Here is a 131,452-nt window from a genome sequence, read left to right as displayed (position 1 = left end):
CATCGTGGTTTAACCTCAACATTGTGGGTGACCCCTACCAAATTTATGATGTTAGCTAAAGTTGAGACACAAAATGCTGGTTACGCTATCTTGAATGTGTATTGGAATCCTGCAGCCTTGAGTGATGAATACTTCTTTAAAGACTTGAATCTCCTATTAGATCTGGTAGTGGAAGAACAGCACATCAAATTCCTCATACTTGCCGGTGATTTGAATTTGAGGTGTATGGATGACACCAGTAGACCCAACGATCAGAAATTATTGCGTTGGAAAAGTCTGGTATATCATAGAGGTTTTCATCTACTTAATGGTGCCTTTCCTCAGACATCCCTCCTCTGCCAACCTGGCATAAAGGTAAATTGGCAACCACCATTGACTACATATATGTAAATAAGGCATTGTGGCCGGATGTGCAAAAATTCAAAGTTATTTTTTCAGATGCCAGCGATCACAACATGTTGGCTATGGAATTGGGTGCTCAGATGACCCTTAATTCGATCATTAAACAACCCAGAAAAGGGTGTCTGGTGGTGAATACAGGTGGAAACCGTCTCTGATGGTCGGAGGAAGCTTTAATTCATTTTATGGAGCTATTAGGAAAATCGAATATGCAGGAGGACTGCACACTAGAAAGTGTTGGCATTGTCTACAGCAATGTGATAGAGGCCTTTCGTCAAACAAAAATATTTGGTAAGAAAAGGAAAAATCAGATACATATATTTGATAACATAATTCGATTAAAGAAAACTATGCATCGCGCTGAATTAAGAAAACTTGCTTTCCTTCCTCCTGCCATCAGATCGGTAGAATCAAAAAACCGCGTAACAACTACACAAACTGGATAAAAGGTCATAGGATATTGCTCTATCAGCAAGATGGAGCGAATATGTTGAGCATTTTGGCCAGTAAAAACATATCCAAAATGTGGGCAGTAATGAATCAAGCAATGGGTCAACATCAGATTTGTTCACAGACTTCTGCAGTCAACCTGCATCTTTGGGTCGCACATTTTAACCAACTATATGCAGCCCCTACCCATAGTACAAATGTAGATGAATTAAACATGCCAGCCGCCTTTGAATGGCTTTTTGACGAAGGCGACATATTGTACCTCATAAAAACTGCCAGCAAATCCAAAGCTTTTGGCCCTGACGGGATATCAACTTTTGTTATGCAACAACACGCCCTCGCTCTGGTCTACCATCTTATTTCATACATTCACTGCTGTTAATAATAGTCAAAAATTGCCCCAAACATGGACCCAGGCGATACCTGTCCCAATTTATAAGAAAGGTGATCGGCATGTGCCTGACAGTTATCGCCCAATTTCATTACTGGATGCACCTGAAAAAATTTACTGCAGGATGATACTTAAAGAACTGAACACTTGGGTCGAAAAAAATTCATTATTAGACTGTTTTCAGTCTAGTTTTGTAAAGGGACTAGGTACGATCCCCAACATATTTACAATTACCATGATTCAAGCCCATCAGCTGACTCAAAAGCACCCCTTATATCTGTAGATTTCAGAGCTGCATCTGACTCTGTTGATCACTAGTTGCTGCTATGGAAAATAAAAAAACACAACTGCCCCGAATCTCTGTTAGCATTAATAACACTGTTTCATTTAAACACAACAATGCCTGTACGTGTCTCTATAGACTGAACTCTTTCACCAGTGATAGCAATGCACAGGGATTTGAAACAAGGTTGTGTGCTAGCCTCTTTTCTATTTAACTTCTACATCTTGAACATAGGTGATTCTCTGAGAGATTGTGTTGGCGATCCCCCAAAAATTGTTATATGCGGAAGACTTGGTCCTTTTGTCCCAGACTCCAATGGGTTTGCAGAACATGTTAAATCAACCTGATGTATATGCTCAAGCTAACCATCTAAGCATAAACACTGACAAAACTCAAATAATGATTTGCAATCCTAGTCAGAAGGCCAAGATCCACAATCACAAATGGTATTTACAACAACATCAATTGGTCAATACATGTCAGTATAGATACCTTGGTGTGCTGATCCAACATAGAAAATCTCAAGCACAGTACATGTGTGAAGTGAAAACAAAATTGTTATTTTTGGTGTCGCAAACCACAATACTCTGTAAGAAATTTGGAAACTTCTCTATGAAACATACCATCTTGTTTTATAAAATGAAAGTTACACCAATCTTGTTGTATGGGGTGGAAGCCACGATGCCGAAGAAGCGTAAGTTCTGGGACAGTATTGCATCCATTTATTGGAAAAGAGTGCTGCAGTTACCGAATAGCACACCTTTAGCGTTGATTCGGTATGAGTTGGGACTTTCCTCACTCTACTCTCATGTAATCTGGAAGCAATGTGCTTTTTTTTGGAAAGCGCTAGTGGGCTTGGACAAACCTTCCATCCTGCAAGCTGTAGCGTTCAGTCTAGCTTTGTCAAAAAATAATTTTCCACGAATATGGCGGGAGCATGTTATTGATGCCATGAGTAATGCAACTGTAAACCCCGGTTGAGCGAAAATTAAGATTTTTCAGCATGAATGGTTAGAGAATATCACAAAGTGTATGTTGCATAAAGACTTTGATATCTTTCTGTTTGGTCACAAAAGGCACGGGACAGTGGCAGCATACCTTGAAAAGTATCCTTGCTCCACTCTTCGTAGTAAATACATGAGATTAGGCTAAATTTGTGGCGCACATGTGCTATTTTGAATAGGAGAGGAATGATAACTACTGAGCAAAATTACTGTTGCTATTGTTTGAATATGAAACAGGCTGAAACTCTGCAACATCTATTGGTAGATTGTGAAGCTGTGAGTAGTGTAAGAAGTAGGTGTTTTAAGGACAAACTAGTGTTTCAGAATCATGTGACCCAGTACCAAAAATGGCAAAAGCTTTTTGCTAACCCAAGAGTCGCAATACAAATTGCAATTGTACAGTTTTTGGACATTGTTTTACCACACTTAGATTGTGACGAATAGTGTAATGGTTAAATATGTTTGTGTATGCATAGCAAAGTTGTAAAGGAAAAGTTTTTGCAGAGAATTAAATTACTTTTGTAATGCGACAACCATATTGATATTGGGGATAAAACTTGACATATAGATGATGAAGTTTAGTGGAATAATAATTACATTATAAGTTTTGTTCAATTTGAAATGGTTTTATACATGTTTTCTGTTCATTTTATTTTTTTTCTCACTCCTTTTAAGTTCTCTTTGTATGAAAGTTGATGAGAATTTTAAACACCTATAATGTAATGTAATTGGTATTATAAAAAAAAATTGTATTGTTTATTTGAAAAGTTGATGTATCAACTAAGCAAATTAATAATAATAAAAAAAACATTTTAGCAACAGGGCACAGCAATACGACTTATTAACAACTAAGGCCTCCATGTATTGTGTGCAAGGAAGTGTTCATGATTTTAAAAAACGATTTGCGCCATACAAACAAACGTGTGGTGAGTCTGGTTCCCGTATACTCTGCCCCCCAAGAAAACATAAAGAGCTAAACGCGTCTGAGCCAATGCTTCAATTTAGTGCCGTTTCTCCCAAGTCAGGAGTTCAAGGGAAAACATCTGCTTTCTTCAACCTTGAAGGCTACAAAACTAACCTTAAAATAAATGTTAATTCTTGGATTTTCTAGTCTGCTGAACACTCTCATTTATCAGTCTCGCCGTCGTTAACAAATGTTATACACTGTGACCTTTTTTCATGTAGCTAAATGAAGAAAATGATAATTTGTCATAACCCTGTACTGATCTAATGAACTCTGGTTTATCTATCAGGAAGGATAATTCAGGGGCAACGCGTTTGTCTGACAAGAAACCCTGACACAGGTCGAATCCCAATCACACGCTTAGAACCCACTCGTGGTTAAGTGCGTTATAAAAGGACAATTATAATTACCCGATGAGAGCTGTATGCAAGAAGTTGACACAGGAAACAACTGAGCAGTTGGTGCAACCCCCCATGCAACACCAAATCAGAAGGAGGCCTCTGATTTGTGGACCGGGGGTGCATTTATCACACATTCATGCACATTCACTCATGCACCCATATATATTTACTCTCTCATTCACTTGCGAATCCACACAACATACAATCTTTCATTCATGCATGCACCCCATACATATAACATACACTCATTCATCACACATGCACATTTTGTTTTCTTACCTGCAGCACAGTCCAGTATCTGCTCCATCAGGTCCGGTGACGGTTCTCCAGCTCCTGTGCAACATGAGCAGGAACCAGAAAGCAGGGCGTCCTTCCTGGTCGCTGCACATGCATGCAGGAGCCAGGGCTCCCCCTGTGGTATGCTCAAGCAGCTCTGAATGTGATGGGAGGCGCAGGAGCACCCTCTTACACATCCAGAGCTGCACTACCTCAGCCTACATCTCCAATGGGACAAGCAAAGCTGGGGAAGCAAAACACCCATGGCCTTGCATGGCCCATTGGACATGCTCCGGCTCAGGCACGAACTGTCAATTTGTAAGACACTAATACAACAAATGGTGTTTCAAGGTGCCACAAGATAAAACAAACGGGGAGGGATACAATAACGCTCCTACTAGGCCTTGTGACATCAGGATTGTGCAAGTGCAGAACAAGAAGTGCAAGGGTTTGGGGTTGTGGGGGAGGGAGTTTTGGAATGTGCAAAAAAATGAAGTGTTAAGGTCGGAAGGGAAAGAGGGGAAGAGGCAGGATACAGGTGTTAAGGGGAGGCCAGAGGGCAAGTGCCAGGGATTGCAGAGGAGAGGGTCCACATGATAGGTGCAGGAAGGGGTGGGCGGGAGGGAGGGCTGGAGCCCTGTAGTACTCAGAGGAAGCCAGGCAGCCGGTCACTGAGGCAGATAGAAGGTGTTAGCAGGGGAGGGGGAGAGTGAAGGGTGAGAAGAAAAGGAAAGTCTTGAGGAGCTTCCAGAACTTAAGGAGATCCGGCTCAAACCTGAGAGGGGCAGGGAGAACGTTCCAGAGGGAGGCTCCTGCGGAAGAGAGAGATCTACCCCCCATTCTTTGCTGAGAGAAGCATCTGATTTGCAAAGAGTTGGAACTAGCTTACCAAAGGGATCTAGGCGGGCGGTATTTAGGGAGAATGAGTTGGATGTAGTGGGGTCCCAGAACCCAGAAAGCATTACGGATGATGCAGAGGATCTTGGATTTGATCCTAGCGGCAACCAGGAGCCAGTGAAAAGAAAATAGGGCTGGTGAGATGCAGTCCCTGGGCTTGAGGCCAAGGATAAGTCTTGCAGTCATATTCTGGATTTGTTGAAGGGGATGAAGGGAGGATGAAGGAAGATTGAGGAAGAGGCTGTTACAGTAGTCAAGCCTAGAGAGGACCAGAGCTCTGGAGACATTGAGTTTCTGGGGGAAGGTGAGGAAAGGGAGAATGCCTCTGAGGGGGTGTAGCTGATAGTGGGCCTTCTGGGCAAGGTCCGCGATGTGGGGAGAGAAGGGGAGAGAGGAGTCAACGGTAACACCAAGGTTTTTGTCTCACAAGAGAGCGAGAGGAGGAGATCCATAGAGGGTGGCCAGAGGAAAGGAAGGTGGGAGCTGGAGTCCCAATGAGACGTTTCTATGTCTTACTAGCATTAAGGCAGAGATCAATGGCAGCACACCATGACTGACTAGCAGTCAGACAGTCAGGGACGAGAGAGGAGAAAGAGGAGGAGGAAAGCTTGATGGATAGCTGCATGTCGTCTGCATAACACTGGAAGTGAGGAGAGAAGGAAGAGATCAAGTGGGCCAAAGGGGCAAGGAAGACATTGAAAAGCCACGGCGAGAGGGTAGTGCCTTGTGGGACTCTGCAGGTGGAGAGTGTTATAGGGGAAAGTAAACCTGAACCTGGAAATGTCAGTTGGAGAGGAAGAAGGTCAACCAGTCCAGTGCAAGGTCTGTGAAGGGTGTCACAGAGCTGATTTGTCAGGGTGGCATGATTGACTGTGTTGAAGGCATAGGAAAGATCCAAAAGGATAAGAGGCGATGGAGAGTTGGAGTCAAGATTCAAGAGCAAGTCTTCACGGGTATTCAGTAGAGACGTTTCTGTGCCTCTGGCAGCTCTGAAGCTAGACTGGTGGTCGTGGAGACAACCAATAGATTTGTTGTGTTGGGTCAGTTCGGAGATTGCCAGCTTCTGCAGTAGCTTTCCCAGGAAGGGAGTAATGGAGATAGGGTGGTAGTTAGCATGGCAGGAGGGGTCGGAAGAGGGCTTTTTTGGGAGGGAGGTGCACAAGGGACAGCTTGAGGGGGAGAAGGAAGGAGCCGGTGGCAAAGGAGTGGTTACAGAAATCAGCCAAGGAAGGCGCAAGAGAGGCAATGTTCTCCTTAATAGTTCTGGAAGAGCACGGGCCCACCTGTTAGGAGGAGACTTTCATAGAGAGGACTTGTCTAGAGACCTTATCCGGTGCTATGAGCGAGAAAGAGGAGAGAAGTATGGAGTCAAGGGAGGCATGAGAGCTAGGGAGGGACACAGGAGGGGGTGGAGGAGAGTGAGGATAGAATGTCCTGTGTTTTGGAAAGGAAGTGGGAGGACCGTAAGGTACAGAGGGTCAAGGACGGCAGGGGAGTTGTGGAGACTGCAGAAGGATTGCCGAGTTCCTTGCAGATTTTAAACAGTGTGCCAGAGTTGTTAGTGGCCCCAGAGAGGCAGACTTGGATATGAGCCCTCTTCCTAGAGCAGAGGGAGAGTCTGTACTGCCTTTGGAGCAGTTTGTCAGAGGATGTGTCTGATGCCGCCACTTACTCTCAGCCACTTTGCAATTGACTTTCAGAGAGGCTAGGTTGGAGTCATACCCAATGTTGTGCTTGGAGGCAGGCTTCATTTGGATACTCATAACAGGGGCAATAATATTCAGGGTGTTGGTGGTAGAGAGGTGGAGATTAGCAAGGGCAGAGTCAGTGTGGGAGTTTGTGGCAGGAGTGGGTGGGGAATGAAAGTGGTGGCAAAAGCAGCAACTGACACTCAATTCATTGGTGGAATGACAGAGAAGGAGACAGGCAGTGCAGGCAGAGGCTTAGCAGGGAGACATAAAGGATCCAGGTGTGAAGACAGGAGGGAATGGTCAGATCAGTAGAGAGGTGTACTGAGAGGGTTGGAGATAGGAATGTCAACAGAGATGAGAGTATCCAAGGTATGTCCGCCAGAGTTTGTTGGCCTGGAAGGATGAATGGTTACGGAAAGAACGTCATAGAGGCTACGAAAGAGTCCAGTGGCTGCCTCGGGAGAGTCAAGGTGGATATTGAAGTCACTGAGGAGGAGAAGTTTGGAGGAAGAGGCAAGAAGGGAGGTCAGATCACTCAGAGGAAGAGGGAGACTGGCCAGAGGTCCTGTAGATGGTGGCGAGAGTCAACGAGAGGGTTGGAAAGACACCAAGCCTGCAGTCGAGGCATTCAAAGGAGGAGTAGGTCTGGGTGGGAATGATAGTAGCAGGGATCCATTCAGAAAAGGCAAAGGCCACTCCGCCTCCAGAACGGTTAGGCCTGGACTTAGAGGGGATCTTGTAGCGCTCAGGGAGGATTGTGTCAAAAACAGTGACAGATCTGGCATTGAACCACATCTCAGTGAAGGTGAGAAAATCAAGGTCAAATTCTCTGAGAAGGAGACAGATTTCAGAAGCGTATTTCAGGGCAGAGCGAGAGTTGAGGGAAGCTAGGTGGACCTGGTTACCACCTTTGAAAGTCTTCAGAGGAGGAGTATGTCCATCAGAGTTGGAGAAGGGGCCAGAGGGTGGGCGTCAGAGGAGTAGCGGGAGAAGGGAGGAGGTTGATAAGAGACGGAAGGCACCTATCAAGAAGAAGAAGGTTGGGCTGAGAGCCCTGGGTAATGGCAGTGCCATTGTGATAGACATTAAGGATGCACCTAGAAGATGAGAAGTCAGCCAAGAGTACTTCCCATCTGGTGCCTCCATTAATGGGAAATGAAGAGAAAGGAGAGAGGACAGAGACCAGATATGGAGTCCATAGGTCCGGGGAGGGAGCAACAATGAGGATGTCAGTGACAGCCTGCCTGGAAGAAGCATTGACGTAGGTGTTGGAAATGGGCAGGCCTGGACTGGAGATCAGGAAATCTTTTTTAAGGTTTGTCTTCCAGGATTCGAGAGGGAGGTAGGGTAGGAGATAGGAGATAGAGTAGCAGTTGGAGTAAATAGGTGAGATGAAGAGAGAGAGTAGAGAGATGGTGAGATGGAAAGACAGGTGGGAGAAAGATGGAGAACTGCACAAAGAACGACAAACACACCAGGCAACCTAGCATCAGATGGATGCAGATAAGTCAGGTGCAGACAGTGACCTATGTAGACATTTCAGGGACACATCTGGCCCGTCAGGCCCTCCTTCCGACAGGGCAGACGCGCAGATGCAACGGGCGCAGGCCTTAGGTTATTAAGTCAAAGATGCCGGGCTTGGAGTACCACCTGCCAGCCTTTCTGCAAGCCCCTGACAATTGTCCAACTTCCACTGAGTAACTCAACGGTTCTAGGAGATTCAGTGCATTGTTCACGAGAGCTGCTCTCAGCCTCCAACTCCCCAGATTGTCGGCTGTTATGGGCTGTGCCGCCTGTGTTTCCGCTAGCTGCCCCAATCCATGACCCCTGACGACATCCTGCAGCCTCCCCGTGCCTTGGTGCTCCATCAGCTCTCATCAGCATCTGTGGCCCCACGGCCATCCCATCAGACGACACTGCTACCAAAGAACATCAGTGGGCTACAGGCTGGTAGTTTAAAGCACCACAAGGATTAGTAGAACCATGAGCTGGGGCCTGGGAGCAACCGTCACGTGCACACGAGAGATTCAGAACCAGGTACGCCCCACCCCCAGAATTAATGTGTGAACAAATAGTGGCCTGCTTTTTTGGAGGAGGGCAAGCACAGTGAAAATAAACAAAGGTACCCATGAGAGCCAGTTTAAATATATCCAAACATAAGAAATTACATATATAACATATGTGTGAATTATAATCTCTCCAAAAACTGCGAAGGGATAGATATCTGTTGCTGACCACCTATCAGTTATGTCTCTGAAGATGACCACGTAGATAAAAAAGGAATTATGCACATGGAAGTGGTTGAAACATGTCATGTGGGACTTCATTTCGATTATATAAAAGACAATTGAACACTATACCGAAGAAAAACATCTGGGGGAAATATTCCCCAATCTTCTTTCATTGATTGTTGTATTCAAGTAATCATTTTTTTTTATCGATGTGGATTTGTCTTATTCTTTTGTCAACTCGCTATTAGATTGTGCAAGTGATATGAATGGTGATGAATGGATGCGATACAACAATTTCATTTGAGTGGCAAATATTTTTGCATTGCTTTCATCCTTTCACATGATTTGTTTGCTTCTGTGCGATGAAATTAATGTTGAGAGTATTGAATTAAAGATTATTAATTCAATGTTCAATTGCAACACTGCAGACATATAGGTCGTGGGGTTTAGGTTTATGTAGTACAACCATTGAAATCTACCAATAGAAAGGCCAGGACAAAAAAGCACAGAAAAATAATTCAGCCCTCCAGGATGCAAAACACCTGTGGCGTTTGAGTACTTGTGATAGTACCAAAAAGAATATCAACAGAAAAACAAATTGTAGTCAACCCACACAGGGTGGCAGAGCAGAAGCTGCCATACTGCAACAGAATACGTCCGGACTATCGAAATCGTCTGGAGCAACCTCATCTACCCCCCTTTATAGAGGTGCTACTTAAAGAAACCACAGAGTAAGGTACAACTCTGGAGAGATTGCAGACACCCATTGGATTAGGCCACACTCTAGAACACCAAATCCAGGCTGGGATGGATTCTCGAAAGGCATATGATTTGAGGAACTATTTCCACTCTCACAATTGTTGCCATTAAAAAGGGCTCACATCACGCAAATACTTCAAAGGATCCCTGCTCTGCAGGTAGTTCCGACACAAGACCTTGATCTGGTGGAGCTTTCTAGCGAAAATGAAATCTACAGAGTGAAGGTTTACTGTAAAATACTTACTATAGTATTTATCATAGTACAACAAACAGAACGCTTTCTTCTACCTCATGCCCCTTCTTGCAGAGCCTGGTGTGGAATTAAAACCTGCTGAAGGTGTTAATCCAGACTCAGTGCTGATATCCAGCCAGTATCGTTTTTACAAGCTCTATTTTTTTGAACAGAGGATCTCTGGTAATACAACTGTCTATACTTGCAAACCAAGAAAGAAAGGTGACTTGGTTACAGAATGATTACTGTGAAGGCCCATAGAGGTGGATTGGTCTTGGCTGGCTAGTGCACTGCAAATAAATCCACGTCAATGCCCTTAACCAAAAGGAAAATGAGCTCTTTATAGTGCTGTGGAATTCAAGAGGCCATTATTTATGGCAGGAGGCGCTATACAAATTTAAGATAACAAAACATAATTGACTCAACATGAGATGGTCATGGACCTCTTATTAAAACATGACATTTCCTTTTCACAAGAATTTTGGATGACAGAATCCGCAGCCATTGACAGTTTTTCTGTTTTACTCAATTCAGCTATGAAAGGAAAGAGGGGGCATCCGAGTGGAGGGCTGATTGCCATAAGAAATTCTTGGAAGTCTGAATTGTGTATATCGACTATATGTCTCGCAATATTCTATCTATGTTTATGACTTGAACTGTCTATTGATACATGTTTATGACACACCAAGCCTGTGATGAGGAAATAAATGTTGGCCTCTTTAACTTTATTCTTAGAACAGTGGTCGATGGACTTTTCACTAGTATCTATTATGAGGGCTTGTGACTGGAATGCCAAGTTTGCACTAAATGTTCACATACCGGGAGTCAAACCCAAAATAATCTGTATGGACATTCTGAAGGCTATTCTAAAATAAACTGAAATTACTCCCAGAGGTGAACTGTTTTGGCACTTGACTAATCGTTGGAGGATATAATAATGTAAAATGGGAGGGTTCTCTGGGACATACTGGGCCAATTTACCAACTAAGAAGGGTGATAGAAATATAGGACATACTTTTGTCTATAAAACTATTTAATATGTAAATAGAGAGTTGATATCATCACAATGGGCATAGTTACTGAGACTGGGGACATGGTGGGCAATAGAAAGAGAAACCAGCCATCACCTCTTTGTTTTCACTTTGTCACCCCGAGTGGGACGGTTATGCCCAGACATAGGTCCCGTGCCTGCTGGGCCTAGAGACCCAAGCTACTCATCACTGATGAGCCCCAACAAGGGCGAAACACGTTTGGAGATGCTTGTGGTCTCGTGCAGAAGGGAGGTGGCCTAGCAGTTCGGGCTGGACTGCCCCTTTTGGGGTGGGGCCAAGCCTGATTTGGATATGGTATTTCCCTTCTGTAATGGCTTGGCAGGCAAAGAACGGTTTCTGCAAGGTTGCTCAGAGCATTGCCAGTGGTGAAGATTCATTCTAAACCTTCCAGCCATCACCTCTTTGTTTTTGCTTTGTCACCCCAAGTGGGACGGGTATGCCCAGACATGGGTCCCGTGCCTGCTGTGCCTAGAGACCCAAGCTACTCCTCACTGAAGAGCCCCAACAAGGGCGAAACATGTTTGGGGATGCTTGTGGTCTTGTGCAGAAGGGATGTGGCCTAGCAGTTCGGGCTGGACTGCCCCTTTTGGGGTGGGGCCAAGCCTGATTTGCATATGGTCTTTCCCCTTCTGTAATGGCTTGGCAGGCGAAGAACAGTGGTCTGGAGGGTTGCCCAGAGCATTGCCAGTGGTTAAGATTCATTCTAAACCTTCCAGCCATCACCTCTTTGTTTTTGCTCTGTCACCTCGAGTGGGACGGGTATGCCCAGACATGGGTCCATGCCTGCTGGGCCTAGAGACCCAAGCTACTACTCACTGATGAGCCCCAACAAGGGCGAAACATGTTTGGCGATGCTTGTGGTCTCGTGCATAAGGGATGTGGCCTAGCAGTTCGGGCTGGACTGGCCCTTTTGGGGTGGGGCCAAGCCTGATTTGCATATGGTCTTTCCCCTTCTGTAATGGCTTGGCAGGCGAAGAACGGTGGTCTGGAGGGTTGCCCAGAGCATTGCCAGTGGTTAAGATTCATTCTAAACCTTCCAGCCATCACCTATTTCTTTTTTGCTTTGTCACCCCGAGTGGGACGGGTATGCCCAGATGTGGGTCCCCTGCCTGCTGGGCCTAGAGACCCAACTACTCCTCACTGATGAGCCCCAACAAGGGCGAAACATGTTTGGGGATGCTTGTGGTCTCGTGCAGAAGGGATGTGGCCTAGCAGTTCGGGCTGGACTGCCCCTTTTGGGGTGGGGCCAAGCCTGATTTGTATATGGTCTTTCCCTTCTGTAATGGCTTGGCAGGCGAAGAACGGTTTCTGCAAGGTTGCTCAGAGCATTGCCAGTGGTGAAGGATCATTCCAAACCTTCCAGCCATCACCTCTTTGTTTTTGCTTTGTCACCCCGAGTGGGACGGGTATGCCCAGACATGGGTCCCGTGCCTGCTGTGCCTAGAGACCCAAGCTACTCCTCACTGATGAGCCCCAACAAGGGCGAAACATGCTTGGGGATGCTTGTGGTCTCGTGCAGAAGGGATGTGGCCTAGCAGTTCGGGCTGGACTGCCCCTTTTGGGGTGGGGCCAAGCCTGTTTTGCATATGGTCTTTCCCCTTCTGTAATGGCTTGGCAGGCGAAGAACAGTGGTCTGGAGGGTTGCCCAGAGCATTGCCAGTGGTTAAGATTCATTCTAAACCTTCCAGCCATCACCTCTTTGTTTTTGCTCTGTCACCTCGAGTGGGACGGGTATGCCCAGACGTGGGTCCGTGCCTGCTGGGCCTAGAGGCCCAAGCTACTACTCACTGATGAGCCCCAACAAGGGCGAAACATGTTTGGGGATGCTTGTGGTCTCGTGCAGAAGGGATGTGGCCTAGCAGTTCGGGCTGGACTGCCCCTTTTGGGGTGGGGCCAAGCCTGATTTGCATATGGTCTTTCCCTTCTGTAATGGCTTGGCAGGCGAAGAACGGTGATCTGCAAGGTTGCCCAGAGCATTGCCAGTGGTTAAGATTCATTCTAAACCTTCCAGCCATCACCTCTTTGTTTTTGCTTTGTCACTCCGTGTGGGACAGGTATGCCCAGACTTGGGTCCCGTGCCTGCTGTGCCTAGAGACCCAAGCTACTCCTCACTGATGAGCCCCAACAAGGGCGAAACATGTTTGGGGATGCTTGTGGTCTCGTGCAGAAGGGATGTGGCCTAGCAGTTCGGGCTGGACTGCCCCTTTTGGGGTGGGGCCAAGCCTGATTTGCATATGGTCTTTACCCTCCTGTAATGGCTTGGCAGGCGAAGAACAGTGGTCTGGAGGGTTGCCCAGAGCATTGCCAGTGGTTGTCATGCATGCTGTACATAGTACCCCTGGACTTGGAACAACATCTTCACGCAGAACGAGTTATGCTCATAGAACTGCTAGACCGTTCTATTCTAAATGGAGATTGTTTGATGCACTGCTGGGAAAACGACGTCTGCATTATTCACGTTGTTAAATTCACGTGATTTAGGTTAGTTCCGTGTGTTTTGGCAGTACGTTCATAAGCAGCGTGAATACGTCGCTCGCTGCTTCTGATTGAATCATTATGGCGTTTGATAGCTGAAACCCTTGATCTGCGTCCTCGCTTTTTCTTCAGTTACTTCCTTGGCTTCTTCGGCGTGTTTCCTTCCACATGCGAATTCCTGGAGCTGCTGTTTGGAAGTCACAGGTTGGCTGCACTCTCTGCGTGCTCTTCAGTCGCGTATATTCTGACACGCGAGTTCCTGATTTCTTCGCATGCTGCTTTCCTGACTACGTGAAGTTGGTCGCGTGGAAACCCACGTGGACCCTGTTTCCAAGCGCGGCTGTCCTGGGCTGCGTGTACTTTGTTCGCGGGTATATACACACGCGGATTTTGGAACTCTTCAGGTACGGCTGCTCTGTCTGCGTGCACTTTTGTTTGCTTATCGCACGCGAGCTACTCTACTCTTTATACGCTGTGGTCCTAGTTACGTGTCCTTGTGTTGCGTGTGAATCCTCACGCTTGCAAGAGCGGCTGTCCCGGCTGCGTGAACTCCGTCGCGTGTAAACCTGCATGCAGGCTTTTTCCTCACGCTTGCAAGAGCGGCTGTCCCGGCTGCGTGAACTCTGTTGCGTGTAAACCTACACGCAGGCTTTTTCCTCACGCTTGCAAGAGCGGCTGTCCCGGCCACGTGATCTCTGTTGCGTGTAATCCTGCACGCGGTCTTTTGAACTCTGTTGAACGTGTAATTCCACACGCATACTATTCTTTGCTTTGGAGTGAATCCCTGGCACCTGTGAGGAGATAACAGGTGGACTCAGTTCATCTTATTTCTGTTTCTACGTGGGAAAGGAAGTATTTCTTTTGAAGGTGATTGTGCACAGTACTTTGGACGCTATCCTGTGGTGCGCCAACCTGCTATCTAGCATGAGCCTCGTGCCGTTCGGGATAAGTCTCCCTTACTAACCTTCCCTTCCTTTTCGTTGTTTCTAATCCTGGATTTCTTCAGAGACTTGGTGAAGACTTGAGTTCTAAGCCCACAGATCAGTGTTGTTAACTTATTTTAGTGATATTGCTGTTCTATAGTCAGTTGATTTGGGACAATTTCTTATGATACTTTATTTATCCTAGGCTGACTTCCTATAAAGCTCCCACGCCCTTTCCAGTGATCCCTCTCTTTGCCCGTTTCATCGGTCAGAGAGTGGTATCATTTGGAAGGTCTAATTTGACTTCACTACTATCAAGTCGTGTGAATAAGGATCTGGAAGAGCCCTACCAATTGTATCCTTTTTGGTTACCATATCCTTTTCAAAAGATACTTTGGTGATTTATGACAGTGGTTAAGATTCATTCTAAACCTTCCAGCCATCACCTCTTTGTTTTTGCTTTGTCATCCCGAGTGGGACGGGTATGCCCAGACGTGGGTCCCGTGCCTGCTGGGCCTAGAGACCCAAGCTACTCCTCACTGATGAGCCCCAACAAGGGCGAAACATGTTTGGGGATGCTTGTGGTCTCGTACAGAAGGGATGTGACCTAGCAGTTCGGGCTGGACTGCCCCTTTTGGGGTCAGGCCAAGCCTGATTTGCATATGGTCTTTCCCCTTCTGTAGTGGCTTGGCAGGCGAAGAACGGTGGTCTAGAGGGTTGCCCAGAGCATTGCCAGTGGTTAAGATTCATTCTAAACCTTCCAGCCATCACCTCTTTGTTTTTGCTTGGTAGAAATATAGGACATATTTTTGTCTATAAAACTATGTTTCAGTGGATTAGTACTGTCATAATTGTCCTTAACATAGTAAATGATCATTGTTTCCTAATATGTAAATAGAGAGTGGATATCATCACAATGGGCATAGTTACTGAGACTGGGGACATGGTGGGCACTAGAAAGAGAAACCGTGTGGTAGTAATTTGAAGCCAAAGCATTACTATATTAGACATTTCAACATCGCTGTTCCAGAGATTTGTACCAACCCCAAGTTTTTTTGGACTGGATAACATCTTTGACAAAAGAGTGGGCTTCTTAACCAGGATTATCTGAAATTTGCAAGGGCAGAAATACACATAGGAGAGATGACCCATTTATTAAAAGAGAAAAGTAGAAGCTTAGGAGTCGACTCAAAGAGGTAGTAATCTATGCAGGAAAGTATAGTGACAGTGACACTAAATGATATATTGAGTTGACTAACTAAAATCTCAGTGGGGAATTATGCAATCTCCTGTCAGGACCTCCTCACACAGAGCCCCATACAATTGTCAATACGACTTTCCTCCCAAGAGCACTGTACCAATGATTAGTAGGCACACTGGATCCAGAGAATGCAAATGAAAAGCCAGAAGGAATACAATCTGGTTCTCTCTCCAGGCTTTAATGAAAAACAAGTCAAGTCAGAAGGGGAACGGGAATAAAAGAGTGAATCACAAGATATGATGATCACTGGTTGAATCTACCTCAGATGTCTTCATGAAACGAGGTAAACCTATTGACGTACCCTTCTGCCCAGAAGGGGAAGATATAGTGCAGTAGTCTGCAACCTTTGCCTCTCCAGATGTTTTGGACTACAGCTCCTATCAGACCTAGTCAGTATAGGCAATTGTGGGGGATCATGGGAGCCATAGTCCAAAAGATAAGAGAGTCGTAAATTGCAGACCTCTCATACAGTGCATAGGAGACTGCCCAACAACCATTTGCCAAATGGATGGAGTAGTGCATATAAGTCCAAAAGGGGCTGGCCTGAACAGCAAGAGGGCGCCATTAAGTGGGATCACAATCCAGAGAGGGCTTCCTTCTAGAAAGGGTTTGATGGTTCTGTAGGACAGCTAGATTCCCAGACAACTTTCAGATGGTCCACAAGAAGGCAGCATACTGTAGACACACCTGAGGATGGAAGAATAGGTGATTATATGGGGGAGACATGAGAATAACCCAGGAGGATCAGTCTGCAAGATAATGGGTATGAAAGAGAAGAAGCTGTTCGCCCAAAACAAGATCCAAGCAGCAGATACCAAGTGCATGTAAAAAGCAATCTAATACATAGGCAAAAAGTGTACAGAAAGGTCAGAGCAATAGATACCAATATGAGGTCCAAAAGGCAATCCAAGAGACAGGTAAGGGTTCACGAACTGGTAGAATCATAGAAACTGAAGAAACGCTATTCGGCCTTAAGTTGGCATTGAGAAGTGATGGCTCTCTTCCCGAGGGTGAATAAATGGACCGTGCAGCATTTTCTGATGCAAACTCCATTCCCCAGCTTGTGACACCATTGCGTCAGGCAGGACAACATTCTAGTGGCAATGGGTACTGTAGTGTCAGAGAGTCGGTTCCAACCTCAATGCATTGGCAACCACAACAGCAATCGCCAAGTTCCATGCCGTAATCCCTGTCAGGTATGGAACCTGACAACTAATTAAAAATGTGGTGATAGAATGTTCTGGCACTCAGTGAGCATTAGGACATCTCAATCCGAGGTCAGTCAAATAAATCCCATAGGTGCTAATACATGGGAATCTTATATAACTAATAAAATGTAAATGTCTTCATAGTAACCAATTAACCTGTATCATGATTTAAAGTCTGGGTGAGGTGATGTAATTATTAATGAAGACCTTATTAAAATAATACTAAGCTCTCAGAACTGTAGACCACCTTGCCCCAATGTCCTTCAAGTTAGTGTGACACAAAATATCCAGATCTCTTGTCCTCTATGTTGACACATCTATTTATGATCATTAAAACTCAAACTTCGCTCAGAACATGGACCAATGCCATCCTATTTTGAATATTATGAGAAAGGTGGGAGTTAGGACTCCCCACAACTATTGTTTGATTGCACAATTAGATGGTACCAATACAATCTTTGCATCCATGCTACTGAGGGAACTGGTGAGCTGTGTTGCATCAGCTGGCATTTTATCTAATTTTTAGACCGAATTTAGAAAGGGTTTGTTGACTAGTCAAAGTACCTTGTAGAGAAGCAGACGTGTACGCCATTGATAGAACCCACCCCCTAGAACAAGAAAACACTGTTCATGACACCAGGTATCATTCCAATACTTCATTGAGTATATGAGAGACTTTACGCACTGAGACAACCGTCCCGAATGTACCCTCAAACTGAAATGTTAGCAGGAGATTTACAGACACCACTAAATATCAAAGAACTGTAAAGGAAATCTGACAGGTGCCAAGTGATGTCATAAGGAGAAGATACGATAATGCACAGAAAAAATATAAGAATACTTAAAGAATGAAGATTTAACTGAAGAAGCAAAGTAAACATGTATGCGAGTGAGAAGAAACCATATATACAAACAAGATAGGTAACCAGATGAGTATTAAATGCATATACACAGAAACACAAGTTAGATAAGTCACATATAAGCTTGCTGCAGTAGAAAATATAACACAGGTAAAAGTGGCCATGTTGAAAAGATGGTCGTTGGCTCTGAATAAAAGTAAGCGAGAAGCTTGAAGGAGAGAGACCAGGGTTTGTAGAACTGACAGATGCTGGAAAAGGGATTTGCACACCAATAAAGATATCTGTTGGCCAGAGATCAAGGATGCCACAGCAAGAAGTAACTGCAGGGCACAAAGGGAGTCAACGAGGATAAGCAATATATGCAGGACACTTAGATTAAGTAAATGAGCGAACTTTTGTGAATGCCAAGTATTGAACAATTAAAGATGCAGAAAGCATATGTGAGGCGGAGCAATCAATTCTCCAGAGGCTGAAGAGAGTCATGACACCCAGGATAATTGAATCAAATAGCACTAAATCAAAAAGGCGAGATTGACAAAATCAGGGTCTCTTTACATGTGGTGCAAGACCAGGAAACAAGGCTTTTGATAAGCTCCAGACGAATATAACAATGTACCTTAACTCCCCTTAAAGTTCCAGGGAAGAGAACATTCAGCAAGGCTTGGCTGATAATAGATGGAGAGTAATTGGGCAAGTGGGCAAAAGTCTGATGTTGCTTTCTGCACCTGGGTTTCGTTTTGCTTACATGCTGCTAATGAGCCGAATGTCCATGGTTGGGAGAGAATGCCAACCAATCATGAGGGCCTAAGCAAAGGTGAGAATACATTTTTGCAGGGGCCAATCTGCTCTTGTTATGCTGCTATAATCTGTAGTATGTGTAGTTAGAGGAAAAGGGGCAGCCACTTATGTTACTAACCGCTAAACGATATGTAGGTATATATGTTCCCTTAACCAATTCCTCCATCCTATGTGTTTTATTATTTGCCACGTAGAGTGACATCATAGCTTATGCACATCGAGGTATAAAGCCTTTGTGTAACCGAAATGTAATCAAGAGTGTGTGGCCTACGATTTGTTGTTCACCAGGTTTCCCTACTTTATTGAACTGATAATAAAGTAGTATTTTGCCATATTCTTTGAGTCTGTCCGGTTATTTGGGTCCGTGATCATTTATTATGGTAATCCCATTCTGCACATAAAAACGCTCAAAGGTTCTACTGCATAACCTTATGTTAAATTGTATTTATATAGAAGTCAACTACGCCTGGTAATCCACCATTTGAATGTAGCATTTGAAATCATGCTACTGCATTTCACTCTGTAAACATAGCCTAGTGATGGAATAAACTAAGGAGATGGGGGATTGATGGTGGTTTATGAAATCTAATTATTTTATTATGTATTATTAATAAATTTTTACATTTATAAAGTGCACAAAAACACTGGGGCATCGAGGCGCTGTTACAGACCAGTTACACTCAAACGAAAGTCAAGAAAGGGACCATACAATACAAGGCACCCAGTGGCCTTAGTCGAACAGCCATGTTTTTAAGGCCCAGTATGATTCTTCTGATCTCAGGTTGGACAGAAGAGAGTTCCATTGTCTTGCTGCCACAGCAGGGAAACTTGAGCCGCCGCCTTCGGCTCATTGGAACTTTGGTTGGACGAGCTGGTGTGTGTACACCAATCTTACTGGCCTGGATGACTGGATTTACATGAACTTCTGTAACAGGTACAGTGGAGCTGTGTTTGAGAGACATCTGTGAGTGATGGATAAAGTTTTGAAAATAATCAGTTCACGGATAGGAAGCCAGGGGGAATCTCTTCTTGCCGCTGAGATATGCTCTCGTTTTGGAATGTTAAGTGCTGCTCGGATGGCATTGTTCTGGATCACCTGCAATTTGTGAATGTTGTGAGAGGAGGTGCCAGCAAAGCGAGCATTGCAGTAATCTTGCCTCACCCCAATGATAGCTCTAGCAATGGCGAGTCCATTTTTTGGGGATACAAATGGTCCAGAGGCGTTGATCAGCTTAGTGGTATAGGCCATGGAAGAAGCAATGGCGTTTACCTGGGGTGTAAGGTAGAGAGTAGCATCAAGGTAGACACCCACGGTCTTCAATGTAGAGGAGGCCGGGATCTGCAGGCCATCAATGTTGAAGGTGAAGAAAATGTAGTTTCTTGATTACCACTGGCGGCCCTACCATCAGGATCTCTGTCTTCTCATCATTTAGACAGAGGCTATTTTGCTGCATACAAATAGAAACGTATGGGTCTGCCTCAATGTGTAAGGCTTAGTTACAGCAAACATAAAAACAAATCACAGTCTGAAGCAGAGGTGCATTCTCACACCCCTCCTCTTTAATTTGTTTATTGCAGATATACTCGATACATTAACCAATGTTAAAAACTTCCCTCCTAGGCTAGGTAATGTGCACCTATATAATTTAGCACAAGCAGTCGACGTGGTCGTGTTTGATGCCACAAAAATTAGCTTCGAGAGAACACTGATTGTAGTAGCCCAATTTTCTTCCAGGCTTTCTTTAGGGGTCAACATTTCAAAAATTAAAGTAATGGCTTTAAAGGCATTATACAATGTGAGAAACCTGACATTATTCTCCCACCTACTCCCTCGGAATCTCCCATTCAGGTTGCCAGAGAAGTGCCATCGCTTTTGGATCCCGACCGTAGGGGTGGACAAGCGAGGGAGGATCACCAGAGTGAAGGGTCACAAGGGATTGGGAGAAGAATACCCAAGGGTGAGACATGGTATTTCCCCATTCCCAATAATATCCCAACCCACTTTCCCTCAGCCTTCATGGGGTATTTTCAATCACACCCCATCTCCCCCTCCCCATTTCCAACAAACACTGAGATGAGGAAGATGCAACTAAGTAAATTGAGGATTACCCATAGGAAAAGCATTGGGAAGCAAGACAGGGCCTACTACTACTACAACCTATCACTAGGCTGTCCCACAAATAGAGTCAGGCAAGGTCAGGCACTTTATTTCAACTGTGCACACCTGACTCCACTCGACTCTTCCCTACGCAATAAAAGGTGGAATTCTGCCAGAAGCAGTGAGCGAGCTGGGGATGCTGTACGGACTAGAGAAGCCAAGAAGCAGAGAGCAGCAGGAGCCAAAGCCTGTAGGGCAGCGTGCTGAGATACTGGCACAGTCTTTGTGAGGGGCTGCAGCGTGGATAGGGAGCCATGCCTCCAAGGAGCCGGAGTGAGGCAGCCTGCATCCTGCTGGTGATATTCGGCAAACTGCTTGTTCCATTGGGACCGGTGCCAGCCCAAAGGCCGTCTGAGGGGCAGGTGGTGAGACCCTGACCTCAACCATGCATATGCAGAGGGAGACCGCCTGTCAACACAACGCTGACCATTGAGTTTCATGGAAGTAAGAGAGAGAAACCTGGGAGCGTGTGTTTGACTGAAGCGCAGCGGGAGAAAGGCACAATTTGTAAAATGCCATGGAACACAAAGAGAGAGAAAGCATAAGAAGTACAGAAAGTTTAAGAAAGAACACAAAGAGAGAAAACAGAAAGAAGGAAAAGGCGCTAGCAGAGTAAGAGCATGAGAAATGTGCAAGAGGCACAAGAAACAAGCAGACAGTTGCACACGATAAAGAAAGGAAAGTGTGCGAGAGGCACAATACAAGGAAAAGGAACCAAAGGAAGGTGCAAGTGTGCGCAGTGAAGAAAAGGGTGCAGGATGCATGGTGACATTAAGGAAACAAAAGAAAGAAAGAAGGGGTGCAGGAAGCACTGGAAAGTGAAAGGTTGGACAGAAAGAAACAGATCGGTGCAAGTGTGCGCAACAAAGCTAAGGAAACAAAGGAGAGCAAAAGGGTGCTGGAAGCGCCTCAAGGTGAAAGGTTAAGAAGAAAGAGCAAGGAATAAGGATAGGTGTTAAAGATCAGAGTGGTCAAGCTTGGGGGGAGCAAAGATCCCAGCGTTCTCGAAAGTCTCTGATGCTACCCCATGTAAGAACTTTGTTATTTTGAAGATGAAAGGGGAATAAGCTTGGGGAAGGGAACCCTTAGAGGCCTAAGAAGAATTATGAGAGAAACAAAAGGTACATCCTGACCAGGAGAACTTTGTTTGTTTGTTAAAAGACGGAAGGGGCCTAAGCTTGCGGAAGGGAACTCTGAGAGGCCTAACACGAGTTGTGCAAGATACAGTGTTGAATTGTGTAAGGAGAGGCCAACACTTTGGGAAGGGAACCCTGAGAAGCTTGTCCAGAACTGTCTATTCTTTTTGTTTGGAACTGTAAGAATCCGAGCTTGGGGAAGGAAACCCCAAGGGACCCAAGGATATTGGGAACTTGGTTGATTTGCTGCAAGAGCCCTGCATGAAATGGTTTAAGGGCTCCCCCCTTTTTGAATTGAACTATTTTGCACTGGCAGACTACACCCATTGGTCTGTCCACCTGAAACCAGCTGTGGTTTACATCTCCCTTTCTATGAACCACTATCTTTTTCCTTTTTAAAGACTTCCTAACGCATTTTTGTTAAGAGTGAGGGCAAGCATATGTTTAGACACAGACGAATTATTATTTTGGACTTTCAAACATCGATGGCCATTAGAAACATCAGTTAAGGGAACCATCCCTTTAGAGATAGGGCCAGTCAGGCATTACACCAACCCAGGAACCTTAGTAAATAAAGGTTTTGAAACTAACATCTTTGAGTCCTTGTATTTCTTGGTACCATGCATGTCTCACACCAAGCAACAAAAGCAGGAAACCCATGGTATTTAGAGCACCAAAAGCAAGCTGGGAGTGACAGATCATTTCTGTCACCCGAGAGCTTCGTTCACATTGTCTACAAATAAGTCCTTACCATGGGAACAAAACACATCGAATGCCTACAAGGTCACAGCAGCATGAAAACAATTTGATTAACAATATAGAGGTTTTACTCCCCTCCCTTTAATAAATTTCAATAAAGCCAAACTCTTCCCAATCCTTTTACATGGTTTGGAGTGCTGCCAAGTCATGGAACTGGGTTGGAAAACTAGGATAGAGGGAATACCTTGGCACTATTGGCTAGACCTACCTCTGGGCACCCCTATTCATGTAGTTAGGATTGCATTGACCTTTACATCCCTCCCAGCCTCGTTTATGATAAGTAACTACATTTATATCTCAATAAACTGACATTGATTGTGAATATTATGCGTGAGACACTTTACAATCTTCTGATAAAGAAGTAGTGCATTTAAATTATTTCCTTTTCCCAGGTAATTGAGAATTGGCTTTCTAAAATTGACATTAAGGTGGGGTGGAATAGCTCACCTCAGGACATTTTTAAAGAAGGCTAGACTGCATGACAGATATACAAATCTTGAACATCTGTCAGGGAAAATACTCTTAGGAGAGTATTGAAAAGCGCTGCCTGGCCATCGGCACATGCTAAATTAACTAGTTTTCTTTCCAATATAAGCCATTGGAATGGAATATGTGTTGTTATGTTTTAATCAATTACAAACTAGAGAGGTTAGTAATGCCTGAAAGGGAGTGCCCAGAAAAGACAAGCTGTGCAGATCCGTGGGAAAACGAAGACGTTAAAGCACACAATGATCTACTGTGAACACTTGGACTGTATTTGCATCCAAATGTTGGGTAGCTTTGTTGGTTTAAGATTCCTAATAACTGAATTGTTTGGTTGAGGATACTAAATGGTTTTCAAATCTCCCTCAGATTAGTGGTAGCTGAGTTCTGGGCATAAATGAAGGATAATTGGATAATAAATGACTGTAGGTAATGGAATTCGTCCAAATGTATTCAATGATTGGATAGATAAATGAATGAATATTTTATTAAGTATGTGGGTAGAAATAGGTCATCTACCTTTTATGAATGTACCAGTATCAAAGTTTCAATGCCATCATGTACACAGAGTTTATGACCTCATTAGATCTTAAGGTTAATGCTGGTAAATGAGCAGCAATGGCTGCCACTCAAAGAGAACGAGCCCCAGGATGGCGGCAATGTGTAGTGACATGGAGGCAATCCAGTGAGTTTACGAATGTGACTACCTAAGAATACGCATCACCCCAAACCTGACACCAGCAGCGCATATGGACACACAGGCAGTTAGGTTTAAGCATTCAGTAGGTGGGGTGAGTAGATTAATGGCAATGTCTCATTCGAAGTCATTGAACCCGATAAAGACACTCAAAGAGAACGAATAGTTGCAAATCGGGTGCAGTGACTAAATATGGTGCTGCCTTGTGGGGATTTGGGAACTCACATGAGATTAAAGTTGCAGAAAATATTTTTTTAAAGATAATATTGTGGCTTCCATAATCAGCCCCTAACTATGTCATCCATCTTGAAATGGGTATGTCTTACTTAGCAAATGACATTGCAGCGGAACCAGCCCTGCTTTGGTTAAGGATTTGGTCCAATTCAAAAGCGGTCCTAACACAATTTTTTATTAGACACATTTTAGATGATAGGGACACTTTTGAAATACATTGACTATTTTATGTATTAAAAAAAGCACCAAAGCTGAATATGGAGCCTCATTTGGCTCAGCCAATTATACTCCTTCTATGGTTTCTTAGCTGAAAACCCAGTTGCTTTAGGATGATCGGGAATCACAGGATATCCAGAAGGGTACACATATAGGTCTTGTTATCAGATTCAATTCAAAGATATTTGCTTTGGGCGAATAATCCAACTGAAAGAAGTTCATTTCTGTCACGTGGGTTGAGTAATGGTGAGAGCAGGTATTGCCTCTTTTGCCAGGGGGTGGAGGAAGAGCTCCTACACTTTGTATTCGTCTGCCCAGTTTATAGAGATGTAAGAGCCAGGACTGTAGTGCACATACAAACAGAAGCACAGTTCACCCAGTGCCTACCTGCACTCATTTACTTGTTGTGGGCAGATACTCTGAAAGCTAGCTGGCTCTTATTAAAACCTTTAAAACCAGCTCTAGCAAGAAGGAGGCACTTGAACTCCCATTAAGGTGGTTTGTATTAGTACCACGTTATTCCTTCCCTCAGTTGCTATCAATAGAGGTGGTTGCGAACAATTTATTTTATTTGTATCTTATGAACAAGCTGATTTTATGATATTTTGTATTTATTCCTATATCTTAGTGAGACTTTGTTTTATGTAGCTATTGATTATTTCAGCATGTATATTAATGTATGAATGATTTACTTGCTAGTGAAACTGTGCTGCACTGATACAATGTTTTTATGGAAAGTTTTTCTTTCTGAAATGATCTTTCTTGTGAAAATGTTAGATTTTGTATGTTTGTACCTTAGTTGGCAAGGCTTACTTTGTAGCCACGTGTGCACTTTAAATAAAACAAGATACCTTGCAAAGAACTGGTGCAACAGAATATCGACTATATGGACTATAGATTATGAAGGATGAAAGAACATCAAGAAGAGATATCTCTGGGGAATGACAAGACAGCAATAACCTCTTATACATGAGAGAAAGATCAAGCTGAATGCAACTAAATCAATATTTCACACAATATACACTGCAGAAAAAATGCTGAAGTTTGGACATAAGGAAGGTACTACATGTTACTGATGCAAGGAGCATCAGTGAAACTGAATGTATGCACTGGTGCCTCAATTCCTCTTTTCTAAACAGGAACTCGATATTTGGCCAATTTAAGATAACAGTGGCATCATGGAAAAGGGAGTCATAGAATTACAACAGTGCATCTGAGATTCGCAAGACATTATCCAAAGTCTTTATAAGGTTCAAACGAGGTTACTTTCCTAAGTAAAAAACTTAATGAAAAGAAGACCAAGTTAAATAGTTTGCAAATTGACATAGTTCCAGAAACCAAACAAAGGAATGGTGCAGTCAAACATGTATTGATTTTATTTTCTAAGCTACATATCATTCCAAAGAATAACATACTCAAAGTGCACACAGACTGGGGATGCTCATTGGGGTGCCCATTATGATGCAAAACCAAGAGGCCTTGTCATGCCTTTTGCTAAGAACGCCCTATTAATGAAAGGGGTAAAAGTGAAGGAAGAAAGAGGTTGACTGATATTGGTAGAATATTATAAATACTGACTTGTAAATGGCAACTGCAGATAAAAGAATAGCTTTCCTATCATATGAACCAATACTGTGTCAACCTCATTTTAGGGATGTGCCTGCAATTACCTGGCCTAAGATCTGCAATCGCTAAAATTAAGAGAAACAAACAATGCATTTGACAATTGAAACACAGGTAAATTGCAGTGTCAGGGGCATCCTAGATTAATATGGTCACTGCATTGTTGCTTTCATCAACAAAGGGCAGCCGGAGAGGACATTCCAGTACACAGTACAAGGGGCAGACAATACTTGAGTTTAGAGCGTGCACCAGAACACCTCTTAACTCAAATCGTATCCCCTCCTGGTACCCTTTCACTGGAATGTGACCTCCCTTGGCTTTAGGTGATGACAACTGGAGTTGATGACCTCAGAGGTGGTTTAACGGTACTAAGATTATAATCAGAGAAGGTTGAACTTTACGTCGGCACAAGGTATCAGAGTGAAATCAGAACTTGTTTGAATACTAGTGTTAGGAACCTGTATGTGGTGTTGCTGTTTGTCCTGAGCCACCTTCCCTGGTTCTTATAACGGAAAGGGGGGTGGAGGACATTGGACATTTTGAACACGGTAACATAGCAAAAATATGAAGAGATTTCTTGGGGTTGCAATACTGTAACCCTGCCAGGGTACTGGTGCAGTGGCCCGGATGGCTGAGAACTTGTTAGATCATTTGTGACTTTTTAGTCTGAGGTAGGATACATTTCACAAATGTGGTGCAAGTCTTAGCAGGAAGGAGTGGACATCCAAGTGATCACGGATGACAGCTTAATTTTGCTATTAATCTGAAACCTGCGTGTTAAGGCAGGAGAGGGTGGGAGACTGGAGTCAGCGAAGAAAGTATGGGGGATCATGATGTTTTTGGGTTAAGTGGATTAGAGGAAGTAGATGGTGTCAATATTGATATGACTGAGCTTTAAGCAGCACATGGCCACCCATAACTGCACGGCAATTCCCATGCACACCTGGAGTGACCAATGCGTGAGGGTAAGGTGGAGAAGATATGAGTGTCATTAGCAAAGAGTTAGCTTTGTGCTGAAGTGCCATCCCTAATGTAACGAGGAACACCATGTTGGGAATCTTTTGTGCCTGACTATGATCATGACCTGTGGTATAATGGGCCGAAGGAACTACCCACAAAACAGAGAGGAGGTGGTTGGTATTGTCAGCATAATTAGAAGTGAGATTCCCAGGAGTCATAAGATTGCATTTGTGCAGAACTGTTAGAAAGGTCAATGGAGATCCCAAGAAGTTGGCTAAAAGGATTAGGTGTGAGTCAGCTGACTGCATATGTGGAGCCATTCAGCAAGAGCAAGGATGAGAGTAGAATCCCACTTCAAGCCCGAGAGTCCAGGACTAGGCGTTGTGAGAGGTACTCCGCTCACTAGGTCCATGCAAAGCAAATGCAGGAGATCTTCATGACTGGATATAAAGAAGAGAGCAGACAGGAAACGAGGTGGCGGCAATGCCCAGAACCGTCACAGGAGTGAGGGCACATGGGCAGATGGCAGAAAGAGTTGAGAGAAGTCAGGGTGAAGATCTTGTAATGGGCGAGAGGATGCTGGACGCAAAGCTAATAGGAGCAACCCATGGCGAAAGTGGAGACAAAATGAAACTCTGCATGCTGGAATCTGGCGTGTGAGTCCCTAATGTGCATTAAAGAAGTTAAGGGACAAATAAATGCTGTAAGCTGGATCCTGGAGTGTGAGCTCATATTCAGAAGCTGTAGTTGCACAGGAAATATTCATGCTGGAAGCTGGTGTTTGAGTTCCTTGAATGCATTACAGCAGTGACGTTGCAATGAAACGGTAAATGCTGGAACCTGTGGTTTGATTTGTGGAGCACATTAAGAAAGTGAAATTGCAAAGACGCATTGCGTTCTAGTACTTGGAGTGTGATTTCCGAGAGCATATTCATTAAGCGAAGTTGCAAAGAAATGTTGCTTGGTGGAACTTGTAGTAGGCGCTCATGGAGCACCTTAAATAAGTCAAGTTAGAAACAAAGAGTGCCTGCTGGAGATAGTTTACTGGTTAAGACAAGCCCTCAGCCGGTAAAGTACATTCCAGCTCATTTTCATTTCATTTTGTGTACAAAGTTTGGTGACAGAAGGCAGAGCATTCTAGCCTTGCTCCGTGCAGGAAATACGTCTACATCTGCGCCCCTATCACGTTTTCCTGCAAGCTCTGCTTGAATTCCCATGGAGCCCACCTGCATTTTACACCTATGGAAAGCCGGCAGATTCTGTGGAGATTCGTTGTAATACTGACTGCTCTTCGCAATTCACCCACAGTGTGTGATATGTGCAAGTCCATGCTGGGACATGGTGCGTCATGGGAAGCGTAAGGAAAGCATTGCATAGAGGAACTTGGGATAAGACATACACAGCACAGTGTCTGTGGGGACCATGGAAACACACGATGTAGAAGAAGACCAATGACAAGCAGACCTTTTGCACTCGAATCATCATCACCTGGAAACTGTAAGTACAACTCATACAATTTCAATAACATCTTTGAATTATATTTTTATTTGAACGTCATCATTTCATCATGCCTGTCATAATACAGAACGACGAATTAGGGGGCAGTGTCACTGGCTGAGACTGTGCATGGGAAGAAGAGGAGGGGGCCAATAGCAACCCTTAGGGAACACACGTTGGTAGGGAGCTGGGCATAGAGCGCAGGTGTATCAAGAGTACCACCTCACACTTTGGCACTGCTCCACAAAGAAGAAAGACGGCAAGAGAGCGCAATGCCGGTGATGCACACTCGAGAAAAGCATCAACTACATCAAAGCCGGAGGCTGGGATGAGAAGGATGACGATGCAGACGGAAGTTTGATGTGATGGAGTAACAGACGTATACTGTCCCAAAAGAGCACAGTAGTTAGAAAGCTTGTGATTGTGAAGTGCTGGGTAAATGAGTTTGAGGAGAAGAAGGGGAGCTGTTGATAGGGTAATCCATAGAGAAATCTGGACATGCTGTTTTCTAGCAGACAGGATGATTTGAAGTAAGGCAGGTAAAGACCATTGAAAATGTAGGGTACATATTACAGTGCAAGCAAATGGAATGGTAATGTGTGAGAGCACAGAGGTCCAAGCGGGCAGAGCAATGTTTGACTGAGGTAGGGAGGGCGGTGTGTGTAAGAATGGTCAGTTGATTGTGGATTAGACCAAGATTGATTGTTTGACAGAGTGGAAGAAATTCTAAAGAACAGGATTTTTGACCAATGCTCGTTCTCGGTAGAGGGGCTACCACACGACTTTTCAACTTTAAAGACATAATGAGAGGTTCTTGGTCACGTTACTTTGGCTTTGGTGCTCATCTATCAGCAGAAATGTTGGGTTTAGAGTTATGAGTTGCTAGTAAGAAGGTGAAGTCTTCTTCAAAAGAGCAAGGGAGCTAGGAAACACGATACAGATGTTGCAGTGCGATGGCACGTGTGCCTCTAGTGTGAGAGTATTTACTCCAGCGCAACACCACCTTCTCCAGCAATTATTACCCAGCAAACGCGATTGTATGAATGCAGGGTACCCAAAGCAACCGAGCAAAAACATTTCACAATTCTTCATCAGAAATTAGCTTTGCTGGTCTAGAAAATTGGAAGCTTGTAACCTGGCACTGAATCCTCAGAACTGCGGTGAATTCATTGTTTTGCCTATTTCACTTACCGTCACTTATAAAATATGACGATTCTCTTTCCTGCTTCTTCCCTTTTGGAAAGGAAATCATGCTAGTTTTGACTAATGTGTTTCTATAAAGTAGCATGCAGGCTACGCGCTGTGAGACTATTATAGTGGTGAGCTGGAACAGTACAAAAACATAATAATAAATGAATAATAATAATGAGTGCTCACTTCATTAGCAAATTAGCACATGGGCTTTATTGAACACAGCATTAATTTAGTCCTTGGAAGAGAGCAAAGCACAACCCATCGAGCAATGGTGAGGCAATCGCATCCCACCCCTTCAGTGTTGCTGGCTGCAGAGGATCAAGAATTGGGGGGTGCCAAGCTGGGCACAGCATAAGGTCTCACAGAGAAATGCTTGTGGATCTTGGGCAAGTTTATAGCTTGGGCGAGTTGTAAGGTATCAGACAGCTGCAAAAAAGGAACGCAGTGATTAAGAGATGATCACGAAAGTAGGGATGAACAATTGACACTTGATTGCGCGGTGAACTCTGAAGTCTTTCGAAGCATCCGCCTTTTGATCTTCATCACTAGAGGACATGGGGATTATTTTAGCTTGGTCTTCCTGTAATGGCAGCACTCATTTTCCACCGCACCCTTTGGAACAGAAAACACATGATTAGCATTTAATGATTGAACTGAGGATACCAACTCCCCTTTCACAAAATTCATGGTAGGTTAGGTTTGCTAGAGTATGTTTCTTTATAATGTCATTTTGCAAAATACATAGTTGTTTCAAACACGATGCTATGCTTGCATTAGGTTGTTCTTGGAATTTCAGATTAAAAAGATGAGTAGGTTTCTGACTGGAGTTTGCTTAACTCCCTTTCGGATATCATGGGGTGAGCAAAATAAAGGGGCGAGTGAGCAAGGGTGGAATTCTTGGATTGTGTCATTAGTTATTTTCAATCGATAGAATCTGTAGAAGTGGCATAGTTATCACACATAGGATGAGGGTGTGTGACAAACTGACTTCTGCCCTGCACGACTGTAAGGATGAGCAGAGGCTAAAGCACCTACTCAGCCCTCAAACTTCTACATACCAAGAGGCAACACAACCATAAAGGTAACACAGTCACAGTTAAGAGATATACCTCCTTCGCTCTTTGCAGTAAAGTGGGCCAAGGCAAGGCAAGGCAAGAGGGGTGTGAATGTGGTGCAGTAGAAACCCAAACACTGAAGTATAACAGTAAAAAGTAAAGGAATGTCCAATCAAGGTTCCATAAAAAAATACATGTTATTTTAATTAAACACAGTGAAACAAAAAGGGGGCCAGGAAAAGTCAAGGTATAAGCAGTGACGGGAAACACAAGACAGATAATACACACAGTACAAGGTAAATAGTTCCAAAAGAACAACGTGGCTGAATCAGAAAGAAATAGGCGGCTTTTTTGTTTAATGAGAAATCCACGATCCCCACTTTCTACTGCCTCCAGAAAATTCATAAAGCCATGCACAACCCACCCGGACGCCCGATAGTAGCAGAGATTAACTCTGTCCTTGAGCCACTATCTCAATTTGCCAACCATTATCGAAAGGGCTTTGTTACCAACATGGCATTGTATCTCAAAGACACCAGAGGAGCGATAAAAAAATGTTTAACACCTTGCATTTGACCCCAACGATAATCTGTTGATAGGTGTAGATACAGTCTCATTGTATTCTAGCGTTCCCCAGCAAGCCACATTGGAAGTGATAGAGGAGGGACTGTGGAACTGATCTGATGATGACCCAATACCTAATGCCTTCATTATGGGGTGCATCGAGGTGGCTTTAACCCAAAACTACTTTGAATGTATGGGTCAATTTGACCAACACATCGATGGCACGGCTAGGGGAGCCACTTTGGCCCCCAGCTTGGCCAATCTTTACATTGAATGTTTAGAGGAAAACCTGATCTATTCCAACCTCAACCCTTACAAAGCACATCTTAAGCATTGGACCTGTTATACTGATGACGTCCTGGTCATCTGGGAAGGGTCTGTGGAGACTGCTAATTCCTTCTATGAATGGCTCAACAATCAAAGCCACTATTTAAAGTTCACAACATCTAATAGTAATCAGTACTCACAATTTCTCGATATTACCACTTTCCACAAGGAAGGACACCTTCTGGTAAAACCTTACCACAAATTAACAGGCAAGAATGATCGTGTAGAGTATACCAGTCATCAAGTTAAACAATTGGGAGACAACTTACCTTTTGGGCAATTTCTTAAGAGGAACAGTAGCCCCAATGATGCCTTTGAAAATGAGGCAGTGTTGATTTCTAAATTACAAGAAAGAGGGTATCCTACAGAATTGATGAAAAAGGCAGCCAAAAGGGCATACAACAACCACAGAGAAGCCCCCTTAGAAAGCAATCCCAAAAAGACAGCTGACACATAGCTCTCAACTCACACGCTTTTGGCGGGTGTCACCCGCCTTGTAAACAGCTCTCTCACCCGCCAAGCCTCCTGCACTCCCATTCGTTTCAATGGGCCTCTCACCCTCCAAAAATAAAATCGGGGCTTTTCACCCGCCTTTGCGACATAAATGGATGAGAGCTATGGCTGACAACCATTTAGTTTGCGTCTCCACATTTACCAATCATAGCCTAAAAATCTGCAACATCATCAATAAATATTGGGAAATATTAGATTGGACTGACAACTGGCTAGAACGGCCCATTTTTGCTTATCGAAAAAGTACTTCCATTGGCAACCTGATAAGTAAAAGCAGACTACGGGAAGTGAGAACTGACGCACCTACAGTCATGTCGATATGGGGATTAAACCCAATTGTTGGACATTATCCATGCAGAATATGTGGTGTATGCAAACTAACTACAAAATCGAAAATGATAGATCTAGGTCTGCGAAGACCATGCAACCAAAGCACATTTTCGAACTGCAAAACAGACCATGTGGTTTACCTTATTATTTGCCCGTGTGGGCTCAAATGCATAGGTAAGACTAACTGCAAAGTTAAAACTAGGATAATCAAAATCGTAGTTGCCAAAAAAGTCTAATCGAACAAGCAGCCATGATGAAACATTTTATAGAGAAAAAACCTGGGTGCGAAGACTTTAAATTAACAGTACTGGAAACCATAAAGGTGCATGACCTGAACGCGAGAGAAGAGAAACTTTTTAAAAGGGAACACATAGCTCTCAACTCACCCGCATTTGGCGGGTGTCACCCGCCTTGCAAAGGGCTGACTCACCCGCCAAGCCTCCTGCATGCCCATTCATTCCAATGGGCGTCTCACCCGCCAAAAACAAAATCGGGTGATTTCACCCGCCTTTGCAGCACAAATGGTTGAGAGCTATGGGGAACAAGAGTTGATATTCCTGATCAAAAGTGACTCGATAGGCTTCAATGAGGCCATTGCGTGGCACAGAATTAAATTAATTGTGATTTTCAGTGCAAGGGCTTTCAAGCACCAGATCCCAGGGCACACGCATCAGCTAAACCACGAGGTTTAGCTTTCCAACATGGCCGCATTGTTCTTCTAAGCTGCCTTCCATATGCTTGGCCTACAGCCTCTACAAGGCTGCTCAGGATTAGCTGGAGCCATCCTCTTTACCCCGACCCGATTCGCCGGCAGGCGAGAAGCTGGCCCACCTCCAAGGCACGACTCATAGGCTCACTGCTTGTCCTGAGCCCACCACAATCTCTGCAGCTTCAGATGGACTGGGAGCCCCCACTCGACGGCAGGAGCAGCGCCCCCTTCCCTGATGGGCCCCAACCACCACGGTAGGCCCCTGGGCTTAATACTGCAAGAATCTGCCTAAAAGCGAAAGTCACCCGAAATCGCAAGTCCTTGCCTCCACTTTGCCTCTTATTGTAAGAGCAGCCTATGCTTGGCTGGTGCATGCAGGGCCGACCTTTGCACCAGATCCCAGGGCACACGCATCAGCTAAACCACAAGGTTCAGCTTTCCAACATGGCCGCTTTGTTCTTCTAATCTGCCTTCGATATGCTTGGCCTGCAGCCTCTACAAGGCTGCTCAGGATTGGCTGGAGCCATCCTCTTTACCCCGACCCGATTCGCCGGCAGGCGAGAAGCCGGCCCGCCTCCAAGGCACGACTCATAGGCTTACTGTTTGTCCTGAGCCTGTCATGAGCCTAACAGAGCCAAGGGCCACCCATCCTGCCTGACATTCATCAACCAGCATCTACACTCCGTCTCCCTCCTCGCTCAGCTAAAGACTTGGTAAGACTGTAAGCCTCATGCACTCTGCCCACTTACCCGAGCCTATCCTGCACCATATGCATTCTAAACTGCATGTTAATTGTCCTATTGCATATTACGTTAACATGCCAAAGATATCACCCCCTGCACCCTGCCCATGGTGCTTTCTTTGTCAATCTGTACCACATTTCAATGTATTCATGTTCTGTCGTCCGATGCTGGCATTCGTGCCTTCCAGATGTTGGTGTACGGCCTTGCGCCTACGTTGAATTGTAGAACTCTCCATGCTGATTTGTTAAACTGTGCCCAGTGCCTACGCCGCATTGGTGAACTGAGTCCATGCTAAATTGCTGATCTGCGCCCATACCGCATCTAGCCTGTAGTCCTGTGTCCATGCTGAATTGTTAAATTGTGCCTAGTGCCTATGCCGCATTGGTGATCTTTGTCCATGCTAAATTGCTGATCTGCACCCATTCCGCATCTAGCCTGTAGTCCTGGGTCCAGGCTGAATTGTTAAATTGTGCCCAGTGCCCATGCAGCATTGGTGAACTGTGTCCATGCTAAATTGCTGATCTGCGCCCATACCGCATCTAGCCTGTAGTCCTGTGTCCATGCTGAATTGTTAAATTGTGCTTAGTGCCTATGCCGCATTGGTGAACTGTGTCCATGCTAAATTGCTGATCTGCGCCCATACCGCATCTAGCCTGTAATCCTGTGTTCATGCTGAATTGTTAAATTGTGCCTAGTGCCCATGCTGCTTTGGTGAACTGTGTCCATGCTAAATTGCTGATCTGCGCCCATTCCGCATCTAGCCTGTAGTGCTGTGTCCATGCTGAATTGTTAATTTGTGCCTAGTGCCCATGCCGCATTGGTGAACTGTGTCCAGGCTAGGACCGGCTAGGACCAGAAAGACGGCCCTAGCCTGTCAAAATTGGTATATTCCATTGCCAGTGCAAATACGTTCCAGCCCACAATAGGAAAGTTGCTCCTAGCTTGTCCCAAATTGCTGTATTTCACTGCTTCTGCAAACGCACTGTAGCCCACAGCAGAAAGTTGATCCTAGTCTGTCTTAAATTGTTTAGCTCACTATCAGTGCAATTATGTTCTAGCCTATAGTAGCAAGTTGCTCCTAGCTTGCTTCAAACTGCCCTACCTCACGACCATTGCTACTTTGCTCCGGGCCAGAGATCCCACAGCAGGAAAGCTATTTTTGGTATATCTACCCTTAGCTCGCCATTGCAGAGCTCCTCCTAGCCGGTCACCAAATACTGACCCAGCTTACCCTTACCAACCACTTGCAATGTAAGGTGCCCTCTTGCTTTAGCGTACTCTCGTATATATCCCTATGAACTTAGTTCTTGATAGCAGCACCCAATATGTATCTTCCATCGCTGTAAACTGTCCTACTAAGGACTCTCCTTTATATAATCACCTTACAAGATCTTAATATGTCACACTCACCACCTCCACTAGTGCTTGTGCTTAACCCCACTATGCAGGTTGATATGATTACTAGACCCTGTACTCTACTACAGAGGAACCTCAAATTACATGCAAGACTCTCTAGAATATATGCCCCGCTAACCAAAATAACACCCAGTAATGCCACTACCGGTCCCAGCAAAACCTGTCACTCCCAGCACTCTCTCCAACTTAACAGCAGAGTCTTCCGAGAGCCCATCACTGCATTGAAAAGCAACCACAAAGTACAGACAGCACTGGCCCAACCTGTCTGGAACAAAGGGTGCACTTATAAACGCCCGCTCTATGGTGTCCCACGCATCAGATATAGCAGACCTTTTACTAAGTGAAAACATAGACTTCCTAGCTATCACGGAAACTTGGCTCCACCCTGCAGCTGGACCAGCAATTATGCTAGCCATCCCAGATGATTACACCCTCCTTAGACTCGATCGCTTGATCGTACCACCTCCCGTGGTGGAGGTCTTGCCATAATTGCTAAAACCAACCTTACTCTGCGTCTCCCTCCACCCCAAAACACAGACTCATGTGAATCACTAACTGCCAAATTAACTATTTCCAATTCACAGTCTGTATCCATCCACCTCATATACCAACCCCCAGGCCTCCTAGGATCCTTTGAAGAGGACCTATTGAACATCTTGTCCAACAATCTTAAGAATTCTTCTCAGAGTCTCATACTAGGAGACTTTAACCTTGGCTTCAGCGACCCCTCCGACTCTAATGCCACTCAAATCAGCAATTCCTTAGAGGAATTAGGATTCACCCAAAAGATCACAGGGCCTACCCACATTAAAGGCAGAAGCCTTGACTGGATCGCTGAGCATAACTGCCCAACCACGGTTCTGTCTATAATGCCTCAGCTCTGGTCTGACCACCAGCTGATCACATTCTCTTTAGAGGCTTCACCTCCCTTGCATACTGACAGCATAGCTCCAGCTGTCCCCACCAGAAATAAAAGAAACATCACTCCTGAAAACTTCATCCCTTTGATTCTCCCTACTCTTAACTCTATCTCGGACCACATGGACCCCTTCAGTATGGTAGACATGCACAGCAAAGTGATGTTATCATCACTTGACGTCATAGCACCACTGAAAACGAGAAGGAGCAAACCTCGCAAACATGTGAATACTTGGTTCTCCCCTCACCTAAAAGCTATGAGACAAGAGAAACGTTGATGCGAAAAAACCTGGAGGCTAGATCCTTCAGAGACTAATAAGAACAACTTGAGCAAGTTAGCCACCCTCTGAAAAAAAGAGATTTTTCTAGCCAAGCAAACCTCATACAATACCAAAGAGCTTTTTGCAATTCTGAAAGAGGTAGAATCCCCGATCCAAGCCCCTGACTCCTGCCTTAAAAACAAAAATGGGTGTACGGGCATACACAATGCTCTGGCCAATAAAATAACCCTTCAGACCAAGATCAATAACATAAAAGACATGCTCCTCACTACCTCCAAACCTAATAATACTAATGTGCTAGGACCTCAATCTATCTTGCCTCCACCTCACGTGCTCACTCCCCATTTTAACTTCCATAAAGTATCTACCAAAGAGGTTGAAAAAGTCATCCTTGCCCTCAAACCTTCGAATTGCCATGGTGACTTATGCCCAGCTCAACTTATAAAAGATGCTGCGCATAAACTCTCACTTTTTATCACCAAATTAATAAACGCTTCCTTCACCTCAGGCACTATACCTAATAACTTGAAACATTCTTGGGTCCTCCCACTCCTCAAAAAACAAAATTTAGGTCCTTCCATCCCTGCTAATTACCGCCCTATCACTACAGTGCCATTCCTACTTAACATCCTTGACAAAATAGCATATTTACAAATTCAACGTTACCTTGAACATAACCTCCTTCTAGGAGTAAGACAGTCTGGCTTCAGACCCCAACATGGAACTGAGACTGCGCTTATCGACCTTAAGGCACAAATAGATGAGTTGAGAGACGAGGGTAAAACAGCACTACTATTGCTCCCTGATCTCTCAGTAGCATTTGATTTGGTTGACCATAAGATCCTCTGCAACCACTTAGAGTTGGCAGCCCATTTCTCCCAAGAAGCCATTGATTGGATTCAATCCTTTCTTAATAACAGAACAATGCAAGTCTTCTCTCTGCTAGCAGCTGCTGACCCTATGCCTATTACCTGTGGTGTGCCACAGGGCTCTTGTGTCTCTCCCACTTTCTATAAAATGTTCACAAAGCCCCTTTTCGATGATCTCGATGGTCTGGGTATCACCTACACGAACTACGCTGATGATACTCAGATCCTCATCCCTCTGACGGGGGATTATGACAAGGTTTTGGCCTTTGCAAATAGAGTGTACCTCATCATCCAGGCATGGATGGCCTCACATGCTCTATGCCTGAATGATGACAAAATGGAACTACTCATCCTAGGCACGACATCCAACCTCAATAAACTAGGCCAGAACTATTCCTCATTCGAAATCGATAATAACATTATTGCTTTGGCCAAGGAGGTTAAAACCCTTGGCTTCCACCTAGACTCTTTACTAACTTTCAAAAAACAAGTAAACGCCATGGCCTCCGCTACCTCCTACACATGCAAACTTATCAGAGCAGCCAAACCCTTCCTCTCTTCCAATAACTGTATCACCCTAGCTCGAGCCCTGATCCTGTCCAAACTGGACTATTGTAATGCTCTTGCTGTAGGCAGTAACAAATACATTACAAACAAGATCCAAATTCTGCAAAATAATGCCTAAGAGCAGCCTCAAGCCTCCCGAAAAAAGCCCATATTTCAGACACCAGAAGATCTGTTAACTGGCTCTCTACGAAAGACAAGATCCTACTTAAAGCCCTCTCCCTGACCCACAAATGTCTCCACAGTCTGCCCCTCAATACCTTATAATGAGATTCACTAGACAAGCTTCTGGCCGCCCTTCTAGAACAGCCAACTCCAACCTACTACTGGTGCCAAGATTCAAACGTTTTATGACTGGAGGGAGCAGCTTTCCCGTCAAAGCAGCACAACATTGGAACTTCCTACCGTCCTCCCTAAGGGAAGACCTTCCCTATTTACATTTTAGATCTAATCTTATCTCTTGGATTAAGGAACATGACAATTAATGTATCGATTGTAGGCAGTCAAGTGGCACAGCGAGTAGAGCGCTCGCTTTGACATCTGTGCAGAGCCTGCTGATGCAGGTTCGAAACTTGGCGGGGCCAAACTCAGCCTTTCATCCTTCCGAGGTCGATAAATGAGCACCACACACCGTGGGTAATAATAAGCAGCGCTCAGATACCTGAGGGTTCGTAGCGCTATATAAATGCTAAATTATTATTATTATTATTATTGTGATCAGTTATAATATAAACCTGTAATCCTGTGTATATTTTATGTAACTATGACGTACTGCACTCTGTCTTCAATGTTGTGATGTGTCTAGCACTGTAACCCTTAGCTGGACTCATCTACAGTGATTTATGTAACCTAAGCTATACACTCCTCTTGTTCCTCCTGCGCCCTGCTACCTACGGGTTAGGTGCGCATTACAAATAATAAAAACAAACAAACAAAACAAGCTTTAGGGCATCACATATCCCCCCGTGAGGTTTTATCATGGGCTTTAAACATCTGTACATCATATGCCTTTGTAGCCTGGTAATAATATTAGCATCCAGGTTTTACACTACATGGTATATCTTTGTCAGTCTATATGTACAGGGCTACCAGCTTGCCTCACTTTGTAATCCATCGGTACTGAATTTAGTCACTAATGGGTACTTAACTGAGTCACTCTTTCATTCATTTAGTAGAAGTGAGTGCTGTTCCGTGTCTGGAGAACATGAATGAGCGAGAGACTTGTTCATGCTCTTTTTCACTTGCATTTCTCTGCACCAAGATGGCTGACAGGGTTTCCCTGGATGTGCATTGAAAACAGCATAAAAGGACCACTTAATACGAGACGCAAGACTCTATTTGCATTGGTAACCGAGGACGCACCATTAGGTGATTGATTTCGATGCTGCATGCGAGCTAGATGCTGTATGCCGGCTAGGTGTACGCCAAATTAATAGAGAGTATAATTCCCTCTCAATATATAGACAAACTATATTTTTTCTGTGGCCTCAAGTGAATGCCGATTAACACAAGTGCACTGTTTCAACCCATAGGGAACAGGGAGGAGAAAGGAATGCTGTTTTCTACTAATACACTGTTTACATGAGTGCGATGCTACATGTGAGCTTGATACCGCACGACAGTAAGTGCCGATAAGGTGCATGCCAAACTAATAGAGAGTGTAATTATTTTAATGTCACAAACTCTCTCTCTCAATATATAGACAAACTTTATTTTTTGTATAGCATCAAGTGAATGCACATTAACAGGTGTGCGCTTTTGCAACCCATAGGGAACTCAGAGCAGAGACGAATGCTGCTTGTCTGCTAATATAAGACACTGTTTACATTCCGACAACAGGAATAGTAAGCCGCATAACGCATTATAGCATCCCCTCAACGGATCTCTGCTGGAATTAGGGTGAGATTTGTTTAGATGCTACTGTGCTTTCTTTATATAAAATTATGAATACTCCAGACTTACTTTTCTAGTGATACATTTCCACTGCTGTTTCAGTATTACACACTTTACACTGCAGGTATGAGTTTCCATTTATCGCAGTATTTGTGAACAAGTCACTGCAGGAGGACCAGGTCCCAAGGGCCCTAAAAAGAGCATTAGTTGAGCCCTTGCTAAAAAACCAAACTTGGATTCAGGAACCTTGAAGAATTATCACCCAGTCACTAATTTGATTTGGCCTACAAAAATACTGGAGAAGGTAGTTTGTGCACAGTTCCAGGTGTCTGTGGACAGGGAGAGCCTGTTGGACAAGTTTCAATCTGATTTTCAGGCGGTGCACAATGATCTGCTGGAGGCCGCAGACAATGGGGGATCTATGGTATTATTGATGTTGAACCTGTCCGCAGCGTTTGACAGAGTGGATCACCAGATTATGCTACAATGCATCAAGAATGAAGGGAAGCCGTCGGAATAGGTAGTGAAGTGGTTTGTATCCTTCTTGAAAGAGAGGACACAAAGAGTGGTGCTCGAAGCTTTATTTCAGAGATGGTGTCCCCCGATTATGGTGTACCACAAGACTCATCTCTGTCTCCGGTGATTTTCAATTTGTATTTCCGGTCGGTATTCAATATACTGAGGAGGCATGGTCTGAGGTTTCATTCCTATACTGACAACACACAGGTTTATATCGAGATAAAAAACATTGAGGATGTGTTTGAGAAAAATAATCTGTGTATGGACGAGCTCAATAACTGGATGGCATACAATCAGCTTCAGTTGAATGCAGCCAAGGCGGAGGTGATACTGATTGGCCCAATGGGGAAAATGACAACAGAGAGAGAGAAGTTACCCCCTTTGATCTTGGGGAACAACTCCAATATGCCAAAAAAACTAAAATGTAGGTTGTATATGGCGTGAAAATCTTGGCAGTGAAGCACAGGTGGGAACTAAGGTTAAGGCAGTCTTCTATGCACTGCGGTTGCTGACAGATGTGCTTCCTTTCATCCTGGAAGAAGATCATGCAGTGGTGGTGGGGGCAATGACTAACCCCCACCTAGATTACTGTAATAGCCTGTTGGCAGGGATTCCAGCTAAGCAAGTCACCAGATTGCAGAAGGCTCAGAATGCCGCAATCAGGCTGATTGGAAACTTAGAAAGCGGGATCATGTATCCACTCTACGGAAAACCCTCCACTGGCTAATGGTAGAGGACAGGATAACATTTAAAGTGGCATGCCTGATGTATAAATATCTGAGGGGGCTTGTTGATAAGATCGTCCAATATTGCCCAAGTAGAGTTCTCAGCTCTGGAGACAAACTCTTGGTTTGTGTACCACGTTCCAACTTGGTCTCAAGGGGAGACAGGAGATTTGGAGTGTTTGGGCCCAAACTTTGGAATCAACTTCCTTTTGAGATCAGAGCATGCAAATCCCTGCTGCTGTTCAGAAAGATGTTGAAAACTTTTCTGTTCAGATAGACCGCCCTTTGCACAGAGTACATATGCGATCCATACACTGCTAATGTTTTTTAATAGTTGTCATCTGTGCCCAAATATAGTTGATTCTGTGTGGTGCAAGTTTAGAAATCTTCAAAACCAAAATCAAATTTAAGAGGAAAGAGAACAATATCAGGTCTATCTGTAATGTGACTTCATCCCAAATATCAGTGTCCTGGGAAGCAATTTTTAAGGTTAGTTACCATCTAAGTTAATACTATGTAAGTTGAAATCCCTCGGTCACTCCGGGGGACTGTTGTTGTGAACGAATATGAATTATAGGTTTTCTCCAATACACATTTTCGTGTATTCAAAGATGAAAATTAGGAATCTGCACTTGGAAGTTATTCCTGTGTTCTAAGTGGAGAATCCTGCCACACGCCTTTAGAGGCAATTACTAAATTAAAGTATTTTTGCCTTTATCTAGGGCAAGGGAGGGGTATTCACTTCCCTTCCAATCAGTACATATAGCACTAATGGCTATCATGTTCTCTTGGTATGTTGCAGTGTGGGAAATCGCAAATGTCATGCGAGGCATAAGCTCTGCCAACACATTAGAGCTCACCTAGGCAACCAGTAGAAGGATCCCAACTAAAAAGAGTGACTACTATTTTTTCCAGCTACTGAAGAAAGTTCAACCATATATTGAGTCTATGATCAGAAACATGTTGAGTGATGGCCCTTATAGTTAGCAAAGGGTCTATGTAAAAAGCTTGAGTATTACATTTACTATCTTAATATTGTGTGATCTGTTACTGAACTCAGACCAGAATGATTAATTCGCTCTTCTAAAATAACTAATTCGAATTTTGTTTGAATTAGAGTCACGCTAGCACTTTATCTATAGCAGCTTTCTTTGCACTTTAATTGCACTGTTTTGAAGTTATTGACTTGTTGAGTTCTTGTCAACAATGAATTTGTATTTGTCATTTTGTGTGTGATTTTTAACCTCCTAGTGGTAATTTTTTACATATTGATTAAAGTTTTTCTATTTTTGGAACTATTTACCTTGTACTTTGTGTATTATTTATCTTGTGTTTCCCATCACTGCTTATACCTTGACTTTTTCTCGCCCCCTTTTTTGTTTCATTGTATACTCGATTCCGGGGTGGGATCAGGACCACATGTACAAAGGTACTGTTGCATCTCGGATTTCCCCTTCGTTCTTGTATTGATTTTAATTAAACATACCATATGCAATCATAACTAAACAGAAAAACACTATCAAAACCCATCCCTGTAGAAAAAACACGGAATATGCAAGATAGTAAGATGCAGCATTCTGGGTGATGTTACAGGGAGCTAATTTCGAAGAGCACACCAGGGTCCAGACGATCAACGGCTGATTGGCGATGAAGTGGCTGGCGATTTTGGATGATGCAAATGCGGAGGCACTTCGTTGTTTGAGCCGAGGACAGTGCACTTCAGCTGGTACGGTGTGGTAGTGAACTCGTTTGAACGGGCGGATCTGCAGTTCAAATATCATAGACTGCCAAACGCAGCTCTGAAGGGTTCTGTCAGTTCGAACTGGGTTGAACATGCTTGAATCCCGGCTTGCAGAGGTTCCACAGCAAATTGCCAGGAATCCTGGCTGTCTTGGCTCTCAGAAGCTGTGAGTCCCCCTACATGGTGTCAGGGATATAAGGGGTGCTTTTCGCGGTCTCCCAAACACGGGGAGGATGGCAAACACCTTCAGGGGTCCTTCAACAAGGTGAGGTATTGGTCAGTTGTGTGGTTGGGAGTGTTGCTGTTCTTGTTCCAGCCTTCAGTTGAACCCCAATGGTCCCTGAGGATGGTTAGGGGACAGAGTTGACTCTGCCTTTGAACACCTGTCTTCACCTCTCATCTGGAGGACTTTGGGAAGGACTGTTCTCCCAACAGGGTTCAATGAAATCTTCTTGAAGGTTTACAATCCAGAGATGATTTAACAAGTGGTAGGAGCTTCTTTTAAAGGCAGATATCTACAGGTGATGGGGTAAAGGACTGCTTTAAATGTCTCATTCCTGTCCTTGGAACAAGTTTTCTTTGACTTCTGACATCACACACAAAATGCTTTGTGCTACAGGAAGTGGAGGGGACAAGAAGAAAAGATAGAGGCATAGGGATACAACATGGTGGAACATTTCTCCAGCTTTAAAGAGCTACATCTGTCTACAATACTCTTCACTTCTCAATAGGCTGAAATGCCTTTTGGTATGCAGCACCCTGGTGTGAGGCTACTTCTTTTGTGAATGGTTGTGCCTTTGATGCATGTTGCCAGGACAGGTTCCTGTTGAGTGGCTGTCTCTATGGAGAGGGTGTGACATGCCCTCACAAAGGAATAAAGAGATGCAACCCTAAGGTTACAGTCTTGCTAGCAGCAGCAAGGACTGCCTTTCTGTGGAGAATACACACAACCCTTCCACAGCTGAACTGGGCCCACAGGGTTGACACATCTGGGATATCAAATTGATTTGGCTTGGATAACTATGAGAGGATGGCCACCATACCATAAGTCAGGTATGGTGTATATTTTCAGTTTAGCATGCCCCCAGGACAGCATCCTCATAGGTATGTCATTTTTGGAACAGGGGTGCACATCCTAAATACAGTTGCTGTGCTGCATAGACGTGGCTGTCACTGCAGCTGTCAAATGGGGACTTGTGACCTTTGAACCTGCTCTGTGCCACTTGAGAGCGGGTGCTGAGATCAGGCTACTGATGCAGAAGGGCACAAGTGTACACTATGATTTTGGCATGGAGTTTATGACAGTGGCTCTGATTAACATATTACCCTTTCAGAGATAGAATTACCCACCTAATTTGATTAACTAATACAAATCAAAAAAGCCTACACCCTTGCCAGATAGCAATTGCTCACAGGGTGTTTAACAAGTCAAATAATCTCCCAAGAGCTGTACTGCAGGACAATGGTTTAGACACCCTATAAAGTGCAGTAGAACCCCATGGTTTGTTTGTTTCATGCCATCATCAACGCCCCAGCCACAGATCCAGCTTCCTCTTGACCATTCTGTTTTTTTCCCCGACTTCATAGGCATCCTGGCCTGTCTTTTTCACCTTCTCCTATCATGCATTCAAGAAGGCTCCCTAATCTGCTAGGGAGACCATACTACTTGCGGTTCAAGCCGCGGCTCTGTTGGCGGTTGCCTTGGCGACTGCATGACGCCGAGAGAAAGTGCACTGCCGATCACGTGATGTATAGAAGATCACGTGCTACATTGCCTAGGCAACCTGTTTAAAACGATTGCACGGTGCGACACTCACTGCTTCTCAGCTGTGTCTTTGGCCGGCGTTTGGCGTTCTTGTTGCTTTCCTGATTCCTGTTCTCTTGTTATCCTGACCTCCGACTATGTGTACCTGAAGTGCTCTTTTGGATTTTCCTTGGACTTGCTGTCATCGGATTTAATTCTTCCGGATGGATTGCTTCTGGTATTTGATCAGACTGTTTTTTGGACTGCCTCTGGATATCCTTCTTGGTACTGCACAATTGAACTTTCACTTTTCTCAGCAAAATTCTCTGGATTCCTTTTGGATTGCTCTTGCTCAGCCATTGGGTGACCCCTTGCCTCTGGATCTACACTGGGGTCCCCTCTGGCCACTGGAACCTGTTTATCCTGCACTGCACCACGTCGGGTGGGGAAGTGACTCCTGCACTTTAGGAGCTCTTAAAACCTTCCCCGTGTCGGTGCCCGTTTCCAGCCTCCACATAGGTAAACCAAGGGGCTGATTTTCCCTGGTGTCAGCCCATTACATATAATGTACAGTTACTTACCTGTCCTTATTCCTTTGCAGCCATCTGGAGACCCTTTGCTGTTGTTCCAGTCACCTATGGCCTCAATAACCGGTCAGAGAGTGAGCTTACTCTCCCTGACCGGTGTTTGGGGATGGAGCTATTTTATAGTCCACACGGCAATCCACGTCTTGACAGACTGAGAAGCCTTATTACCATGCGGACTATGGATACAGCCTTGGGGAATCCAGTGGCTGCTCTGGTACAGGCAATCACAGAATTAAGGGCAGACATGTCCACCGCTACTACTGCCATACATCAGCGTCTAGATGCCATACAGAGTGAGCGCCCTGCCCTTCCTGGCGATCCTGAGTTTGGGAACTTACCTGCTCAGCCAACAGCACCTGGCAATATACAACCTCAAACCCTGGTTTATGTTCTGACCCCTTTTCCTCTGGCTGCCCCAGAAAAATTCCACGCTGACCCTGGGAAGTTCTGTACTTTTCTAAACCAGTGTAGATTGCACTCCTTGTGTCGACCTCAGACGTTCCCCAATTCTACCACCAAGGCCGCCTTTAACCTATCGCATCTGGGCGGCGTAGCGGCAGCATGGGCCAACCCCCTACTAGAGAGCAACATAGGTAAGCCAAGGGGCTGATTTTGCATGGTGTTAACCCATTACATAAACTGTAGTTACTTACCTGTCCTTTTTCATTTGCAGCCATCTGGAGACCCAGTGCTGTTGTTCCAGTCACCTGTGGCCTCAATAACCAGTCAGTGAGTGAGCATACTCTTCCTGACTGGTGCTTGGGGACGTAGGTATTTTATAGTCCACACGGCAATCCACATCTTGACAATCAAGCATGGTAAGCAGGCCTTTTCTGTGATTGCCGGACAGACATTCCCTTTACGGCCAGTGGGTTTAAGCTTCATGAAGATGTCTGTCAACGCTGTTTCTGTTAGATTTCTAAAGCTGAGCTCCCCATGCATATTTACCTGAGTAATCTCTCCAATTTTGTTTGCTATACTTTCCGCCCCCCCCACCAAATTCAATGAGCTCCTCCTGATGTTAATACTTTCCTTGATTGTGATGGCCCCTTGATTTACAGTGCACCATGCTTGATCTTTAATAGGTGTTCTCCTTCAGGAGCTTGAATAGTTTGTGTGAATCCTGCTCTGCGTTGGATATCCTGGTGTCATACATCGTTTTTTTCAGCTTCAATAATGGCCACTTTGTACGCCTTGGCTGTTCTCACATATGCCTCCTTATCTTCACTTAGTCTGCTGTGTTTTCAGATATTCAAGCATTTTCTTATACCACACATTCACTTTTTTTGCACAGCAGCAGTCTGGTTTTTACCGGAGCTATTGTTTACTGCTTTGGGAATAGTCTCCTGATATGCATTCGCTACATCACTAACAGAATCTAAGTTCGCTATTTCCTGAGACAAAGGAGCGATTAACCCCTCCATGTTCTCAGGAGAGAGTTTCCGCAGATTCCCAGTAGTATCCACATTCTGCTCATTGGCGTTCTCCTCACTCTCTTTGGAAGCAGCTGATCAAAGATGACAAAGGAATGGTCAGACCATGGGCATGGGCATACGGTTGGCTCACTACGGGAAATGATACATGCTGCCACCCAGTCCAGGGTATTACTTTATTCATTTATTTATTGGATATTTTTAAGGTTCCTATACAACAAATGGAGTTTCAAGACCCCTTATATGGGTGGCTTTGTTGACATGCTGACTGAATCCCATTTTCCTAAGTATTGCTTCCAATCCCATGCAGTGTGATCAGTTCATTCATCGAAACCACAGGTTGAAATCTCCCACAAGGACAAACTTTGCATTTAATTTGAGAATAGGCAAGACGGGGTTCACCAGTTGATTAGCAAAATCCAGCATGGGTGTGGGGGTCTATATACAAGGAGCAGGTTTACTGTTGTATTGGCATCAGTGCGAACATTAATATATAATGTCTTGCAGCCATCTGGACCAACAATTTCCACTTCCCAAACCTATAGATCTGCTCTATATATGAATGCTACTCCCCCACCTATCCCACTCTATCTGTCTACCTGGGACAGCTGATCACCTCCTGCCTGGGACAAGGAGGGGCCAGCTGCCTAATGCAGCCAGATTTCCGTCAGGGCACAGATATCAATATCAACTTCTGAGATTTAATCAGCTACTTTTATGGCATGTTTCACCAGGGACCTGGAGTTCAATAGCATTACTTTCTTTGTTCTGTTCTCCGACTGCCTAATATCCCTTCTACATTCAGCCTCTCCTCACTCCTATGCAGGTCTAAATCTCCCCCCTTGGCGAGCATATCCTTCTTACTGTCAGCACACCAGTCTGTTTCTCCTTTCAATACGGGCACTCGTGCGTACAATATCCTCTTCACCTATATCCTGTGTGCTAATTAAATCAGACACTATTGTGGCATACTTAGCTGGTGAACATGTACTTGGGAGGGCAGGCGTCCTATTATCACGCTTAATCCCATGAAGGTCTAGTGTGGAAATGTGGGCATTAGTTATTATAAAAGAGTTGCTCATGGAACCCGAGACATGGAGATTAGAGAACTCTGCCAACCCTTTTCTCAGCACTAGCACCATGGCAACAAAGGGCACTGAATTCCTGATGCAAACACGCAAGAAAAGTCAAGGAAAACTTACACGTAACTCCAGCTCCGCCTCTAGTGGAATAGACACATCACAGTCCATCATGGCTGCTTGGACTATACTCCCAACGGAGCGCTTAGCTATATCAAGGCAAGACAACTGTGGGCCGTCTAATGCCAAGTAGCGTGCTACTATGTCCCCCTGTTGGCGACATATAGGCAAAAAAAGAGATATGTCTGTGTTTTTACCCAAGTTTGTTCATGTATCCCATCCGGCGGTAGAGATGGGCGTGCCCGCTAGGTCTTGGGCCAGCCCGAGGCCCACCTAGGGCTATTGCCTGACACCCTTCTCGGGCCAGTGCCTGCCCAAAGCAGGGCCCAGCCACATGCCCCTACGGGTGCTCGCCCACTCCTATTTGAAAAAAAAGAAGACGAGCTCACGCCTGCCTTTATTTCGGCCACCTGACCCTAACTTACCCTGCTCGGGAGAGCACGTCCTTCTCCACCACTCTCCTGGCTTCCTGCATCCAGACAACCTCTTCTGCCACGTCATCTCTCAGCACAGCTTTTTTACCATGGCTGCACTGTGCTCCTGTGATGCCGAGGACCACAGTCTGTCCTTTTTTCTTAGGTTATTCATGTTGTTGAAAACCTTTAATTAGTGACCCCTAAGTGACCCCTTTAGAAGGGTACCCAATTGCATTTGAAGTGTGCCCAATTGCAGTTAAAAGCTGTGACCAATAGCCTCTCTGAGAAAGTTGGAATTAGATATGTGCCCAATTGCATTTAAAAATTGCACCTAATAGCCTCTCTGAGAAAGTTTAACTTAGAAGTGTACCCAACTGCATTTAGATGTTGTGACCAATAGCCACTCTGAGAAAGCTGAATTTAGAATATTCCTAACCCCATTTACATTAGGAATGTACATTAATACATTACATTAATATAACTAACAGTATAGCTGTGTAATGTAGAATCTAGACGGCAACTAAGACCCTGATACAAAGTTGATTTAGATGCATACCTAATACCCTCCCTGTATAAAGGTGAATTGGAAGAAGTACTTCCACCTGCTCAATTCCTTTAAGATAACTAACAGCTTAGCTGTGTAATGTAGAATCTAAAATGGTGACTAATAATCTAACACCTTCTCTAGGTAAATTGAATCTAGAAACTGACCGAATACAGGTGAACTCAGAAAGGTAACCTACTAAACTTATATCATCTTTGCCGGCAAATTGTATCTAGAGAGCTTCAAATAGTCTAATTTCGTCTCTGACCTGTTGAACCTAGAAGTGTGCCTAAAGGCGTGACAACCCGATCCTATAACTACAATCAGAAAACGCCCCTAAATCAACATAAAAGTACACACCAATCATGAGCGCACCCACCCCACCAGAGTCTCTCAGAAATGAGCCCCGTGGACCACCCCCACTCTCCGACCTGCCTTCACTCCCGCCCCCTCCGTCCCAAATCACCCCACCCTCCTCCACACTTGCTTCCACTCCCCTCTCCAAACACCAAGCCAGAGGAGCACGATGGCGAGTCACTCACTCTAAGACCATTCATCCCTTGAACCCCACCACCGACCCGCCAGCATTGCCCATACCTCCTCCCCTCACTATCAGACCTGTCACACCCCACCCCAAAATCACCCACCCACAGCCTTGCCCTCATACCCCTACCACCCCCCCCCCCGACCGCACTCTTTCCCCACAACCCTTAAAGAAATGTTTGCTTCCACCTGCGCAGGCGAACACACAAGATCTATCATAAATTCCTCCCTCATCTCCGGTATCTTTCCCGACGCATTCAAAATAGTGCACGTCAAACCTCTAATTAAAAAACCTTCGCTCGACCCTCTCGAGCCCAAAAACTACCGCCCAATCTCAAACACCAGGTTCCTTGCCAAACTCATTGACCGAACCGCCTACTCCCAACTAAATGCCTTTGTCGAAACCAACAACCTTCTACACCCCGCCCAATCAGGCTTCAGATCACGTCACGGAACTGAAACCACCCTAACCTCGATCTGGGATGAACTTAAAATGACAGCAGACTCCGCGGGATGCACCGCACTAATCCTCCTCGACTTATCGGCCGCCTTTGACACGATCAATCACTCAATCCTCCTAGACCGCCTCCACTCCCTAGGAATTCGTGTAACCGCCCTTAAATGGATTGCTTCATTCCTCAAAGATAGGCACCAAATAATGACACTCTCCAGCTTTACCTCACAAGCCCGACCAGTCGACACGGGAGTCCCCCAAGGAGCATGTCTATCCGCCCTCCTGTTCAACCTCTACCTGATCACCCTCCCACCAATAATTCGTTCTCGAAATATCCTGTGTTACAACTACGCCGACGACACTCAACTAATTCTAAAACTCCTGAACTCGAAACCCAACTCCCGACCTGACCTGGCATCCTGCCTCCTTAACATAGAACTCTGGATGACCCAAAGCCACCTCCTTTTAAACCCCTCCAAAACAGAAATCATGGTCTGCGGCAACTCCGACCTTCTTCCGCACCCACTACCCTGGCCACCCGCCATGGGCATCTCACCGAAACCCTCCAACACAGTGAAAAATCTTGGATGCACCCTGGACTCTGACCTAACACTCTCGCGCCAAGTCAACAATGTCTCAAAATCCTGCCACTACCACCTCAAAAACCTTAGGCGCATCCTTCCATACCTCTCATTTCCCAACAGAGTCTCTGCAGTCCAATCAATCGTCATATCAAGACTCGACTATGGAAACCCCCTATACCTCGGAATTCATACCTACCAACTAAATAAACTCCAAAGAGCACAAAACGCGGCAGCCAAAATGCTACTTGCGCTTGGTCCAAGAGACCACGTATCCCCAGCCCTTAAGACACTGCACTGGCTTCCAGTAGCCCGTAGGGTGGCTTTCAAAACATTATGCCTCTCCCATCGAGCACTGCATAAAACTGGACCTCAATATCTTCAAGACAAGCTAATACCTTACCACCCCACTCGCACCCTAAGATCAGCCGGCCTCCTAGTAATTCCCAAGACAAACTCAATCAGGTTAGGCGGATCATCATTCTCAGCCCTGGCCCCAACCCTGTGGAACTCGCTCCCATCCCACATCCGCCTAACTGAAGACTTAACGGCCTTCCGCAAACTACTGAAAACCTGGCTCTTCCCCTAAGACTAAACGGCTCCAAACTAGCTTCATCTAGCTCACAATAACACCGACCCAGCAATCGACCTGATGCAAGAAATTTATAATGTAAATGTAAACTATAAAGACAAACAGTACTAAACGAGCAATGTAATGATGAGAGCGGATGAGCGCTTAGAGCGGATGAGTGCTGAGAGCGGATGAGCGCTGAGAGCGGATGAGTAGGAACGAATGTAGAGGATTAATGCAGTTGGCGGAGTGTGTAGGACCCATGAGTGTGTAGGACCCATGAGTCTGGAGAGCGGATGAGTCTGGAGAGCGGATGAGTCTGGAGAAGTACAGAGGATTAGTGCAGTTGGCCAATGAGTGTGGAGGGCGGATGAGTGTGGAGGAATGTAGAGGACTGATGCGGTTGGCCGATGAAGGTGGAGAGCGGCAGAGTGTGGAGAGCGGCAGAGTGTGGAGAGCGGCAGAGTGTGGAGAGCGGCAGAGTGTGGAGGGATACCTCTTATCACACCCCACGCTTCTCTCTCCTTACACCACCATTCAACTAGAACACAGAGATACTATGACACCATTCGGTATAACTGTTCTCATATCAACATCTGCCGCTCACTCCCCATCACTCTAAGTAAACATTGCTGGCCTCACACCCCCAGCCAAGCGTTCTCCTCAGGCCTAACGCTGCCACTCTCGGTCTGGATAATTCCGACCAGATCGAACACATACTCCTGATCTATCAGCCACCACACCTACCGCTAGGAAGCAGCTGCCACAGGAATTCCGCACCAGCTGCACACATACCTGGTGCGCACACGCACCTTTGGACTCTCTCTACTCCCTCTACTGACCAGAACTTCGGTTCCCAAGGGCGTTCAACCTACCAGCGCCTTCAGACCATACCAATGGTATATAAGGCGCTATATAAGTGCAAAATAACATAACATAACATAACATAACATAAAGCAACTTTATTGTTTTGCATATCAAGATAGTAGAGGCATCATGTGTATAAACACATTTTTAAATAGGCGCAGCACAGATCTGCAAAGTAACTGGTGCTTTGCGAGCTCTTTGAGTTGGAAATGGTCCATCATGCATATGAAAGGCTGGGACTGCCACTGATAAAAGAAATGTTTTTGCAACCTGAGCACCTTAACGCCCTCCAGAGCCGCGGACGCTGTGTGTGTGTGCCTAGCTGAGCCCTGGCAAACTGGCAGTGCTTGAAGGTCCGGCCTGAGCTGATTCTATATTTGGCGCAGGAGAAAGACAAAGCGTCAAGGACGCATTTCTTGGGCCTTTGAGCTAAATGTGCTCTCTGTAAAAATTAAAAGAACTAGTGGTACGGCACCAATGATTTATACTGCACTTCCATCTCTGAATGTGGGTGAATTGCTGCCCCTCTGCCACATTGTGCAGGGACTAAGTCTTCATTAACACTGTCCACGAAAATGCAGTGGAGGGCACAAAATACATGTCCTGCAAACGTACTTAGTAACAGTTAAGGTCACCATAACTTTATTTATGATCTCCATAATAAAGAATTACAGGGAGTGTCCTAGTTCTAAACCATAGCTGGTAAGATAGCTCAGCTGGTTGAGCACTCGCTGCTGCGATCTGTGTGTGATATGCAGGTTCTCATACCGGCAAGACTAACTGAGCTATTCATCCTTCCGAGGTAGATGGGTACCAACTTTGGTACACATTTATCGACATGCAAATATGCTGTGTGTACAGCGATTTGGAGAAAGTGTTTTGTGTCGCCATTTTTCCAGACTCGGCCCGTGGTGGGCTCCTAGAGTCAGGCCTGACCCTCACGGACAGATCTGGCACGGCCCTACGCATGAAATCTCTTGCGCCCCCACCTCTATCCAGCGGGCGCATAATAATATGCTCCCGACACAGGGGTGCAATAAGTACAACAGAATACTTTACACTTACTTTTGGAGACATAGAATCCAGACGGACCCGCTGCCATCACAAACCGGCACAGACCGGCTAACCGCTGACGCACCTTGGTCAAAATAAGTTGCTGCTGGGAAATGTGGGTCAGGAGTGGCTTTGCTATGCAAACGGAGTTGCAATGTTGGCTGCCATGGGAAACATGGCAGCTGTCATTGGATTTCATTTTTCCTTGCTTGAGTTTTCCTTGTGCCGAAGAGCATTTAGGTTGGCTGAAATTAAACAATAACGTAGGAAGCAAAATACTGATCCCCAAGTCCCGGCATTAGGGTTTGCTGCACGATGTTCACACACTCCATGCATGAACTGCGGTTCAAAGTTTCTGTGTGGGGTGTCGAGCAAGTCACCTGCATCACATCAGACTTGACCAGATGAGGTGGAAAGTGCAGAAGGCCTTTTCCTGTTCATTTCCGCTTTAGGGCCATCCACAATGAGGAAGGGATAGTTGCTTTATAGGTAACCAATGAAGTGTCTTCCAAGCATTGTTCCAGTAATTGGTGGAATGACTGGAGGCATGCATATTGCTGCACAATTCTGTGCAGTCTGGAGTTGCTGTGTTACATTCACGGGCCAAAGCCAACTGGTGCATAAACTCCAAGGCCAAATCAACGGTTTGATAGCTCTCAAAAATGAAACCTCTAATTTGGAGCCAGGAGGGTTCCAAAATAACAGCATCTCTTTGGAAATCTGAGAGGATATCTTGTTCCACCAGGTGTAGGGCCTGAAGCAGGCAGTGAAATGGTCCAACCACCATGACATGTCACCCTGATGCTGCCTGGAACTGGCAAGGCTGAGTTAGACATTGATTAAGTGGTATATTTGTGCAGTCAGAGTGTCAGTGGTATTCCACTCTCTCCCGACCAATATCCAGGGTGATTTGAGTGACTTTCATCATTCTAGAAGTTCCAAATTTCATACCAAAGAGGAGAGGGAAACATTCTTCATCACCTCCAACACATCAGTGGGCAAATATTTATGCATGTACTCTATTTATTTATTCACATTTAAGCAACACCTGTTGGTCCCATGTAACATCTTTCTAAAGTATTTATTTTAGGCGCCTGCAGGGATATCATTTTACCAAAATCTCAGGGGTAGTGGAAGTGACATCATGAGGCTGATAATATCACAGGAAGTGACATCAGTTGACCAACGTCTCAGGCAGTATTGTGCCCCGTTATGGGCAAAATTGGCTCATGTATCAATCAACTTTGTCTTGACTCTTTGCTCAGTACTGTTTTACTTTGCCCACATTGTTCATATTTATACTATGACCGTTAGATGAACTGACCAATGCAAAAATAATAAAAATATTAATAATTTTTGTGTACGGTGTATAGAGTGCTTCTGAGACAAAAGGATGGCAAACGAGACTAAGAACGTAAAACAACCACTATGAAGGATCCTGATCTAAATTACGATCAAGGAAATATCTCAATTTACCAGTGGTAGATTCCTCTTCATTATTGCCAGTATTGTAACCTGACCTTTGACGCCAATGGACTGCAAGAAGTGGCATCACTGATGTAAACAAAAACAGAAGGTTATTTTAATGAGCGCCCCTGTTGATATGTGGTTGATTCTTTGAGGTGCCAGGGTATGGCAATTATTTATCTGGTGCACATACATCAACCAAATCATAGCCTTGGGGCACTTCCGTTTTATGCCAGTACCATCTGTCATGGACAGTTATCTGGCATCGTATGCCAGGTACACTCTTGTAAGCAGGCATCATCACCACTTGCACAATACAGCCTCACCTGATCACGTACTGCTATAATATGCCAAATGAGACCCCAAGTGAAAGTAACTGTGCATAATCCCAGTACAGTAGTTTTATTAGATGGTACAGTGTTATATACTTTGGTGCGCAAGATGATTCGTGCTGAGCTTCCTTGTGCGAGTCATCACCGCGTACCAAAGTGTGACGTGCAGATCAAATGATAATTGAACTGTCATAATATTGCTGGCCCCTTGCTGTTAAGAGGTTCTTTCTTATCACAGACTCAAAATAATAAACTATATTAGGATAACAACAATACTGATTTACCTTTGTTATATCCATGGCGGCGAAGTGAAGGATGAGGTGGAAGACCCTGCAGGCACTATGTGTCATCCTGGAACCAGTCGGCCATCCTCGATCTGCTTTGTTGCGGCCTAGAGGTACCAGGTCGCATCCCTGGGCATTAACACCCCAAGCACGGCTGGAGCAATCGGCGCTGCAGCATAGGCGAGCCTGTATATGGGAGGCAGTTCAGGTGTTGTAGCGGGCCGTGGCTCTCCGTAACATGGAGTAGCAGTGAGAGGGACAGCAAGGAGCAATACACAGCAGCGGTCGCCAGAGGGTGCATACCTAGAGTTGAAGGGCTGTTTATCGCTCAACGCGGGGGTAGCAGGGAGGCAGATTGGAGGACGAGTCACACGGCAGGAGTCTTACCGGAAGAGTGAGGGGCCAAAATATTTCTTCCAGCGTAACATTTCAACACGCTTATTGTGGGTGGCACCATCCTATCTTCTATGCTTAACTCCCCTGGTGGTGGATAAAAGAATACACTCAATATTCGGGAGTTGTCATATCCTATTCCCACAGCTCCTCCTGTGGAGGTTAAAATAATACATTTCTTTCTTGGTTTCATGTTTGTTTCCTGGCCATTTTTATTAAGCACTCAGGAAGGGTGGTGAGGTCTAGGTGAAACTAAAAAGTGAATACAAGGAGGTGACCATCATTTATGGTTTTACTCTGTGGATAGCAATATATCGGAATCCTTTCACTAGTTCTGGCGAAATCGACCTGAGGTGTTAGCTTTGCCATCCCTGGGTGATTTTTCACAGAGTGAGGGACTATTCCAGCACCATCTGGAAGTGACAGTGGGAGGAATTCCTGTCTGAAGATAGCTGGGAATTGGAAAGGCACAGGTATATATTGGTACTATATGGACTGTCACAGCACCATCTGGAAGTGACAGTGGGTGGAACTACTGTCTGAAGATAGCTGGGATCTGGAGTTTGCGCCTAGAGAGAACTTATTTTAATTTCTTGAGATAATCCTCATCCATAGAACTGTGACAGTGTGAGTAATTTTGGTCAGAAGATAGCTAGGAACTGTTCAGTTTTTGGTCATCGACAACACCATGCACAATCTAGAGCCACCACCCAAATCTTTGGCAACACCTGGGGAACCTTTAATTCCCTGGGAAGATTGGAGAGATTTGTTTACATTTTATTTTGTGGCATCAGGTGGAGTAAGATCCTTGGATGAGAGGAAGTAGTCAACATTAATGTGTTGTCTGGGGGCAGAAGCAGAACGCATTATCAAAAAATTGCCAGATGTTGTGGATGATGGTGCAGCTGATGGTGGCAGAGGAGATGGGGGAAGGTTTGTCTTCAATGGCAATGAAAAAATTACAGGTACTGTTTGGCAAACAGATCAATATAGTCTTAGAGAGGTGTATGTTCTTCTCAAGAAGACATGGAGTGGGGGAAGCAGTGGGCTCATGTGTAGCTGATCTGAGTGTGCAATTGGCATCATGCAAATTTACGGGAAATGAAGATGAGTATATCAGAGACCAACTCATGATGCATACGTCTAACCCTAAAATTCAAGAAAGGTTGTTCAAGAAAGGTGGTGGCAGGCAAAGAATCCTCCTTCACTGGATGCATTGGCAATAGCCAAGAGCATGGAATTCACTAGCATGTGTTTAAAGGAAGTGAATTCCAAGAAAAACAAGGAGAGTGTACAGGCATAGTAGATAAAGTGGAAGACATTGCGAGTGGTAGTGATGAATCTAATGTATGTTTAGTGAGAAAACACACCAAATGGGAAGGGGTCATTATGGAGGGAGTGGACCTATTTTGTCCGGCGGGAATAATGCTTATGTATACGATTACCGTAAGGGACAATGCACCAGGTGTGGGTTTGAGAAACGTGCCATGAATGCCAAGAAATGCCCAGCCATGAGAGTGAAATGTAGACATTGTGGCAAGATGGGGCATTTCAACAGGTTGTGCAAATTGAACAGCAAATATATGGAGACGGAAAAAGATGTTCCATTTGTGGGAGAAAGGAGAAGTGAGTGGGCAAACAAAATTGTACATATTGTGGGAGGTATAGAGAACGATGATGAAGAGTATGTGCCTCCAGTAGTGGTAATTGATCTCCATATCTATAATTTTGGAAGGTAAATACAAGGAAATCTGGCGCAACAAAAAAGCCACATATTACACAACACTGACATTATGCCAAGAGCATACAGTGGGGGGAGGATTGATATCAATGGTTTTGTGTGGGGTGACATTGCTTATGGTGACAAGAACATAAAGAGCAAAAATGGACGTGGCTGCCAAAGTTGATTGTTTATTAGGTTGTTAGCATCAAGGGAAATTGGGCTTGGGCTGGCATCCGGGTAAACAGATGCAGGTCAGAGCAGTAGAGGTAAACATGGTGGATAAAATGTGGGCGGATAACATGTGCTAAATCAGGTTCAAGAAGGTGTTTGGGTATTGCATAGTTAAACTTAAGGGACATTGCCACAAGATTGACTTGTCTGCCCAGGCTACACCATCTGTGCACAAAGTGTGCAACTTTCCATTGGGTGTGAGAGAGAAAGTGAGGGAGGAACTTCCGAGTCTATGCGAGCAAGGCAAAATATAACCAATTGAAAGCAGTGAATGGTTATCCCCAATTGTGGTCACCCAACACCCGGATGGTCGCATTAGACTTGTGGACTTAAGGGACCTCAATAAATCTATGAGATGCTAATAACTATGGAGGAGGCGGAATGGTACACGACTATGGATCTTTCACCAGCATATTACCAGATTGACTTACACACTTCATCTCAGCCCTTAACGGCTTTCATCACCCTGATGGGTGCTTACCAATTTAGAAGGATGCCTTTCGGGTTAGTATCGGCACCTGCCTTATTTCAAAAGATAACAGAGGTTATGCTGGGGGACATTCCAGGAGTGAAGTGTTTACAGGATGACATATTAATTGGGCCGAAGAATGAAAGTGAACATCACGCCAGAGTGTATGAAGTATTAAGGAGATTGGAAAAGGCTTACAAATCGCATAATCAAAGATTGTTTACATTTGTCTTTGGCAAGTGGGCTGGAGTGGAAAAAAGGTATACACGACATGTTGATGGCATTGTGACACACCACACGTTTTAATGGGCATATCACCATTTTGTATGATGAGAGGTAGAGATATGGGTTCTCAAATTTTTCCGGATTGGTAACTGAATCACCAAGAGTGTTTCAGGAGAAGAGATTTCAGTAGGGAGCAAGGATTAAAAGTGGGTGACACTGTAAGGATAAAGAAGCAGTTTGGATTACCCAAAGGATGTTCTCAATACTTTGACCCAATTGTAATTACTAAAGTGGGTCAGAAACACGTGGAGACCAGTGATGGTAATTACTGGAGCATGAGCCATGTGGCGGTCATAAAATACCCTGAAGCATGGGATGGTAACAGGGGCAACTTCACGTACAATGAAGTGGGGGTGAATGGTATAAGGACGTTCCCTTACAAGAGGAAAATGCGAGTGGAAGTGAATTTGAGGATGTGTTAACTTCTAGTTATCAGAGAAGATTATCCAGTGATGTGATTGCCAACAGGTCTCAACCCACATGTAGTGAAAGATGTGACAACAGTGGGGAAGGTCAGGATAGCGGAAATTACACCACATGCCGTATAATGAAAAGACCAGTGAAATGTAACAATTAAGAAATATATCAATGATATTGTTTTTTATCCAGTCACCGTAAGTAAGACCTGTGTATTGTATATCTCTAAATCTCAAATATCTGTGTTCAGTTCATATGCTTCATGTTACCGTTTCAAGTGCCAGATGCAGCTAAGCTTATTTTGTGACTTATAATTTCTCACCAAAATTGTACAAAAAGTACAGATTTCATTTTAACATATACTATCCATAAGGGGGATTGCATGTTGTATACTTTGGTGCGCGAGATGATTCTCGCTGAACCATCCTTGCGCATCGAAGTGTGACGTGTACATCAAATGACAGTTGAACTGTCATAATCTTCCTGGCGCCTTGCTGCTAAGAGGGTTTTTCTTATCACGGACTCAAAGTAATAAACTATATAAGGATAACAACAATACTGACTTACCTTCGTTATTTCATACAGCCTCACATGCCAAGGTGCTGCAAGTGCAGCCTCAAATGCCACATGCAGACAGCGTTCACCTGCTGAAGCCTCATCACAAGAGAGGTACAGTATCACCTTTTCGCGTGCTGCCTTCACCTTTCAAGTATCATTTCAAATACCAAAATACTGCCATCTTCATCGAGTCACTGAGATTCACGAGCTTGTATGCCTATGAGAATAGCTAATAATAGCTTTTGAGTCATAAAAGACCAGATGTGCCATGCAAATGGAAAGTTGCTAAAAAAACGAAGTTGTTCTTCAGAACCCATGGTCCGGAGAAAGCGAGGAAGGTTCAGCAATACAGACAGTAGATTCTGAAAAATCCTAATATAGCCAAACCATGACATGTTCGGTTATCCACGCATACACAAACAGGCACGCGCACACACACAAAATAAAGTTTAAAATTGGGCCTTTTTTTTTCGGGCGTGGCTTGGAGCTGATGAGAACGGTCGCCTAGTTTCGGCGCTCCACTCCGGTGAAGCTTTTCTATAATTATCTTTCTTTCCTGACGTACCTTTGGTTTGTCGCATCCTCCCTAGTGAAGCCCCTGCTGGGTGCCGAGGGTCCGTGGTGCTGTGTGGGGACTTTTACTGCCTGCATATTCGTATTTGGATCCTCCGGAAGGCCTGACTGGAATCTGCGTCATCCCGCAATTCCGGCAGCCGACGTTCCCTGTCAGCTGGTTGGCTGCCGCGACACGGGTAGAATGCCTTGGATCGGCTGTTTCTTTCATAACAAAGGTTTTTTTTCTTTTTTCGCCTTTAACTTCATTTTAGGCCCATACTTAAATACTGGACCATTTCTTTTGTGTATCTTTCAATATTCTTCAAGCAGTTTGGTCTGCATTTACCTCATATTGATGACATTTCTTGTATAACATTGGATTTTCTCCACTTTATTTTTTCTTTTTCTTCACATTTAACTAATATTAAGCTATGGAATCAATGCTGAATTTTCTTACATAGAACTTATATAATTTTTCAAGTGGTTTTTAGCCGTACATACCTTATACCTATGACTTTCATTGCTAATATCCGCTTACATAGAGTAAGACTAAATTAATGTTATTCATTTTTTTCGCTTCACATTCCGCCTCACATTGTAAGTTCCCCAACTTTATGGTCTTTTCTCTGACCTAAAACATTTCTAATAGGTTGTAGCTATTTAGTGACAACTATACAGTGGTGTATTGTGTGCTCCACTTTTATCAATTTGGTGAGGAGAGGGAAGTGAGGAGAAAGGAAACAAGAAAGGAAACAAGTAAACCAAGGATATTACTCCGTTGTAATCTGGACTCTTTTGATTCTTATTATCCTCACGTCCCCATATCTTTACAGTATCTACTAAAGAGGGTCAAACAAAAGAGGCTTGTGTGTCGTCTCCCGCTACCCTCAAGAGACAAAAGAGTGATTCTCTGACACCCAAAGAAGACACAGTTGACCATGTTATGCAGACCATTCTGTCAGAAATTATGGCTCTAAAGCCCTTCATGGAAGATGAAAGCTGCAACAACTAGATAACAAATGTTCCGTTTTTGAATTGCGCATGAACGAGATGGAAAGGCGAGTACGTAACGCAGATGTCTCTACTAATTTAGAAAATCAAGTCACCTCCCTACAACAACAGGGTGAGAAAACAGAAATAGGAGAAACAACCTGCGCATTGTGAGCCTTCTGGAAAGAATTGAAAAAAATGATCCTATTGCCTTCCTTTATATTTTTCTTCCTCAAATTCTCAACCTACCACCCTCTGTGCAACTCAACATCCAGAGAGCTCATCAAATTGGCCCAGCAATTCATCTTCCAGTACTTGCAGTCCATCCAGAACACTTATTTTGGCCTTCCTGGACTTCACGCATATTACCCTCATCATACAAAAAGTTAAACAGATCAAACAATTAACATGGGAAGGAAACAAAATCTTTATCACACAAGATGTGTCCAAGATAACAGCAGCAAGAAGAAAAGACCTTCTGGCTTTCCAACCTGCTCTTAGGAAATTCAATGCCAGATATGTTATTATTCATCCTGCTATCCTGAAATTTACCTTACAGGGGTAGACTTCAAACTTTCACAACATATCTAAGACAATGCATCCAAACTCACAAAAGGATTGATATGGATACTTCTAACCCCATCAATTGAATTACTTCTACAACCTCGTGCGTTCTTCATTTTTTAATTTAACTTCCTTCACCGGAGCGGAGAAGGGTGGGCCGTCCTTTTTTCTTTTCCTCAGCTCTCCTTCCCTCATCACTTCACTTTGGACATGGATTGTTGTGGCTGGTTCCTGTTCGCCACCATTCTTTTGATTTTTTTTATTACAAATCTCTTATACCTATTTTCATGTCTTCATTGTTTGTCTTACCCCCTTCCTTCTGCCTCATTCCATTCATGTTGCCCTTTATCTTGATGGGTACTTGTATTTTCTTACACGCTTATAGGATTTACTGCCTCAAAGATGCTGTTTTATTCGATTTACTGTTTATGTTTGTATCTAGTTATCCTTTTCCTTGATCAATGCCTCTCAATATAGTATCCGGGAATGTTAAAGGATTACATAATCCCATTAAGAGACAAAAAGTACCTTCACACCTTAATAGAATGAAACCCTCTATAGCTTCTATACAAGAATCACATCTCTCTGTTGATGAAGCAGCAAAACCTAAGCGATACTGGGTGGGTCAGGTTTTCTCCAGTGCTGCTAATGGAAAAAAGAATGGCGTTATCACACTTATTAACAAAACCCTTAAATGTAAAGTTATATCTATGGAATCTGACCAGTCAGGGAGATGGGTTATTCTTAAGGTATTAGTAGAATCTGTAACCTACACGATTCTTAATGTATACCGATTCTTAATGTTTATGGACCAACCTCTGCAGATCCCTCCTTTTGGAAACAACTCAGAAATCATATACTACTTGTTAACCCCCAAAATGTGATTGTATGTGGAGACTGTAACCAAATCACTGACCCTTTTTTGTACTGGAAATCCGATGTGCGATATACTAAAATTACATCCCATACCCAATGTATTAACTTTATATCTGAAACAGGTCTCAGCGATGCTTGGCGTATCCTACATCCAACCGACACAGAATTCACCTTCTATTCTACACCGCACAACTCCTTTTCACGGCTTGATTATATTTGTATCCCTAATTCTATGGTTAGCCTCCTACTTGATGCCCAGATAGAATCCATCACAATCTCTGATCATGCTCCAGTGCACATTCAACTTGCTACCCCAATAGCCTCTTACAACTCTTGCAGGTGGAGATTCAATACCAGCCTATTAAATGATGAGTCATTTACACTGTTTATTACACAACAACATAATAACTTTTTCTCTGAAAATAAAGATCAGGACACTTCTATTACCAAAAATTGGGACTGTTATAAAGCGGTTCATAGAGGCCATATTATTTCTTTTGTAGCTAACAAAAAGAAAAACCTTAAATTCGAATCTGAATCCATCCTCAAATGGCTTAAACCCCTAGAAATTCAATTTCTTGCACTAACGCAGTCCTCAAAGACATGTTGAAACGAAGATTTGAATATAATAAAATTATGACACAATATTCTTGTTCTAATTTGCTTAAATACAAAGCTAAAATTCACCAATTCTCCAATAAAACTAGTAAAACAGGCTTCTTATCTTAAACTTAAGAAGGAGAAACCCAAAGTTGTTGTTATTAAAGATCCCTTGGGAAGTAGGAAAATCTCTGATAAAGAAATTGTCCTTGCCTTTAAGAGATTCTATTCCAGTTTATATACTTCCAAAGCCCCTCCTATTAATCCTGCTATTAATGACTTCCTTTCCAATATACCTCATAACGCCTATCCTCAAGCTGAACTTGCATCACTCAATGCTCCAATTACTCCCCATGAAATACATTTGGCTATTAAAAACCTTAAAAACGGTAAGGCCCCAGGACCAGATGGCTTTCCCATTGATTTTGTTGCCCATTTTGCAGATCTTTTAGTACCTAAGCATAACAAACTTTATTCTCATTTCATTTCAAATGACATGGCCCACGGCTCATTTTTAGAAGCTATGTTAATAGTATTCCCTAAACCTAATAAATATCCCGAACTCCCCCAAAACTACTGTCCAATCTCCCTTATTAATACTGACTGTAAGACTTATGCCAAGATTCTTGCCAATCAACTCCTCCCTTTCCCAACCAATCTCCTTAAACAAAACCAAGTTGGATATGTAAAAGGTAGAGTGTCTTCCTCCCATATTAAACTTTTTCTAGACATAATTGACATTTTAAACAAATCAAGTGATCCCTATGTTGTGATAGCTCTAGATGCAGAGACAGCTTGCGACAGAGTTGAATGGGACTTTATGTTCCAGGCGCTCAGGTGGCCCGGTTTTGGTCCCCCTTTTCTCTCTATGATTAAGGTCCTATATTCTAACCCCAAAACCGCTGTCTTTGTAAATGGTCAACTATCCTCCTTCTTCCACTTATCTAGAGGAACGCGTCAGGGCTGCCCTCTATCTCCAAATCTCTTTATTCTTGCGCTAGAACCCTTTCTTGAAGCTATAAGACAAGATGATAATGTTTCGGGAATTTCATTTAACAATCTCCATATCAAAACAGCGGTGTATGCCGATGATGTACCTTTATTCTTAAAAAACCCTCAGCAAAGTGCCCAATATTTACTTAATATTATATCTAGATTCTCAGAGGCTTCTGGGTATAAACTTAATACTGACAAATCGGATATTCTCCCACTTAACATGCCCTGTACCCCGTATCACACTAGTCCTCTAGGTATGAAATGGTGCCCCCAAGGACTCAAATATTTAGGTATCCACATTCCTGCTTCTATCAATAATATTCGTAAACATAACTCAGATAGTACGTTAGAGTCAAAGAGCTAGTATCCTCTTGGTCCCCCCTTTATCTCTCCTGGTGGGGCCCACTGGAATCTATTAAGATGATGATTTCCCCCATTATACTCTATCTTCTCTCTATGGTGCCTCTCCCACTCTCTCCTTCCTTTTTCAAATCTATAGATTCCTATTTCACTAAATTTTATGGGGGGAAAAAGAAACATAGAATATCGCTTAGAAAGCTTAAAAAATCCCGCTCCCAAGGAGGGGCAGGCTTCCCCGATTTAAAAAAATATCATTTGGCCTTCACTTCTAAGCAAACACAGAGTTGGTTTTCTCAGGATGTATCATTTCAGGTGCCTAGGTGGGTGTGCCTGGAGAGAGCTATGCCTTTCCCAATGTCCCTTGCTGACCTTTACTTTATTAAAGGGAAAGATAAATTCACTAAATACTCCTGTTTCCGTCAATCCATCCTTTCCCTTAAGGTGTTTTTGTTCCCTTACATAGCTAAGCAATCATTTATATCTCCATTCATCAAAGGTAAATCCATTTTTTGGAGGCCATGGTTCTCTAAAGGCATTACATTTTGTAACAACTCTTTAATTATGGTATTCCCATTACATTTGATGAATTTGTTGCCAACTTCCATATGCCTAGTTCATCCCTAATGCAATTTCTTACAATTATTGCTGCAATTGTAGAACATTTTCAAATTCTAATGTATAGATCCAATAATCCTAATGCGCTAAAATTGCTCCATATGCTGAACTCCAATGTGCCAGCCTCTATCTACTACAACATCCTATTAACTACGTTGTCTAACCCGAGGATTGAGTGTCTTCATATTGACTGAAGAGAAGATTGCTTACTATTGGAGCATCAGTTTTGCTGCCCCCCGCCCCTAATGGCAGTACTTCTCTAAAATCACCACCTCTGCTAGCCTTGTTCAAAACTATTTCATTTTTCATCACAGAGCCTTTATTACCCCTATGCCCTTTTCAAATGTGGTCTATCGCCTAATGATAATTGTTGGAGTTGCTTGCAGGTTCAAGGTTCTTTTAAGCATATGTTTATAGAATGCCGATATGTGAAGCCATTTTGGAGCTCTGTGTGAAATACCATCAAACATATTTTTAACCTTTCTGTGGACGTCTGTTTTGATCTTCTATTTTAGGCAGCTCCATGCTACATAACAATTCTATCAATAAACATGCTAGATTTCTGTTTGATGTATGCTTAATGGTAGCAATTCAAAATATCACAACCAACTGGAAAAACCTAAGTCATATTCATTACAACTTTTGGTGGAACTCTATTAGCAGCATTCATAGATTGGAAGTTTGCAATGCATCTACCCCTGACTTACTAAATAAGTATCAGTTGAAATGGCAATCTTTTAATGACTATTTATCTGTTGTAGATTCTCATCAGTAACCTGCAAATCATTATCCTATAATAATGCCAGTTATATTTGTACCCAATTTTTCATCCCCCTTCTTTCTCCCTCCTCTTGTTTGTGGTTTGTCCAGTTGGTGTTTTGTCTGGTTGTCTGTAATGTTTTTTGCCCATTCATATTGAAAAGTTATTAATGCTGTTTGAAACAATACGGTATAAGGTTACTTGGCTTACTTTAGTATTAATCTTGATTACATCTTTTATGCCTGGTCTTTACAATGCAGCTATTCTTGATACATGATGTTTGTATTATTTGCTTCGTCTACCTAATTTCATCTAATAAAATCTTTAAACTTAAAATTGGCCCTTTTAGTGGCACGCCTAATCTCTCGATTTAAACTCCTCTTCCTTCCCTGCTCCATGCTTTGTCTTCTGATGTGCTTATTGCGCTGGCTGAGAGAGCTCTGCATGCGCTTTCTAAATGGCATTTTAAAATGAATGCATACACAGCACATGGCGGTCTACAGCTGCACAGCACCAGCAACATATGCAGAGCTCCGCTCACGTGGGCACAACTGCACAACACTCATTGTGTTCCAAGAAACATAGCTTAGGGCGGGTCTTGGGATTGATGGTTTTACAGTCTACTACCAATTGGCCACTGCTGAGGGTTTGGGGAGACCATCAGCGGGCCTTCTGATAGCTTGCCGAAATGCTATTTTTTATTTTTCAGAGATGTTGTCCAACTCAATACCGGGCATTTTGCCGGTTAATGTGGATTTGGGGTTGGGAGGAGGCTTTGGAAAATGGGTAATAATGAGTATCTTTTGGAATTCTTCCTGTTCCACCCTTCTTGACTTCCAACATTCATTGTCAGAATTACTTCTTGGTTTCTCAGAAAATTGCCCCTCTTCTGAATTGGTCCTTTTGGGAGACCTCAACTCTTAATGTATTCAAGTTGGGGCTCCTGGTAAATCCTCATGTAAATTTCCAACAGACGACAGGAAGGTTTGGTATAATTTTATGAGGGATTGGGATTTGTCTATGGCAAATGGAAACATAATAGGGGATCTTCCCACAGCTCCTACATGGAAGAGGGATGATAGTGACTGGGAGTGACTACTGAGAGTGACTACTACCCACATGAGTTAAGTGTTAATAAGGGAAGGAACAAAGTGGTTAGTTTTAGGAGATGGGGAGGGATCTTAATACGCTGCTCAATGATACCATCTATCCACTGTTGGAAATTGAGTTGAAAACATTATGTGAACCAACAAAACTTGTAAAGGTCCTTTGGGACCTTAATCCTCCTGGTAACGGGTCCTCGAAATCCATTGTTAACCAGAGCCATCATTTTGATGAGAAAACTTGGCGGAAAAAAAGGGAACTAAGGAGGTCAATAATACTATTAAAAACTAAAATACATGACAAGCATGAGTGCCTGAGGCAGACTAAAACCTTGAAAAATAACTATAGGAACTGGTCTAGGTCCCAGAAATACCGTTGTCTGCAAATTGAAGGGGAAGTTATGCTGAGTGGTATCTCTAATAAGAATTCTCGTAACCTTTGGTCTATTTATTAATTCATTGAACCACCCCCATTAAACAATACGAAAAGACGAGGCTATACAGGAAACAACATGGGTTGAGCATTTCTTGAAAGTTTATGGAACATCCAACCCTTCAATGGCTTCTCCTCTCAAAGAGGTAAATTGGGATCTGAACGTCTCATGAGACGAGATAAGATCTCTGATTAAAAGAGCATCGTTCTCGAAAGCGGCAGGTCCAAATGGTTTGAGCAATCAAGTCTTAAGATTAGACCCAGGTCTCTGGTCTTGTTTGCTGGCAGCACTATTCAGTAGGATAATTGCTACCAAGCAACTACCGGGGACATGGAGAAGGGCAATAATAATCATGATTTATAAAAAGGGAAACCGGGTGGCCCCTTCAAACTACTGTCTGAATTCCTTTCTGGATGCAGATGGAAAAATCTTTGCAGGGCTGGTTTTAAAAGATCTGGAAGAGTGGGCTAGATCTAAGGGTATACTTTGAAGGAAATAGATAGGCTTTCGTAGAGGTCTATCAACATCTTTAAATGGACTTGTCTTGAGTACGATCAGTTCTGGGACCTTTATGAAAGTTGGATTGCCCCTTTATGGTGCTTAGATTGATTTGTCGCAAGCTTTTGACACGGTCAATCGGGATCTCTTGTGGACCAAGTTAAGCAGTTGGGGTCTTCCTGAAAATATGCTTGCTATCTTGGTTGCGATGCATAGAGACTCAGAACTGCAGATTAGACTGGATAGATCAGGGAAATTGTTGAATCCCATTAGAATAGATCAGGGGTTCCGGCAGGGATGCATTGTCACCCCTTTTTTCTTCAATCTGTATTTGTCTGATCTGGTCGAGTGGATGGAAGAGTCGTTGCTGGCCAGTCCAAAGATTGGAAAAACTAAGATAAATTGGATGGCCTATGCCAACGACATCGTCCTACTCGATCACACTCAGATCAGCCTTCAGCGGGTGCTCCACGCTCTACAGAAATATGCAGAGCTCAATGGGTTAACAATTAACGCCTTAAAATAAAAAAATGTTGGTCTTTAAACAACCTTTAAAGGCCATTAAGCCTTTTACGTGTAGCCCAGACGACCAAATTATACAGTTTGTGAAGAAAGTCCCCTATTTAGGTGCAGTGATGAGATAATTTCCCACTAAAGTCCACGCTATGGTCATTTTGGAGACCAAAACCTTACAATTGGTTTCGCCTATGAAAAAGATACTAACAGAATTTTGTAAATTCTCCCTCTTGCCTGTAATCAGATATTATGGAAGCAAAGTAATTCCTACCTTACTTTTTGGATTTGATTCCAACCCCTTGTCCTATTTGATAGACTGGGAGCGGACCGAGGGGAAAATCTAGAAGCATGTACTCAACCCAACTGTTGTGTTGTGTTGTGTCAACCCAACTGTGCACCGATATCTAGTTTACGATATGAGTTGGGTCTACTGTCAATGAGGGCATGGATGGAATGGTGATGGGTCTCCCTGTAGAGGTCAATTTTGGTTCCCCCTACACAGTCTCTTTATGAAGATGTTTCCTTTGTCCTTCAGGCTGGCACTAATCACTATTTGGTTCTCATTCAAAATCCTATGAAGGCAAAGGAGTGCTTGAAAAGGGCAGACTGGATTAGGACAATAGCTGCTATGCGGCTTACAAAAGTCTCCCCGTCCTTAACCTTTACAGACAAACCTAGATCCTACCTTCCCACTTATTTGAGGAAATTTCCGGACCCTTCTGTGAGATCTGAGTTCTTGATATTCCGTCTGAATCTTCTGCCCACACGTGAGATCCAATATATTAGGCATATAGATGAAACAGTGAATGATGTTTGTAATCTTTTCCAGGAAAGTGTAACACAATCGCTGAAACATCTGCTTGTTAATTGTCCGGGTACCCTGGAAATGAGAACCCAGAGGCTCGCTAGATTTGTCACCCATGAGGGGATATTGCACACAGATTGTTTCGGGGAAAGGTTAGCCTCAGGTAATGAAACTCTCTTATCTAGTGAAATTGTAACCTTGTTGAAAGAACTGAGCTCGGTTAGTCTTCATTTGCGTCAGAGTGCCGGGAGCTGCGTAGAGGGTCTGGATGCTCAGGATAATGATGCCTAAATATAGGTGCTGAGTCCTCTTATCTGCTTAAATTAAATGTTGTATGATTGAAGAAGTTTTCCTAAAAAGTTTGGATACATTTTTTTAATATTTCTTCTATTTCTTTTCTAAATTGCTTTTATTTCTTTTCTTTTTTCTTTTTTTTCTCTGCTTTTCTATTTCAATTTTAGTCGCTATTTCTTTTAATGTATATAATATAGTGATTGATCGATGTATGTAATAATGGCGGACTGCAGCTATTTTACCTTGTCGCTTTGTTTGTATTTTCCTGTATGATGTTGGGTTTTTGTCTTTTTGTGAAAAGTCGATTTTGTTGGGACTAAATCACAACAAATACTTTTTTTTTAAGTTGCCCCACATCACCTTGGGAACACGCTCAACAACTGCATCCAACGAGTTCAACTGGTCAAAGCTCAGCTTGTAAAATTGCATGTGAGGCAGCCCCAGACCCTTGGGCACCAGCACAGTATGTATTGGTGGGTCCTGAGCCCCAACACCCATAAGATCGGGTGCCAATGAGGATACACTTTTCTTAAACATCCTCTAGTGACCCAAGGTTGTCTGCATTTACTTCAGATAAAATCTTATGAGGGCCTTGAATTTCAAAGCTTCTCCAATTAAAGTAAAATGATAGTACAACCCTCAATTTGAGGATTGTTTAAATGATGTAGGATTCATGATATGCAGAGAACTACTGCTTTATGAAAGACTTAATTTCCTAAATAACTTTCTTGCACAGAATGTGCCTTTTTTGCATTTTGTTCCAACATGCATATTCTGTGCAAGAAACACATGTTGCAAATACGGCCCTGTTTTAAGCAGGTCTGCACTGCAATGATAGAACAGCATGAACTAGTGTGCATGTAAAATACTCACAGGACATGAGCCAGTTGCTATAAAATAAGTTTCATAAGTCATCCATAATAGCACTTACCTGAGCACCCGGCAGAGGAAAATAATGGCCCCCAGCTGCGAGGAGGCGTTTTGAGCCTCCTCATTGGATAGGAGGACGACACCCCCGCGGCCCCTCGCTGGGTATTAATTTGCAATATTTATATGCGTCATCACCAATAATTACGTCATAACTATTCCATGTAAGGGGCGTGGGTGTTGAGTAAGTGTGGCTAAAAGTTAAAAGAAAGAAAAGATGTTCGGCTAAAGTTGTGTCTGGAGTACGTTGGTGGAACCACAACCAGGCCTGGAGCGGTCATGGCTTTGATTTTTGGAGGCTTTCAATCGCAAAACAAATGGGTACCTTTTTAGCCATACTGTAGCCCGGGAAGAAATGCACTTTCTCAGAGCATGATACGAATTATATGGACGTTTTTGATAGTAACGGCGAGTTATGGAATCCACCGAAATTAAATGAAAAGCTAATTTACTCAACTGCACCTGATTCTAAATGAAGAGACCTTTCCAAGATTGTGGCAGAATGCACGGTTAGGGCAACAGGCACATGCTGGGCTGTTGAAATGAAAACAATGTAAAAAATGCATACTAAAAACTGAAGTGCCATGGTGAATTTGGTATAGGAATGTGTATGAGGTGCCAAACAGGCCAAATTTAGCACCCGCAAGCGTGACGTATTTTAGTTCAAGTTGACAATAGGCGTTAACTTATGAAAATCGTTTATGTATAAAACAACAGGCGGTGCCACAAAAACTTTGCTCCAGTGATGGTGCAATTAGCACAAATGCAAACACTGAATGTATTATTGCACTCTGGCAATTTTTGCAGCAGTCCTAGCATTAGTGCAAAATTTGCTGTGGTGCAAAAATTCATTTAAATAATATGTTAATCCACTAGGCTCATTTTTCATCGTGTGCTGATTGTTCTTGCACTGGTGAATGTACGTGTCTTTGAGTGCAAATCGCGGGTTCACGGAAGCTTCAGATTGGTTTGCATGCACTGTGCGTGAGATATGTGCTATGCGTTCACGTATGAATTAGCCAACGTAGTGTTACCTTAATTTTATTGTGCAGAATACAGCACAGTGCACGTAACGGCGAGGCAGCACTGATTACTATTACAAGATTTATAAAGCGTGGACTATGGCCCGAAGTCATCTAGGTGCTGAGAGGTAGAGCAACAAAAAAAAGCATGCCTCAAGTAAACTAAGAAGGAAAGGAAGAGCTGAATTAATGAGTCTGTAATGCCTTCCTGAAGGGGAGATATTCAGCCAAAGCTCTCAGATATAACGGAAGGGCATTCCAGAGGCTGGAGACCAGCACTAAAAAGGAGCGGCCACCCAGAAGCTTTCGATGACATTTTGGGATTTTAAGTAGGACATGCGTTTCAGCAAGGAGACTGCGTATTGGACAGTAACTTTCCAGTTTGCTTGTCAGATAGTGAGGGCCAACATTATGGAGGGCTCGATGGACAGTACCCAGAATCTTAAACTCGATTCACGCTCCCACCGGGAGCCAATGCAGCCGATGAAGAAGAGTGACTGAAGGAGTGAGACAAGGAGATTTGAGCGCCAAGCGCGCTGCTAAATTCTGAAGGACTTGCAGCCGCTGGATCTGATACTTTGGTTGTCCCAAATCGATCACATTACAATAGTCTAAGGAGCCCATTATAGTGGATGTGACCAAAGTAATACGGTTTTCCGAAGGAAGCAGGGGAAGAATTTTCCTCAGAGCTTTCAATTTTCCAAAACCAGCACTGCAGATGGCAGAAATCTGGGCTTCCGAGGCTCTTAACTGAAGCACAAGGGACAGGATATGGGCCGAGAGATTCAGGCCAGTATTGGGAATACTGACTAGCCTGTATCCTCGCCGATTATGGAGGAGGCAAACCAGCCCAGTGTAAACACTTATCGCTACCTCAGCTGCACAAAGCAGCTGAGGGAGCGATGCGTGGCTGGCTTAAACTGTCAAATGGATACCTGGTTTCCATTTGACAGTTCAGTAGTGCCCAAGCGTGCATACCCAATGAGCCAGACACAGCTGGGGGCATTTTGCTTCCCCAGCTTGCATGGCCCATTCGGGGTGCAGATTAGGGTACTGCAGGCCTGTATGTACGCAGCAACACTCTTGCACCTCCCTGCACATCAAGGGACTAAGGGGCAGCGAAATAGAGACGCTCCGGCCAAACTGTCCATATGCAGGAACCAGGAAGCACTCTCTGCTTCCTGTTGTATGCTGTGCAAGAGCCTTAGTGCCTTCATCGCAAAACTGAGAGGCTCGGAATACAGAGTGTAGCTGCAGGAAAGGAAATGTTTTAAAACATATATGTGTGTGTGTATACATATACCTGCACTTAAAAATGTCCAATGTTGGTTGTCCTTAATCTAAGTATATCCACATGTGTATTGTCCATTTACTCCCCGCCACAACCTGGTCAGAATGTCCATCATACTCACCCCATGGTAAGAAACTCACTGCTTCCCAACAAATCTGATTTTCTATCTATTGTTCAGGATTCGCAAAGTTGAGATTCGAAGAGCAGGAGCAAAAACCAGGTCCTAGGTGTCGGGCATCACCCAGTAGGGAGAAGCTACTGCAGGGGAACCAGGAGTTACCAAAGATGCTCCTTTAGCGTTTAGTGCATTTGGTTGAAACCATTGTGTTTAAATGTGCATTAAATGTGTTCTTATTCTTCTTTATTAACATTCTCAAATACTCAAAGTTAATGTCACATTTACATGTTTGGAAGGCACCGGTTGGCCCAAGGAGCCAAAAGTAGCTCCTGGTAGCTGTTGGTTTCTAGCTAACCAGGCTCTACTATGCTAGAAGCTGGAGCCAAATCGCCCCCAGCTCCCCTCAATTTCGAACCCGGTTGTATGTTCATTTGGGATCAAAAGAGCATTGTTGCTTCTGCATATAAATAAACAAATAAAATATATGCAAGAGTCTGTGTTTGTAAGTGGGTGCATGAATGAGAGAGTGTACGTTGCTTGGGTACATGAATGCTGTATCAGTGCACAGCGTGGGCGGATGTGAGAGGGTATGAAGAATGAATGATGCTGTTTGAATGTTGATGCATGTGTTCTGGGCTGGAAAGCAGGTCTCTGATTGGGGAGGGAACAGTAGAAGGCTTGAACGGGGATGTATGGGGAAAGGGATGGCACCTCTAACTGGGCATCAAGTTGAGGCCCAGTAAAACATGCCATGCAGGGGCAAAGGCAGCATAATGAGTGTGCCTACGTGACACCAGTCCACATTGATGAGTCCAGGTTGGACATTTCTTTACTGTGATAAGGCATTGTTTGTTACTGAGTATCAAGGGGCAAGGCAGGATAACGAGTGCTCTTAAGTGGTACTGGCCCACATTACTGAGTCCAATCTGAACAAATCTTCACTGTGGCAAGCCATTTTGACTGGGCATAATGAGTGTATATATATAGTAGAGTCCCACATTGCGGGGTTCAGTCTGGACATATTCTGTGGCATGGCATGGCATGCCATACTGGTAAAGCCAACAGGAGAGGTAGGTTCACATATAGTAATACTGCCATATATTGGTGCAGACTTCTTTCATATGTATGGGCACAGCAAGCATGAACATTTTGTTTTGTACTGGAATATATTTTGGCCAAACACATCATGAAAATGATTTGGAAAATGCTCCTGTGCAATGTTGGTGGCTTGTTGTATCTTTCAGATTTTTACATGTGTTACCCTACAAAACACATTGCAAAGAGTGGCTTTTTACCCAAATCTTCACAGAAAGTGTTCTGAAAAAAAGCCAGAGATAACCACATTTTTTTAATTCTTTGGGGGGAAAACACCCACCCCACACACCCCGAACATCTCTTAGTTGGTTCCAGCTGCCTCAATAAGCTTGGTCTCTGTACATATTCATGGAAAACATTTACTGCCACCCAAATAACCACCTGCCACTGTCGCCCCATCTGTGCAATATTCTTGGCACATTGCTAACCTGACACACCCGGCCGGGACACACTCCTTTGATTGCTTGGAAATGAGGCCTTTTGACAGAATGGGGAAAGCACCGTGATTGCCACTGTGAGATTACCTGTAATCTTCAACACTTTCGGGAAGTAAGAGTCCCAGAACACACACTCTGCCTTTTTACCCAGATTTCTTTGGATTTGCAAAGGCTCTGTGTTTAGGATGGCATAATTTTGATCTGTGCTGCTAGAATTCAGCCAACCACTTTCTTCCACTCCAGCTCCGTTGGGACTCCTACGTGGGAAAGAGGAAATATGAATGGTTTATTGATGTGATTTTGTAGCCATCATGTGCTACTCAGAGGCAACCAGGCCCTCTCATTGCCGGTGAGCTGCAAAACTAGGAAAAGGTAACATACAGAATGAAATCCACAATATTGACACATAACAGGGACTCCACTTCGTGTGTTCTGCTGTAACTTCTCAATTTGGTTAGTTCATTACAAAGGCTTGATGGGAAATAAGCAATTTCATGGTAATTAGGAACGTGGGCAGTAGCAGACTAGATATAATGTATCAATCCATGTACTGTCACCAAAGCAGCAGGTGCTTAGAGAGAGCCTGTTATCCTTATTGTAAGATTTTTTCGAAAAAGAGATTTTAAGAATAACATTTTTATTATTTACCATCTAAGAAAATCAAAACAGCATCTCAGGGTAACCACAATTTCAGCTCAATAGCGATATCACCACCAAATCATCAAAACCTTGAGTACAGTACTTTGGGTTAGGAAAGTAAAAAACAAGGCCCAATACAGTGATTTGTTTTTTCAAATTTCGAAAAGAATTGATTGTTTTTTTGAATTTTTTCACCTTTATTAATGTGGGGCGAGATCGGCCACAGCCCCCTTGCCAATCCCATCATTTTTTATTCCCTAACCCTACCCCATTTATTTATTTTGAAAAAATGTGCATAAAAAAACGAAAAAATCAATTAAAAAATGTATTATTTTCGACCTTATTGTTTTGCCATTCGTTTATTTGACCCGATACCGACAAATAGGCATTGTCACACTCACACATAACACAATCTGTGCACCATCAACCACACAGAAACGCCATCACCGACTTCATTAGGTCTTTTCTAAATGTTGCCATTGCAAAGGACAAATGACAGATCATAACGAAATCCCTCCACATAATTCTGTGTGACATGCTCTTTGCTTTGCACATGGTGTGAACACTTGAAGTGAGAGATCAGGGACTCCTGAACCTGAGATCTGACTGGCCTTGTAGTGGAGAGAAGAGGCAAGGAAGCATGTGCTTCATCTGAGCTCTGTAACCTCATGATCTTTGATGGATTGCTTCTTGTGGATGCTGTGTTAATTACAGGTATGTTTCGTTTAGTAGATTATGCTGGATTGTTTATTATGTAGGAGGCCCAATCAAAGGGGGCACAGGTATGTAACTGCAAGCTGTGCATTAGATGAGTGCATGGAAAGTTAGTGCAAAAGGTGATTGTACTTCATCACAGCTTTGTCTAAATGTCAAGTGCAAGCGGCAGAGGCAATTTTTGGTGCTGGGGGAGAGGGGATCTGGAGGAGGCACCTGGATTATACACGATTCAAGGTAAGTGCGGGCTGTGTTTTTTTTCATTGGAAGTGCATTAATACTTCCCCTGTAATTAGTGTACGTGACCAAGTCTACCTAAGGAGTGTTAATCAAAGTCGGCAGATTCAGGAGGGAGAGGGGAGAGGCCCCCAAGAACATTTTTAAAATAAAGGATAGAAATTGTAACTTTTATGCACAATTTTGGAGAAAAACTGGTTAAAAGGCCATACAATTTAAAACCTGTTATGTGGGGTACCACATACAAAAATTAAATAGATTGATGCCAGGTCATCAACTGTGCATGTATCATTTTACAATATGTTCATGGTGCCTGTATCCACCGTCTATGACAGCATTGCCAGTGTAAAACACATGTTAATTATTCCTCTATAAACAATGTATGTCAGCTTGGTCCAGTAGGATACATTTTCATGTCGCCAGTGACAAATATATGCCAATATTTCCACTGTGAAACGCTTTCATGGTAGTGCCCACAATATATGCCAGCACTTCCACAACAAAACACATGTTTATGATGTCTGTGTTTAAAATATATGCTAGCTTTGCGCTGTGCGACACTTTTTTATGCAACCTGTAACCAAACATATGACAGTATTGCCACCATAAACACTTTCATATTGGTGCCCAACACATATGCCATCATACCACTATGAAACGCATTCATGGCATGCTGTTGGTTTCACTCCAGTACCCCACCAAACAAACACTCATATGCATGCACGTGTCGCACTCGCACGGGCACCTAATTATTCACACAATCACACGCTAACCCACATGTACATACACTTACAAACACACACACACTCCTTCAAGCTCTCTTGCATAGACACAAAACACATAGAACCACACACACACATTGAATGACATGTAAAATAAACACACACGCAAACACTTTCGTTTTAAAAAATAACTATTTTCCTTACGTTGATTTTATCTTCTGTTTTTTCTCCAGTCAGTGGCTCCAGGGACTTCAGAACGGCACTTGCAAGCGGTGTATAGGAAGACATGTGAGCTGTGGGGTCTGAGCCTTGTTGCCAAGCAATTTATGGGCTGTAGAAACAGGTCCCTGTATGCTGCCGCTCCACTCGACCCCTCCACCACAAATCAGGTAACTGTGTGTATTATCAGACTTGGCAAATCAGTTGGCCAAGCGGGCAGCAGGAAAGAACACCAGTACCTGAAGGAGGGGCCTAACGTGGACAGCCACCACCTACCTTCCTCTGTCTAGCATTAGGAATCTAAACAAATGCCTGATTGGGTTCAGGGGTTGACAGTTGGAGGTGCACATGGAGATTGTGAGGTCTCTGTGTCTGTGGTCTGACTAAAGCTATATTACAAATGTTCCAGTGTCCCACCTACTTGATTACATCAGGGGCCAGATTAACTAACATCTGCTCATTACTATAAATTGAGCAAATGTTTTTACACCCATGTTTGCCACTTGTGTAATATGGAAAGGAGCAAAGACGTTTTTTCAAATTCATCATCAGGTTCATCATCAGAATTTAAAACGGTAAACACAACCAAACAGAATAATCAATGCCTAAATGATAATAACATGATTATAACACTTTAAATAATTTAAGAATAAAAAAGAGAAAAAGATTTTATTTTTAGATCGAAGTCATATCAGATCAAATTTCTCTAATAGAACCTGTTTCAAAAGACATCTTGGCAAGAAAACGAACGAGGGCAATTACATTTTTTGTCCTATGTCCCTGTATTAACAGATTCCAGCACACTTCGGGGTCCGAGGCTATGAAATCGGAAAAGAGAGGTCGAAGATGCTTTGTGCTAGCTCTCTCAGGCCCCAGCACACTGTCACAATGTGTATTAAGGACTCGACGATAGTTGTGTCCCTACAAAAGCGACATAGGTTTCCTTGTGACAGGGACCGGATAGCTTGAATCTCATTGGTTGGGAGGAGATTCAGGCGGGCCTGCAAAAATTGGTCTCTGTTTTTTTTAATCCGGAAATTGTTTCAAATAGGAACAGACAATATTCAGCTTGCGGTCTTCTGATGGTAAATGGGCTACTGAACGATAGCCATTAGCGAGTTCTAACGTATGAATCCAATCAAGGGTCTTCAGTCTTGTTTTTACTTGTGTTGGATTTGTCGCAAGTTGTTCCAAGCAGCTTCCAATGTCCTCCAAACGTTTCAACATTTCCAGGCGCCATCCTTGCAAAGATGGATTAGTATCCTGCCTCATTTCATTATAGATCAGTTACAAGGTGGTTGGTCAGGGGGTAGAACAGCATATTTCCAAAAAGGGCTAATCTGTTCTAGGGGACAGCACACCCCAAGGATGACAAACCCAGTTCTCTTCGAAGGATTGCAATTGGGGTAGATTGAGGAACAACCAACACCTTCTTCCAAAAGACCCCCTCAAGGCGGGTCCAGAGAGGCTCCGAGAGGAATGTGTATTCTTAAAGTGGCATAGACTTTTCAGCGCCATTATTGAAAAAGTGAACATGGGGATACTGGTCAACATTAGTGCAGCCAGTATAGATATATATTTTTTGATACTGTTGTTACTGGCCTTATGGGCAAAGCGGACATCAGTATGTGGTTATATTGGCTACTGGCCTACATTGGAGTAGGCAGAATAGGCATGTTTGGGCACAGCCACTATATATTGTTGTCAATGTGGAAAAACACCATGAAAATCTGTTAAAAAATGCTTGTAAGCACTGTAGTTGACCTGGCATCTATTAGATGTGTCATTGTGTTACACTACATAGCCAAATGAAAACTGTTGGCTTTTTACCCATTTTTTCACAGAAAGTGTGCTGTAAAATGTACCATTTTAAACTATAATTTTTAAAAAAGGTTGGCTCTCATGCCACTCTCAGTCACTCTCGCACATTCAAAGGAAATGTTTATCCGTGTCTAGTCAAATAATAATTTAGCAGCAGCCATCTGGATCTTGTAAGCACTGTGCTACTGTGAGTGTTGGCTCAATAGCGCTTGAGTCTCAGTGGGCCTCGGCCCATTGTTCCCAGCAACGGCCACTGTGTTAAGGATTTCAATCTGGTGACACACACCTTGGTCTCAGCCTAGTATGTAGTGCACAACTGAGATGACTTTCTCTTTATTTTATGCAGATTCAATTTGGGATGGTACACAACTCGTCTCACCACCCCCTTTTTAAAATAGCCCGGGTCACAATGGACCATGAACCAGGCTGGTTACTGAAAATGCAATAATTATTTACTTTAAGATTCAAAGGAAATCATACAATTTTAATATGGGGCAGAAATCACCAATGGGGTGATAAATACAATGAAAATGGAAGCAATGCACTTGGCTAACCTTCTCCTAATTTAAACCCTTTGCAAAGGCATGAAATGACACTCGGAAATGGGCAAATAAATAATGAATGTGCGGTTAAATGTGTGAGGCAAATATGATTTCTCCCAACAACAGGAATACAGAAACACTAGCAATCACAATGCAGTGGATCAAAAAATAGCATACTATTCGAAAATGAGTGGAAAGTTAGAACATGCTGCAGCTGAATGACACGTTGGAAAGTTGCAATTTTCTCAATTCCCATTTAAAATGACAGGAAAGTTTTTTTTTATAAAAACGGGTGAAATACTGAAAATCGCAATGCGGTTTCTGTTCTTGGGGACAGATGTATATCACAGGGACAATATCAAAGTGAAAGAATGGTGGTAGCTGAAGATTTGGATGAGATTTTCAGGGTGGAATGGGGTTTAGTTATAGGAAAAATAGAGCAGTTAAAATGAAAACATTCGGTTTTGAAAGAAAGGCAAATGTTACTTAAACTAAATTAAATTATCTGGACTATATTGTTAAAGAGGAACACAGTAAGCTCCAAGGTTGATTCGCGAGGTCAACCTTATCACCCTAGTGCTCAACTTTAACTGGAAATTAGTTTGATTACTCAAAATATATAACTAAGGGCTTAGGATTTACACCAGACAGAAATGAAAAGAGAGATGGCGCTAGCACTTAGAAACCAAGGACAGGGTACACAGAGAATTCTAACAGTTTTAACAAGTTACCAGGGTATAAATAGGATTGCTTAGAGAGTGTAATACAGACAAAAGGGTCAAGATTGGGAGACTATGGGGGTCATTACGAGTGCGGCAGCAAGGGGTTAATGGTGCCGCTAAGGATGCCGGTTCCTTTAACCCCTTACTGCCGCATTCTGAGGTCCTTTAGCAGGTCCCACTAAGGCCGGCTGGTAAAACCAGCCGTCATTAGCGGGAGCCGCTAAGGGACCAGCGAGCTAATAACGGGCCAGTTATTTACGGGCCCGTTATTAGCTCTCTCCCTATTCCCATTGAGCCCTATGGGGGCTCGAATGGGAATGGAGAAGGGCATTTTGAATGGGGACTTACCGGGTCCTCCAAGGTTGGAATGACCCGGTAAGTTCCCATTCAAAGAACCCGGACACGACTTTGGAGGCAGCCATCATGCTAATAGCACCATGGATACCTCAAAACTTGTAATGACACCCTATGTGTTTCTCTGTGATGGGGAGATACTCACATTCCACGCTTAGGTTTGGAATTATGGAACAGCCAACTGGGTCTGATCACCACACGGCGGAAACACCTTATAGCAAACAGCTAGGCAATTCTGGTCACTGGATGGCCAGAACAGCTGGATGGCAGGGTTGCAGCGGGCATGCATGTATTGGGCAGCAAGCTGGTCTGATTTCAGAATGCAAAAGGTATCACAGCTTTCCCTTTTTTAATGGGATTTAAGTGGGGGGTTTTTCTGGATCAATGGCCTTGCTGGGACAGGATCAGCAATGCTTTGGCCTTGCTGGAGTAGGGTCAGCAATGCTTTGGACTTCTAGTGAAATCTGGAATTAGCAAGATGAATGGCGCAGATCAGGAACGCAGCCGCAGGAAATTCAGGAGAGACTGTGTTTCTCCCCATATATGGGCATGCCTTTCCAAGGCTACCCCCTCAACCCAGGGTTGTCACAGAGATTTCCTTTGAAGCTTCTGGTAAAAGTCATGAGAAAGTGTGATTTTTCACTTTGCACATCCATGTCCTAGAAGTTCCATTGTAAAATGGCTCAGCCCAGACCCAAGTCTGATCAGTATGTGAAGTTTCTTTGTCTTGGTCAATCAAGGTTTCCAACCTAGCGATTATCAGCCAGGTGTCCTGGAAGTTTATGGTGGTTCCCTTTTGGGGGAAGCCTTAGCTCTGACCAACCTGGAATAACCTGTTTTGGGAGCTTGCAAAATCCAGTCCATGCAGTTTAACAGTATTATATTTCTTTTAGTTTGTCCTGAATCAAAACAAGCCTGTTTAATGAAACAGCCCATATATGTTTCCCCAGTAACAACCCCCTTTACATTGCTAGGCATGGACAAGCTTTCATTCAAGATTGTACTTTTTAAAACAGGCATTTTTTTCCTCTGGTTTGTAAAAGCCCATTCTGACACATGTGGTGAAAGCTGGTATATTCCTTTCAAATTCGGTTTTGCTCTTCCATCTGGATTCCCACATGGTTTTGTAGCTGTAGTCAGCTTGTTTTACACAACAGTCTGTACAAGGCAAAAGTCTTCATGGAATTGACATGTGCACAGAAAGCTATGATTTTCTTTTCAAGCAATGATTTTTTTGACATTTTGTAGCAAAATGTAAGCGTTTCCCGTGTAGCAAGGAAAGCTTTTGTTGATTTTCTCAGGTTTGGCTGGCACAGCCTGTCATTCAGGAATACGGCTCTTTTCTGATGGAGCACAGTGTGACTATGGCTGGACATGATAGGGTCTTTTTGATAAAAGCAGTTTGATGAAAACAGGGAAAAATAGCATCAGAGCGGCATCATTTTTAAAGGTGAAATATTCCCTTTTTCAATGGGAATTTTGGGCTTGCAGCAAAACAGCGCTGCTTTTTCCCTCCATTTCTTTAAGACAACCAAGAACACACCCTAGTAGCCTTTCTCGGGGTACTTCTTGTTCCATCTTGCCCAATGGCACTTGGCAAGACAGTGCAGCCATCCTTTTGTCTGTGCAAATGCAGTTTGGGTGCAATGGCGCTCACAGGAGCCAGCACAGCTATTTTGCTGGTTCTACTGAAGTGCAGCTTGGTGATGTGGGGAAGTACTGCTGAGTGGGTAAACATATCCCACAAATTCCCCCCCAAACCCCTGACTCTACTGAGATTGCTTGTCGAGGGAGAGTAGCGGAAAGTGAGATTCATCAGTGGGGCATAGCGTGGTCCATCAGGTGTGCAAAACGGGGTCCATCAGGTGTAGTCCTTTCATCATCAGGGAGCAGTGCTCCACGATCCTCCTGTTGTCTCTTGTTATAGTATGGAGCAACACCCACAGCTTTCTCTTGGATCTTCCTTTATGGTGTTGAGCGACACCCCGAGATCTTCTTCGACTTCTCCTTTCCAGGTCCCTGGGGAGGTCCTCCTTGGTTATGAATAGGCGCAACCAGTATGAATCTATAAAATAAAGAACAGGTTACTACATTTTCCCACTGACTGCCACCCCGGAAGGATGACAGCAGTAGGACACACATGCATACAATAATGACAATTGACAATGAAGAAAAATACTCCCTGTTACATAATTATACCTATAAATCTATCTGTTCCCTTCTGGTTCTTCTTTGTCTGGATCTTATTCTTCAGATGTCTCCTCTATTTGATTCTCCCTTGGCTCTTCAATTTACTGCAAAATGTGCCTAGGGTGACAACTCTTCAGCTGACTAATATGGACCCATTTCTCTTCTGTCAGTTCGCCTTTGGGGATGCTGATTCCGTAGGCAACAGGTGAAATGTTATCTACAATTTCGAAAGGACCCCACCAGCTTGGCAAAAATGTACATTCTTTGGTCTGGTTCCTTTGGAAATTGTGCAAGTAGACACTGTCTCCTACTTGGGATTCCTTTTTGGTTGTTTTTAAATCATATTGATTCTTCATATCGTCTGCAGATCTTTCCAGATTCCGTTGAGCGTACGCAAAAGCATGTTGAAGGTATTTTCTTAGATTCTCAACATACTCATGAGTTGTGGAGGCGTTTATCAGTGTCTGCTCTTGTGTTCTTTAGAGCAGATGCTGAGGCAGCACCATCCTTTGTCCAGTCATCAGCTCAAATGGAGACATCTTAGTTGCAGAAGAAGGTGTAGATCTGATGGCCATCAAAACAAGCGGTAATCAGATGTCCCAACTTGGCCCAAAATCTGCCACAAACCTTTTTAGAATGCTCTCAATTGTTTTATTGTACATCACCAACTCCACCACTAGAGGACTGCCGGTATGCAATGTGAAGTTTCCTTTTAACCCCAAGTATCTCCCACATCTTTGTCATCATTTCACTGGTGAAGTGACTACCTCGATCTGACTCAATCCTTTGGGGTAGGCCAAAATACGAGAAGATGTGGTTGATCATCAGCGCAGGTGCTGTTTCTGCCTTGCAATTTGGGGCTGGGAGACATTCCACCCATTTGGTAAACAAGCATGTTATGGTTAACATGTACTTGTTCCCCCTAGAGGAGCGAATCACGGGCCCAATGAAAACTACTTGTAAATCTGACCAAGGCAGTGTCATCCCCCTCTTCTGGAGGGGAGCTCGGTGTGTGAGTGAAGTTGGCTGAAATTGTACACACATAAGACACCCTTTCAAATATTGCCCTCTGTGTGGCCAGTATGCAACATCCCGCAAGATTTCTAAAGAAGTGTGAAACCCCAATGACCGACTGTGGCCGCATCATGGCCGTGACTTAGCATCAGGCTTCAGAATGAGGTAGGGACCATCCCCTGGTCACAGCCAGATATCGATCTCCTTACCAACAAACCATCTTGGATTCGGAACATTTTTGGAGACTTCATCAACACTCTGAGGTCCTCTTTTCCAATGTAATCGGTAGCCGTCAGGGGAAAGTTCTCAGGGTCCTCAATGTGTTGATAAGATATACCAATAATTGGATCCCCTTTTTGTGCTATGATTAAATCAGCATCTGGGGTCTCCTTACTCCACTGGGCAGTTGAGAGTTCATTGTGAGTATTTGTCTGGGACCTAGTGATAGCAGTGACCTGGATTTCCCCCAACAGGGATTTGATTTTGAGGAGGTCCTCTTGGATGGCTCCGGTTTTGGCCAGCTGATCAGCTAGGTTGTTTTCAGTTCTGTATGGCCCCTCTATTCTGGAATGACCCTTGATCTTCTTCTAATAGATGGTCATCCCACTAGAGGTGACCAGATCATCAATTTTTTGGATTAGCTTGCCATGTTTGAGAGGTTTTTTATTAGCACATAGCATGCCTCTGGTTTTCCAATTAACCAGGTGCTCCACTAACCCGTTCTGGACATAATCTGAATCAGTAATTATGACCAGTTCATAATGGAGTTGGTGTTGGATGGCAGTGAGGATGGCCTGATGAACTGCCATCAACTCCGCCACCTGACTACTGCGGGGATGGATTTTGTACCCAGTGAAAGGTTGCAGGGCATCATTCACCCAAGCATTCCCAACGCCGGCCTCCAATTCCTTTTCCCTGTTATTGTCAACATGGTAGGAGCACCCGTCCACATAAACTGTGAGCATTCACTCGCTCTTGTCTTCTTCATAGACTTTGTCCAGGGAATTCAGGTACACCTCCATGTTGTCCTGGATTGTAAGACTTTCGTCCTTGAGACAGTTTTCTCAGGCACAATCATGCAAGTCAGCCAGACCTTGCGCGAGGGGGCTCTTCTTGTTTTTGCCATATCTGACCTCCACAGGAAAGCCTTGCATTGACAGAATCCAGGAAATAATTCTGGAATTTCTCACATTTCTGGCCCAGATTCTGTCACTTTGGAGATATTGCAGAGTCTGGTGTGGAGTCTCCACTATGATGTGTTCCCCCTGGATGAACGGGCAGTAATAGTTGAATTTTTCCTCCACAGAGGATATAAAGTCTTGCTTGCATAGGAGATGACTTTATTGACCTTGTCATGCTTTTGATATAATACTGCTGTCAAGCATGTATTCGAGAACCCTGTCTCCAAGAAGAACTTCTTGTTTTTGACATGGTAAGCTAGACAAGGCGCTTGTGAGAGGCTTCTTTTGAGTTGTTTTACTGCCTCAGCTTGTTCTGGACCCCACACCCACTTGACCCCCCTCAACAGATGGATCAGGGGTCTTGTGATCTCTGCGTAATCCTCAATGAACTTCCTACTGTAATTAGTCAGTCCAAGAAGTCTTCTTAGCTCACACAGAGTTGTGGGGTCTTTCAGTTTTAGGAGTGCTTCCACTTTCTTCTCCTCGGGACAAAGACCCTCAGGAGTTATCTTGTGCCTCAAGAAGTTGACATGGGCCCTGCACCACTGTGCCTTTTGGAAGGATAGTTTTGCTCCGGCAACCCCCAACTGGGTCAGAACATAACAGATTTCTGCTATGTGTTCCTCCACAGTTGAGCTTTTTATCTGGACATCATCCAAATAGGCCAGGTTACCCCTTTCAAGTCGGGCATGGCCTTATGTAGGAAGATGTTGAATTCATTGCTGGGGTTGATGTATCCAAAGGGAGTCCGGGTCCACATGTACTGCTGCGCTGCCCCCGAAGGTAAAGGCCAGCTTGTATTGGTCCTACCTAGACAGACACAATCCAGTACCCAATGGTCAGGCCAAAGGCAGTACATACCTTTGACCCATGGATCTGGGCCAGTCCTTGGTCAATGTATGGGAGAGGCCAACAGGACATGTGGACCCATTTATTTAGCTCTCTAAGGTCAGCACAGACTCTCCAGCACTGGATTATTAAAGGTGCTGTGGACTGGATGAATTATCCCACAGGACTCAAGGTTTTTGATTATTTCCATCAGGGACACCATGGATGCGAAGGCAAGCGATATTGTTTCAAAAACACGAGAGTCATTCCAGGGTCCATGGGAATTGTTGTTGTATAGATTTCGGTGCGACCACAGTCATACAAGTCCACCGCAAAGAGATCTTGAAAATCTAAGAACACCTGTTTCAACTTTTGCTTTTGCTCCAGAGTCTCACAGGCATCAGCAAGGTTGACTCACTCTTCAACCATTTGCCTGAAGCCTGGAAAGACTTCGGGCTTTGCTATCTCCGCGGCTTCCACCAGTTGGGTGGAGAGGTCCCTGGTTAGAGTATTGACCTGGACAGAGGGTTTCAGGTGGGAGAGGCTGTCATTGTGGAACTAGAAGATCATTTCATCCTGCCTGACGTCACAGGTCACCTCTTCCTCACCATAAGGGCAGGAAGAGTACACCAGGAAATTCCCCCCTTGCCGGGTGAAGATCCTGCCTGGTGGTAAGTCATTGTCACTATCATTGTCAAAGCAGTAATTGGGGATTGGTCCTATCAGTTCATTTCCTAGATCCATGGAAAAATGATGGTCATCAGCTGCAATTCCAATAATGGTGCCTATGCCCAGAGTGATACTCCTGAGTTCGCTGTTATATACCAATATTGGAATGGTGTTGTGTTCTGTATTGACTAATGGGGTTGGGTTTAACCCCATCCCCTGCTGTTGGAGATGGACGTTGAGGTGGACATATGCATCAGGATTCTGCAGTTTCTGTCCTCTTTTAATTTTTAATTCAAGTGGGAATAGTCGGGTCCATCATGGGATGGTGACCTCCTCTCCAATTTGAACTTCAACTGCATACGGCAGCAATTGGGCTGACCGAAATGCTTTTTCTGAATAATCAAAGTCTATGGGATTGCCCCCTAGTCGGGACAAGGCTTTGTAATTTATCAAGTCCAAATTAATGGCAAAATGATTGAGAATGTCTCTGCCTAAATAGAATGCAGCAGGGACAACTCTCACAACCCAACAATTATATTCTATGTTTTTATTTCCTATAGAAATTTTGAGTATACACCTGCTAGACAGGAGATGTTTGGAATTGGGAGTTTGCAGGGCCATTTCCCACTTATTGATCAATGTAAATGTGGGAGTGGCTGGATCTTTTGGGAGCTTTCGGAACATGGCTTCGCTGATGAAGTTCTTACCGTTGTTCACGCACACTCAGGCGAGAACAGACCCCTTCCCATCATTTAACTGAATAGGGATGAACAACTTTTCTCTAATTTTCTGAATATCAGCTAAACTTTGAGCTTGTTTCTCATCACTTTCGAGTATAGAATTGGGATTTTCAGATTATGAATTGGTATAGAATTTCAAAGTATTTCCTTCCAGTCTGGAATGCCACTTGAAACTGGAAGGAAGGTTGATTTTCAGGAATGGAGAGGAGTTCTCATCACCAATTTGTTGTCCTACAGCACTTGCTGCCACATCAGGTATTTGATTGTTCTGGAAATGAAACTCAATATGATCAGGTTTTTGTTCAACCATGTGGCATGTGCCATTTAAACTAACATGGTTGACACTCTGTTTTAATTTTATTGGCCTGTTAGTCTGAGTCCAGAGGACCTTGTTCACACAGTCTGTTAGGGGGGACAACCTACGCAGGATGTCAATCCCTAGTAGACAGGGTGTGCCCTCTGGATTCACGACTATGATCGGGTGTTTCACTTTGTGTCGCCCAATTTTTATTTCCAAATCCGCAGTCCCCTTGACAGGAATTTCACTCCCATCGAAGATGTGGAGTTGTTCAGGAAGAGGGGTGAGAGGGATCTGGAATCTCTCCCCCCTCCCTGAATTTAGCTGCTCAAAGGCCCTTTTTGACAGAAGAGTGGTTTGGGATCCAGTGTCCACCAGCGCTGCAAAGGTACACTGCCCTTGCACTTGGACCGTGGCAAAAATCAACCCTCCTTCTCCTTAAGTGGGCAAAGGTAATGTGCATTTTGGGCAAGCTGGGTGGTCAATTTCCTTATTTTGGACTCCGACACAGTGGTAGTTTGGGCATAATTCTGTTTTGGAGTTTGGGAATCTGAAAGCAAAATTTTACATTCTGATATTTGGGGAGTTTCGGGCTCCCCTTTTTCTGATTCTGGGTTGCCCCCAGCCCCTTTTTAGAGGCAGTCACCAGAATTGATTTGTGAATCTTGGGACTCCTCTTTAAATACTTGGTTCCCTGCATGCTCATTCTTGGGTTCAAGGATGGGCAATTCTGAATCTGTCCCACACCCGCCCAGTCTTCATTTAGATCTCTTGGGACCCATTTTTCTTTGGGAGGAGTTCCCCTGACCCTGAAGGAGAAGATCTTTTTCCCAGAATCTTTTAAGGATTCTTCCCCTTCAAACTGGAGGACACTAACTTCCTCCACAAAATGGACCTTTTTAAAGTCTTTATTTCTCCTACCCGGTTTATAGTCATTTGGGCAAAAACAAAAATGTCGAAAGTCAAAATGTAGAAAAAAAAAGTCAAAATAAAGTCACATTTCTTTTTCAATATGTTTTTTTTTTCGAAATGGGGGGGTTCTATTTTTTTTTATTTTATCCCTTTTTTTACTTACCGAACCCAAAAAATACATATAAATAAAAAAAGAATACATTCAACTTTTTTTTTTATATTTTTTTTCGACATTTTTGTCATTCGACTTTTTTATCGACATTTTTGACTGACCACCCTCCTACCCACCCTTTGTTCCCTGGGTTGCAGAATTTCAGGGGCAAGAGATTTGTGTTCTGGTTCCTGGGTGCTTTTCACGAGTGAGGAAGGAAGCTTCCTCCAGGGCTTTACACCCCCCTTACCCCCGTGCCTCCTCCTCTGGAACCGGTAAATTGTCAGGTTTCTCTCCCCGTCATTGTTCTGGGGTGCCAGACGCTTGGTTTGTGGGGTTCTGAGCCGCCATGTTCATCTGAGAGTTCTGTTGAGCCCTCAACATGCGACCCAGATCCTGGGCAAGGTTCTGGACCTGGCGCTCCAGTTGGGACACCCGTTCCGGCTGGTACGGGGTTCTCTGTTCAAATCTAGGTAGATCACGGGAACGGTAACTATCCCTTCTCCTGTAGTACCATGGATATTGTGAATTTTGGTAACCCTCCACCCTTGGCCTCCGCTCTCCCGGCTTCACACACCCGCCGCAGTAGTCCCCTCTAGCAGCGAGGCGTCCCTCCAATGTTTCTCTGCAGCCAGTAGCCTGTGGGTTTTCTCCTCCCGACGGTGGTGCCTGCTGCTGTTATTTTCACCTTCCGGCAGTACTGTGTCCTTCCGACCGCTCCTCCGTCACCTGTGCTCGCAGATCATCTACTCGCGACAGCGCTGTTTCCTCTGCTACCTCCTGATTCCGGCTGCTGCAAAGGTTGTGCAAACAAAACGAAAAGCTCCTTCTGCGACTCCTGGGCGGGTGCCTTTCGCAGTGGCTGGATGCTGCCTTCCCTACAGATCCTGCCTGTTATAAAGAGGGAAACCCCTCCCCTTTCTTTTGTCTGCCCTTCGGGGGTTTTCCCCAAGTTTCGCCGCGCTTTCCTGTTTCGTGGGCTTTGCTTTCGTTTTGCTGCGCTGAGCACTGCGCCTCCCCTTTCTCCCGAGAAGGGGAGGTCCGGAGGGGGACACTGCCCGGGTAATCAGGGGTGGCTCCTCCATTTTGCGGTGCCTTTTTGTGTTCATCATCACCTTCATTTCTTCAACACGCAATGTCGAGTGACTGCAACAGCGTTTTACGGAAGAAGGAACCAAAGGTGGAATGGCAGCCAGTGACTAACGCTCTAATTAGAATGAAAAGAAAAAAGGACACTTACTGCTACAGGTACTTATGCTACCTTCTGGATTTTGCTTTCAAATGCCAATGCACCCCTGTTTTTGCCTCTGTACGCCACGTACTCCTATTGTGTGTCATCAGATGCCCACCATGTTAGCATTTCAAGCACATGCCAGATAGTGCCATCCCGTGGCCTAGTTCTCACGTCTTGTGCCACTTTTTGCCAGCCCTAGCGAGTTAGTTATACAGCTAAACGGTACCCGGCATATCCTACACACATTTAGGGCTCCCTCACGTGCTCTCTCTTTTTCTCTCTCGCGCTCTCTGTGCTTTCATTATTTATATGCCTCTCTCGTGCTCTCTCTCTTTCTCTCTGTGCTCTCTCGTGCTCTCTCTTTCTCGCTTGCTCTCTCGGTGCTCTTTATTTCGACGCCTCTCTCCTGCTCTATCTCTTTCTCCCTATGCCTTTCTCGTGCTCTCTCTTTTTCTCTCTGTGCTCTCTCTCTCTCGCTCTCTCTCTCTCTCTCTCTCTCTCTCCTTTCTTTATTTCTATGCCCCTCTCTCTCCAGTCCCGACTCCCCCCCCCCCTTGGGGAAGAGACTCATTGTCAGGTGACCATCTGCTAGAGCCGCTCCAGCTGTTGTGACAGCAATGCGACCAGAGGGTCTGCAGGCAAGCACAAACGAAAACAAGTACAGTGGAGCCTCGTGCCGAGTACGAGAAGGTTTATTTATACACCTTTTTTTTTATCACAGGTAGCCTCGGGATAAAGTACCCCACTGGTACATCCACCAGCCTCTGGAGATGGGAACCCCATGCCTTGCATGGAACACTCAACCCAGGCTTGCTCTATACATTCCAAATGACAACACAGACCTACATGTGCCATAAGATTGCATCGCTCGTGCAGGACAGGGTACAAGCCCTCTGTTGAACAGACATACTGTACAGGTTACAACTAGCATCACAATAAAGCCCATGAGGGAACATCTACTGGCAGACCCACTAGCCTCTGCAGAAAGGCACTAACTGCCTTGCATGGAACACTCAACCCAAGTTCACTCTACACTTTCCAAATGACATGACAGACCTGTCATCTCCTCTCCCACACAGACAATGCAGCGGTACATCCCAACTCAAGTAAAAGGTGCTCAGGGAAGTTTATTCGTACATTCGTACACAGGCGCCCGAACATGATCACCCCTGACCGCTTGCTCCCTGGCGTCTTCGCCTTCCGCCAACCGGCTTCCATTCAAGAATTCCCCTGTGGCCTGGCAGCCTGGAACCTGGTGTGAGCATCGCGACAAGCTGCCAGCCACATCTTCAATGTAATTTACAACATATGCCCCTTTTTATTTCCTCTTAGTTTTCTTCTTTATAATGAGTAGTAGTAAAGGAAAAGAGTTGCAGAATAAGGAAATGAGGGGTAAGGAACAATCTATGCCATGCATCGATGCACTAACAAACAACTAGAGTTTTTAAATAGAGTTCTATGTAGAATTGCATGTGTTTCCTCCACACTTACATACACTTTCACTCTATCATCTAATCATCAAATCTGTATGGTTGTTTCCACACCCTTGTGTCGTAAGGTGTCTCTCCAATGACAATGTTGCCTTGCCCGCTCTGATCTGGGCTGTGTAGGGCGCTTCATCATTTCTTCAATGACATGGATCATGTAGTTATTGTGACTCTGGTTTGGATCTTATTGTGCCGTTTGGGGTTGCACCCCATCTTACCCGGGGTGAGTGCTTTTTCATCATTGTCATTTCCATGCAGAATCTTGATCCACCTCCAGGATTTCTAGCCATGCCAGGGGAACCACCAGTACCATGGGAGGATTGGAAAGGTCTTTTCCAAAATTATTTTGTGGCATCTGGGTTTGAGAGATTTTCTGATGAAAGAAAGTTTTCTACTCTCATGTGTCGTGTGAGAGTGGAGGCGGTATGAGTGATAAAGAAACTGGCAGATGTTAAAGGGGTGAATGGGGAGGATGGGGGGAGCAGGGATGGTGATGGCTTATATGGGAAGGCAATGAGGAAGTTGGAAGTTCAGAATGATAAACAGGTAAATAGTGTGCTGGAAAGGTATACATTTTTCTCAGGGAAGCAGGGTATTGGTGAATCCGTGGATGTATTTGTAGCTGACTTGAGAAAGTTACTGTCTTCGTGCAAATTTACAGGGAGGGAGGATGAATATATACGTGATCAACTAATGATGCACACATCCAATCCCAAAATACAAGAACAGCTGTGCAGGCGAAAAACCTGCCATTACAAGAAGCTTTAACTATAGCGAAGGTTGTGGAGCTGGTGTCTCAAGGAAGTGAATGCAAAAAACGGCAAGGAGAGTGTAAGTGTGATAAAGGATAGGGGGGACAATGAAGCCTTTTTGTGAGGAGGAGAAAATGTGTGCATAGAACAGGAGGCAGTCAAAATGCCCAGCAAGTTAACCGCAAGAGGCATTGCCCCAGATATGGATTTGGAAAGCATAACCTTAACCCTAAAGAATGTCCTTCCATGAGAGGTAAGTGTAAGAAGTGTGGCACATTGGGACATTTCACAAGATTTTGCAAGTCCAATAACAATATAGCAAAGGGTGAGGTGAGCGTGAAGTGTGTGTTGGAAGAAAATAATGAGTGGTCTAATATGATTGTACACATTGTGGGGGAAGTGGGAGATGATAAATAGGGGGAGTACACCCCAGCAGAGGTAGAGATTGTGGTGTCCGGGTGTCCTGTGAAGACATTGGCTGATTCAGGTTTGCCATACACTATTATTTCAGAGGAGAAATATGAAGAGATGTGGGGTGGCATGAGTCACATGTTACACTCAAGCGACATCCAGTCCCAGGCAGATGGTGGTGGCAAAATTGATATACAAGGTTTTGTGTGGTGCAAAGTTGCATATGGTAACAAACACATCCATGCTAAGGTGTATGTGGCAGCAAAAGGGGACTGTTTATTGGGATGGAAGCACCAGGGAAAGCTTGGATTGGATTAACACCCTGGAAAAGAGGTACAAGTAAGGTGGATTGGTAAGGATACATCTGAGAAATTCAGGGAGGTGGTGGGTAGGAAGTTCAGCAAGGTGTTCCGCAAAGGGATTGGTAAATTGTGTGGATATTGCCATAAAATTCAGTTAGTGAAGGGTGCCAGGTCGTGCGTACACAAGGTGAAGAATTTGCTGTTTGGAGTTAGGGAAAAGGTCAGGTTGGAGTAGCAGTGTCTCTGCGAACAGGGGGTTATTGAACCGATGGAATGTAGTGAGTGGTTGTCTCCCATTGTCGTTACCCAGCATCCTGATGGAAGGATTAGGCTTTGCATTGATTTAAGAGATTTGAATCACAATATATTGGTTGACAGACACCCTTTACCCCAACATGGAGGAGGTGGTGTGGTTTTCCACATTGGACCAATCGGCAGCATACTACCAGGTGGAGTTACACCACACATCAAGGGCGCTTACTTCTTTTATCATGCCCATGGGTGCATATCAGTTTAAAAGATTACCTTTCGGCTTGGCATCTGCTGCCTTTCAGAAAATCATGGAATGTCTGTTAAGGGGCATCCCAGACATTAGATGCTTCCAGGTCGATATTGTGGTGGGTGGAAAATGGAGTCAAAACACGATGTGAGTGTAAATGAGTTCCTTAGAAGGCTTGAGGTGTTGGAAATGACTGTCAAGAAGGACAAATGTCAATTTAAGGTACAACAAGTATCATTCTTGGGTCACACCCTGCATGCAAGAGGCCTGGAAACACGTCCTGAGATGGTTGGCGCCATTTTGGAAATTAGAGCCCCGGAAAACGAGGATGAGCAGAAGTAATTTCTAGGTCTGACCGAATTTTATGCCAAGTTTATAGAGAACTTTTCAGCTAAGTGCGCTATATTGAGGGATTTGTTGAGAGTGAGGGCGAAATTTATGTGTGGAGAGAAAGAAGAGAAATTATTCAGGAGAATGAAGGAGAAAGTGGCCAACGCACCCACACTACACAGGTTTGATGCCTTGGCGGAAACCACCATTGCTGTGGATGCTGCTTGTACCCATGGTCTGGGTGCAGTTCTTAGTCACTATCGGAAGGGCATGGAAGTACCGGTAGCATTTGCTGCACAAGCTCTTACTGCATTTGAATTCAAGTATTCCACTATTGAGAGGGAGAGTTTGGCGTAATACAAAGCTCCTGGTGCATCTGTTTACCACATGGGTTTCGGGTTTAGCCACGCCCAGGATCACCAGAAGGTTATCTGCCCTGTATGGTTTCAACTTTGTAGTCAGATTTGTTCTGGGCTGTTGTAATCCTGTAGCCAATGGCTTATCGAAGTCCCCAGGATATGCTCTGCGGAAGTAGAGACAGTGAGTGATGAGTGGATTGAGCAGGTGGTCAATACTGTGTACAATGCATTTTCCAAAGAGGCCTGGTTGTAAGGCATTGATAATAATAGCGAGCAAGTTGAAGGAGGCCATGTCCAAAACTGAACGGGGATGGCACTGTGGGGAGGAGGTCAGTTCACCTTTCTATAAGATCATGGACGAGCTGAGAAGCTCCATGTGGGGTTTAGCTAGAGGTGAATGATTGATTCCCCCCACATCTCTTCGGAGTGAACTGGTCAAGCGTTTGAACATAGGGCATCTGGGTAAGAGCTTGACCAAGCGCAGGTCAAGAGCACAGTTTTGGTGGCCTGGCATGGTGGGTGAGGAGGTAGGTGCTTGTCTCCCTTGTGGTGTGAGTGATAAATCGCTAAGAACGCATAAGATGGAAATTGGGAATGTGGATGCTCATGGGAGAAAGTAGCGATCAATTTTATGGGTCCCATGAACATGTTGAGACAGGAACATAGATTCGCCATTGCAATGGTTGACTATGCGTCAAGGTGGGTTGAGGTGTAGTTTGTGGAAACATTTCTACCAGGTGTGTGATTGATTTTATGGAAAGGTTGTTTTCTAGATAGGGATACCCAAGGTGGTGATTTCCAACAATGGTATTCAGGTACTTGGAAGAAAATGGCATTGAAAATCACTGTACAGCCTTATATGATCCCAAGGCCAATGGGCTAGTTAAATGCACTAATGGCATTATCAAGGAAACTATTCAATAGGCATTCGCCAATGGTCTTGAATGGAGACAAAGCATACAAGAAATGATGAGGGCGTTTAGAGACAAGCCACCAGTGTTTACTGGTGTAATACAGTTTGAGAAGATGAGGGGCAGAAAAATGCACTCAAAGATATTCCCTCATTGGCTGGTTGTGGATAAACAGTGTGCTAATGAAAATATTTATGTGAATGAGAATAGGGTGTGAGTGGGTGATGTAGTGCGAATAAGGAAACCTTTAGGGGTGCCAAAAAGGTCTTCCTGTTTTTATGATCCCATTGAGGTGGTGAGAGTGGCGAAAAGACATGCCATGAGCAGTGATGGCAGAAGGTGGAGAAAAGGCTGTGGTGCCATTGTGCACAATCCTCATGTGAGGGGGAATGTATCTGTGGAAAGAGACAGTGATGAAGTCAGGGGAGTGGGAGATGAGTGGTACAGGGGAGACAATGACAGGAGCAACCACATGAGGTAAGTGGTGAGGTGCCTTCTGTATCACACGTCAATGATTTTGTCAGGCTTCTGGATAATTCACAGGAAGGTGCACAAAGGGGACAGGAGGAGGTCTTGGAACATCATGACAAAAGTAAACCGATGAGAACTCAAAGGCATATTAGCGCAAGTAGTGAATCCTCCTACAAGTTGTGCCGAATGTATAGACCTAACTATACAGCTGGATCACCGACTGCAGAACCGGTGCTCTGATCGGGCCAGATCAGAGACTAGATCACTCTATGTTCGTCAAAAGATTATGGAACTTGTCCAATGACTGAAAGTCACTCTGAGCCAATGCAGTTAGCAGGTGTTCGGGGTCCCATTTCTAAGGAAAAAAGAAACAAAATAAGACAACAGAATCTATGCCTCTATTGTGGTTCAGCGGGTCATCACTTGCGAAACTGTCCAGTGAAACCACCGTGGAAACCAGTGGGAGCAGTAGACAAGACGGACAGGAATATCAAAGAAAATGAACTGCCGGAAAACCCCAACGCTCGACAATTGTAGAGGTCGAGTTGTCGAGCCAGAAGAAGGAAATTCAGATTGCTCATTTCGTTGTTCCAGTTATCTTAAGTAGTGACCTTCAACCTTCCAAGATATATGCTCTGGAAGCATTTGTGAACAGTGGTGCGATTGGGAACTACATGGATTATGAAATATCAGGCAAGATGGCTATTGGTATGCACCCAAAGGCTGTGGTAGAAAATGTCACCGCAGTAGATGGTACTGAACTTTGGATTAATATGGACTCTTCCATCGGAGTACCAGGATTTTCAAGAAGTATTTGAGGAAGAACAGGCTAACATGTTACCTCCTCATCGGCCATATGATTGCCAAATTGATTTGATCCCTGGTTCAAAAACCCCATGCAGCAGAATGTATGCCTTAGCTGAACAAGAAAATATTAATTTGAAGACTTATTTGGATAACTACCTTGCTAAGTCCCCTATGGTGTCTCCTCTGTTCTTCGTACCCAAGAAGGAAGGGGAACTTCGTACTTGCATAGACTATCATGCCCTAAACCAGATCACAGTTAAGAATCAGTACCCCCTTCCACTCATTCCAGTGTTAATGGACCAAGTTAAGGATTCCCACATTTTTACCAAACTTGACCTTCGAGGAGCCTACCAATTAGTGAGAATCAAAGAAGGAGATGAATAGAAAACTGCCTTCCACACAAAATGCGTCTTATATGAATACCAAGTCATGCCCTTTGGTTTATGCAATGAGTCAGCAGCCTTCCAGAACTTTATGAATGATGTTTTATGCAAATTGCTAGATATCTGTACCGTAGTGTACCTTGATGATATTCTAATTTATTCAAGCTCGGTCCAAGAGCACATAAACCATGTAAGAGCAGTTATTAAGAAATTACGGCAATACAAGCTATTTGTCAAGCTAGAGAAATGCTCCTTTCATGCAACCTCAGTGGAGTTTCTGGGATTCATCCTGTCACCAATGGGCATTCAAATGGATAACCGAAAAGTTGTTGCAGTTCTGAATTGGCCTTCCCCTATGTCAGTGAAAGGAGTCCAAAGTTTTTTTAGGATTTGCCAATTTTTACAGATGCTTTGTTGCTGGATTTTCACAACTAGTCCATCAAATAACTTTGTTATTGCGAAAACACAAGACATTCTCCTGGACCGAGGAAGCTGAAGAGGCTTTCAAGACCTTAAAAAAATCATCTTACCACTGCTCCCATTTTGAGACACCCACAACCCAACCTATCATTTGTAGTAGAAACTGACACATCCAGTGCTGCAATGGGAGCTGTATTATCCCAGAAAGATACTGAAACCAGACAACTGCATCCAATGGCTTTCTGGTCCAAGAAATGTCCAACAACAGAATTAAATTACAGCATCACAGATAAGGAGTTGCTAGCAATAAAAGACGTCTTCAAAAAATGGAGACACCATTTATTAGGGACCCGGCATACCGTCACAGTTTTCACAGACCACCGAAACCTGCAATATTTACGCAACGCAAAGGCTCAATCATCCAGACATCTCTGTTAGGCGTTGTTCTTTGCGGAATACGATTTTGTTATCACTTATCGCCCAGGGGTATGTAATGGTAAAGCGGATGCCTTGTCACGGATTGGAGAGAAAGAAGAGATCCAATGTACACCAGATCCTGTGATTATAATTCATGAAGAGAAAGTGCTGGGAGTCACTGGATCTTCAGAAGAAGACTTAAAGGCACAGATTCTCCTTAGCATGGCCACTTCAGAGTTAGAGACTTGAAAGTCAAGAGGACCCAGGTTGTTTTCCAAAATGGCGAATTTTATTGGCCTCAAGGGGCTTCCTACTTCATCAGTCTTAGCAAATGTATTCTTTGAACAAATTGTACATCTTCATGGATTTCCATCTGCAGTGATCTCTGATAGAGGGAGTCAATTTGTCTCCCGATTCTGGAGGAAATGTGAGTTGGCTAAAGTCGAAGTACGTTTATCTACAAGTCACCACCCACAAACTGACGGTCAAACAGAAAGAACCAATCAGACTCTAGAACAATACCTTCGATGTCTTCTCCACCAGATACATTATTCTTGGGTGGATGTCCTTTGGGTAGCAGAGTATGCTTATAATAACTCTGAACACCCTTCCACAGGTTATACCCTTTTCTACATACTTAATGGTTCACATCCTCCGACCTCTACCTTCGATCCAATAGAATCCTTAGAGAGGCCAGCAGTGCAGAATCCTCATGAGAACATTACCCAGATACAGAAAGAGGTTCTGAAACATTTGACTATAGCTAAAGAAAGCCAAAAGAAATTTGCAGTTAAACTTTGAAGAAAATCTCCAGAGAAGAAAGTGGGAGACAAGGTATGGTTGTCTTCTAAACACATTGGGCCTCATTACACGGTAGGCGGTAAGGGTTTACTGGTACCGGTATTTTACCGGTACCGGTAAATCCTTACCGCCTTACTACGAGGTCCCTTTGCGGGTTGGGGAATTTAACGCCTGCTTTTTGCAGGCGTTAAAAACCAACCCGCAAAGGGACCCAGGGAGCTAATTACGGTACCGCAATTTGTGGTGCCGTAATTAGAACCTTCCCCATTCCCATTTTGCCCTATGGGGCAAAAATGAGAATGGGGAAGGGCAATGGTGGAAGGGGGAATTATCGCCTCACCAACCTTGAAATGGGGCGGTAATTCCCCTTTCCAACAAGGCGGTGCCGGTATTTTACCGGCATGAACCATGGCGCTAATAGCGCCATGGTTCTCCGCCTACTGTGTAATGAGGCCCATTGCACTTAAATGTCCACGTAAATTCCAGCCTATGTTTCTGTGCCCATTCTCTGTGGAAACCATTGTCAACCCTGTAGCAGTAAGATTGAACCTGCCATCTCACATGCGAATTCATCCAGTATTCCATGTTTCTTTGCTAAAACCAGTGAATCCGGGAACCAGACTACAACCACCACCAAAACCACTAATCATAGAAGGTGAACCAGAATTCTTGGTGAAAGAAATCTTAGATTCCAAGATTGTCAAAAGGAAATTATTTTTCCTAGTGGATTGGAAAGGGTTTGGTCCACAGGACAGGACTTGGGGAACCTAGCTCAAACATTCATGCCCCCAAATTACTTCAGACGTTTCATCAGAAACACCCTACTAAACCAGGGCCGGAGGGTCTATCCTTGGGGGGGGGGGGGGATTTTTGGGGGTAAAACTGTCATGATCCCAGTCAGTGAGCACAGTTCCCATTCAGGCATTCAAGGTTGGCAAGGAACATTACATCAGTCAGCAGGTCAAAGGTGGGTGTTTGCCTGGCATAAATGGCATTCGCAACATTCACAATACGTGTTTCCATAGACTCTCATAGAGATAACATTGGTCTCATACTCTAAAGATGGCCGCCGCAAAATCGGTTTGCACCTTACAGCACGTTCCATTCACTACCAGCATTTCTCCTCACAGAACCTGTCAAAGGAGAAAATAAAGACATTAGTTTTACAGAAAAAGCATCAAAATACAAAAGATTATAGAAAATACTTACCGAAGTTATCTCCGAAGCGGTCCTTCATTCAGCATTGGTCGCTCGTTGCCGCAGCAGCTTTTGTCAGAAGTTTCCTCTCACAGCCGCAGCATCTTCAAGCAGCAGTTTTTTGCTCATAACCGCAGCATCTTCAGTCAGAAGTTTCTTCCGCAGCCTCTGCATCTTCCTAAGGTATTTTCCTCAGCTTTCCGAAAACCTGCAGACAAACAGAGGTATTTAATTAACGAATGAATTTAATAGAAAATAACAGAAGAAGTTTAAATAAGTTTTACGTACCTGAAGGTACTTCGAGTTTTTCACCTCACCGTTTTTTCTGCACTCTTCCTAAAGGCTGCAGTAACTCTGTATAGACGAACTTACGTTTGTTAAACGTTTCCTCATCCTGAGTAGCTTCGCAGTCATCCGCAGTCATGAATCATTTCCGAATTCTGCGAACCTGCAAGAAAAAGTCAATTAATTAGAAAGAGAGATCTCTCCAATGTAGGAATTAATTCAAGACATACAGATTAAAGTATTTTCTCCAAGATACTTAACCCAAAGACTGATTCTGGAAAAAGTATAGACATTGTCAAGGCAAGAGACTATAGAGTACCTCAGCATTCCAAATGTCATGGTTTCTTCAACTCAACGCGCCCTTGTAGAAAGCAGGATGGAGAGCTCCACAAAAAGTAAACACAGGTGAGAAGGGAGGATTACATAGGTATACATTTAATGCAATACCTTCTGAGTAAATAGATGTTATAGCAGCCTATTGTTGTTATTATTGTTTATACAGAAAGGGAATCCAAAAAGTGCCCAAGTACAGGTCAACAGACTGAGAAGGCATTACACTCCCGAGGAGTTCAGGTAAGCGTTACACATCCTATGGAGACTCGGTTTTGTATATAGAGATGTTGTTAATAATGTTTTTAATTACCTTCATCACCATGTTCCTTTTATCACCTGTTATATGTAAGAGGAAACATGTTGTATCTGCCTCCCACGCAGTGGCATCCCAAAGTTCTATTTTGGAATGCCATTGCATGCACACCTGCTGTGACAGATGACAGTTGGTGCACTGTTAGCATTGACCTGATTGACTCGATTGGTGACATATCCGGATGGGGTCTTGTCCTTATTAAAGCTAATTACTTACCTTATTTATGGAGTGTCCCTCTTTTATTACCACAGACGCGTTCTACGTGGGAAGGAGTCTCACACAGGGCCCCGTTTCCAAATCTGTATAGTAAGTGAAACTTTTACCAGACTCTTTGACAGACCGTTCATGCTCCAAGTAATAGTCGAAAGACCACGTTTACATACACACATTGCAAAAGGGGCTCTCTAATGCAATGAAAAACACCCTTTCCTCGATGTGGTATAAAGAAAGGGGAAGAGCAACGTGGGTTACGTCATGACGCGGTGGAAGTAATAAAAGGAAGGCACTGCCAGCCGCAAGGGGTCAATGCCAGTAACCCAATAACTGTGTCTGCATGTCCTTCTTGTCCCATGGCGCGGCCGACCTTACTCAGGTCTAGGCTGCCATGGCATCACACTCTTCACCCAAATCTGAAACACCAGTAGTCACCAACGATTAGCATTCTAGTCGGTTACTTTATTTCATGATACCTGGCTGGATTATCAGACCCATTGCATCATAATTCACAGACAACCTCTTAACAATTCTTGTGATACAGGAATCGGCAAGCACTTCCACTCATACAGTCCAGTCAGAGTTGGTATAAAAGGTGTAGACTAAGTGACCCTCATGCCCTGCTGTCACTATGGAAATGGGCAAATGTGACGGTGGTTCCCAAAAAGTGTGCGTGTGTATGTAGAGATTGTGCCGCAAACCTACAACCTGTTTGAGGTCAACTGTTTACGAAGACTTCTAGATTCCTGGTGCTATCTCCCCTCGCCTGTATCCGGCTGCATTGTTGTATTTCTGCATTGTATTTACTTTCTTGCACTATGATCCTTTGAACATTTTTCCCTCACCATGTGCCTCATAAATATCCTACTGTCATTTTGAGCACTACAACATGCAGAAATAAATAATTAAATAATGTGGAGAAAAAGCAAACTTACTGTTTTAATGTCAAAAGGAGTACTCACCCAATTCTGGCAAAATTGCCCCATGATCTCATCATCTTCCTGCTCAGGTCCACCTCTGCCTTTGTGTAGTTGTTCTTGGGATCTAGTGGTGCCCCAAACACAAATGGAATCTCGGCACCATGCATCACTCCTGCCCACTCAGGCCACACCTCCTGCACTGCACGATGGGCAAACAAATATATGAAGATAGCCTTTCCGTGCTCTACCAAATGTTTTACGAAGGATGCGGTGGGGCACGCAAAATGATAGTCTGTGAGCGGATGATTCAAAGCATTGCGATTTTTCACAGGGTTGTTCTCGTCTTTCCAGTCAGTGTACTGGAAAATGATGGAAGCCAAACCTAGCTCACCGGCTTCAGGGAAAAACATTTTCAGGGTAATTCATAGAATTCAGCGCACAAGTGGCGCACGCGGCTGGCGCACAGTGTGCGCGTGTGACTTTCTGCGCCAGCCGCGTGTGCTAAAATCCATTTCCACGCACAGCTTATTCATGGATTTTAGCATCCAAAACCAGCCGTGGCACAGAGTGGCGCAGTGACCCTGCAGCAGCACCAGTTACGCCCCCAACCCCTCCCCATGCGTCATGCACAGCGCACAAATCCCGTACATGGCGCACAGGCCCCGAACCATAAAAACGCCAGTAAAACTCCCTGCGCACCCCCCTGAATCCTTTTCCCCCCGGCGCGGGGAGTTTCCCATGCGATTGGCCCTGTGCGAGCGGGGTACGTGTGTTACTGGGTGCGCGGGAACTTTCACACGCGATTGGCCCAGTGCGAGCGGGGTACATGTGTTACTGGGGTGCGTGTGAACTATCACACGCGATTGGCCCTGTGCGAGCGGGTTACATGTATTACTGGTGTGCATGGGAACTTTCACACGCGACTGGCCCTGTGCGAACGGGGTACGTGTGTTACTGGTGTGCGCGGGAACTTTCACACGCGATTGGCCCAGTGCGAGCGGGGTACATGTGTTACTGGGGTGCGTGTGAACTATCACACGCGATTGGCCCTGTGCGAGTGGGGTACGTGTATTACTGGGGTGCGCGGGAACTATCACACGCAATTGGCTCTCTGCGAGCAGGGTACGTGTGTTACTGGGGTGCGCGGGAACTTTCACACGCAATTGGCCCTGTGCGAGCGGGGTACGTGTGTTACTGGGGTGCACAGGAACTTTCACACGCGATTGGCCCTGTGCGAGTGGGGTACATATATTACTGGGGTGCGTGTGAACTTTCACACGCGATTGGCCCTGTGCGAGCGAGCTACGTGTGTTACTGGGGTGTGCGGGAGGTTTCACACACGATTGGCCCTGTGCGAGCGGGGTACGTGTATTACTGGGGTGCGCAGGAGGTTTCACACGTGATTGGACCTGTGCGAGCGGGGTACGTGTATTACTGGGGTGCGCTGGAAGTTTCACACGTGATTGGCCCTGTGCGAGTGGGGTATGTGTGCTACTGGGGGCGCGGGAACTTTCACACGCGATTGGCCCTGTGCGGGCGGGTACGTGTTACTGGGGTGCGCAGGAGGTTTCACATGTGATTGGCCCTGTGCGAGCGGGGTACGTGTATTACTGGGGTGCACGGGAGGTTTCACACGCGATTGGCCCTGTGTGAGGGGGGTACGTGTATTACTGGGGTGCGCAGGAGGTTTCACATGCAATTGGCCCTGTGCGAGCGGGGTACGTGTATTACTGGGGTGCGCGGGAGGTTTCACACACGATTTTGCTGTCAGAGCAGGTTACGTGTATCCAGTGTGGTGCGCGGGGAGTCCTACACGTGAATTGGCAGTGTGGGTCCTCCCAGGTGTCCCCTCTACGGCCCCTGCAGGCAGCCCACACCACAGGGGACTACCCTGCAGCCCTGGACATGTCCCGCAGGAAGCCCGTCCACCATGGCCATGCCCCCCAGCCAGGCCACGTGTCACGTTGCACTAGTGATCACCAACTCATGTCCCCCTGGACCCCCACCCCCCATCAGTGAGGGGCACCTGCCAGCAGGCCCCCACTCATGTCCCACTCATGTCCCCCTGCACCCCCACCCCCATCAGTGAGGGGCACCTGCCAGCAGGCCCCCACTCATGTCCCACTCATGTCCCCCAGCACCCCCACCCCCCATCAGTGAGGCGCACCTGCCAGCAGGCCCCTACCTATGTCCCCCAGCATCCCCACCCCCCATCAGTGAGGGGTACCTGCCAGCAGGCCCCCACTCATGTCCCCCAGGACCCCCACCCCCATCAGTGAGGGGCACCTGCCAGCAGGCCCCCACTCATGTCCCCCAGCACCCCCACCCCCCATCAGTGAGGGGCACCTGCCAGCAGGCCCCCACTCATGTCCCACTCATGTCCCCCAGCACCCCCACCAGTGAGAACCACCTGCCAGCAGGCCCCCACTCATGTCCCCCAGCACCCCCACCCCCATCAGTGAGGCGCACCTGCCAGCAGGACCCCACTCATGTCCCCCAGCACCCCCACCCCCCATCAGTGAGGGGCACCTGCCAGCAGGCCCCCACTCATGTCCCCCAGCACCCCCACGCCCCATCAGTGAGGGGCACCTGCCAGCAGGCCCCCACTCATGTCCCACTCATGTCCCCCAGCACCCCCACCCCCATCAGTGGAGGGCACCTGCCAGGAGGCCCCCACTCATGTCCCACTCATGTCCCCCAGCACCCCCACCCCCATCAGTGAGGGACACCTGCCAGCAGGCCCCCGCTCATGTCCCCCAGCACCCCCACCCCCCATCAGTGAGGGGCACCTGCCAGAAGGCCCCCACTCACGTCCCACTCATGTCCCCAGCACCCCCACCCCCCATCAGTGAGGGGCACCTGCCAGCAGGCCCCCACTCATGTCCCACTCATGTCCCCCAGCACCCCCACCCCCATCAGTGAGGGGCACCTGCCAGCAGGCCCCCACTCATGTCCCCCAGCACCCCCACCCCCCATCAGTGAGGGGCACCTGCCAGCAGGCCCCCACTCATGTCCCACTCATGTCTCCCAGCACCCCCACCCCCATCAGTGAGGGGCACCTGCCAGCAGGCCCCCACTCATGTCCCACTCATGTCCCCCAGCACCCCCACCCCCCATCAGTGAGGGGCACCTGCCAGCAGGCCCCCACTCATGTCCCCCAGCACCCCCACCCCCCATCAGTGAGGGGCACCTGCCAGCAGGCCCCCACTCATGTCCCACTCATGTCCCACTCCTGTCCCCCAGCACTCCCACCAGTGAGAAGCACCTGCCAGCAGGCCCCCACTCATGTCCCACTCATGTCCCCCAGCACCCCCACCCCCATCAGTGAGGCGCACCTGCCAGCAGGCCCCCACTCATGTCCCCCAGCACCCCCACCCCCCATCAGTGAGGGGCACCTGCCAGCAGGCCCCCACTCATGTCCCACTCATGTCCCCCAGCATCCCCACCCCATCAGTGAAGGGCACCTGCCAGGAGGCCCCCACTCATGTCCCACTCATGTCCCCCAGCACTCCCACACCCCATCAGTGAGGGACACCTTCCAGCAGGCCCCCACTCATGTCCCCACACCCCCACCCCCCATCAGTGAGGGGCACCTGCCAGCAGGCCCCCACTCATGTCCCCCAGCACCCGCACCCCCATCAGTGAGGGGCACCTGCCAGCAGGCACCCACTCATATCCCCCAGCACCCCCACCCCCCATCAGTGAGGGGCACCTGCCAGCAGGCCCCCACTCATGTCCCACTCATGTCTCCCAGCACCCCCACCCCCCATCAGTGAGGGGCACCTGCCAGCCGGCCCCCACTCATGTCCCACTCATGTCCCCCAGCACCCCCACCCCCCATCAGTGAGGGGCACCTGCCAGCAGGCCCCCACTCATGTCCCCCAGCACCCCCACCCCCCATCAGTGAGGGGCACCTGCCAGCAGGCCCCCACTCATGTCCCACTCATGTCCCACTCATGTCCCCCAGCACCCCCACCAGTGAGAAGCACCTGCCAGCAGGCCCCCACTCATGTCCCACTCATGTCCCCCAGCACCCCCACCCCCCATCAGTGAGGCGCACCTGCCAGCAGGCCCCCACTCATGTCCCCCAGCACCCCCGCCCCCCATCAGTGAGGGGCACCTGCCAGCAGGCCCCCACTCATGTCCCACTCATGTCCCCCAGCACCCCCACCCCATCAGTGAAGGGCACCTGCCAGGAGGCCCCCACTCATGTCCCACTCATGTCCCCCAGCACCCCCACCCCCCATCAGTGAGGGACACCTTCCAGCAGGTCCCCACTCATGTCCCCCACACCCCCACCCCCCATCAGTGAGGGGCACCTGCCAGCAGGCCCCCACTCATGTCCCCCAGCACCTGCACCCCCCATCAGTGAGGGGCACCTGCCAGCAGGCACCCACTCATGTCCCACTATGTCCCCCAGCACCCCCACCCCGCATCAGTGAGGGGCACCTGCCATCAGGCCCCCACTCATGTCCCACTCATGTCCCCCAGCACCCCCACCCCCCATCAGTGAGGGGCACCTGCCAGCAGGCCCCCACTCATTTCCCCCCCAACATGTCAACATGACCCACAATCATGGCCCTCATTTCCACCAAAATCCCATGGCACGCCACCCCTGCCCAAATAACCAACCAAGCATAACATACACCCCACATTCAAATGCCCATTACATGAAACAACCCAAATGGCATGTATGTACATCAACAAATGTCCGTCACGCACACACACTGGTTGTCATTGATTGTGTAAACCCACATTTTCACATGCATTAACCCAACGAGCGAATCCCACACATGGAACTAAAATATGAAAATGTATTATGTACAAAAATAAAGCAATGAAATGAAAGCATAACAAAATAGCAAACATGAAATGAAAAGCATGTGCAAAAGATGAGTAAATGAAAAGTACAACCAATCCAAAGTAATCCTAAAGAAAAATAGTCAAAACTCTCCGTCCACCAACGCAAATCCAAAGGAAACGTAAAAAGAAAAATCCATTGATCCATGGTGAAATCAAAAGAAAAAGTTCAAAATAATCTATTGTCCAACTATGTACAATCCATTGTCCAAATGAAAAATCCATTAATCCATGTTCAAAATCAAATAAAAAAGTTCAAATAAATCCATTGTTCAACTATGTACAATCCATTGTCAAGGGTCCATGAGCCCAACGAAAGAAATGAAACCTACCTAAGAAACTACCTAATAAAAAAAATATACAAATGTGTGTGGCATAGTCCATTCACCACAAATCAAAGGAAAAGGAAACCTAACTCTAAAAACTATTTACAATGGCAGCGGGCTAGTCCGATGGCTCACTTTTCGATGTCCTGGGCCACGGCATCATCGAACTCCCGCTCAATGTCCTGAGGCGGTCCTCTTCCATGGCCCCGAGGGTTCGCAGGGACGATGACATGTTCACCTCCAACTCCCTGCGAATTGCCTCGAGGCACTCGGCCCACCTCAGTGCCCTCCGCATGGAGTTCTCCGCCCTGACCATTGTGAGCCGTGCCTCTTCCGCCCGCTGCCGCTCCGCATCTATGGCATGGCCCAACCGCTGCCACATGGAAGACACTTCCAATCCTGGGTCCTCCTGCCCTCTGGCCGATGCCTGCCCCTCCGATGTTGATGTCCCCGAGCCATCATGGCTCCCACCTTGTTGCTGCTGCTGCTGCTGTGCCTGTGCCCCTGCTCTTGCTGCCTGCACGTCCTCCTCTGGCTGGGGTGCAGTTGTTGAGGTGACCACCCCTGCCGGACGTCTGACTCCTGACTGTGACAGGGATCTGTCCTCCACCAGCCTGGCCGCAGGGTCAAAGGCAGCTCCACAGGGTACCCAGGTGATACATGGGTGGGAAGATGACATGGAGGACGACTGGCGCATAGGGGGTTCAGGTGGGGAGGGGGTCGGAACAAGGTCCAGCAAATGGAGGAATCCGGTCCTGGTGACCCGTCCCAGTAGGTCAACACGGTCAACGAGGCATTCGAGATGACGTGCAGTGTCCTCACGAAAACACTGCAGGCCACCTCGCATGCCTCGTTGACGCAACGCCATCCCACTCAGGACAGGCTCAACCCGGTCCCGGATAGCCACTTCCGCAGGGAGAGGAAGGCCAGTTGTTGTAAGCGGATCCCCTCCCTGAGAACGGGTCTGGACGTAGGCATCCCTGCTGGTGCAGGATGATGCAGTCACAGGATCGGGGACAGGATTACACACAGGCACCTCCACGGTGGCCTGTGCTGCCTCCTGTCCCTGCCCCTGCACTGCACCACTAGCACCAGTGGAATCCCCACCTCCAGACCCTGTGTTTGTCCCTTCCACGGCTTCCTCCTCCACCAAACCCCCCACCAACCTGGATGACTCCGCGCCATCTTCCTCCGTCGGGCCCTGTGGGGTCTCAGCTGCCCCTTCTGCTGCCGAGGAGTCCAACTCCGACCTCCGCCTCTTGGACCTACCCTCAGCAGCTGCATCCTGGGACGCGGCACCAGACTCCTCACTCCCTGACGAGATGACAACCTGGGAGGGGAGCTGGGCCTTGTGTCTCCGGCTGGCGGGGCGATCCGTGCAGCCTTGCTCCACAGCACCCTCTCTGCCCTCTTCATCAGTTGATGCTGCAGACAGGGAGAGATAGGACACAGGCATCCGGGCACTGTACAATGGACTGATACACACATGACAGTTGCACATGAGTGGCAGTGTCACTTCGGATATGGCATCACAATCCCCAACAAACATGTCATTTCAACTCACACACATGAGCAATTCCACAGCAATATTGCACCAGGCAGCACCATCCATACACATACAACAGCATGAGCAGCCGAAGGTGAGCCTTACATCACATGAAACACAGGGAGTGCACAGTGATGAGATCGCCATCCATGTCACATCTGGCAATCAGCCTTCTACATATCAGTGTCACATGCATCCATGTTGCATCACAGTTGCACACTTGTCAAATACACACACATGCACATGTACACAGTGCAGATACATGCAGCTGGAACCACCATACATGTGTGACACCACAACCATGCCAACGTACATACACAGAAATTCAAACATGTGTGCTCCCACATCTGCATTTGGCCTGCATGCTTACCAACACATACACCATCGATGTGTCTCACACCTGAGAGGACTCACATGTGTCAACCTCACGCCCCTGTACATACACATCCCTACATGGCCCTACAAAATCACATGTGCAACCTGCACACTACTGGCAAACCACGACACGCACAGCGTCCAATCAGTATGCATGTACACTTACCGCTCGACTCCAGACGGGTCTGCCTCTCAAGGACCTGGACGTGGAGCGCTGGGCGTATGCGTTCCAGGACCCTCATTCGGTGGTCGGACAGGTGGCCCCGGCTCCCCTTGGCATCCGCTGTCTTCAAAAGGCGCCGGGCCTTGTTGAGGGTCCTGGACCTAAAGTCCTCCCAGCGCTTCTTGACATGTTGTAAGTCGCGGACAGCCACCCCCTCCGCATTGATGGCAGTCACGATATCCATCCAGATCCTGGTCCGTCCTTCATAGTCAGCGCGCAAACTTCCAAAGAGGGCATCATACTGCCCCAGGACTTGCTCCACCAGGACACCAACTTCCCTGGCAGTGAAACTGGTGGCCCTCTGCCTCTCTGGCTGGGGGTTGCCAGTAGTGCCAGATGGTGTTGTGCCCGACATGGCAACCCCAGAGGCAGGAGTGGGTGGACAACTGGGTCCTGGGGCTGGGCTGTGGAGTGAAGGTATCCCATTCGGGAGTCTTCGGTTCCAGCAGGGGTGGTCACAGCAACTGCACCCCTGGCTGACGTGCAGGCAACAAATAGCAGGGCACGTGGGCAGCAGGCAGTCAGGCAGCAGCAGATGGCAGGTGGGAGCATGCTCGGGGCACTGGGGGGCAGTAATTCGGCCTTCTGGGCAGGAGCATGGTCTTCCGTGTGTTGTTACGTGGCCAGCTTGATACGGAGTGATTTGGCACGTGAAAAAATTGCACGTCAGCGTGTAATTGGAGGAAAGGCCCTTAGCGCGTAAGCGCTTCTGTGACGTTACGCGCATGGGCGTTTCCCTCGTGACGTGGGCATAGTGCTTCAGTGCGCATGAAAAAACTGCACGTCCGCGTGTGAATGTGTGTAATCCGAGGAAAGGGCCAATGCGCCTAAGTGACGTGACGCGCACGGGCGTTTCCATCAACACGGGTGCATGTTCATCGTACACGTCCAAAAACTGCATATCCGAGTGTCAGCTCGTGTAATTGGAGGAAAGGGCATTAGAGCGTACATGCATAAGTGACGCTGTACGCGTGGGCCGCTTTAAAAGGTACGTGTAGGACCCCATTTCCTTGTACATGCTTTTCGTGGAGAGTGAGTGGGTGAATTCTGTACTTCTTGTCGGTTCACACGCGATTACTTCACAGCATTTCAAGTTCGTACTCCCTGTTACCTCTGACAGCGTTAATTTTTTTTGTTGGGCCCGTTTCCTCAAACAGCGTTCACTTCTTTTGTCCTGTCTCCTCAGACAGCGTACAATTCTTCTTTTGGCGGGGGTGTTGCCAACGCGCACACACGTGCTTTTTTCACTTTCTTTTTCCAGGCAGACGGTGAGTCGCGCACGCATTTACCAACTGTGCTTGCCCCGTGTGTCACATACCCCTTCAGAGGTCATTGTAGGCTGTGTGTAACACGTGTACGCTTATTTTTGTGTTTCTGGGTGCCACAGCATAGTGCGGGTTCATTTTTCCACGCACGTGGTCTACGAGGGGTTGCGTGCACGTTACTTTTTGTTTTTGGGGTGCCTGTGTGTTGCGTTACTCTGTCATCTTCCCCCAGGGGTCACAGACAGCCTTGCTAGAGCACTAGGGTACGAATTCCATCTAGTACCATACCCCTTTCACCCCCAAGTGCCCAGGACAATTGTTTACTGAAACTCCCATATGCACAACAACATCAGTGCCCTGGTTGGGAGGCGACCAAGCAGTAAGGCAAAGGTGGCCGACCTCCAAAAGGTGGGCGTGGTGGGCACGGTAGGGGACGTGGCCAGGATTTGCAGGGTGCCCCTAGACCCCTATGTGTGGAGGACCAATCAGGGACACCCATGCTCCCCCCCATGGTTGAGGGAAACGTGGCTGACACCATCCCAGCTCAGCCCTTGTTGGACCAGCCCATTGTGGCACCTGACCCAGCACAAGATGACTCCCATGCTTCCAGGTCAGCAAGTCTAAGCCACGTGTGCCGGTGCAAGTTGGTGTCACCAGGCCACGTGGATCTGGGGCAGCGATGTCATCTGCGGCCCCAAGTAGACAGGGTGGGGAGGCTGCAGGGGCAGCTGCAGCTCTATCCACCCCAGTTCTAAGTCTCCCAGCCGGGACAGTGTCAGTGCTGGTCCATCAAACTGACGTTGCCCCTGCCAACATCACACTTCAGCCAATGCCTGCACCAAGACCTATGGTCATTCTGCCTACGCACACTCCCAGTACCCAGTACACCTGTGCTTCTGCCCCTACTGACCAGAGCGGCACAAGCCACTCAGGCTCCGTTCCACCTTTGAAAAAGAGGAAGAAGGGTGCTCTGGCACTACAGGCCGAGACCCCAGACACGGCTACACAGTCCGGCACGTCAAGGAAGCCTAGCTTTAATGACGCCGAACTTGATGAATTTATGACCTATGTGTCGGCACATAGCCGCGAAATGGTGGTGACTGCAGGGTGCAAGACCAACCTGGTCAATGTAGGGCACACTGGCAGACCATCGCGGACCGCATAAGTGCCCTTGGATTTGTGAGGCACACAGCTGATGATTGCTACAAGCGGTGGAATGACCTGAAACGCAGAGCAATGAACAAGCTGGCCTCAAATCATGCCGCTACTCTGGTGACTAGCGCTGGGTCCCCACCAGAGGACAACGAACTCACTCAACATGAGTCTGGTGCTGGGACCTTCGTCACAGAGGAACAGATCCAAGGCGTGGGATAGCTACCTGATTACGACGCATTTTCCGGTGAGTGCCCATGCATGTGTGTGTAATCCATGTGTATGTTGTTTGGGTGACGGTTCTGATTGAGTGCCAGGTGAGGGTGTGTACTCCTGAGTGTTATGGATCACCCATGTGCTTCCTCCAATACATTCACGTGCCTTTGATTTGGGTATGACAGTATCCCTTCTGCCCACAGTAGCCAATTAGCCCCACATTACTGCTGTTGCACTTGAACTATCATCTTGCAACAACATTGTTCTGATTTTTTTCTGTGTTCATTTAGGCTGATTGTTTAGATTATCCCATTTTTCATATACTTTTTTCATCCCTAATGCCACATATGTGACATGCTTCTGTCATTGTTTACACCCCACATTTTGCCACTTTAGTAACCTGGTTATGTGAATGATTAGACCATTCAGGGCGAGGGAGTAGTGGCCTGCTGAAATTTATTTTTAGGGCCTGTTTGCATGTGGAAGATGATAGTTGTTTCCTGTCATGTTGAAGTGACCAACCATTGATGTGTACATCTGCCTACAATCACTATCTTATTGTACACTGGATGTGTTACAGTGTGTGGCACATTCATATTTTGCGACACTATTCTGCATTAATCTTCTCATCATGTTCATGTGACATGGATGTGTGACAGTACTCATTCACTGACATATCGCTGTAGTTGTCTAACTTACCATGGCTTTGATACATGACATCTGTGTGCTGGCATGTGTCATGTATGTGTATTGTACATGACACTCACAGGCTGATGTGTGATGCCAGTGCTACACGACATGCTGGGAATGTGTTGCTTTTCCATCTTGGTGTCCTCATTGTCTGCCTTTTTGACTCCCCTTCAAACTCATTGACAGTGCATGCATGCCAGGGTTATAGTCATGTGGGACATGTGTACCATGTACAGGATCTCTGTCTTGTCAGGCCTTTGTGTGTGCTATGGTGCTCATGCCTGTTTCCATTTCTTGTATTTCATGTTTTTGCAAGTGACGATGCACTTGATGCTGGTGAGGTTCAGGAGATGGTGCAGACCCAGGAGGATTCTCAGCCACGACTAGGCACCAGTGGGCGACGTGGTGTGGTGGTGGGTGAAAACACTTTGGTACTGCAGACCATATTGTCGAGGGGTGTCTCTGGGTGCAGCTCCCCAGACCTCTATTCAGGTGCTGAGTCGGATGATGAGACTTATGTGCTGTCGCAGGTCAGTGCTTCTGGCTGGGATTCTGTTCTGTCCAACCCACCTGCACCAGGGGTAGAATCCTCTCTGGGGATGTCAGTGTTGGTAGGTCCACCTTTGGCGGTTACGGATGCAGGGTCACACTCCACAGCATCTGATCCTGTTCCTGGGGCAGCAGATCAGAGGGGGAATGCAGTCCTGCAGCCTCAGGCAGTGCCAGCACAGCAAGGTGCAGATCGCCTTGCCCCAAACAGGTGTGGCGCCCGCCGACGCGGTGGCCGTGCACCACCAGGCAATACTGTATGGGAAAACTCCATGTACGGTATGGCAACCCAACAGGCAGCATCAGTAGAAATGATGGCTCAGGCAATAGAGAGGGTGGCCACTTCCATTATCCCCCCTGAAAGGCAGATGGAGCAACAACAGCAGGCAACAGACTCCATTTGCCAATCACACATGGAAGACATGTTGGCGTCCAACAGGGACCGACGGGCGGCACTGGAGACTCTGCGCGAATCCATATCAATAGAGTCAAAGGGCCACAGGGAAGCCCTGAGGGTGGAACTCCATAACCTCAGGCAGAGTCTGCTTGAACTTGAGGCTTACCGAAATGTTAGGGCAGAACAGCAGCTGGAGCAGCTCACACCTTCGCTCTCAGCTGAGCTGCAGGCAACACGTGAGGAGATCTGGGCATCCCGCGAGGCCATGCATGCAGATGTGCAGGCAACCCGTGACCTGCTGCATGGGGATCTCTGCACTTTAATCCTCCAGAATCAAACCTTCCAGACCCACATGCTTGCTGCCATTTGGGACAGTGCACTTTGTGACACTTGTGTCAGGTCTTGTGCATTGCTTTGTTTGCTTTCACATTGCATGACATGCAGTGGTGTGTTGGGTGGCGGAGCACCACGTGCCCTTTCCCCTCCCATGCACAGCAGCCGTGCTTGTGGTTGGGGATGTGGGGGAACCACCATGTCCACCGGCAGGCCCGGCATGTTGCAACATTGTGCAGGACACATGCTGCCACTATGATCCTGCACACTACTGGGGGCGCGTATGGCAGCAGCCCACCAGAGCGGTCAAGGGAGTGAAAGCGTGACTTGAGCACTCCGAATGTGCGCTCCACTATGCCCCGGGTTGCAATATGGGCGTGTTGTATCTTACCTCGGATGGTGTGGTGGGGTTCCAAATTGGCGTCATCATGTGGGTGCTCAGTGGGTAGGCACTGTCCCCTGGGGAGGTGATGATGGGTATCATTAGTGGGGTTGTGACATTACTCAGTATCTGACATGCATGCATGTGCAGGGGCATTTATACTCACCAAGCAGCCATGTATCGCCATGCCGCCCAGCTTCTAGGTCCCGGTTTAGGGTTGACATTCTGTAAATGAAACTGTCATGGGGGGACCCTGGATAGTTGGCATATAGATCATTCCCTTGGCATCACATACTACCCGCACGTTGATGGAATGCCAGTGCTTGCGTTTTCCGTAAATGTGCTCACATGCCCTGGGAAGATGTAGAGCCACATGGGTGCAGTCAATGGCACCTAGCACTTTGGGGAAGTGTGCCACCCCGTAAAAATCCTGGACGACAGCCTGCCTTTCTGCAGGTGTTCTGGGAAGGTATATGTGCCTGCGGACTGATGGGCGTGCAGTCATGATGGCCAACACCTGGTGCAGGCAGTGTGACTGCGTGGCCTGTGAGACCCCCCCCACTATGGCACTTGTCCGCTGAAATGAACCAGTGGCCAAGAAGTGCAGTACATTGAGTACCTTTTCCAAGGGGCTCAGTGCTTGGGAGCACAGGGTGGGTGATGTGAGGTCATCCTCCCACTCACTCACCAGGTCGAGTATTATGTGAGGTGGAAACCTGTACCTCCCATACACCTGGTCATCAGGCATCCCAAAAAGGCTGGTTCTGGGTGTAAAAATTCTGGCCCTGACTATCCTCCTTCTCCTCCTGCGGTATCCCACGACCACTGCTGCGAGGAACGGTATATTCATCTTGGCATCTGAGCTTGTTTGTTGTTTGCGCGCACTTTTATGCTGCGCGGGTCCACGTACGCCTGCTTCCTGCTGGCGTACGTGTTTCCGGATTAGCGCGTCTTTTTTGGCGCACACGTTAGCCCCGTTCGATTCCATGAATACGTGTTGTAGGCGCACGTGTGGGCGTTCCGCGCATTTGCCTCCTGTACTTCCCCGTGACGCCCACATTTTCACGCGTTGTTCCCCATTCCGCGTGTTACGTCCCGTGTTGCGCCTACTTTTGTTGTGTGCGCTTCGCTATGTGCGCTTTCGCTGTGCGCGTAGCACATGCTGTTTGAAGACGTGTGCGCCAGCGTGCACCACGCAGGATTTTAGCGCACATCCATGAATTTACACGTGCACAGACTTCCATGAATCGTGCGCGGGTTTCGCTGCTATTTTCGCACTTGCGCTGCGATTCGCACGCTTTCGCACACTTGCTTAGGGAATTTTCAGCACATATTAATTCCATTAATCGGCCTCTTTGACTCCTTCTTCAAACTGTGCTGTGGTGATGAGGCTTTCATTATCTTTGCTGAAGCCAGGCGGTCCATAGAAGAGCAATATTGTGCCCTCATCTACAGTAACTCCTATTAAGACCTCTCCTTGCTTAACCTTTTGCTCCTTAATCAACATGTCCGGGGTGTCTGTTAGGAAATCGCCATCAACAGTGGGAACAAAACGTGTGATGGCGAAGCCCTCATGAGAGAGAACTGAATTCTGATGGTGAGTGATAGCCTGGGCGCTCTTTGTTTGAAGGCAAGCAACGACGTCAGTGGTGTTCGAGTCAGAGCATCCCAATAATTGAATTAACTTGGAAGCCATGTTCCGTGCCTCCCTGTGGGGCATTAAAGCCCAGGGACCATTAGGGGATCCACTTTGCATTATGGCTCTTGTGAAGAGTGGACGACTTGAAGGAGAAAGCATGTGATAGCCGACAGCACCAGCACCAGCGCTCTGCCCAAACAGAGTCACACTGCCCGGATCCCCACCGAAAGCAGCAATGTTCTCCTGAACCCACTGCAGGGCCAACTGCTGATCGAAAAGACCAGCGTTACCACTAATCTCTGGGTTTTCCGGTAAAGCCAAGAAGCCAAGGGCACCGAGTCTGTAATTCATGGATACAATAACACCCTCAGTCTGCGCTAGGATCCGCCCATCATAGACGTCCAGTGTGCATGTCCCTGTTTCAAACCCTCCGCCATGGATGAAAACCAGGACTGGAGCACGAGTTGGTTTAGTCGATGGAACCCATACATTCAGATGCACGCAGTCCTCGCTGAGCTCCGTATTGGGGTTCCACATCTCCGAACCGATAAATCCAGGGAAGGCGTCATCTTTAATCTGGTAGCAGGAATTCCCATACTTGGTAGCGTTCAGGATTCCTTTCCAGGGTTTGATGGGGACTGGCTTTTTGAATCGCAGGGATCCGGTAGGCGGTTCTCCATAAGGTATTCCCAGAAATGCATTCACAGGACCTGAAGGCGACGGTAGTTGGGCCCCTCTCACAAGTCCTTGCTTAGTAACCACAAGAGCCTCAGGATCCTCTGCGTGTGTGTTCCAGGTGAACATGCAGAGAAGAAGGAGGCACACCTCAGAGCTCCTAGACGGTCTTCTGTCCTTCTGCCACATCCCGGACACTGCAATGAGAAAGTGTACAAATTGGCCTGCACATTCTGAAATGAGTGAAAATGCTTTTATGCATATCCAATTGTGTATCGTTTATCACCACCTGATTGGCAGGGAAAATGCCTTTCTAATGCTGTAAAAGAACCAAAACTGTTGGCGTTGACAATGCTTTTTCTAAAAGGAATTTAATGCAAGGAACAGATGTATGTTGACACACATTTTGCCTAAATAGCAAGTGGCTGAGGGCATGCTTGTTTAAGACATTTTTACTACATTAGGATCTGATTTACAACAGCAAATAAGCCATTTCATACCAGAAGATTGCTTAGAGATAACAATGACATGCCCAAAAGAGCCCATCATTTAACGTTACTACATAATAGAGCTAGCTCAAAGAAATACCAGGAGGTTGTGTTTTGGGCCAGGAGGGGTTGGTAGTCAATGGAAATGACAGCAGGGATTAGCATGGCTATGGGTGGTCAATGGGTTAGTAACAAGCCAAATAAAGCCTACATGGTGTGTGATTCCAAACATTCCATCTCCCTCCTATCTATATTCCTAGACAATACCTTTGGCTTCATAGGTAGTGCTGAAGTGTGATCTAACAGCCAAAACTAAAAGTGGCACATGTTTACGATCTAATAGCCAAACATAAAAGTGAAAAAAGTGTTTCTATCCTTTTTTGAGGGATAGAAATGCAAGCAGGACAGCACTGGTTCATACCCCTGCTGTCCTGACAAAATACAATGTACTCAAATGTTATTGTTAAAGTTAAAGGATATTTGTACCGTGCACTATCACCAACGGAGTGGTCCCCTGGCGCTCTGGCGTATCTGAAAAGGAAAGGGGGTGGGGGTGAGTTAGTGGGAACGAGCGGGATAAGTGCAAAAGAGCAGGGATGTGCTGTTGGCAGCCTCTGTTCGGTTAACACTGTTCGCTGAGTTTGGGGGTGCTTTCCAGTCGGTAGCCGTCGTGTGATGTTGTGCGAAGCTATGTGTGGTTTGTTTTGTTGTCGCGGTGTAGTGAAGTTTGTGTGGTTTGTTGTGCTTTATTTGTATTTGTATTTTGTTTATTTGTTAAGCGCACCAAGCCCTGAGGCATCTGGGCGCATTTCTTAATGTTACACATTAAGGTTACAGACATACATTACTTACAGAGTAACAGAAAATATACAGAGAGCAGTGAACATATTTACATTAACATTAACATATTTACATAGTAGAAATGGGTCCCAGTAGTAACAAGTAGCGTGGTAGCAGCGTCATGGATGAAAGAGCTATTGTGCTTGTGCTAGTACAGTCACCAACGATTAGGATTCTAGTCGGTTACTTTATTTCATGATGCCTGGCTGGATTATCAGACCCATTGCATATAGACAACCTCTTAACAATTCTTGTGATACAGGAATCGGCAAGCACTTCCGCCCATACAGTCCAGTCAGAATTGGTATAAAGGTGCAGACTAAGTGACCCTCATGCCCTGCTGTCACTGTGGAAATGGGCAAATGTGATGGTGGTTCCCAAAAAGTGCGTGTGTATGTAGAGATTGTGCCGCAAACCTACAACCTGTTTGAGGTCAACTGTTTACGAAGACTTCTAGATTCCTGGTGCTATCTCCCCTCGCCTGTATCCGGCTGCATTGTTGTATTTCTGCATTGTATTTACTTTCTGAGCCAGGCAATTACTTTGCACTATGATCCTTTGAACATTCTCCCTCACCATGTGCCTCATAAATATCCTACTGTCATTTTGAGCACTACAACATGCCAAAATAAATAATTAAATAATGTGGAGAAAAAGCAAAACTACTGTTTTAATGTCAAAATGAGTACTCACCCAATTCTGGCAAAATTGCCCCATGATCTCATCATCTTCCTGCTCAGATCCACCTCTGCCTTTGTGTAGTTGTTCTTGGGATCTAGTGGTGCCCCAAACACAAATGGAATCTCGGCACCATGTATCACTCCTGCCCACTCAGGCCACACCTCCTGCACTGCACGATGGGCAAACAAATACATGAAGACAGCCTTTCCGTGCTCTACCAAATGTTTTACGAAGGATGCGGTGGGGCACGCAAAATGATAGTCTGTGAGCAGATGATTCAAAGCATCGCGATTTTTCACAGGGTTGTTCTCGTCTTTCCAGTCAGTGTACTGGAAAATGATGGAAGCCAAACCTAGCTCGCCGGCTTCGGGGAAAAACATTTTGACTCCTTCTTCAAACTGTGCTGTGGTGATGAGGCTTTCATTATCTTTGCTGAAGCCAGGCGGTCCATAGAAGAGCAATATTGTGCCCTCATCTACAGTAACTCCTATTAAGACCTCTCCTTGCTTAACCTTTCGCTCCTTAATCAACATGTCCGGGGTGTCTGTTAGGAAATCGCCATCAACAGTGGGAACAAAACGTGTGATGGCGAAGCCCTCATGAGATAGAACTGAATTCTGATGGTGAGTGATTGCCTGGGCGCTCTTTGTTTGAAGGCAAGCAACGACGTCAGTGGTGTTCGAGTCAGAGCATCCCAATAATTGAATTAACTTGGAAGCCATGTTCCGTGCCTCCCTGTGGGGCATAAAAGCCCAGGGACCATTAGGGGATCCACTTTGCATTATGGCTCTTGTGAAGAGTGGACGACTTGAAGGAGAAAGCATGTGATAGCCGACAGCACCAGCACCAGCGCTCTGCCCAAACAGAGTCACACTGCCCGGATCCCCACCGAAAGCAGCAATGTTCTCCTGAACCCACTGCAGGGCCAACTGCTGATCGAAAAGACCAGCGTTACCACTAATCTCTGGGTTTTCCGGTAAAGCCAAGAAGCCAAGGGCACCGAGTCTGTAATTCATGGATACAACAATAACACCCTCAGTCTGCGCTAGGATCCGCCCATCATAGACGTCCAGTGTGCATGTCCCTGTTTCAAACCCTCCGCCATGGATGAAAACCAGGACTGGAGCACGAGTTGGTTTAGTCGATGGAACCCATACATTCAGATGCAAGCAGTCCTCGCTGAGCTCCGTATTGGGGTTCCACATCTCGGAACCGATAAATCCAGGGAAGGCGTCATCTTTAATCTGGTAGCAGGAATTCCCATACTTGGTAGCGTCAGGATTCCTTTCCAGGGTTTGATGGGGACTGGCTTTTTGAATCGCAGGGATTTGGTAGGCGGTTCTCCATAAGTTATTACCAGGAATGCATTCACAGGACCTGAAGGCGACGGTAATTGGGCCCCTCTCACAAGCCCTTGCTTAGTAACCACAAGAGCCTCAGGATCCTCTGCGTGTGTGTTCCAGGTGAACATGCAGAGCAGAAGGAGGCACACCTCAGAGCTCCTGGACGGTCTTCTGTCCTTCTGCCACATCCCGGACACTGCAATGAGAAAGTGTACAAGTTGGCCTGCGCATTCTGAAATGAGTGGCAATGCTTTTATGCGTATCCAATTGTGTATCGTTTATCACCAGCTGATTGGCAGGGAAAATGCCTTTCTAATGCCGTAAAAGAACCAAAACTGTTGGCGTTGACAATGCTTTTTCTAAAAGGAATTTAATGCAAGGAACAGATGTATGTTGACACACATTTTGCCTAAATAGCAAGTGGCTGAGGGCATGCTTGTTTAAGACAGTTTTACTACATTAGGATCTGTTTTACAACAGCAAATAAGCCATTTCATACCAGAAGATTGCTTAGAGATAACAATGACATGCCCAAAAGAGCCCATCATTTAACGTTACTACATAATAGAGCTAGCTCAAAGAGATACCAGGAGGTCGTGTTTTGGGCCAGGAGCGGTTGGTAGTCAATGGAAATGGCAGCAGGGATTAGCATGGCTATGGGTGGTCAATGGGTGAGTAACAAGCCAAATAAAGCCTGCATGGTGTGTGCTTCCAAACATTCCATCTCCCTCCTATCTATATTCCTAGACCAATACCTTTGGCTTCATAGGTAGTGCTGAAGTGTGATCTAACAGCTAAAACTAAAAGTGGCACATGTTTATGATCTAATAGCCAAACATAAAAGTGAAAAAAGTGTTTCTATCCTTTTCAGAGGGATAGAAATGCAAGCAGGACAGCACTGGTTCATACCCCTGCTGTCCTGACAAAATACAATGTACTCAAATGTTAATGTTAAAGTTAAAGGATATTTGTACCACGCACTATCACCACCGGAGTGGTCCCCTGGCGCTCTGGCGAATCTGAAAAGGAAAGGGGCTGGGGTTGAGTTAGTGGGAACGAGCGGGATAAGTGCAAGAGAGCAGGATGTGCTGTTGGCAGCCTCTGTTCGGTTAACACTGTTTGCTGAGTTTGGGGTGCTTTCCAGTCGGTAGCCGTCGTGTGATGTTGTGCGAAGCTATGTGTGGTTTGTTTTGTTGTCGCGATGTAGTGAAGTTTGTGTGGTTTGTTGTGCTTTATTTGTATTTGTATTTTGTTTATTTGTTAAGCGCACCAAGCCCTGAGGCATCTGGGCGCATTTCTTAATGTTACACATTTAGGTTACAGACATACATTACTTACAGAGTAACAGAAAATATACAGAGAGCAGTGAACATATTTACATTAACATTAACATATTTACATAGTAGCAAATGGGTTCCAGTAGTAACAAGTAGCGTGGTAGCAGCGTCATGGATGAAAGAGCTATTGTGCTTGTGCTTGTGCTAGTAGCCTGTTTTTGACTTTGCTTCTGAAGGAGTGGTAAGATGGTTCGGCTCTGAGAGCTATGGGTAGTGTGTTACAAAGTTTTGCGGCGAGCACAGGGAAGCTGCTAACCCCGCCATCTGGAGCTTAAACCTCAGGATCTTGAGGCAATGTGCTTGAGTAGCTATGGTGGTATGGTGTACAAGTGGGAGGAGCGACCTCTGACGGGCCCATGGGATCAGAGCTCAACTTCAAGTACTTTGAGACGAGATAGCTTCACCTAGAGGTGGAAGGGGTGCAGGATTCTCTTACTCCAACACCACTCAATAAAGACAACTCACTGGGAAACAATTGAAAATCATCAGTGATGCGATCGCCCGTCTCGCTTCAACTCCCAAATTCTTCATTCAGACATCAATAGTTATAGTACATTCTCGTCATCATTGACATGTAACACTCAAAAGTTTATCATGCAATTCTATTGGTTACAGAGAAAACTTAAGTATAGGTGCTATATCTGTATATGGTAACAGAGTGTAAGGATTGGATAACTCTTATCGGGAGGAGCGACCTGTGACGGGCCCATGGGATCCAAGCTCACCTTCAAGTACTTTAAGACGAGATAGCTGCACCTAGAGGTGGATGGGGTGCGGGATTCTCTTACTCCAACACCACTCAATAAAGACAACAATAACGGGGAAACAATTGGAAATCATCAGTGATGCGATCGCCCGTCTCGCTTCAAATCCCAAATTCCTCATTCAGACAGCAATAGTTATAGTACATTCCTGTCAACATTGACGTGTAACACTCAAAAGTTTACACTTAGCATGTGTGTTTGACAGCTAAGCTGATGAATGGGGGTTTTTCTGCATAAAAGCAGGGCCTTTGGGACTGGAACTTCAGAAGTCGCCAGAGGACCTAAGAATCCGAAGAGGGAACAAGCTGAGCCACCTGCAACCGACGACACCACCGGTGAAGCCCTGCTGCAATGAACTCACCACTTTTCCAACGACAAGAGAAGATCTTCTGCTGGAGAGTCTTCTCCCTTTGAGCTGGTAGGACCAACCAGTTCGCCCTTTTTCGCTCCCAAAGACGTCACTTGGTTGAATCGCCCGTGCCAAGCACCCCGGCGGCCGGATAGCCAAGCTCACCACTTTTGACCGCAAATAAAAGGACCACACCTTTTAATTGGGAACTCCGCGGCTGGTTTCATCCCTGTGCAGTGAAACGACTCCATGTTTCCTCCTCGACGAGATCTTCTCTTCCCCTGGTCGGAACCATGCACTTCAACCACTGCCATGAATAACTGCCCCCGCTGGTGCTTCCTTTCTCTTTAAGGTACTGTGTCCTGCCTGGCCTCCCGTTCTACAGATTGCTAAAGGTGACCCTTAAATCCTTGGCTTCTAAACTGGGTTGGCTCCAGGCCTTCTAACTATATCTTTTGACTTACCCCAACCTCTTTTGAACACTCTGCAAAGACTTTCAGTGCACTTTAAACCGTGTGATCCTGGGCACATTTCGCTTTGCTCCATTTAAAGTGGACCTGGCCTATGAACTTTGGCTCTACAGTATAACCTGCCTTTCTCCCCTTGCTCTGAACTCTTAAAAGTGTTGGGAACTGTTTTATTTTATGCTCTGCCTTTTCTCTCCCTTTTTAACCTAAACTATTGGAGTGCCACCTAGGTTAAGCGCTCACTTCTTTCTTAACAAATAGTTGTGCTTTAACCCTGACTTGTCTGATAGTTATCAAGGGAGGTGTGTATACTTACCTGACTGTGTTTTGATTACTTTTCATTGAGAGTGCTAGTGTATTGCCTAAAGTGTGTTTTAAATAAATAATGATATACTTTTTATACAAAGCTCTGTTCAGTGTTTGTTTGCTCTACTGTGTCTTGACCCTATTGTGTATACTCTGCATACTGCCCTACTCTTCTTAAGAGAAGTCTGACTGCTCAGCCACAGCTACCAGGTAAATCTGGGTGGTGCAGACTGCTACCAATTGGGTTTACTGCTGCTCCTGTAGTCTTAATCTTTTTGCAGTGTTCCCCAAGGAAACTGCACAGGATTCTGCCTAACAGTTACACCCCTAGGCATAAATCTCCACTTTAATTAGCAGCATACAGAATGGTCACCCAGATGCGGTATGCCCCAAGATTCACCCTGCCTCCCTTCCATCAATCAGCACTTTAGGGCTATGTGTCAATTAGTTGGCAGAGGATGGCCTCAAAACTGTAGCTTCTTATCAGGAAAAGTTATGGCATCCTCTGGTTTTGGATGACATCAGACGTTGGTACCTCTTTGCGCTTGGCTGGTCACGTGTCAGTACACCGTGAAGCTGCTTCATTTTCCCTCTATTTGCGTATTTGATTCTCCCTTAGGCCACGCCACCTCGCTGGGTCTCCTTATCTCGACCTTCACGTGGCAGGCTTCTATGCTCTTAAGTTTCGATTCTTTGAAGTTGCCACTCTCCTCCCTTCCTTGGGTGACCTCGAATTCCCAGGCAAGAGCTGCTTCTTGCTTAGTTTCGATTCTGCTCTTTCGTCTGGCTTGTGGTGGTAAACGAATCCTGGCCCGTTTGTCCCCTGCCATCCTGGGCTTAATTCTGCTTTTGTAAAATGGATTCGTACTTGTATAATGTGCTTCTTTTGAGGTAGACATATAGTTGGCGCTTGCCGCTCTATTCTTCTACTAAGCACAGCAAGCACTACTATTTTCTTAGCTTCTTGCGTTCCAAGCCTATTTACAGGCATTAGCTAGTTGCGTATCTTCATCCTCTTTTATGGTTGGGTTTCTTTATATTTCAGCATTGTTTCTCCTTTTAGGTCCATTAATCATTATTCTTTCCATTTCGTCTTTGTGTGACATCTTTTGATCAGCGTTTCGTTCGTCTGCACATCTGTCCGGGCCCTTGTGTTGTTCACAATTTGCCTTCGATTAAGGCCCTTTGGGTCTCTTCGGGGACAGTTTGTAAACAGTCTTCATTTCGTGTCAGTTGCTGGTACGTTGTCTTAATGGGTACCGTGCTGCCCATGGTTGTCTGGTTATTGGCACTTCAATAGGCATTGCTCTTCTGATGAGCACTGGGCAGAACCCTATTGTGGCTCTCTGTTGGTTTATTTGCTCATCGTTTGTCACATATCACGGCGAGTATGTTCCTGGTATTTCAAAATGGATGGCTGGAGTGCAGGCCGTATCTGGGACCTCCTCTACACTCCCCCCTCTGGTCAGTTCATCGACCACTTCTTCTTTCTCCTTTGGATTACCCTAACTTAGTTCTTCTGCATCCAATTCTTCGTCTTCTGGGTTTGTACATGAAGGTGTGAATGTGTGTTTCTTTGGAGTCCATATTTTTATCACTCCTTTCAAACTTCCTGCTGTTTTTACATGTTCGTCTTTGTTCCAGACGTGAAGTCGGCGTTCGGATCGGAGCAAGCAGAGTCACTTGGAGACTATGAGGAGCCCCGCACAACACACACAATCCTGAATGCGTGTTGTATGATTACCAGCGCTCACCAGCCAAGTACCAGACAGCAGCTGGCACCAGAATGTGATTACCATCTACAGATGAGATGCTCCCCTCATTACCAGAACCAAATTGTATTGGCCACATGTTGGCTTTTGTTGCTGGTTGTGCATACATCCGGTCTTCAAAATTGAAAGTGGGTTCAACGCTGTGATTGACCTCACCTCCACAGCAGTTTTATAATGCTTCCTGTTGCGTTTTATTGTATGTGTATAGTGGGCATCTTGGATCCCCTGAAGAAGTTCATCTATTAATGGTATTAATGTGTATGAACGAAACATGTCGGGCATAAAAGCACCCTGCACTTGAGAGGTGCTGTTCATTAAGAAATTCAGTTGTTAGAATCACCCTAGTAGCCATTAGTCGGGTAGACGATTAGCTGATAAACCATTAATAGGCGACCTTCGAAGACAATTAATGGTTAGCATTCGGAGGTGCTACCAACTGTTGTGTTACTATACACTGGGTATATTGTAATATTTATTACAGATTGTACTTGGTAGATTTGTATAGGCAGGTTGCTAAGATGTACAGGTTACATCATGGCAGGTGGTTTTTATTCGTTTTTTTAGACTCATTTTGAGAATTTGTGATTGTTTTGCATTGTATGTTTTAGAAAAGTGCACTAGGTTTTACACTTTTTTTAATGTGATGTATGTTTTATGAATTGTGACATTAACATTGTGTGTTCTTTTTTTAAAATAAATTAAACATTGATATTTTCATAACCTACGACTCGGTACCTATTTGGTCCATGGACCGAGGTTTGGAAGAAAGGAGATTGATTATACAGGAGATTGACGACTGGCCCTTTTTGTCTTTTATTATCTGGAAGGCTTTAGTGGAGTTAGGTCCAGGCGTCGCTAAATTGCTCCTCTGGTCTCTTATTGTTAGTTGTCATCTTTGTTCCAGGTCATTAGCTGGCACTGTCCATTTGGGTTTCAATAGATCCATTTTCCTTCATTATTTCTACGTTTTCTGGGATACACAAACTTTGTTCCTTCTGGCGCATATTTGCTGGCCTTCACAAAGTCTCTTATTTCTTCATCAGTCAGGTCCCTGGGCTTACATCCTGGTTTGACATCGATCATGATCTTCATCCCTATGGCTTTCTTCGCAGTTTTTTGGCATTGTGCGGTGATTATCTTGATAACACAAAATCCTAATAGTATCATCAGGAGCAGGGCTCCTAGGAACTTGAATATGTTTGCCATCCATTGTGGGACCCATGAGAACAGCATTCCAAACCAGCTGTCATCATCAACTTTGTCATTTTCATCGATCATCTGGTTCTGTAGGTTTGTCAGCATGTTTATGGCTTCTGTTAAGGTTCCATTTTCTTTGTCATGTGACGGTATAAATGTACAACATGATTCTCCGATTTTTGCGCAAACACCTCCATCCATCGCTGTGATCATGTCAAGTACATATCTGTTCTGGGAGTCATCAATCGGATTGCTCTTAGTTCTTCCTTAATTGCATTGAATCCTTTTATGGTGGTGTTGATGGTCTGTAATAACAACCATCTAGTTATCTGCAACCATTTGGTATTTACTCCATCTTGGATTCTTGGCATGAAGATCGTTGTGAACACTGATGAGGTGATGCTGAAAAGCCTCTGTTCATACGGGATTGCATGGAATGCCTCCTCTGATTTGGCAGAGAAGTCATTTTGTCTCTTTATTCGGGATATCAGTTCCACAGATCTTCTTTTCTTCAGGTGAGCATCTGCTTTTGGGAAACTGTCAATATTCTGGTCGGCTTTTGGGATCACTAGTGCAGGAACGTGGACATTCACTATTGTGCATATGCCGCCCCAGTTTTTTGGGCAATCTTATGTATGCTTTGGATCCACACGCCCAGTAGTGATCCATAACTACTGCGGTTCCGTGAGTCATTCCTGGAGCTTCAAAAATCCGTCCGCAGTTCTGATTTTCTCCCATCTTCCTTGTGCCATTGTTCCTGAAGCACAATTTTGGGTTCTCCAGTGGCACTATCTTCAAGGGTCCTCCTCTGTCTTCGACCCATGTCAGTAATTTTGTGCGTTTCGGCCATAAAGGTTTACACAATTTCTGTGAGTTTTCTATTGCTTCTTTGCAGGCTCCAAGGACCATCCATGCTCGGCAGATCACCACTCCTTCTTCCCATCCGTTTGTAAAAGCACTGTGCCCCAAATCTGCATCTGGCCTCTGTTTTTCCAAGTTTGAGCTTCTTCTGGAGTTTTTCCTTGGATGTTCAGTCTTGGGTTAATTTCCCATCTTATTCCTGCTCCTTTAACTTCAGGCCTTTCATACCTGATCATGTGATTCCTAGTATGAGCTCTATTTCTTGTCCTAATGTCCTGGACGTAGTCATCTTCATCGGGGTAATCAGTTTCAGTTGCCCATGTCAATGAGGCATCCCTTCCCATGAACTGTCCTCTGGTGTTGCACATTGCTACGTGTGCAAGACAGTGTGTTGTCCGGACATCAATTTCTACTGCCACGAATATCTTGGATTTCCCCATGCTGTACGGTAGGAGAGCACATACGAAACATTCTCCTTCTGACTTCCTTCTTCCAACTTCTTTTATGTGCTGGTACCAAATGTCGTTTCCTAGATGTGCTGTGCTGTCCAGGTAGTCGTTCAGTTCATTGTTATCTTCATGTGGGCTTCTCTTGATTCTTAGTGTCTTCTTGTAGTTAGCTATAACCACATCTCTAAACGCGCCTGTGTGGCTTTTCCTTGCTGGGGGTCTCTCTGGCATGCTGGCCGGTGGAGCAGGTTTCTTTATCTGCATCGATGTGGTAGGTGGAGGTTTTGTAATTCTCTCCTTCCCTTCTTGCATTCTTTTCCTGCCCTCTATAAGTGCCTTTATCAACCACCACCCTGTCACTGGCCCAGTGTATGGCTGCATCGTGGGCCTGGTACTTGTCCCTTGTGTTGGAACTTGTGTGTTTGTCAATACAGCCTCTGCGGTTTTATTTTTCAGTTCCTCCTGCTGTTTCTTCGATCTAGCTATAAATGGGAATAAATGATCTATTAACAATTGTGTCCTTGCAGTGAATTCTCTCGTAGCCGCTTCTGTCTTCTTGAGGGCTTTTGCTAAGTCTGCATTCGTTGGCCTTTCACTTGATTCTTTTCGGTCTCTTTCATTATCTACTGGGACTGATTGTTCGGTAGGCAGTCTCATGCTCTCTGTTGCTTTCGCTTGAGGTTCTGTGGTCATTGACACATGCCCTGGTTCGTGTGCATTCAGTGTGTGTGTGCGTGTAGTTGTCAGTGCTACGTTTTCATTCATTCCGTGCTGACCCTGTCTCCAGCTTTTCTTTTCATTCGTTACCTCATGTGTGTATGTATCACTGCTAATTACATTCATTTTTAGTTCATTTGCCTTGCCATCAGATTTCCTCGCTACTGGAATAACTATATAGGGTCTGGGTGCTTTTGTGGGACTCATGCGTACACCATCAGGTGGGTGCACTGAAATAGGAACGCTTCGTGCACCAAAAAAAAATGCAGTTCTGATTGTTAATGACAGAAAAACAATGATAATCACTATGCACAGACACATAATCGTGCGGTACGAAAGGTGGCAGCATTTCCTTCCAGAGAAGTGAGGGCGCCCCTCTGCTTTTGGGAGGAACAAGTTACTGTTCTGGGCCCCCATTGCAATTGTTCATTCACGTCAATGTTATTGAATACCCCTAATTCAATTATGTTCTCGAACAGTTTGTTTCATAAAGTGTCTGGTGCTTCACAAGTGTCCCCCCTCTTGCGGGGGACGATTGTCTCTCAATACAGGATGCGGTATCCTTCCTATGCTATGTAAAAATTGGTTAGACTAACACTTCGATGCGTCACTTTTACTGTGTATATTCAAAATTGGTGAGTTCCCAGTCCACCACCCGAATCTGCTTCAGTGCTGAGGACATGCTGGACACTGTTCAAAGTGAAGAAATGGAAACAATGGCAAACAAAACAAATGAAGGCGAAGTTCTTGTCTCTGCTCCCTCGATCTGTCCCTTGGCGGAAAGATGAAGTGCTTGCCTCTGCTTCCTCGATCTGTTCCTCGGCGGAAGGTTTCACTGGAATCTCCTCATATAATCTCTCTGAAAGTCGGACAGCTCCACTTGCAGCATGATGCCATGGAGGAGCGTTCCCATCTGTGCGACGTTAGCTGGATCTCTGATGAATGTGAGGACGTCAACCTCGATAGGTCTCCCCACCATTTCTGGAAAGTCAGTGACTAGGCGGAAGAGGACGTTGTGTGCCAGCCAGCTGTCCTCGAGTGACAGGGACATTTGTCCTGCCTTGCTGGGTTCAAGATAACAGGCTCTTCCCTTAACGTGAACAGTCCTTGCACTTTCCTGCTGCATGGATTGCGATCAAGTTGTTCAGTTTGACCCATAGCTGGCTCAAATGTTCAGAGTTTGTTGGATCTCGAATAAAAGTGAGAGTGTATGTGGTTCTCACAATAAAAGCCGGGCACTCCTCTATGATGCGAAAGAAAAGTGTATTGGTGAGTTCATCTAGAATCAACTGTGGTGGAAGCATTTGTGTCTTTATCACTGTATTCAGGTAGGCAAATGAAGGCTTCCGCGATGACGGTAAGTAGTTGCCAGATTATCTTCTTGTTGGCCGGGTCTTGGATAAAGTCTGAGACGCTGGTGACCCTTCCTACTAGCGACGGATATGATACTAATACTAACTGGAAGTAGGTGAGTACGTCCTTTGTGATGTTTCTGCTGGGAGACACCATAAGTGCTGCAAAACAAAGCCTTGGTATTGGATGATTTAGGAGACTGTAATTTGCTCTTAAGGTAAAAGTCCTTGATCACAGTCTATTAGAGTCTTGTTTCTCAACAACGCTTACGTGTGGTTTGATTTAAAAGTTTGTGTCAATAAACGTGTTGTGGCTTAAATGCGCAATTTTCTTCTTCACCCTGCAACTAGGATGCACAGAGTGTCCGTTTATGTCCTTATCCCCTTTTGCTTCGAGGAAATGTCCAGTTTAACCCACAACTTGCAAAAGTGTTCTTTTGTCTTGTCTTTGCTGCTCATGCGTCCTTCTTCCTTGTCATGGATCTTGTCTGCACGTGCTGTGGTTCTTCCCCGTTGTCTGTAGTTTCTTCGCAGTGGGGTGCAGCTAGAGGGCTTTCTCCGATATAGGGCTTAATGTCATTGAGAAAAATCCATGCTCTCCTGCCCTGCAGTTTTACAGCTGAAGGAGTGCAGTCCTCTACGATGATGAAACAGCCATTGAATCTTGGCTCGTCCCACCTCTTCCTCGTGTGGTTTTTTACTAACACCACATCTCCAGGAAAGACGAGTGGAACACGTAGACCTTGAGCTGGGTCTGTTGTAGCGTCTCCTGCTGCGTTCTGCGCTGTGCGGCACCCTCTTCGTCATCGCTGCAGTTGGTCTGAAATTACAGTAAGACTGGATGTCATGCAGTTCAGATATTTTTGTAATTCGGATCCCAGGACCTCTCGGGTTGGCTGGGCATCACATCCAGCTCTGTTTCGAGGGGTTAGGGGAGTATTCATTCTTCCTGTGACTATCTCGTGCAGTGTAAGATGATGGTTGGAGCCTGGTTGGTTCCGAAGAGCATACAATGCCAATGGAAGGCAGTGCAACCATTGCTTCTTTAGAGTTAGCTTCAACTTGGCTATCCTTTCCTTTAACAAGCCATTGAGCCTCTCACAAATACCATTACCTTCCAATGATACGCCGACGAGAACTTGTGCTTTATACCAAGCAACAAGCTAATCTGCTCAAAGACTGTATTTAAAAAATGAGCCCCGTTATCTCATCTCATCACTTCACACACCCCCCATCTAGGGAACACTTCCCTCACTAGATATTTGGCCGCACAGGTAGAGTCTGGGTGTGTACATGGACCTGCTTCTATCCATCTAGAGAATGGACACACTACTACAATTAAATATCTCTACCCGTTACACACTTGAATCATGTCGACATAGTCGATATGTAAGTGCTGAACAGGCCCATTTGGCTGGGGGATGACTCCTCTCACTCCTTTTAATGTGTGCCCAGCAATGAATTGCTGGCAGATTATGCAGTTCACCATAAAGAATGCAACATGCTCAGCTAAATTCGGTATGAACCAGTGTTCCGCGAGCGTTGCTGCTAAATTTTCTTTTGACATTTGTATGGGGTAATGCAATTGCTCCAATGCTATTTTTAGTAGGGCTACAGGCATTACTGGTTTACCAGTGCTGCCTTGCCGCCACAATCCGTCAGAGGGGTTTAAGGAACACCCTCAACATTTCCACAGGTTCTTTCTCGTCTTGCAGTGCTTCCCCTTGAAGCTCCATCAGTTGTGTCTGCCCAATCTCACTATAAGCTTCAGGTATGGCTCGTGCCACCATCATTCTCTCATGGGTGCATGCCACTTCCACCTCCATGATCGTCTCGCTTTTGAATGCCATACGCTTGGCTTCTGTGTCTGCTGCATGGTTTCCGTGTGACACGAAATCTGTCCCTTTGGTGTGGGCGGCGCATTTCACGACCGCTATGTCCACTGGGAGCTGTAGTGCCTTAATCAGCCTGTCCAATAAGGCTGCATGCTGCACTGGTGTGCCGTCCGCTCGGAGGTAGCCCCTCCTCTTCCATCGTGCTAGGCCTGCATGCACTGTGGACATCATATAGGCGGAGTCACTGTACACCGTAACTTCCTGGTCTGCGTGATTCTCAATGGCGAGTATCAACGCCAATAATTCTGCAGCCTGCGCTGAATAATGAGATGGTATACGTGAACTGACGAGTACTCGAAATTCTCTGTTTGCTATGAGTTTCATCACAGCGACGCCTGTATATCTCTGTCCGTCCTATTGGTCGATTCTCGAAGAACCATCAATGAAAATGATCTCTCCTCCCGCCAGGGCATTTTCTTTCACCCTGGGGATTTCATCATAGTTTGCACAGTCATGTACCGGCTCTCCCTCAGTGACTTGCTTAGCTATGAATGTGGCTGGGTTCACTGTTTTACATCGAACTATTTTGATCGATGGATTAGATATAATCACTTCATAGACAGAAGCTCTTTGCGACATCAATGTGCCCTTTGGTTTCTCTAAAATGGCGAATAATAAGTGTTCGACGTATAGCATCATAGAACATCCCATTACAATGGTTGTCGCTTTTTCTATGGCAAACGCTGCGGCAGCTAAGCTTTGTTCTCATCACTGGGTCCAGGTTCCCACTGTAATATGCCAGGGGCTTGTACCCCAACAAGGTTCTTTGAGCGAGCACTGCCGTCATAACGCTGCCATCTGTGTGCGAGAACAGGTAGAATTCCTCTGCATAATTAGGAATCCCAAGAACTGGAGCCATACAAATCGCTCTCTTGAGTTCTGCAAACCCCCTTTCCATTGCCTCAGTCCATTCAATCTTTTCCTTTGTCACCTGGGTCTTCTTTAGAGCCTGGAGCAAGGGTTTGGTATACGTGCTGTTATCGAAAACCCATGCTCTAACATAATTGCACAGGCCTAAAAAGCTCTGCATTTGCTTTATCGTGAGTGGCTTAGCCGTGTTCATGATGGCTTCAGCCCTTTCTGGGGTCACCTTTTTACCTTCATGCGAGATTAGCTGGCCAATGTACATCACCTCTTGTTGACAGTATTGTAGCTTTTCCTTGTCAACCTTATATCCTTTCTCAGCCAGTATAGTCAGCAGCTGAACAGAATCGTGCCTGCATTGTTCTTCTGTAGTGCTGCAGATTAAGATGTCGTCCACATACTGCAAGACGATACTTTCTAATGCAATATTGCTTAGTTCCATCTGTAGGACTCTGTTGAAAATGGACGGGGAATCACAGCACCCCTGTGGCAACCTCGTGCTTTTCAGACGCATTTGTCTGAATGTAAATGACGTCAGATCTTGAGAGTCGCAGTGCAACAGGATTGAGAAAAAGGCATTTTTCAAGTCAATCACTGTGAAATATTTTGCCTCGATGGGTATGTTACACAGGATTGTAGGTGGATTAGGGACTAAAGG

The 131,452-nt window shown here is 45.4% G+C and overlaps 1 protein-coding gene and 1 pseudogene across 1 annotated transcript; both read right to left on the bottom strand.

Annotated features, from left to right (window-relative positions):
• Positions 1-46,287: 46,287 nt before the first annotated feature.
• Positions 46,288-115,301, bottom strand: LOC138527822 (cholinesterase-like). The gene is made up of 4 exons (XM_069639152.1): positions 114,148-115,301; positions 100,527-100,889; positions 73,678-73,943; positions 46,288-46,517 (listed from the first exon to the last, which is right to left on the bottom strand). The coding sequence occupies exons 1-4, from the start codon at positions 115,299-115,301 to the stop codon at positions 46,288-46,290; spliced, it is 2,013 nt and encodes a 670-aa protein (XP_069495253.1).
• A 1,828-nt stretch (positions 115,302-117,129) lies between these two features.
• LOC138569524 (cholinesterase-like) lies at positions 117,130-118,601 on the bottom strand (annotated as a pseudogene).
• Positions 118,602-131,452: the final 12,851 nt, after the last annotated feature.

This window comes from Ambystoma mexicanum, chromosome 1p (genome assembly GCF_040938575.1).
Source record: "Ambystoma mexicanum isolate Mex_15411 chromosome 1p, UKY_AmexF1_1, whole genome shotgun sequence".
In the NCBI taxonomy this organism is placed as follows: Eukaryota; Metazoa; Chordata; class Amphibia; order Caudata; family Ambystomatidae; genus Ambystoma; species Ambystoma mexicanum.
Note: the sequence above shows the minus strand (reverse complement) of the source record. Positions and strands in the feature narration are given on the sequence as shown.

Bases quoted from the DNA above. Each gene is read 5' to 3' on its own strand.
- LOC138527822 (XM_069639152.1), bottom strand. From the start codon at position 115,301: ATGTGGCAGAAGGACAGAAGACCGTCTAGGAGCTCTGAGGTGTGCCTC. The intron at 73,944-100,526 runs GTGAGTACTCCT...TTTCCCACGTAG, and splicing joins GGCAATTTTGCCAGAATTGG to GAGTCCCAACGGAGCTGGAG. The intron at 46,518-73,677 runs GTTAGCAATGTG...ATCTTTGATCAG, and splicing joins GTCCCGGCCGGGTGTGTCAG to CTGCTTCCAAAGAGAGTGAG.